The 144,179-nt window shown below is 48.3% G+C and overlaps 4 protein-coding genes across 8 annotated transcripts; 3 read left to right on the top strand and 1 right to left on the bottom strand.

Annotated features, from left to right (window-relative positions):
* Positions 1–38,951: 38,951 nt before the first annotated feature.
* RNF169 (ring finger protein 169) lies at positions 38,952–48,802 on the top strand. 4 transcript variants are annotated; one of them, XM_077298829.1, is made up of 5 exons: positions 38,952–39,023; positions 45,906–45,986; positions 46,092–46,201; positions 46,497–46,602; positions 47,606–48,802. In XM_077298829.1, exons 1-5 carry the CDS (start codon positions 39,009–39,011, stop codon positions 48,677–48,679), a joined length of 1,386 nt encoding a protein of 461 aa, XP_077154944.1. In that variant the 5' UTR covers positions 38,952–39,008; the 3' UTR covers positions 48,680–48,802. The 4 variants fall into 4 exon arrangements, with proteins under 4 accessions (XP_077154944.1, XP_077154943.1, XP_077154942.1 ...); XM_077298828.1 differs by having other exon boundaries at positions 38,971–39,023; positions 46,089–46,201; XM_077298827.1 differs by lacking the exon at positions 38,952–39,023 and adding an exon at positions 40,618–40,837.
* Positions 48,803–55,909: 7,107 nt separating this feature from the next.
* XRRA1 (X-ray radiation resistance associated 1) lies at positions 55,910–112,026 on the bottom strand. The gene is made up of 18 exons (XM_077298824.1): positions 111,901–112,026; positions 111,715–111,816; positions 100,297–100,472; positions 100,147–100,218; positions 97,969–98,041; positions 96,176–96,273; positions 93,176–93,309; positions 92,392–92,496; positions 90,981–91,159; positions 90,855–90,904; positions 90,323–90,439; positions 76,348–76,441; positions 70,114–70,232; positions 69,539–69,805; positions 69,101–69,281; positions 58,841–58,956; positions 57,373–57,469; positions 55,910–57,300 (listed from the first exon to the last, which is right to left on the bottom strand). Exons 2-18 carry the CDS (start codon positions 111,782–111,784, stop codon positions 57,086–57,088), a joined length of 2,163 nt encoding a protein of 720 aa, XP_077154939.1. The 5' UTR covers positions 111,785–111,816; positions 111,901–112,026; the 3' UTR covers positions 55,910–57,085.
* A 94-nt stretch (positions 112,027–112,120) lies between these two features.
* SPCS2 (signal peptidase complex subunit 2) lies at positions 112,121–124,026 on the top strand. Its single transcript, XM_077298825.1, has 5 exons — positions 112,121–112,223; positions 116,660–116,743; positions 118,851–119,011; positions 119,310–119,444; positions 122,322–124,026. The coding sequence occupies exons 1-5, from the start codon at positions 112,185–112,187 to the stop codon at positions 122,506–122,508; spliced, it is 606 nt and encodes a 201-aa protein (XP_077154940.1). The 5' UTR covers positions 112,121–112,184; the 3' UTR covers positions 122,509–124,026.
* A 6,170-nt stretch (positions 124,027–130,196) lies between these two features.
* LOC143817428 (sialidase-3-like) lies at positions 130,197–140,251 on the top strand. 2 transcript variants are annotated; one of them, XM_077298822.1, is made up of 3 exons: positions 130,197–130,294; positions 135,377–135,591; positions 137,505–140,251. In XM_077298822.1, the coding sequence occupies exons 2-3, from the start codon at positions 135,391–135,393 to the stop codon at positions 138,486–138,488; spliced, it is 1,185 nt and encodes a 394-aa protein (XP_077154937.1). In that variant the 5' UTR covers positions 130,197–130,294; positions 135,377–135,390; the 3' UTR covers positions 138,489–140,251. The 2 variants fall into 2 exon arrangements, with proteins under 2 accessions (XP_077154937.1, XP_077154938.1); XM_077298823.1 differs by lacking the exon at positions 130,197–130,294 and adding an exon at positions 130,311–130,403 and having other exon boundaries at positions 137,505–140,239.
* The last annotated feature ends 3,928 nt before the right edge of the window (positions 140,252–144,179 follow it).

Raw genomic sequence — 144,179 nt, 5'->3', positions numbered from 1 at the left:
GAAGACCAATTCGTCACATCAGCACCCTTTCTAGTCAAATCCGTCAAAGGCTTAACCACACTAGAAAAATTAGTGATGAAGCGGCGGTAAAAATTAGCAAAGCCCAAGAACTTCTGAAGACTCTTCACCGATGTAGGTTGAGTCCAGTCATAGATGGCCTGGACTTTAACTGGATCCATCTCAATAGTAGAAGGGGAAAAAATAAAGCCCAAAAAGGAAACCTTCTGGACTCCAAAGAGACATTTAGAGCCCTTCACAAACAAGGCATTGGCACGCAGGACCTGAAACACCATCCTGACCTGCTTCACATGAGACTCCCAATCATCAGAAAAGACCAAAATATCATCCAGGTACACAATCATAAATCTATCCAGATACTCTCGGAAGATGTCATGGATGAAGGACTGAAACACGGAAGGGGCATTAGAAAGCCCAAAAGGCATCACCAAGTACTCAAAATGACCTTCGGGCGTATTAAATACTGTTTTCCATTCATCGCCCTGCTTTATATGCACAAGATTATAAGCTCCTCGAAGATCTATCTTGGTGAACCAACTAGCCCCCCTAATCCGAGCAAACAGATCGGACAGCAGAGGCAAAGGGTACTGAAATTTGACCATGATTTTATTTAGAAGGCGATAATCTATACAGGGTCTCAGAGAACCATCCTTCTTGGCCACAAAAAAGAACCCTGCACCCAAAGGTGACGAGGACGGACGAATATGCCCTTTCTTCAAAGACTCCTTTATATAAGTCCGCATAGCGGTATGATCTGGTACTGATAAATTAAAAAGTCGACCCTTAGGGAACTTACTACCAGGAATCAAATTTATAGCACAATCACAATCCCTATGAGGAGGTAGGGCACTGGATTTGGGCTCATCAAATACATCCTGGTAATCCGACAAAAATTCAAGGACTTCAGAAGGAGTAGAAGAAGCAATTGACACCAAAGGAACATCGCCATGTACCCCTTGACAACACCAACTTGACACAGACATTGCTCTCCAATCCAGGACTGGATTATGAACCTGCAGCCATGGCAGACCCAACACGACAACATCATGCAAATTATGTAACACCAGAAAGCGAATAACCTCCTGATGTGCAGGAGTCATGCACATAGTCACTTGAGTCCAGTACTGAGGCTTATTCTTGGCCAATGGCGTAGCATCAATTCCCTTTAGTGGAATAGGGAATTGCAATGGCTCCAAGATAAAACCACAGCGCCTGGCAAATGACAAATCCATGAAATTCAGGGCAGCGCCTGAATCTACAAAAGCCATAACAGAGTAGGATGACAGAGAGCAAATCAAAGTAACAGACAAAATGAATTTAGGCTGTACAGTACCAATGGTGACAGACTTAGCGAACCTTTTTGTGCGCTTAGAACAATCAGAGATAACATGAGTGGAGTCACCACAGTAAAAGCACAACCCATTCTGACGTCTGTGATTTTGCCATTCAATTCTGGTCAGAATCCTGTCACATTGCATAGACTCAGGCTTCTGTTCAGAAAACACCGCCAGATGGTGCACAGGTTTGCGCTCCCGCAAACGCCGATTAATCTGAATGGCCAAAGACATTGACTCATTCAGACCCTCAGGCATGGGGAACCCCACCATAACATCCTTAAGGGCTTCAGAAAGACCCTTTCTGAAAATCGCCGCCAGGGCACACTCATTCCACTGAGTGAGCACAGACCACTTCCTAAACTTCTGACAGTAAACCTCTGCTTCATCCTGACCCTGAGAGAGAGCCAGCAAAATCTTTTCTGCCTGGTCTACTAGATTAGGTTCCTCATAAAGCAATCCAAGCGCCAGAAAAAACGCATCCACATTTAGCAATGCAGGATCTCCTGGCGCCAGGGAGAATGCCCAATCTTGAGGGTCGCCACGTAGCAAAGAAATAATAATTTTAACTTGCTGAGCAGGGTCACCAGAGGAACGAGGTCTCAGAGAAAGAAACAATTTGCAATTATTTTTGAAATTCAAAAACCTAGATCTATCTCCAGAGAACAGCTCAGGAATTGGTATTTTAGGTTCTGACATAGGACTGTGAACTACATAATCCTGAATGCTTTGTATCCTTGTAGCGAGCTGATCCACACAAGAGGACAGACCTTGAATGTCCATATCTGCAGCTGAATCCTGAACCACCCAGAGATTAAGGGGAGGAGAGAGGCTAAACACACTGCAGAGGAAAAAAAAAACCTCAGAGCTTCTCTGATCCCTCTTTTGCGATGCATTAACACTTTACGGGCCTGCTGTACTGTTATGATCCTGGTGGTAGGAACACATGAACTGACCTGATAAGTAAACCCAAAATAAGGACAAGCTCTGGGAATGTGGGAACTTTACTGACCGCAATCCTGATCCTATCAACACACACTATAGGCAGCCGTGGAGCGTACCTGACTCGGCCTAGACGCCTCTTCACAGCCTGAGAAACTAGCTACCCCTAGAGAGAAACAAAGCCTCACTTGCCTCAGAGAAATTTTCCCCAAAGTGTAGGCAGCCCCCACAAATAATAACGGTGAGTTAAGGGGAAAACACAAACATAGAAATGAAATCAGGTTTTAGCAAATGAGGCCCGCTAATAACTAAATAGTCAGAAGATAGCAAGGAATCTGTGCGGTCAGTATAAAATACTACAAAAATTATCCACGCAGAGAATACAAAAAGACCCCCACACCGGCTCACGATGTGAGGGGCGCAACTCCGCACCCCAGAGCTTCCAGCTAGCAATCAAATAGCATATAAGCAAGCTGGACTGAACTCATCATATACTGAGAAACATTTTCAAATAGCAATGAGCAAAAATAGACCACCCCCGGGTTAGCCCCCCCTTATTGAGAATTTGGGTAAAAAATGATTCCATTCGTTAGATCTTTGTTAGATCCGGTTTGATCAACCAAAATTAACGTTAGATCTGCCTTACAAAATTAGATATTTACGATCTATTTCAGGGGGGGCTAACCCGTAGCTAACCCCCCCTACTTTGAAATTTGCCGTTTTTTGGATGGATTCTAATAGATATTCGTTAGATCCGGTTTGATCAGCAAAAATTAACGTTAGATCTCCTTTCCTTCCCGAGATATTGGGGATGTCAGGTGGGGGGTTAGCTACGGGTTACCCCCCCCTACTTTGAAATTTGCCATTTTTTGGATGGATTCTAATAGATATTCGTTAGATCCGGTTTGATCAGCAAAAATTAACGTTAGATCTCCTTTCCTTCCCGAGATATTGGGGGCGTCAGGTGGGGGGTTAGCTACGGGTTAGCCCCCCCTACTTTGAAATTTGCCGTTTTTTGGATGGATTCTAATAGATATTCGTTAGATCCGGTTTGATCAGCAAAAATTAACGTTAGATCTCCTTTCCTTCCCGAGATATTGGGGGTGTCAGGTGGGGGGTTAGCTACGGGTTAGCCCCCCCTACTTTGAAATTTGCCGTTTTTTGGATGGATTCTAATAGATATTCGTTAGATCCGGTTTGATCAGCAAAAATTAACGTTAGATCTCCTTTCCTTCCCGAGATATTGGGGGCGTCAGGTGGGGGGGTTAGCTACGGGTTAGCCCCCCCTACTTTGAAATTTGCCGTTTTTTGGATGGATTCTAATAGATATTCGTTAGATCCGGTTTGATCAGCAAAAATTAACGTTAGATCTCCTTTCCTTCCCGAGATATTGGGGGCGTCAGGTGGGGGGTTAGCTACGGGTTAGCCCCCCCTACTTTGAAATTTGCCGTTTTTTGGATGGATTCTAATAGATATTCGTTAGATCCGGTTTGATCAGCAAAAATTAACGATAGATCTCCTTTCCTTCCCGAGATATTGGGGGCGTCAGGTGGGGGTTAGCTACGGGTTAGCCCCCCCTACTTTGAAATTTGCCGTTTTTTGGATGGATTCTAATAGATATTCGTTAGATCCGGTTTGATCAGCAAAAATTAACGATAGATCTCCTTTCCTTCCCGAGATATTGGGGGCGTCAGGTGGGGGGTTAGCTACGGGTTAGCCCCCCCCCCTACTTTGAAATTTGCCATTTTTTGGATGGATTCTCATAGATATTCGTTAGATCCGGTTTGATCAGCAAAAATTAACGTTAGATCTCCTTTCCTTCCCGAGATATTGGGGTGTCAGGTGGGGGGTTAGCTACGGGTTAGCCCCCCCTACTTTGAAATTTGCCATTTTTTGGATGGATTCCCATAGATATTCGTTAGATCCGGTTTGATCAGCAAAAATTAACGATAGATCTCCTTTCCTTCCCGAGATATTGGGGGCGTCAGGTGGGGGGTTAGCTACGGGTTAGCCCCCCCCTACTTTGAAATTTGCCATTTTCTGGATGGATTCTCATAGATATTCGTTAGATCTGGTTTGATCAGCAAAAAATAACATTAGATCTCCTTTCCTTCCCGAGATATTGGGGTTGTCAGGTGGGGGGTTAGCTACGGATTAGCCCCCCTACTTTGAAATTTGCCGTTTTTTGGATGGATTCTAATAGATATTCGTAAGATCCGGTTTGATAAGCAAAAATTATTGTTAGATCTCCTTTCCTTCCCGAGATATTTACAATCTTTTTCTGGGGGAGGGGGCTAACCCGTAGCTGTCTGAATGCAAAATCCTACAGAGACAAGTAGCGGCTGGGAAAATTCATTGTGGCGGTCTGGACTAGAAATAGGAAAAGCAAATGACCCCAGTAACAGCAAACATCGCATGTGACCATTCGATATAAGGCCTCTTTCACATGATCTTAGATTTGTTGTGTAATACTCTGTTTTTCACGCATGTGTATTTCACGATGAAATGTACCCATTGAAACCGATGCGTTTATTCTCATGTGTTATTTTCACGCATACGCAAATGCGTGTAAAAAAAAATCCAGCATGTTCTATTTTGTAGCATATTACACGATTAGCCCATTAATACAAATCACTGGGCTGCGTGAAATACGACGGTAAATACGCAGTGAGAACGCTGTATTTTTAACGCGCGCAATACGCATATGATCGTGTGAAAGAGGCCTAAAGGTAACAATCACTAGTGCGGTCTGCAGAGCGCCTGTGGAGCTAGTTTCTGCCTATCTATGGTCACTGTAAGGGGGTAATATTGGTCTTTGCATGGTGTTTTATTTAGTCACAGTATGGCAGTATTATTTTATTACTACGTTGGTGTAACTCTCATCAGAGTGGGGGCAAGTAGGAAATCTTGGGTGAGTTCCCACACTTTTTTCCCAGAACTTGACCCCTGGTAGTACCTGATCTGTAATCCAATGTGAGCATGTGATGTATGGTGCTGAAGGGGTTCCCTGGGATTTCCCCAGACTGCAGAACGCTGGTGGGTTGACGTCACCCTGCCAGCGGGAAAGCTCAGGTAATCCTTACACTGCCACAACAGAGAAATGCCGGTGAGCAGTGCTCCCCTGCATATCGTCCTACCACTTCACTGCAGCGGCACGGGTACTCACGGCCTCCCTTGCTGTCGGCTACCTGTGGGTCTTGTACTGCAGGGCTTGTCTGTGGTTCCCTGGCGTTTCCCTGGCATAGGACACTGGAGGGGCGACGTCACCCCACCAGCAGGAGACACCAAGGAGCCCCTGCAGTACCACATTCAGAGTTTAACCCCTTTCTGACCTTGTACGGGATAGTACGTCCAAGGTCAGAACCCCCGCTTTGATGCAGGCTCCGGCGGTGAGCCCGCATCAAAGCCGGGACATGTCAGCTGTTTTGAACAGCTGACATGTACCCGCAATAGCGGCGGGTGAAATCGCGATTCACCCGCCGCTATTAACTAGTTAAATGCCGCTATCAATTGCTGACAGCGGCATTTAACCGGCGCTTCCGGCCAGGTGGCCGGAAATGAGCGCATCGCTGACCCCCGTCACATGATCGGGGGTCAGCGATGCTTCTTTATAGTAACCATAGAGGTCCTTGAGACCTCTATGGTTACTGATCCCAGCTAGCTGTGAGCGCCACCCTGTGGTCGGCGCTCACAGCACACCTGCATTTCTGCTGCATAGCAGCGATCTAATGATCGCTGCTATGTAGCAGAGGCGATCGAGTTGTGTCAGCTTCTAGCCTCCTATGGAGGCTATTGAAGCATGGCAAAAGTAAAAAAAAAAGTTAAAAAAAATGTGAAAAAAGTAAAAAAAATATAAAAGTTTAAATCACCCCCCTTTCGCCCCATTCAAAATAAATCAATAAAAAAAAAAAATCAAACGTACACATATTTGGTATCGCTGCGTTCAGAATCGCCCGATCTATCAATAAAAGAAAGCATTAACCTGATTGCTAAACAGCGTAGCGAGAAAAAAATTCGAAACGCCAGAATTACGTTTTTTGGTCGCCACGACATTGCATTAAACTGCAATAATGTGCGATCAAAAGAACGTATCTGCACTGAAATGGTATCATTAAAAACGCCAGCTCGGCACACAAAAAATAAGCCCTCAGCCTACCCCAGATCATGAAAAATGGAGACGCTACGTGTATCGGAAAATGGCACTTTTTTTTTTTAGCAAAGTTTGGAATTTTTTTTCACCACTTAGATAAAAAATAACCTAGTCATGTTAGGTGTCTATGAACTCGTACTGACCTGGAGAATCAATGGCAGGTCAGTTTTAGCATTTAGTAAACCTACCAAAAAAGCCAAACAACAAACAAGTGTGGGATTGCACTTTTTTTGCAATTTCACTGCACTTGGAATTTTGTTCCCGTTTTTAGTACACGACATGGTAAAACCAATGATGTCGTTCAAAAGTACAACTTGTCCCGCAAAAAATAAGCCCTCACATGGCCATATTGACGGAAAAATAAAAAAAAGTTATGGCTCTGGGAAGGAGGGGAGCGAAAAACGAACACGGAAAATCCAAAAGTTAAGAAGGGGTTAATTCCGGCTCAGACAAAACAGGTGTCATATTTAAGCAGTGTGAACTTAGCCTAAGGCCTCTTTCACACTGGCGTTGTGCACTGCACGTCGCAATGCATCGTTAAGGGGAAAAAACACATCCTGCAAAGTTGTCTGCAGGATGCGTTTTTTCCCCATAGACTAACATTAGTGACGCATTGTGACGCATTGACACACATCGCAACCGTCGTGCGACGGTTGCGTCATGTTGCGTCGCACCGTCGGCACCAAAAAACGTTTTTTGGTGTGTCGTGTGCAGCATTTCCGAACTCCGCCCCCTCCTCCCACAATGGGGCAGCGGATGCGTATAAAAACTGCATCCGCTGCCCCCGTTGTGCGGCGCTTCCACAGTATGCGTCGGTACGTCGTGCCGACGCAGCGCGACGGCCCCGTACCGATGCTAGTGTGAAAGTAGCTTAAAGGTACCTTCACACTCAGCAACTTTACAACGAGAACGACATCGATCCGTGACGTTGCAGCGTCCTGGTTAGCGATCTCGTTGTGTTTGACACGCAGCAGCGATCTGGATCCCGCTGTGATATCGCTGGTCGGAGCTAGAAGTCCAGAACTTTATTTGGTTGTCAGGTCGGCGTGTATCGTCGTGTTTGACAGCAAAAGCAACGATGTCAGCAATGTTTTACATGGAGCTAACGACCTGTGAGAACGGTAAGTGCGTCACCGTTACGTCACTGGATCGCTCCTGCATCGTTGTGGAGCTGCTGTGTTTGACGTCTCTACAGCGACCTAAACAGCGACGCTGCAGCGATCGGCTCGTTGTCTATATCGCTGCAGTGTCGCTGAGTGTGACGGTACCTTAAGTCAGCAGATCAACTTTAATATGCCACTATGACATATCAAAAGTTACCTGAAAGTTAACAGGTGGGATAGCAGTGGAACAGAGGAACACAGCATGATGGAGCCGATCACATGCTTATCAGCTCCCTAAGCACTGCATGATGCCATTGAAAACCATATATGGAAAAACCAGGTGGGGCAATGGCTTGAAAACCAACTTAGCTCCTTTTACATTTGCATGTAGTTTTATCAACACAATGTATCAACTTTTGAGTGATTTTGATCCCACCCTCTGTTTGACCCTTTCTTTGGATGCTCATTTTCACTTCAGTCATAAGAGCAGGCAGAGAAACACATCCTCATACAAGTGTGTTCACTAACTAAATGTGAAGGTAGGTATTGATTTCCTATGTATGGCATATTTCTATGCAGGAAGGTCTGATCTACTGTTTGTAACTATCCTATCTTTATCTGTGCATGAGTGTGTGTATGGATCTGCTGATCAATGTATGCAGATATGGATGGCAGCAGGAGAATGGATGTAGAGAGCTGTGTGTTAGGAAATTAAATCCCACTTTAGGCTGCTTTCACACTAGCGTCGTACGACGCACGTCGCTATGCGTCATTCAGGATGCGTATTTTCCCCATAGACTAACATTAGCGACGCATTGCAACACATTGACACACGTCGCAACCGTCGTGCGACGGTTGCGTCGTGTTTTGGCGGACCGTCGGCACAAAAAAACATTACATGTAACTTTTTGTGTGTGTCGTGTCCCCCATTTCCGACCTCGGGTGCGTGGCCGGAACTCTGCCCCCTCCTCCCCGGAGCTCACAATGGGGCATCGGGTGCGTTGTAAAACTGCATCCGCTGCCCCCGTTGTGCGGCGCTTCCACAGTATGCATCAGTACGTTGGGCGGACGCACTGCGACGGGCCGATGCTAGTGTGAAAGTAGCCTTAAGCACATAAGTGCACAATAGGAAAATGTGCCAAGTAGCTGCAAACCAGTCCTTTACTTCAAGCTTCTCCATTACGTTATTTGTGTTGGCCAATTTATTCATATATAGAATATTAGTCATTCACACAAGTGTTAAATGCTTCACTGAAATGCTAAGAACTGGCAGCAGAGCTGGGTCTAGTGACCACAGACCACATGGCCAGCCTAATCGTGCTATTAGATAGCTGGCATGCGCTCAGTTCCGGGCACTGCAGCACCCAGACGGCACCTCGGAGTGGAGCGCCACTGGTGTCATTATTCTGTGTGTCTGCAGGACAATACAGGCCTGCTGACAGCTGCATAGGGTAGCATTAGGTGGAAGATTCCCTTTAAGCACACCAACATATATAAATACAAAAGAAAAAGAATAGAATCTAAGTCCGCAAGGACAGGGTCCTCTCCCCTCTGTACCAGTCTGTCACTGTAAACTGGTTTACTGTAAGTGATATCTATAACCCTTTCTCATGTACAGCACCATGGAATTAATGGTGCTATATAAATAAATAATAATAATAAGAAGAAGCATGATGCCCATTAAAGAGGCATTCCCAGACTGATGGGTGTGCAGAGGCATGCAGTCTGAGGCAGCTAATTATCTTATCTGTCTCCTCCTCCAGCTTATGTGTTTAGATGGCCGACATCATCCACTATACTTGAGGAACTCCCCTGCTGGCACTGTTTACTTCCATGCAGGCTCATGTGCAGATTGCAAGTACACAAGAGTGTGCCAGATGTCAGCTATCCAACCACCTCCAGCTCATGGACCAGAGGAGATGCCAGAGAAATGATAGTCGGCGGCCTGAAACTGCATTGAAACTTATTAATTCTCTGAGGGGCAGACGACAGGCAGTGCTCTGACCATCAGGGAATGACGGCAAGAATAATGCTGCGAGCAGCATTTTCTCCCCACTACTTTCCCACCCAGTCTTACGATGACATGACGGGACGGTGAAGTAGTGGGGGAAAAAAAGGTAATGATAGTCCTATTTAAAGTGAATGGGACCGTCACGTCGCCTTTTTTTTTCCTGCCATGATGGCAGTCATTGATGGGGAAAAATTGTGAGCATGGACACAGCCTTAAAGAGTACCTGAACCTTTACTCTGTATTCTGTCATGCTGTGGCTGATGGCCACAGCATGACAGAAAACTGTGTGCAGCTGCAGCTGTGCTCCAGGCCTCCTGCAGCCCGCAGTGCTGCTGCAAATGCCACATCACCCCTCCTCCCACCGCCAGAGCCAGGAATCGCTTGACTGATCTGGCAAAATGATAAATGAGTCTAGGTCCTCGCGCTGGGGGCAGGCCAGGAGTGGCTGCGATGTGGCCGCTTCCTGGAATGAAGGCCACGCCCCCTGCAACATCACATGATGCAGCAGACTGCCGCGTCATGCGACGTCGGCTCTTGGCCCGTTCAATGGCTGTGGGTGGGCGGGCCTCAGCGGCGGTGTAATGCCTAATGACCTGGTTCATCACCAGCTCATTGAAGGTTTCCACTCACCAGATTCGGCGGGTTAGGGGGGCCCCCGACCAGTGCAGCGGCGTTGGGGACAGATGTCCCACAGCACTAAAGCACATACCTTACTGTCATGCTGTGGCCAGCAGCCAAAGCATGACAGAATTAAAAAAAATGAAAAATTAAAAGAAGGTTCCGGTACCCTTTTAACAAAATCCATTTTTTGATGACAGTTCAACTTTACAATGACATTCCAACCAAAACACTGAGATGTCCCTGGTGTATTGGCGATTAAGTAGGATCACTTTCCATGTTACATGCAATAATAATGTTTTTTGAAACTAGACATATACCTTTTAATATCTTAATAGTGACAAGAAAAAAAAACATACTAGCTTATCCATTTAATTGTTTTCCTATTTTTGTTTTTAGATGCCACGAAAACCCTCTATTGATAGTCAGACATTAAAAAAAACATTAAAATCTTATCCTGGCATTTTCAATGCTAATGGAAAGTTAAAGTCAGCCTCTGATCCTATCTGGAGGGAAGTATGTTCTCACCCCTCCTTGCAGAAATATAGCTCCTTGATGGAGGAATCAGAAACTTCCCAGGCTATATTTAAACCCAAACAGATACATGACTATGTATTTCAAAATAGGTATGATTTGCAGACATTCTTACGTATGGAACATAACATCTTGCCTCAATCAAAAGATACAGAACCTAAGGAGTTGTGGCCTGACACAAGCACATCTGATGAAAACTCTTCAGACGAACACTCTTCAGAGGGTGGCTTTGTGCGCACACAGGGACAAGAACCAACACTTCTATGGCATGTATTAATCCCTTATGACCAATACTTAGAGATCAAGCCCAAAACAGTGTTCTATAATGAGGGTGACAGCAAAAAGAGGCGCAGGGTGCTCAAAAAACACGCATGGACTTCTATTATAACAGAGGTTCTTTATAAACAGCATGGACTCCCATGTGCCTTCTCCTTTAGGAGGAACAAAGTTCGTATGGGTGAAGACAAAGCAAGAAAGTTCTTAACTGCAGATGGGCATTGCACAGAGTGCAAAGCAGCAGTGCATATTTCTGCAGAAGAGGAACCTGATCTGGGAAACCCTTTAATTCTTCATGTTCGAGCCCCTGACACAAGACCCATACCACATTCCAAAAAAAATCAGTTGAGAGGTGAGAAGAGAAGGAAACTTGGAGAAGAAATGTTAAAAACTTTACCCTCCAATTGGAGACGAGAAACAATTGATTCCGAAATAGCATTTGGAGAAAAGGAACCACCAACCATACCATCACTAAGAATTTGTCAAGATGCTAGGCAAGAAGCTATGGATAGGATGTTTGGTACACCAAAGTTGAAAGATCCAGTTTTATCACTGTCTCAGATGAAGAGTACTCATAAGTATGCAGGAGATATTCATACTATCTCATATGATGGTTTTTTTGTTCATTATTGGTCAAAGGAACAAATATATATTTTTAAGAAGTATTGTTCAAAGCATTGCTTCCCTCGCATTCAAGTAGATGCCACAGGGAGTTTGGTATGCAAAATAAAACGAGAAAAAAAATTGTCTGCTCATATTTTTTTATATGAGATTGTTATTAACTTTGAGAATACACAAATGAGTGTATCTCAAATGTTGAGTGAAACTCAAGATACTCCAACTATAACTTTTTGGCTGGAAAAATGGATAAAGGATGTACAGAAATTGCCTAAAGAATGTGTCTGTGACTTTTCTCATGCATTACTTGGTGCATTGTCACGAGCTCTAAATGACTGTAGCCTTAACACATACTTGAGGACTTGCTTGTTCCTCTTACTTGGCAATAGAAGTGAAAAACCGAAATGCTATATACGAGGAGATGTTGCCCACCTGATTAAAACTGTATGTCGGTGGAAGTGCTTTCCAAAAAATGCAAAACTTGTGAGGAAGTTCTATATACGATGTGTTGGACTTCTGGTCAAGTGTGAATCATTTGACATTCTTAAACAACTTGTTCTCAGTACCTTTATTCTTTGTGTATCTGAGACAACAGGTAATGTCAGTGATCGTGAAACATCAAAATATAAAACATCAAAGGCATACCTTTGCCATTGCATCGAGACTGGGAACTTGAGAATTATTGATGAGTATATGGAGAATTGTCAGGAGACTGAAATACTCAGTGATGAAAATGAAAAGAACTATAGTGAGCCACTGTCAGGTTGGCTAAATGACATTGTGCAAGAAGCAGAAACTGCAAGTCTAGAACAGGGGGAACAGCCAAACCCTTACTTCTGTCCAGATTTTTCTCATAAACTAGTTCAGCTTCTGAAGTATTTTCCTATTTGGACATCTGTGATGCAACCAGTTTTTAAATCACCAAATAAAACAGCCTCTTCTGCATCAGTTGAGGGAGATTTTGGCCTTTTGAAGAACTCCATTCTTCAGCATATTCAAACTCCAATGCGAGTTGACAAATTTGTTGCATTACATTTAAGTGCTCTGTGTGGGCGCTCAAAAATAGCAGCTGCTGTACATGTCACAGAAAGTAACAGTTTAGTAACATTGCAAAAGGAAGAGGTCATCGATGAATCTGCCATAGACAAACATAGGCAGCAGGAAAAAAGTAATGAAAAAGAAGTGGTTAGTGAAAACATAAAGAAACTGACAGACACTCTCCTGCCTCTTCAACAATCTACGAAAGAAACAAGTGTTTTAGAAAGTAGGAACACAGAACAGAGTGTGGTAGAGCTTAGGGAAGAAGAATGTTGGCGGGGTAAAACCAACTCTCAATTGAAAATTGTACATGCTCCCATAGCACAAAATGAAGGTGATAAATCATTGAAGTCCAAGGATTTACTTTCCCCACTGAATATACCTTTCAAGAAGAGACCAACATATTTAACGCCGTATCCAAATATATGTCAAATAATTGATGATCCTTGTACACGAAAAGTTTTAGGTATCCTGCGCAATGGGAATCTCTTGAACACCATTAATATAAATAATAACGTGTATAAGGTCAATAATACATGTCCATTTGACTCTCTGCTGCATAGTTTGTCAACCATGTTTGTTGATTATGACTCATACAGAAACTTCATAATTAACTCTAAAAACCCATTTTTGGGTGTTGTTAAGTATTTTGTGGAATTTGGAGCAAATCAAAACATGTACAGAAAGAGAGCTCAGTTGATACTGGAAAATTACACAAGCCACACACTTGTAGGTGGAATTACGAGTTTGGATGCAGAAGATTACATTGGCCATACAGTAGAAGTGTTTTTAAAAGACATCCCCAGTTCAACAGAAATATCTACATGTCAAAATGTCACATGTAAAAACAACAAAGAACGATGCAATATCTTTTGGCCAATCAACACTAATGATGTAAAACATGGTTTTGAGCATGCTATGCAAATTTCATCTAAGGTCATTAATAAACCATGTACACCCAACTGCAGCCAACGTACTACGATTATCTACAAACCAGGACCACATCTTATAATAGAGCCACGTGTTGGTTTACCGATAAAGCAACGGATCTCTGAATTCCCCACTCAAGTGATCATATCAGATATACGTTATACATTAGGAGCCATTATAATGCATGTTCAAGGAAACCATTACATTTCTTATTGTAGAAGAAAGGACAGTTGTTGGGAAGTTTACGACGACATGAGCTACTCTGTAAAAAACGTAGACCCAAATAAATTATGTGGAAATGCAGAAGTTGTAATATATGTTAAAATGTAGCTTTTCCTGTTTACAGGTATAACAAATGAGTAAAGACAGTCGCTCTTTAAAGAGTAGCTAAACTTTTAAGCAAGTTTACCTCTATTGTCTCCTCGGGCCTTGTTGTTATGACTTTACTTAGTCCTGCAGCAGTACAGCGCAACTGGCCGCTGCATTGCACTGTCTCCCCAATGTCCACCAGATATTTCATCTTGCTGGTGACTACATATGTAGTCAGTCACCCAAGATTGCACCAGAAGTGATCAGAGCCTTCCTTTCCTTATTGCTAATCAGATTTCAGAGGAAAGGAAGCCTCCGATTGGGGCTGATGCTATCTTGGGTGACTACACATGTAGACACTTGCCAGAGAAAATATTGGGTGGATGTCAGGTAGACAGAGTGGGTGTAAATGGCAAGAACCATGGCTGATACCACAGTGTAGGAACACAAAACTGGCAGGACTAAAGGTACCTTCACACATAACTATTTCGTTAACGATATCGTTGCAACGTCACGCTTTTTGGTGACGTAGCAACGATCCCGCTAACGATCTCGTTATGTGTGACAGCGACCAACGATCAGGCCCCTGCTGGGAGATCGTTGGTCGTAGGGAATAATCAGGACCTTTATTTCATCGCTGATCACCCGCTGTCATCGCTTGATCGGCATGTGTGACGCCGATCCAGCGATGTGTTCACTTGTAACCAGGGTAAACATCGGGTTACTAAGTGCAGGGCCGCGCTTAGTAACCGGATATTTACCCTGGTTACCTTTGTAAAAGTAAAAAAAAAAAAAAAACACTACATACACACATCCCGATGTCTGTCACGTCCTCCGCCATCAGCTTCCCTGCAATGACTGTCAGCGCCGGCCGTAAAGCAGAGCACAGCGGTGACGTCACCGCTGTGCTCTGCTTTATGGCGTGCAGTGCAGAAAAGCTCTCGGCAGCAGCGCGTGAATGCCGGGGGACGTGACAGACTCAGAATGTGAGTATATAGTGTTTCTTTTTTTACTTTTACAATGGTAACCAGGGTAAATATCGGGTTACTAAGTGCGGCCCTGCGCTTAGTAGCCCGATGTTTACCCTGGTTACCTGGGGACTTTGGCATCGTTGAAGAAGGTTCAACAATGCCGAAGTCTTTCCCCTGATCGTTGGTCGCTGGAGAGAGCTGTCTGTGTGACAGCTCCCCAGCGACCACACAACGACTTACCAACGATCACGATCGCTGGTTGTGATCGTTGGTAAGTCGTTTAGTGTAACGGTACCTTAAGGTAAGTTATAATGAGGGTGGGGAAGCCAATTGAGTTAAACTGGTTTGAAAGTTAAGCTATTCTTTAAAACACTTCTTGTAAAGCTAAGGCTGGGGGTCAGGGGGGTTTCATTCAGCTCCTCTGTCAAAAAGAAGAGGCTGAATACAACAAAACAAAGACTTTTGCTTGAATCAGCTCCTCACAGGCTGAGCACAGCTACAGCATCTACTAGGAGCTAAAGCCAGCCTCGGAGCGTTCTGACCGCCACGCACTTCTTTCTATCCAAAGACTGTTTTCCATTCCTAAGTAGGGTTTTTGTATGAGTGGATAAAAACTATAAGGGAAATGGAGATAAATTTATTCAAATATGTTTAATATCATAGAATACCAATAATAATTTACAATAAATATTCACGAAAGATGTAGGCTGTATCTAAAGAATAGAAGTACTGAAAATTCCCATGAGTGCCAAATAACTCAAACAAAGGAAAGAAGAAGAAAAACAGTAACACCCCGGTGTTGGGGTCTTATGGTGTTCTTCTTTCTTTTGTTTGAGTTACTTTGCACTCATGGGAATTTTCAGTCCTTCTATTCTTTAGATACAGCCTACATCTTTCGTGAATATTTATTGTAAATTATTATTGGTATGCTATGATATTAAACATTTGAATACATTTATATCTAGTCACATTAGTAATTTTCTCTGTTTTTTGTATAAGTCAAACACCGATAACTCAGGAACTCCGTCTAGATGTTAAAATATATGTGTTCTATTTATATTACAGGGATTTGCAGTCCTAAACTTTCAGGTTTCCATTGTTAAATATCTATTTCTGTAAGGTATTACTTTTACTTGTGTTTTTCACTGTACTAATAAGTAAGATTTATTTTTCTGATAATTAAATTGATTAAAAATGAGACCACATGAGTTTTTGTTTAGTCTATGTACAGGCATTTTTAACCCCTTGATGACCGGCCATTGACTTTTGCCGACGAGGCTAGTCGGGCCTTATTCCTCCGACATAGAGTTTTCATGTCGGGCGCGGGAATGGCAGCCCCAGCTAGCCCCGTCGGCAATCGCAGGATCCCAGCTGTCCTACCGTCAGCTGGGATCACAACCCCCCAAAATTAAATATTTTAATATTTATTCTACACGGTAAACGCCACAAAAAAATAAAAAAAGCCATAATTTCTATTTTTTTTCTCTGTTTGAGTCAAAAAGTCATAAAACGCGATAAACAAATCGGATATACCCCAAAATGGTCCGAATAAAAACTACAGCTCTTCCAGCAAAAAATGAGGCATCCAACAGCTCTGTAGTCAGACTAATAAAAGCGCTACGGGGCTGCGCATGCGGCGAGGCAAAATCCTCTCTTATTATTTAAAAAAAACGGTTTTACTTTTTAAAAGTAGTAAAAAAAAATAAAATTACATAAATTTGGTATTGGTGTGTCCGACCTGACCCGGAGAATAAAGTAATTCTGTTATTTTTAACGCACGGGAAATTAACTAAAAATAAAACTCAAAAAACATTAGCGTAATTATTTTTTTTTTAATTTTCCCTCTCCTAAAAAATAAATAAAAGTTATACAAAACATTATATGCACCCCAAAGTGGTGTCAAGGAAAAACACAACTTGCTACGCAAAAAACAAGCCCCCCTACTTTGAAATTTGCATTTTTTCTTCTAAATTCTGATAGATATTCATTAGATCCGGTTTGATCAGCAAAAATTAACGTTAGATCTCCTGCCGTTCCTGAGATATTGGGGGTGTCAGGTGGGGGGTTAGCTACGGGTTACCCCCCTACTTTTTACCCCCCGACATTTGCTGGTTTTTTTAATGGATTCTGATAGATATTCGTTAGATCTGTTTGAGCAGCGGCGACTTCGGCAGGGGCCAGTTGTGGGCAGCATCAGGATGTGTCGCGGTGGGGAAGGGGAGCAGTGTGCTGCGATAATTGTGGAGAGGCGGGCCTGTAGGCATCACGGGGGGCGACAATGACTCACTGACCGAACTTTCAGATTGTACCACTCACTCACCAACTCCTCACTTCACTCTCTCTCTGTTGGTCTTCCCCGAATGCTCTGTCCTTGGACCCCTCCTCTTCTCCATCTACACCTCAGACCGCTGCTCAAACGGATCTAATGAATATCTATTAGAATCCATCCAAAAAACGGCAAATTTCAAAGTAGGGGGGGGGGGGGGCTAACCCGTAGCTAACTCCCCACCTCACACCCCCAATATCTCGGGAAGGAAAGGAGATCTAACGTTAATTTTTGCTGATCAAACTGGATCTAACGAATATCTATTACAATCCATCCTAAAAACAGCAAATTTCAAAGTAGGGGGGGCTAACCCGTAGCTAACCCCCCCACCTGACACCCCCAATATCTCGGGAAGGAAAGGAGATCTAACGTTAATTTTTGCTGATCAAACCGGATCTAACGAATATCTATTAGAATCCATCCAAAAAACGGCAAATTTCAAAGTGGGGGGGGGGGGTAACCCGTAGCTAACCCCCCACCTGACACCCCCAATATCTCGGGAAGGAAAGGAGATCTAACGTTAATTTTTGCTGATCAAACCGGATCTAACGAATATCTATTAGAATCCATCCAAAAAACAGCAAATTTCAAAGTGGGGGGGGGGGGGGCTAACCAGTAGCTAACCCCCCACCTGACACCCCCAATATCTCGGGAAGGAAAGGAGGTCTAACATTAATTTTTGCTGATCAAACCGGATCTAACGAATATCTATGAGAATCCATCCAAAAAACGGCAAATTTAAAAGTAGGGGGGGCCTAACCCGTAGCTAACCCCCCCACCTGACACCCCCAATATCTCGGGAAGGAAAGGAGATCTAACGTTAATTTTTGCTGATCAAACCGGATCTAACGAATATCTATTAGAATCCATCCAAAAAACGGCAAATTTCAAAGTAGGGGGGGCTAACCCGTAGCTAACCCCCCACCTGACGCCCCCAATATCTCGGGAAGGAAAGGCGATCTAACGTTAATTTTTGCTGATCAAACCGGATCTAACGAATATCTATTAGAATCCATCCAAAAAATGGCAAATTTCAAAGTAGGGGGGGGTAACCCGTAGCTAAACCCCCACCTGACACCCCCAATATCTCGGGAAGGAAAGGAGATCTAACGTTAATTTTTGCTGATCAAACCGGATCTAACGAATATCTATTAGAATCCATCCAAAAAACGGCAAATTTCAAAGTAGGGGGGGCTAACCCGTAGCTAACCCCCCACCTGACGCCCCCAATATCTCGGGAAGGAAAGGAGATCTAACGTTAATTTTTGCTGATCAAACCGGATCTAACGAATATCTATGAGAATCCATCCAAAAAATGGCAAATTTCAAAGTAGGGGGGGCTAACCCGTAGCTAACCACCCACCTGACACCCCAATATCTCGGGAAGGAAAGGAGATCTAAAGTTAATTTTTGCTGATCAAACCGGATCTAACGAATATCTATGAGAATCCATCTCAAAAATGGCAAATTTCAAAGTAGGGGGGGCTAACCCGTAGCTAACCCCCCACCTGACACCCCCAATATCTCGGGAAGGAAAGGAGATCTAACGTTAATTTTTGCTGATCAAACCGGATCTAACGAATATCTATTAGAATCCATCCAAAAAACGGCAACTTTCAAAGTAGGGGGGGGCTAACCCGTAGCTAACCCCCCACCTGACGCCCCCAATATCTCGGGAAGGAAAGGAGATCTAACGTTAATTTTTGCTGATCAAACCGGATCTAACGAATATCTATTAGAATCCATCCAAAAAACAGCAACTTTCAAAGTAGGGGGGGCTAACCCGTAGCTAACCCCCCACCTGACGCCCCCAATATCTCGGGAAGGAAAGGAGATCTATCGTTAATTTTTGCTGATCAAACCGGATCTAACGAATATCTATTAGAATCCATCCAAAAAACGGCAAATTTCAAAGTAGGGGGGGCTAACCCGTAGCTAACCCCCCACCTGACGCCCCCAATATCTCGGGAAGGAAAGGAGATCTAACGTTAATTTTTGCTGATCAAACCGGATCTAACGAATATCTATTAGAATCCATCCAAAAAATGGCAAATTTCAAAGTAGGGGCAGGTAACCCGTAGCTAACCCCCCACCTGACATCCCCAATATCTCGGGAAGGAAAGGAGATCTAACGTTAATTTTTGCTGATCAAACCGGATCTAACGAATATCTATTAGAATCCATCCAAAAAACGGCAAATTTCAAAGTAGGGGGGGCTAACCCGTAGCTAACCCCCCACCTGACACCCCCAATATCTCGGGAAGGAAAGGAGATCTAACGTTAATTTTTGCTGATCAAACCGGATCTAACGAATATCTATTAGAATCCATCCAAAAAACGGCAAATTTCAAAGTAGGGGGGGCTAACCCGTAGCTAACCCCCCACCTGACACCCCCAATATCTCGGGAAGGAAAGGAGATCTAACGTAAATTTTTGCTGATCAAACCGGATCTAACGAATATCTATTAGAATCCATCCAAAAAACGGCAAATTTCAAAGTAGGGGGGGTTAGCTACGGGTTAGCCCCCCCTGAAATAGATCGTAAATATCTAATTTTGTAGGGGAGATCTAACGTTAATTTTGGTTGATCAAACCGGATCTAACAAAGATCTAACGAATGGAATCATTTTTTACCCAAATTCTCAATAAGGGGGGGCTAACCCGGGGGTGGTCAAAAACAGACTAGCATGAACTTAGCTTCTCCACGAGGAGACAGGTCACAAGGGGAGTCCCAGAGAGATCCGAACCAGTACTGAATACAACGACAGCAGGCAACAAGTAAAGGTCCAGATGGAGTTAAATAGGCAGCAAGCCTAGCAGGAAACGAGGCAGCTGGAGTCCAGCTACAGACCAGCCGTAACACTCAAAGCCACCAGAGGGAGCCCATGAACCGAACTCACAAAGTACCACTCATGACCACAGGAGGGAGCCCGAGAACGGAATTCACAACAGCTATGGTCAGGAGGATAATTCCTGGGTTGTTGCCTCCGATGTCCATGCTGCCGATTTGGTTCGTGCCTTTCATTTGGCTCGTCCTGATCGGCCTGGGGGCTCTGGTGAGGGTTCGGTGACCCCTCCTCAACGGGGGGTACTGTTGTGAATTCCATTCTCGAACTCCCTCCTGTGGTCATGAATGGTACTTCAGCGAGTTCTGTCCGTGGACTCCCTCTGGTGGCTGTGAGTGGAACTACTGGTCTTTGAGGTTGCTTTCCCAGCTGTCCTCGTTTGCGGCTGGGCTGGCTTCCCTATTTAACTCCACTCAGATCGTTACTTCATGCCGGCTGTCAATGTTTCAGTACTGGTTCAGATCTCTCTCTTATCTTTCTGATGACCTGTCTACTCCAGCAAAAGCTAAGTCCCTGCTAGCTCATTTGTTGTTCATTGTGTACTAATATATTTCTTAGTATTTGCTATTTTCTAGTCCAGCTTGCTATCATGTTATTGCCTTGCTAGCTGGAAGCTCTGGGGTGCAGAGTGGCACCTCCACACCGTGAGTCGGTGCTGGGGTCTTTTTGCACACTCTGCGTGGCCTTTTGTAGTGTTTTGTGCTGACCGCATAGATCCCTTTCCTATCCTCAGTCTATTTAGTAAGTCTGGCCTCCTTTGCTGAAATCTGTTTCCTGTGTTTGTGACTTTCCTCTTAACTCACAGTCAATATTTGTGGGGGCTGCCTTTTCCTTTGGGGAATTTTTCTGAGGCAAAGTAAGGCTTTATTTCCTATCTTTAGGGGTAGTTAGCTCTTAGGCTGTGAAGAGGCATCTAGGGAGAGTTAGGTACGCTCCACGGCTATTTCTAGTGTGTGTGATAGGTTTAGAGTTTGCGGTCAGCAGAGATCCCACTTCCCAGAGCTTGTCCTGTCATCTAGTTTAACCATCAGGTCATTCCAGGTGCTCCTAACTACCAGGTCCATAACATTCCGCATCCTGGGCTTGTCTGGCGGCAGTTTGTTGTGGTGTCTCCTGTTCCCGATGTTGTCGTTTTCTTGCTGCTGCTTTTCTGTCATCCTCATTGGCGTATTTTCGTTTACGACCCATTCTAAGATAGAAACACAGGGAGATGCCGCCCATACAGGGAGACGCAGGCACACACCCTACACAATGGCGGCACTTGACAGCAGTGGAGGACAATGATGATTCCAGAATTCGCGGCAGACTGTGCCCGTCGCTGACTGGTCGAGGCTGGCTGGCCTTGACCAATCAGCAAGGCGGGATTTCCGAGACAGACAGACAATTAGACCCTTAGACAACACCATGGCAGCACTTGACAGCAATGGAGGACAATGCCCGTCGCTGATTGGTCGAGGCCGGCTGGCCTCGACCAATCAGAGACTGTGCCCGTCAGAGACGCGGGATTTCCAGGACAGACAGACAATTAAACCCTTAGACAATTATATATATAGATTAGAAAAAGCAGAAAGGCAAATTGTAGATAATTTCACACAAAACCCCCCTAAAAATGGGCTGGAGAAAATTGTTGGCAACTTTCCAAAATTGTGGGTAATCAACTTTGTTTCAAGCATGTGATGCTTGTCCACACTCACCTGTGGCAAGTAACAGGTGTGGGAAATACAAAAATCACACCGGAAACCAGATAAAAAGGGGAGAAGTTGACTCAATCTTTGCATTGTGTCTGTGTGTGTCACACTAAGCATGGAGAACTGAAAGAGGAGAAGAGAACGGTGTGAGGACTTGAGAACCGAAATTATTGAATAGTATCAATATTCTCAAGGTTACAAGTCCATCTCTAGAGATCTGCATTTTTCTTTGTCCATGGTACACAAATAATAAAAAAGTTTACAATCTCCCTTGACGTGGACGGAGAGAAAAACCTGATGAAAGTTTGCAATGCAGGATAGTCCGGATAGTGTATAAGCAGTAGAGATGGGCGAATATTTCAATGTTCTGTTCGGATAACGATCACGAGGGGAGGGCGGCCGATCGCCGCCGGGTGTCAGCTGATTATTACATTGCAGTTATGGATTAACCCCCGGCACACTGCGATCAAACATGATCGCAGCCTTCTGGCGGCACAGGGAAGCATCGCGCAGGGAGGGGGCTCACGGCGTGCTTCCCTGAGACCCTCAGAACAACGCAATGTGATTGTGTTGTTCCGAGGGTCTCCTACCTCCTACCTCCTGCAAGCGCCTGCTCAGAGCAGGCACCGGCAAGCCTGGAGCACTGCCTGTCAGATCGCTGATCTGACACAGTGCTGTGCAAAGTGCAGATCAGCGATATGACACTATAACATGATGTCCCACCCTGGGGCAAAGTAAAAAAGTAAAAAAAAAAAAAATCATGTGTAAAAAAAAAAATCCTAAATAAATAAATTTAAAATTATATTGTTCTAATAAATACATTTCTTTATCTAAATAATAAAAAAGCCATAAAAGTACACATATTTAGTATCGCCGCGTCCGTAACGACCCGACCTATAAAACTGTTCGACTACTTAACCCCTTCAGTGAACATCGTAAAAAAAAAACCAAGGTAAAAAATGCTTTATTATCATACCGCCGAACAAAAAGTGGAATAACACGCGATCAAAAAGACGGATATAAATAACCATGGTACCGCTGAAAACGTCATCTTGTCCCGCAAAAAACAAGCCGCCATACAGCGTAGTGAAACAGTTGGGGGTTCAAAGTTCTCACAACACAACAACACATCTAGATAAGTTCCTTGGGGGGTCTAGTTTCCAATATGGGGTCACTTGTGGTTTTTTTTTACTGTTTAGGTACATCAGAGGCTCTGCAAACGCAATGTGACGCCTGCAGACCAATCCATCTAAGTCTGCATTCCAAACAGTGCTCCTTCCCTTCTGAGCTCTGCCATTCGCCCAAACAGTGGTTCCCCTCCACATATGGGGTATCAGCGTACTCAGGACAAATTGGAAACCAACTTTTTGGGTCCAATTTCTCCTGTTACCCTTGGGAAAATACAAAACTGGGGGCTAAAAAATAATTTTTGTGGAAAAAAAAAGATTTTTTATTTTCATGGCTCTGCGTTATAAACTGTAGTGAAACACTTGGGGGTTCAAAGTTCTCACAACACATCTAGATAAGTTCCTTGAGGGTCTAGTTTCAAATATTGGGTCACTTGTGGGGGGTTTCTACTGTTTAGGTATATCAGGGTCTCTGCAAACGCAATGGCAGGCACAGTACTGATTAAGGAATGTGCCTCTGACTGCAGAGCACATACGGTTAAAGCTATAAGTAAACCCTGTGCAGTGCCCAATTCCCCTCTCCCACTACTCCCCAGGTGACGCCATAATTGGGACGCCCAACTGACCAACGGGAAGAAAGAGGAAGGAGCATCCGGCCACACCCTCGGGGGTTAAATTCAGGTGCCGGGGTCAGTGCTTCCCTCTTTCTCCCCGGCTGACAATGGAAGCGGTTGTCCCACCCTCCCTCCCTTATATACTCATGAATGTATTGCGCTACGGTTGGTAAAACATTTATTAAAAAAAATTATAATAATAATTCTTGTTACGTCACAGCGGTAGTGTAGAGGGGGTAAAGGTTTGTAACCGCTCATCGGCTTGCTCGCCTGGCGGTCACTGCCGGGGCCTTCAGCGATGAGTCCGTTATGACTTGTAATTGCCCTTCTCTGCTTATCAAATTAATAAACTGTAACCGACCTGTTCAACCCATCCAGGCTTGTCTGGGTTTCATTACGGGATTGGTGGGAAGGGGGGAAGGCACTGTTTACGACACACGTGTCTCTGCAGTCTGTGACGCCTGCAGATCAATCCATCTAAGTCTGCATTCCAAACGGAGCTCCTTCCCTTCCGAGCTCTGCCATGCGCCCAAACAGTGATTTACCCCCACATGTATCAGTGTACTCAGAACAAATTGCACAACAACTTTTGGGGTCCAATTTATCCTGTTACCCTTGAGAAAATAAAAAATTGGCGGCAAAAAGATCATTTTTGTGAAAAAATTTGATTTTTTTATTTTTACGGTTCTACATTATAAACTTCTGTGAAGCACTTGGTGGGTCAAATTGCTCACCACACATCTAGATAAGTTCCTTAGGGGGTCTACTTTCCAAAATGGTGTCACTTGTGGGGGTTTCAATGTATAGGCACATCGGGGGCTCTCCAAACGCGACATGGTGTCCAATCTCAATTCCAGTCAATTTTGCATTGAAAAGTCAAACGGCGCTCCTTCCCTTCCGAGCTCTGCCATGCGCCCAAACAGTGGTTTACCCCCACATATGAGGTATCAGCGTATTCAGAACAAATTGCACAACAATGTTTGGGGTCCAGTTTTTCCTGTTACCCTTGGTAAAATAAAACAAATTGGAGCTGAAGTAAATTTTTTGTGAAAAAAGGTTAAATGTTCTTTTTTTTTTTAAACATTCCAAAAATTCCTGTGAAACACCTGAAGGGTTAATAAACTTCTTGAATGTGGTTTTGAGCACCTTGAGGGGTGCAGTTTTTAGAATGGTGTCACACTTGGGTATTTTCTATCATATAGACCCCTCAAAGTGACTTCAAATGAGATGTGGTCCCTAAAAAAAAAGGTGTTGTAAAAATGAGAAATTGCTGGTCAACTTTTAACCCTTATAATTCCCTAACAAAAAAAAATGTTGGTTCCAAAATTGTGCTGATGTAAAGTAGACATGTGGGAAATGTTACTTAAGTATTTAGAGTGACATATCACTGTGATTTAAGGGCATAAAAATTCAAAGTTGGAAAATTGCGAGATTTTCAAAATGTTCACCAAATTTCCATTTTTTTCACAAGTAAACGCAGGTAATATCAAAGAAATTTTACCACTATCATGAAGTACAATATGTAATGAGAAAACAATGTCAGAATCATCAGGATCTGTTGAAGCGTTCCAGAGTTATAACCTCATAAAGGGACAGTGGTCAGAATTGTAAAAATTGGCCCGGTCAGCCCGCATCAAAGCCCGGGACATGTCAGCTTTTTTGTACAGCTGACATGTGCCCGCAATAGCGGGGGGTGTAATCGCGATCCACCTGTCGCTATTAACTAGTTAAATTCCACTGTCAAACGCTAACAGCGGCATTTAACTAGCGCTACCGGCCATCAGGTATTGCCGCGTTCAGAATCGCCCGATCTATCAATAAAAAAAGGATTAACCTGATCGCTAAACGGCGTAGTGAGAAAAAAATTTTGGCCGCCACGACATTGCATTAAAATGCAATAACGGGTGATCAAAAGAACGTATCTGCACCAAAATGGTATAATTAAAAACATCAGCTCGGCGCACAAAAAATAAGCCCTAAACGACCCCAGATCATGAAAAATGGAGACGCTACGGGTATCGGAAAATTTATCTTTTTTTTTTTTTTTAGCAAAGTTTGGAATTTTTTTTCACCACTTAGATAAAAGAGAACCTAGACATGTTTAGTGTCTATGAACTCGTAATGACCTGGAGAATCATAATGGCAGGTCAGGTTTAGCATTTAGTGAACCTAGCAAAAAAGCCAAACAAAATACCAGTGTGGGATTGCACTTTTTTTCCCATTTTCTAGTACACGACATGGTAAAACCAATGATGTCATTCAAAAGTACAACTCGTCCCGCAAAAAATGAGCCCTCATATGGCCATATTGATGGAAAAATAAAAAAGTTATGGCTCTGGGAAGGAGGGGAGCGAAAAACGAAAACGCAAAACCGAAAAAAGCTGGGGTCATGAAGGGGTTAATCCTTTGAAGAGCTCAGTTATAGCTCCATTCCCAGTTTCTCTCCTCACTTGCTTCCTTTCCCTTCAGTGTCTCATACTAAACTCTCTAACCCCGCCTTCAGACCAGAACTTATAGGGAAGCTCCCCTGAAACCGGGTTTAGAGCTCCCCCTTCTGGCCTGGAGTCAGGTAGGTGCTGCATGTTTGTACTACCTGCCAAGGGGATTCCTCCTTACCTCCAGGTATGACATCACCCACCCCCTGTGAGGAAGGCAATGCCATTGTGGCAACCGGGCTCCTGGGGTGCCACACATGAGGGAGGCCCAATCAGGAGTGTTCACGTTTCCATCAATATTGTGGCATCAATTTCACCACAGTAGAATTAGTATAATTGGGACCGATATGTCTTCCACTACAGCCAGTCCAGCAGATGCACACCCAACCTGGAGTGTTCGCGTTTTAAAAAATGAGGGCCTGAGACCACCAAAGTGGAATAACTGTCACGAGAAGAGAAATAGTATAACTGGGACTGACACGTCTTCCACTTCCTCACACTAAAAAACTGTAATATCACTTAGTCTGTACAGTCTGCGATTGGGGTGCAAAAGTCCTTGGAGATCCATGCTGCTGCTGCTGGTGTTTTGGCGTTGATGAATTGTCATGCCGCAGGTTGGAAGTCTAGAGCTGTGATGTGAACTGTGTTGTCTTGGGAAAAACCTCTCTTAAAGTTGTGTAAAAGCGTGTTTCGATACTCCAGCATTCTTGGGTCCCTTTCTAGGGTGGGAAGCATCTGGAAAAATGTGGTTTTATAATGTGGATCTAACAGAGTGGCAACCCAGTATTAGGCAGTATACCTAATCATAACGATACGGGGATCATGTTGCAGATAATGCAGCAAGAAGTCACTCATATATCGAGCTCTACCATGAGGTCCGAGCCCATGCTGTGTTGGTGGCTGGGTACCAATGGAGCTTGTTTACTGCATTCCCTCCCGCCAACCACAAACAGAGAGGGGAGGATTATCCTCTTCATCTGCCAGTTGCTCACCCAACACCTCTTCCGCCTCCATTTGTTCCTCATATCTGCCACCCTCCCTTGGCACCCGCCTGTGTAACGACAGTCTGGAACTTAGAAACAATGTTATTCCTTCCTCTGCTTTCTCCTCTTCTTCTGGGACCACCATCTCCTCCCGCAGGCTATACAAAGTGGCTCCAGAATATTGATAACCAGAATAGTGGTGCTGATGATGGCGTCATCGGCGCTAACCATCTTAGTAGCCATTTTGAAAATGTGTAGAAGTGTGCAGAGGTCCTTAATCAGTGCGCACTCTGTAAAGGTGATATGCACCACCGCCGTACTGCGTTGGCCCAGGCTATATGACATGACAAACTGCGTCAGGGCTCGTTGCTACTGCCACAGTCGCTGCACAATGTGCAGAGTGGAATTCCACCATGTTGGCACATCGCTTATCAACCTGATAACTGGCATGGACAAAGACCTCTGTATCAATGCAAGTCGGTGACCAGAGGGGTGAGAATGGCAGAAATGAGCGCACAGCTTACGCGCTTTCTTGAGCAGCTCACCCAGGCCAGGATAGTGGAGGAGAAAACGCTGTACCCCCAGGATGAAGATGTGAGCCATGCAAGGCACGTGTGTGAGCTTACCTCGCTGTGGGGCCACCAGAAGGTTCACACCGTTATCGGACACAGTCTTCCCTGGTTCCAGGTTCTGCAAAGACAGCCATTGATCAAACTCAGCCTGGAGAGCTGTCCACAACTTTTCAGCTGTATGACTGCGATCTCCAAGGCATATACATTTTAATACTGCCTGATTGCAGTGAGCCCTGGCTGTGCAGTACAGAGGTGGTGGGGATACGCACTGCACTGTTGGAACGTGTCTCATTAAGGCAGAGGTTGAGGGCGCAAGTGGAGGCCCTAGAGGAGATTGAGGAGGCACAAGCAGTGGAGGAAGTGTTAAATGTAGAGGTTTGTTCTCAAAGTCTTGGGGACTCCAAGACTTGTAGAGCAGCATCTGTCCCCACAGCCACCAGAGTCACCCAGTGCCCAGTCAGCGAGATGTAACGCCCTTGGCCATGCTTACTCGTCCAAATGTTTGTGGTGAAATGCACCCTGGCAGACAGAGATTTTGTCAAGAAACAGGTGAAGTTGCCTGCGACATGCTGGTGTAGCGCAGGCACAGCTTTCTTAGAAAAGTAATGGCGACTGGGTAATGGGTACAGGGGGACTGCGACGGCCATCAGCTTTTGGAAACCATCTGTATCTACCAGGCGGAAAGGCAGCATTTTTGTGACCAACAGATTGGAGATGGTGGAGTTCAACCTCTTAGCTTTGTCATGCTTAGGAGGAAACAATCTTTTATGTGACCTGCTTTTCAATAGTTGGCACGGTAAAGGGAGGAGGAAGAAGCAGCAATTGCGATTGATGGGGTGGCTGATGGTTGTTGAGGTCCGCATTTTTGTGCAGTGGGATTCCCACAGTAAAGCATGTTGATTGCGCATGTGAAGGTTCATACATGTGGTAGTCAAATTATTGCACTTTTTAACTCAACTCAGTTTTGGCAGATTTTCTTGAGTTGGCTCATCCTTTGCAGTGTCAAAAAAGGCCCAGGCTAGACAACCCTTGCCACCCCTGCGAGCTGCAGACCCGCAGAAGCTGCGGTCAGAGGCACAGTTGTAAATATATAGAAAGTGGGGTGCTCACCACACTGGTTTGGTGCTTAGGAGAAAAAATAGAACCATCAAAAAATTGACTCCAGCACACAATATAAGTAAAGATAGTTCAGTCATGAATTTATTAGGAATTCCAATGACGTTTCAATGACATTTTCTGTCTATAAACATCGCATACGTAGAAGAAAAATGACAATATTCTTTCAATAATATTCATCACTTCACAGGTAATTATTTCAACGTTTCGGCTAATTTAGCCTTTTTCAAGTAAACCTGTACATGTATCAGTGACGGGAATCCAGCTGCACGTGGTCCGTAATGCGGACCACTCAGTGAGATAAAACTCTACCAAATAGATAAGTAATATTCACTATAAAAATCTAAAAACCTACTCAAAAGTGAATATTGAATCAAAGTATCAGATACTTTAAAATAATTTTATTAAATATGATTATTAAAAACAAGGAGAAACTGACAGCAAACATCACAGTACATATCATAGTACAAAAAGTGAATACATCATAAAGGGCACAGATCACATAGTATATACAAATATAACTAGCTAAATGAATAACCTCCAAAGGAATATCTGCATAAGCTGCAAATCTTGTAGGCAGTCTATCAAGACTGAACAAAGTGCATAAGTGGTATGTAGAGGATGTAAGTACCAGTATAGAAGTGATCCGTGGCTCCCAGGGATTACAGCTCCAACGTACGTTTCACCACCGTGGCTTTTTCAAGGAGTCAAACACATTAGATGCTGCAAACTATTTTAAAGTTGCATCCCCTACTTTATTACACTAGGAACATAATCATTTTTTGTGGCCTTTGGATCAGGCCTCTATAGCACACTAGATGCTGCAAACTATTTTAAAGTCAGGTCCCCTACTGTATAACACTAGGAACAGACACATTTTTTGTGGCCTCTGTATCCGGCCTCTGTATAACACACCACACGCCCCCGTAGAAGCGAGCAGCGAAACTAGCGTCCGTCAGGTGTGAGGGAGGCACCGTTGATTACTGGGACCATTGGGACCTATCCCCCACTCAGTACGGCACATCAGCACTGGCTATCTATCATTATCTTCTCTCAGGTAATGACATTATTATTACTATGATTATACATAATGGATCCTGAGGTTTTGGGTATGGTTTTCAGTAAATTACACGTGGGCAGCAGTTATTGCAGATACTGATCGTGTGATTTGCAGCAAAACATTAGCCCCAATTTTGTGCATCTTTGCCTTCCAGTTGCTTCAATAAGAAGATGCCATATATAAAACTGCAGGGTTTTCACTTCAGATTGACGTTTCCTTGGGGATGCGGCGGGAAGTCACAATCATGGTGGTCGCTCACTCTGTCAATGGGAGCAGGACATGTTCATCTGCCACCTGCTTCTGTTATGATGAAATCACATAGATACGCAGCAGAGCTGCATACACAAAACGGAGGGGATTTTTAATAGAGATTGCTTACTCTGACAGCCTGTCCTTCTCCTTCATCATCCTGCAGGATCTCTGGAAATGTTCAGAAATCTCCTCAGTCCACATCAAATCTATCTAGTGTAACACAGAAAACACTAGAGAGAGGGGAGAGAAAAGGGGAGAAAAGAGAGGAAAGGAGAAGAGAGGAAATGAGAGGTGAAAAGAAGAGAGGAAATGAGATGAGAAGACAGGAGAGTTGAAGAGAAGAGAGGAGAAGAAAGGAAAAGTGAGGAGAGGAGAAGCGAAAAGAGAAAAGGAGAGGAGGAAAGAAGAGAGGATAGAAAATAAGAAAGGAGAGGAGGGGAAAGGAGAAAAGACAAGAGGAAAGCAGAAGAGAGGAGAGGACAGGAGAAGAGATGAGTATAGAGTAAAAGTTAAGAGAGGAAAGGAGAAAAGAGGAGAGGAAAGGAGAAGTGAGGAGAGAAGATATGAAAGAAAAGGAGAAGACAGGAAAGGAAAGGTGAGGAAAGGAGAAGAGAGGAGACAAAAGGAGAGTAGAGGAAAGTAGAGGAGAAGAGAAGAAAGGAAAGGAAAAGAGAATATAGCAGAGGAAAGGAGATGAGAGTAGAAGAGAGGAGAGGTGAGGAGAAGGGAGAGCTGAAGCAGAGGCACTGCCCTGTGCCACACATTAGGGGGTCTGCCCCACGAGGTGATGTTATCGGGGGACCTGGTAACTTGGTTCATCATGTGAATAGTGGAAAAACACAAGTTGATCCAAACCTTCGGCCAGGGCCGACAAAACTCGGGTCTCCAAGGAACGGTCCCATGATAAAGAGCCATCACCTGCAGGTCACCAGTGAGGGGGGCGCTGAGATTTCCCCAGTTCAGCCTTTAGGGCCGTAGCGTTTTATGTCAGACATTCAACCAACAGGTTTTTTTTCCAGAAATGAATAGTGCACATGAAAATGAGAATGTGTGATATGTGTTATCTGAGAAATCGGCTTCCTTCCCCTCCTGGACTGATCGGTCATCTCTCAGTTCTGTACTCAGTGCAGACAGATCTCCCCATCATTGAGATAGGATGCGATAGTTGGTGCCCATATAGTTCTATGGAGAATTGTAACGGTTTCAGGAGAACCTCCATGTCTGTGTCGCCTCTAGTTCCTCCCTCCTCCATACAATTTTAAAAGCACTAACTGCCATCTCCTCCATAACGGGAACGTCTTCACTGAATACTGGTTTTACCGTGAGTTGAGAGTAAATGATCAGTCCTGGAGAAGAAAGAAGCAGGTTTCTCTGATAAGATATATTACATAGTTTATTATTATCTCTTGTGTTACTGATTTATGAAATAATAAGTAAAACGACTATCATCACTCCATGTACAGAAGCCAACACTGGGCCGCGCTGTCTGGGATGAGGCTGCGGGGACATCTAGTGGCTGCAGGGAATTTTACACTATGACACCAAGTACATGAAATGGGAATGCATCAGGTGCATAGAATCACATGTGCTATTCTCCAGCGCAAACCATCATACATACCCCAAAACCTCTGCTGTCTGAACACTACACACAACTGTGCATATCTGTACCCAAATAATGCCGAACAGAGTGCAAACAGCCGTACTAAGAATGACCGCTTTACAGCAGGTGCCCAAGAAATCACATTACTATGTAGGAATATAACAGAGCAGAAATTACAGTGCTGTGTGATGGGTGAACAAGAACCCCCATATAGTGCACATGTAACAGAGGCAAAATAGAAAACTGATCTGAGGTCGGATTAATCCAAATGTGAAATTCTTTATGGAAACCCCAGATGCAGTGTCCTACAGACTCAGGAGGAGAAGAGGAACTACCCAGCTTGTTATCGAGGACAGGGACCATCCAGCTTGTTATAGAGAAAAAGGGCCATCCATCTTGTAATCGAGGAGAGGGGCCATCCAGTTTGTTATTGAGGACTGAAGCCATCCAGCTTGTTATCGAGGAGAGAGACCACCCAGCTTGTTATCAAGTAGAGGGTCCATCGAGATTATTATCGAGGACAGGGAACATCCAGCTTGTTATAGAGAGGCCATCCATCTTGTAATCGAGGAGAGGGACCATCCAGTTTGTTATTGAGGAGAGGGGCCATCCAGTTTGTTATTGAGGATTGAAGCCATCCAGCTTGTTATCGAGGAGAGAGACCACCCAGCTTGTTATCAAGTAGAGGGTCCATCGAGATTATTATTGAGGACAGGGAAGATCCAGCTTGTTATCAAGGACAGGGACCATCCAGCTTGTTATAGAGAAGAGAGACCACCCAGCTTATTATCAAGTAGAGGGTCCATCGATATTATTATCAAGGACAGGGACCATCCAGCTTGTTATCAAGGACAGGGACCATCCAGCTTGCTATAGAGAAAAAGGGCCATCCATCTTGTAATCGAGGAGAGGGGCCATCCAGATTGTTATTGAGGACTGAAGCCATCCAGCTTGTTATCGAGGAGAGAGACCACCCAGCTTGTTATCAAGTAGAGGGTCCATCGAGATTATTATCGAGGACAGGGAACATCCAGCTTGTTATAGAGAAGCCATCCATCTTGTAATCGAGGAGAGGGACCATCCAGTTTGTTATTGAGGAGAGGGGCCATCCAGTTTGTTATTGAGGATTGAAGCCATCCAGCTTGTTATCGAGGAGAGAGACCACCCAGCTTGTTATCAAGTAGAGGGTCCATCGAGATTATTATTGAGGACAGGGAAGATCCAGCTTGTAATCGAGGACAGGGACCATCCAGCTTGTTATAGAGAAGAGAGACCACCCAGCTTATTATCAAGTAGAGGGTCCATCGAGATTATTATCAAGGACAGGTAACATCCAGCTTGTTATCGAGGACAGGGACCATCCAGCTTGTTATTGTCATGTCGGACGCTATTCACACTAGGGCGTCCGACAGACAGCGGTAGTTCCGCATTTGTCCACTATGCGCTCAGTGGCGCCGGCCAGATTTCATCTAGGTTGTTCGGGGGTTAATCTAGCTGGTACTCGGATTGGAGGCTGGGTCTCGCCCACTGCCTTTAAATAGTTCTGCTGAACTTTGGGCGTCGCCGATTATAGCTTGTGTCTTGTGCCTGGTGATCTCGGTCTGGAGTGGTGAGCTAGGAGAGGAAATATCGTATCTGGTGGTGTATTTTCCTTTGTCATATTTCTCCTTCCTATATTTGTATTTGTTTTGCCCTGTGCACATTATAGTGTTTTCCTGTGTGTCTGCGGCGTGGTGCGTTTTTAGTTTTCCCTGTCTGTGCTTTCTGTAGGGGTTGGTGTGAGGTTTTATCACTGGGTGGCGGGTGGAGGTTTCAGCTTAGTACTGAAACAGGAGTCAGGGTCAGGCCTGGCGGCCCAGACATGCACACCTTCAGTGTAAACTCTGGGAGAGGGACAGACAGGGTTTCCCTAGTCTGAGGGATATTGCAGGGGCCCGGGTAATCAGCTGTGGTCTACCCAGTACCCCCGTGACAGTTATAGAGAAGAGAGGCCATCCATCTTGTAATCGAGGAGAGGGACCATCCAGCTTGTTATAGAGGAGAGAGGCCATCCAGTTTGTTATTGAGGACTGAAGCTATGCAGCTTGTTATCGAGGAGAGGACCATCCATCTTGTTATCAAGTAGAGGGTCCATCGAGATTGTTAACGAGGACAGGGAACATCCAGCTTATCGAGGAGAGGGTTCAGATAGCTTGTTATCGAGAAGAGAGGCCATCCAGCTTGTTATCGTGGAGAGGGACCATCCAGCTTGTTATCGAGGAGAGGGACCATCCAGCTTTTTATTGAGAGCAGGCACCATCCAGCTTGTTATCGAGGAGAAGGACCATTTATCTTGTTATTGAGGGGAGAGACCGCCAAGCTTGTTATCTCTGATGTATGGGGGCATTAGTGCCTATGGCAGGGGCAGTGCACAAATGAGAGGCACCATCAATATTGTGTGTTATATAGAGGTGATAGAATAATATCTTCTCCATCCAGACAACATCTATTTGGGGGGAAATCTTGTATATTTCAGCAAGACAATGGTAAGCTACATACTGCATCACAGCAGCACCAGCAAGGCTCCACTTAAGAAAAGTCAGTGGGATGGACCGGTTGCCTGCAGTCCGGACCTTTCTCCAACAGAAAACATTTCCTGCATTATGAAATGAAAAATCTGCCAAAGACCCCGAACTGTGGAGCAATGAGAATCCAACATCAGACGAGAATGGGACAATGTTCCTCTCCCAAAACTCCAGAAAATGTGTCCTCCCTTCTTTGAACTTTACAGACTGATGTAAGAAGAAGAGGAGATGCTGCACAATGGGTGGAGATGGCCTGGGCACAATGATGGACATGGCCCAGGCACAATGGGTGGACACAGTCTGGGTACAATGGGTGGACACGATCTGGGTACAATGGGTGGGCATGGCCCAAGTACAATGGGTGAGCATGGCCCGGGTACAATGGGTGGGCATGGCACGGACACAATGGGTGGGCATGGCCCGGGTACAATGGGTGGACACGGTCCGGGCACAATGATGGACATGGCCCAGGCACAATGGGTGGACACAGTCCGGGTACAATGGGTGGGCACGGCCTGGGTACAATGGGTGGGCATGGCCCGAGTACAATGGGTGGACACGGTCTGGGTAGAATGGGTGGGCATGGCCCGGGTACAATGGGTGGACACGGCCTGGGTACAATGGGTGGGCATGGCACAGACACAATGGGTGGGCATGGCACGGACACAATGGGTGGGCATGGCCTGGGTACAATGGGTGGGCATGGCACGGACACAATGGGCGGGCATGGCACGGACACAATGGGTGGGCATGGCCCGGGTACAGTGGGTGGGCACGGAACAGACACAATGGGTGACACAGCCAATGCTCATAGGAGGGACACTGCCTGGGCACAACGGAGGGACATGGCTTGGGCACAATAGGGGGACAAGGCCCAGGCACAATGAGGGGACATGGTCCGAGAGCAAATGACATTTGTCGCTGCGATTAATTTCTAAATTTCTTAATTTTTTTAAATAAAATGTAAAAATGTCCAACGTTCAACTTCTGATCTGTTCTTTGTTCTGTGTGATAAAAAATGGCGATATGAGATTTCCAATCATTTCTTGTTTTCTATACATTTTACAGAGGCCCAACTTTTGTGGAATTCTGTTTGTAGATAGATATGAAAGGTCAGATTCATCATTTGTGGAGTTTTTTATGTCACTTTTCTAATTTGTGATGATTTTTTTTTTTTTAAATGGCGCACGAGATTCATGAATTTTGCACAAACCCCCAAAATTGTATTTTTCTTTCTGACTTTCACCATTTTTTGCGACTCTTTAGAGCAGGGGTGGGGAACCTCAGGCCCCAGGGCCATTTACGGCCCTCAATGACCTTTTATCAGGCCCCCGAGCAGATTCTCAGGGACCGCATTCTTGGACAGGAAGCTGTATTTTAATTACAACCAGCTCATTAGTTTCTTCTTGCTCTGTTAGCGCACACACAGTGTTCACTGCTGATCACTGAAGGGCATGCAATGAAAGATTACGTCCTGACACCAGCGCCAGAGCCAGGATGCACGTTGTAGGCGGAGTTTGTACGGCCCCCCAAGGATGCTATAAATATACAAATGACCCTTGGCAGAAAGAAGATTCCCCACCCCTGACTTAGAGCAAAAAGTTGCCTGTTTTGCAAAATGTATTAAAAATGCAACTTTCCCCCCAGTATACATAGGATCACTCAGGGGGTAGGGGCTTGGAGCAAAGCTGCGCCATATTTTGCAACTTCTAAAAAAAGTTGTGATTTATGTTTATAAAACTGGAAGAGCCGCAATGAGGTGAAGAGCAGAAACTAAACTTGAAAAAAGTTGAAAATCAAAAAGTCACTTAGGCCGGTTTCACATATCCTCATATTTCCGGTACCGGTAAACATGGTACCGGAGAGATCCGTGTGATACATCCGTGTGATACATCCATGTGCCACATCAGGACCACACGGACGGCCGCCGGGGAAGCAGCGCTACTGTAAGCCGCTGTTCCCCCGTGTGTGGTGCTGAGCCTGGCTTTCATTCATTGTCCCCTGCTCTGCCTGCGAGCGGCGAGACCAGGGGAGAATGAATGAAAAACCCGACGTGGACAGGTATGGGATATTGTTGGTTTATTTTTTTGTCATTTTTTCCAGGAGATCGAGGGCTTCGCTTGGAATGGCAGACTAATAAAGATGGAAAAAAATGTGTATATTGTTTTATTTCATTAAAAGGCTTTTTTCTAATAACTGTGTGGTGTTTGATTAACCCTTTAGCACCTGTAGGATTAGTAGTGGATAGGTGTCTTATTGACAACTCTCCTTTACTTACAATAGGAAGGTGACATTAACCCCTCATTACCCCACTTGCCACCACTACAGGGCAGTGGGAAGAACCAGGCAAAGCTCCAGAACTGGCGCATCTAATAGATGCGCCTTTTCTGCGCAGCTACGGGCTGCTTTTTAGGCTGGGGGGCCCATATCCATGGCCCCTTACCAGCCTGAGAATAGCAGCTCGTACCTGTGAGTTTTTCTGGGTTGGTTGTAAAATATAGGGGGGACCCCACGTCGGGTTTTTCATTCATTCTCCCCTGCTCTCGCTGCTCGCAGGCAGAGCAGGGGACAATGAATGAAAGCCAGGCTCAGCACCACACGTAGGGGAACAGCTGTTCACAGTAGCGCTGCTTCTCCGGCGTCCGTCTGTGCGCACTGAGGACGATGTACACTGTTCTCCGTGTGCGGGATGTTTGGCGGGCCATATTGTCTGGGTAATTACGGACATGTCTGCGTGTTTTGCACATGGACACACGGTCCGTGAAAACACGCTGACATCTGCATAGACCCATTCATTTGAACGGTCTACATGTGTCAGTGTCTCCGCTGCATGAGAAAGCTGTCACTACACGTACCAGAGGCACTGACGTGTGAAACCGGCCGAAGAGAAATTCACTCCAAAATACTGGGGAGATGCAAAGATGGAAGTGTCAGCGATCAGAGACCTTATCCCAGCTCATCACTAGTAAGAGGCCGTCTCCTCTGTCTCCTCTCTCTGATCTCCATCTTTGCATTCTCCCCAGTAATTTGGAGTGAGACCCCGAGCGTGATAACGACAAATACAAGCACATTCCCTCCTCACCAGTGTCTGGACTTGTACTGTGTGCGGGGTGATACATCTTACAGGATCAGATACACGGCTCAGCAGTCAGTATCACATAGTATTAGATACACAGCTCAGCAGTCAGTATCACACAGGAGAGGATTAGATACACGGCTCAGCAGTCAGTATCACACAGGAGAGGATTAGATACACAGCTCAGCAGACAGGAGCACACAGGATAGGATTAGATACACAGCTCAGCAGTCAGTATCACACAGGAGAGGATTAGATACAGCTCAGCAGTCAGTATCACACAGGATAGGATTAGATACACAGCTCAGCAGTCAGTATCACACAGGATAGGATTAGATACACGGCTCAGCAGACAGTATCACACAGGAGAGGATTAGATACACAGCTCAGCAGACAGTATGACACAGGAGAGGATTAGATACACAGCTCAGCAGTCAGTATCACACAGGAGAGGATTAGATACACAGCTCAGCAGTCAGTATCACACAGGAGAGGATTAGATACACAGCTCAGCAGACAGTATCACACAGGAGAGGATTAGATACACGGCTCAGCAGTCAGTATCACACAGGAGAGGATTAGATACACAGCTCAGCAGACAGGAGCACACAGGATAGGATTAGATACACAGCTCAGCAGGCAGTATCACACAGGATAGGATTAGATACACTGCTCAGCAGAAAGTATCACACAGGATAGGATTAGATACATGGCTCAGCAGACAGGAGCACACAGGATAGGATTAGATACACAGCTCAGCAGGCAGTATCACACAGGATAGGATTAGATACACAGCTCAGCAGTCAGTATCACACAGGATAGGATTAGATACACAGCTCAGCAGTCAGTATCACACAGGAGAGGATTAGATACACAGCTCAGCAGACAGTATCACACAGGAGAGGATTAGATACACAGCTCAGCAGACAGTATGACACAGGAGAGGATTAGATACACAGCTGAGCAGTCAGTATCACACAGGATAGGATTAGATACACAGCTCAGCAGACAGTATCACACAGGATAGGATTAGATACACGGCTCAGCAGACAGTATCACACAGGAGAGGATTAGATACACAGCTCAGCAGTCAGTATCACACAGGAGAGGATTAGATACACAGCTCAGCAGACAGTATCACACAGGAGAGGATTAGATACACGGCTCAGCAGTCAGTATCACACAGGAGAGGATTAGATACACAGCTCAGCAGACAGTATCACACAGGAGAGGATTAGATACATAGCTCAGCAGTCAGTATCACACAGGATAGGATTAGATACACGGCTCAGCAGTCAGTATCACACAGGAGAGGATTAGATACACAGCTCAGCAGACAGTATCACACAGGAGAGGATTAGATACACGGCTCAGCAGTCAGTATCACACAGGAGAGGATTAGATACACGGCTCAGCAGTCAGTATCACACAGGAGAGGATTAGATACACAGCTCAGCAGACAGTATCACACAGGAGAGGATTAGATACACGGCTCAGCAGACAGTATCACACAGGAGAGGATTAGATACACGGCTCAGCAGACAGTATCACACAGGAGAGGATTAGATACACGGCTCAGCAGTCAGTATCACACAGGATAGGATTAGATACACGGCTCAGCAGTCAGTATCACACAGGATAGATTAGATACACGGCTCAGCAGTCAGTATCACACAGGATAGGATTAGATACACGGCTCAGCAGTCAGTATCACACAGGATAGATTAGATACAGTGCAGAGTATGCCATCAGTTGCAGCTCGGGGTGTCGGTGCTGACAGTGATTGCAGGGAGTTTCCATCTTGCAGACATGTGCAGGCATGTACCGGCTGTATGTACAGGACCAGGACTAGTCTGACAGCTCAGTACCCGGCCGGACCTCAGTGCGGACACCGACCATGGCTCCGCTGCAGGTATGTCCATTACATCATGTTACCTCTCATCTGTTATCATTGTGGCCGGGCGATGTACAAGTGACGCTATGTGCCCACGTTGCAGAATAGAAGCAGATTTTTCTGCATCAAAACCGTCACTCCCTTACCAAGGAAAACGCATGCGGATTTTGACGCGTTTTTCATGTGTTTTTTCCAATACAATATCTATGGCGGAGGATTCGGCGCGATTCCACAAAATTAATGACCGTGCGATTCCGCTGCGGAAATATACGCAGCACGGGCACAGCAATGGCGGGATGCAATTCAAATTAATGGGAAGCGTTTTGTTAAGAGTTTTTTAAGAGTTTCCACAGCGGAAAAACAGCGGAAACGCTTAAAAAACGCAGCGTGGGCACTGACAGCACTGACAGCGGAGACGCCGCGCTCTTATAGCGGTCATACAGGGGATACACGGGGTGCAGCAGGCGGGGGGCGCTCCGCACACACCGCCACCATCCCATTAACCCCTCATGGACTCGTTTCCTTTTATCTCACCTTCCCTCCATGGGCCAGCACTCGTGGATCTCTCCGCTATGAGGTCTGCTGTTCTGCAGGACGCCGTTCACTTTACCATGGACTGAAAATCGGGGGGAAAGTCACCATTTCTCCTGGTTTTTGGGCCTCGTTATGGTTCATTCTGTGGTGAGGTCGCGGGTCGGGGCGATGACGGCGACACCAAACACAACGGGTTTATATTATCGCCATCCCTGTAATTGTGCCAGAAAGTGAAGGATTTCTCCCCGATTATTGCTGCAGTTACAGGACTTTTCTTAGTCTCTTCGTTGACTTAAAGGTGACGTAAGCGGGAACTGGGAGCATTCCAGTCACAATTTTAGCCAAAATGTTTGTATGTTTACAGAACCGCAGCAGATTTTACAAAAATGGCAGCGAAAAAAAAAAGTTTCACGTAATTAATATCTGAATATTTACTGCCATTACTCCAACCCTGCGGCCAGAGCTCCACAGAAATGAGAGTCCACCAAAACTGGCAGTTACCCTTAGCAACCAGAGCTCAGCTTTCATTTTACCACAGCAGCCAACCAGGGATCAGCTTTCATTTTACCACAGCAGCCAACCAGGGATCAGCTTTCATTTTACCACAGCAGCCAACCAGGGATCAGCTTTCATTTTACCACAGCAGCCAACCAGGGATCAGCTTTCATTTTACCAGAGCAGCCAACCAGGGATCAGCTTCCATTTTCCAAACTGCTCTGGTGCAATGAAAGCGGCACTGTGGTTGGTTGCTGAAACACAATTTTTCATAAATCTTCCGGGGCAGGATGGAAAATGAATGCTGAGCGCTGATTGGCTGTACAGGTACGTCCGTACACACATGCTATATCCGTCCCCCGTTACATGCGGTAGCACAGCGAAATATTATACACCACGAAATATCGCTAATTGTTCAGGCCAATTATGTCTAAACTTGGTTAGAAACAATAGAACTACATGTCCCGGCATGCAGTACGCTCTCGGCTGGAATCACGTGACCACTGTCAGCCATTCCGATGATAGGGGGTGGGGTTTAAGATGTCCGATTCGGCGTTCCGTAGTCAGCCTGCGCCACGGCCTCGTACACGCCCGCCCACGTGATGAGGGCGCTGTGTGGTGACTAGGTGACGTCACTCACGGTCAAAATCCGAAAAAAATAACAGTAATAATGACGTCAGGTGTGGCCGAGCGGATGTCCGGCGGTGAGTGACGTCAGGCGCGATGTGGGCGGATATCCGGTAATCGCTCGGTGGCTGGAGATGTGATTACCGCTCGGCATGTCCCGGAGTGCAATAGCCCAGGTACCGGATCACGTCCGCCGATCACCGCGACCTCCCGGACGGTAACGGTGCCGCCGCTCTGCCGCTGACGTGACGGCCGGTCCCGCCCCCAAGACACCATGACGTAACGAGACACGTGTGACGCCACGAGAGTCCTGGACGTGACGTAACGGCCGAAATACAAGGCGGCCCCGAGTACCGGCAATGTGCGAGGAGAGCGCCCCATGGAGGCGACAGAGACGTCCCGCACCCTACAGTGACCGGCCCTGCGGCATGTGCTGGGACTGTGGGACCGGAGCCTGAGACCTATCACCGGACCCTCAGCGACCTGCCCCCGGACACCATGACCGGACCCCCAGCGACCTGCCCCCGGACCCCCAGCGACCTGCCCCCGGACACCATGACCGGACCCCCAGCGACCTGCCCCCGGACACCATGACCGGACCCCCAGCGACCTGCCCCCGGACACCATGACCGGACCCCCAGCGACCTGCCCCCGGACACCATGACCGGACCCCCAGCGACCTGCCCCCGGACACCATGACCGGACCCCCAGCTACCTGCCCCCGGACACCATGACCGGACCCCCAGCGACCTGCCCCCGGACACCATGACCGGACCCCCAGCGACCTATCACCGGACCCCCAGCGACCTGCCCCCGGACACCATGACCGGACCCCCAGCGACCTGCCCCCGGACACCATGACCGGACCCCCAGCGACCTGCCCCCGGACACCATGACCGGACCCCCAGCGACCTGCCCCCGGACACCATGACCGGACCCCCAGCGACCTGCCCCCGGACACCATGACCGGACCCCCAGCGACCTGCCCCCGGACACCATGACCGGACCCCCAGCGACCTGCCCCCGGACACCATGACCGGACCCCCAGCTACCTGCCCCCGGACACCATGACCGGACCCCCAGCGACCTGCCCCCGGACACCATGACCGGACCCCCAGCGACCTATCACCGGACCCCCAGCGACCTGCCCCCGGACACCATGACCGGACCCCCAGCGACCTGCCCCCAGACACCATGACCGGACCCCCAGCGACCTATCACCGGACCCCCAGCGACCTGCCCCCGGACACCATGACCGGACCCCCAGCGACCTGCCCCCGGACACCATGACCGGACCCCCAGCGACCTGCCCCCGGACACCATGACCGGACCCCCAGCGACCTGCCCCCGGACACCATGACCGGACCCCCAGCGACCTGCCCCCGGACACCATGACCGGACCCCCAGCGACCTGCCCCCGGACACCATGACCGGACCCCCAGCGACCTGCCCCCGGACACCATGACCGGACCCCCAGCGACCTGCCCCCGGACACCATGACCGGACCCCCAGCGACCTGCCCCCGGACACCATGACCGGACCCCCAGCGACCTATCACCGGACCCCCAGCGACCTGCCCCCGGACACCATGACCGGACCCCCAGCGACCTGCCCCCGGACACCATGACCGGACCCCCAGCGACCTGCCCCCAGACACCATGACCGGACCCCCAGCGACCTATCACCGGACCCCCAGCGACCTGCCCCCGGACACCATGACCGGACCCCCAGCGACCTGCCCCCGGACACCATGACCGGACCCCCAGCGACCTGCCCCCGGACACCATGACCGGACCCCCAGCGACCTGCCCCCGGACACCATGACCGGACCCCCAGCGACCTGCCCCCGGACACCATGACCGGACCCCCAGCGACCTGCCCCCGGACACCATGACCGGACCCCCAGCGACCTGCCCCCGGACACCATGACCGGACCCCCAGCGACCTGCCCCCGGACACCATGACCGGACCCCCAGCGACCTGCCCCCGGACACCATGACCGGACCCCCAGCGACCTATCACCGGACCCCCAGCGACCTGCCCCCGGACACCATGACCGGACCCCCAGCGACCTGCCCCCGGACACCATGACCGGACCCCCAGCGACCTGCCCCCAGACACCATGACCGGACCCCCAGCGACCTATCACCGGACCCCCAGCGACCTGCCCCCGGACACCATGACCGGACCCCCAGCGACCTGCCCCCGGACACCATGACCGGACCCCCAGCGACCTGCCCCCGGACACCATGACCGGACCCCCAGCGACCTGCCCCCGGACACCATGACCGGACCCCCAGCGACCTGCCCCCGGACCCCCAGTGACCTGCCCCCGGACGCCATCACCGGACCCCCAGCGACCTGCCCCCGGACACCATGACCGGACCCCCAGTGACCTGCCCCCGGACACCATGACCGGACCCCCAGTGACCTGCCCCCGGACACCATGACCGGACCCCCAGTGACCTGCCCCCGGACACCATAACCGGGCCCCCAGCGACCTGCCCCTGGACCCCATCGACCGGACCCCCAGACACCATGACCGGACCCCCAGCGACCTGCCCCCGGACCCCATCGACCGGACCCCCAGACACCATGACCGGACCCCCAGCGACCGGACCCCCAGACACCATGACCGGACCCCCAGCGACCTGCCCCCGGACCCCCAGCGACCTGCCCCCGGACCCCATCGACCAGACCCCCAGACACCATGACTGGACCCCCAGCGACCTACCCCGGACACCATGACTGGACCCCAGCGACCTGCCCCCGGACACCATGACCGGACCCCAGCGACCTGTCCCGGACACCATGACCGGACCCCAGCGACCTGCCCCCGGACACCATGACCGGACCCCAGCGACCTGCCCCCGGACACCATGACCGGACCCCAGCGACCTGCCCCCGGACACCATGACCGGACCCCAGCGACCTGCCCCCGGACACCATGACCGGACCCCAGCGACCTGCCCCCGGACACCATGACCGGACCCCAGCGACCTGCCCCCGGACACCATGACCGGACCCCAGCGACCTGCCCCCGGACACCATGACCGGACCCCAGCGACCTGCCCCCGGACACCATGACCGGACCCCAGCGACCTGCCCCCGGACACCATGACCGGACCCCAGCGACCTGCCCCCGGACACCATGACCGGACCCCAGCGACCTGACCTTGTCCCTAAGAGACCTCCCTCCAAGTCTATCCGTATACATGGCCCACCCTGTAGATGGGTTAGGAGTCGATCCATTTTATTCCTACACCAGCTCTACTAAAATGGACTCCGACTCCACAGCCCTGAATGATTTATCCCCAGAACACCCCCACAACCGGTTACTCTGGGCTCCCGGCATCCTGCCCCCTAGAACCTCTCCCATGTCCTGCACTTCCCCACAAACTGTCCCCCCAAACCCCCCCCCAGTCTATATTTTGGGAACCCCTTACCAACTAACATCCCAGTTTCCCGGCACCAAACCCCAGACCAGTCGAAGTCGACCCCCAGACCCTCCACGATCTATCACTGCAACTCCCTACAACCTACCCCCGAGATCCTCCCGTGTCTTTCGCCTGGATTCCCAATTCCTCCTCCATTCCTCTGGCCTGACCCCGGACTCCCCATATCTCTTCCATTGTTCCCCCGGACACGCCATCCTTTCCCCGGCCGATCCCCAGACTCCTCGTTCCTCCATTCCTCCTCCAAACTCCCCATTTCTCTCCCGGCCTGCCCCGCACTCCCCGTTCCTCCTCCTTTCCTCCCCGCACTCCCCGTTCCTCCTCCTTTCCTCCCCGCACTCCCCGTTCCTCCTTCTTTCCTCCCCTGCCTGCCCCGCACTCCCCGTTCTTCCTCCTCCTTTTCTCCCCTGCCTGCCCCCGCACTCCCCGTTCCTCCTCCTTTCCTCCCCGCACTCCCCGTTCCTCCTCCCCGCACTCCCCATTCCTCCTCCTTTCCTCCCCTGCCTGCCCCTGCACTCCCCGTTCCTCCTCCTTTCCGCCCCGCACTCCCTGTTCCTCCTCCTTTCCTCCCCTGCCTGCCCCCGCACTCCCCGTTCCTCCTCCTTTCCTCCCCGCACTCCCCGTTCCTCCTCCTTTCCTCCCCTGCCTGCCCCCGCACTCCCCGTTCCTCCTTTCCTCCCCTGCCTGCCCCTGCACTTCCCTTTCCTCCCCTGCCTGCCCCCGCACTCCCCGTTCCTCCTCCTTTCCGCCCCGCACTCCCTGTTCCTCCTCCTTTCCTCCCCTGCCTGCCCCTGCACTTCCCTTTCCTCCCCTGCCTGCCCCCGCACTCCCCGTTCCTCCTCCTTTCCGCCCCGCACTCCCTGTTCCTCCTCCTTTCCTCCCCTGCCTGCCCCCGCACTCCCCGTTCCTCCTCCTTTCCTCCCCGCACTCCCCGTTCCTCCTCCTTTCCTCCCCTGCCTGCCCCCGCACTCCCCGTTCCTCCTTTCCTCCCCTGCCTGCCCCTGCACTTCCCTTTCCTCCCCTGCCTGCCCCCGCACTCCCCGTTCCTCCTCCTTTCCTCCCCGCACTCCCTGTTCCTCCTCCTTTCCTCCCCTGCCTGCCCCCGCACTCCCCGTTCCTCCTCCTTTCCTCCCCGCACTCCCCGTTCCTCCTCCTTTCCTCCCCTGCCTGCCCCCGCACTCCCCGTTCCTCCTTTCCTCCCCTGCCTGCCCCGGCACTTCCCTTTCCTCCCCTGCCTGCCCCCGCACTCCCCGTTCCTCCTCCTTTCCGCCCCGCACTCCCTGTTCCTCCTCCTTTCCTCCCCTGCCTGCCCCTGCACTTCCCTTTCCTCCCCTGCCTGCCCCCGCACTCCCCGTTCCTCCTCCTTTCCGCCCCGCACTCCCTGTTCCTCCTCCTTTCCTCCCCTGCCTGCCCCCGCACTCCCCGTTCCTCCTCCTTTCCTCCCCGCACTCCCCGTTCCTCCTCCTTTCCTCCCCTGCCTGCCCCCGCACTCCCCGTTCCTCCTTTCCTCCCCTGCCTGCCCCTGCACTTCCCTTTCCTCCCCTGCCTGCCCCCGCACTCCCCGTTCCTCCTCCTTTCCTCCCCGCACTCCCTGTTCCTCCTCCTTTCCTCCCCTGCCTGCCCCCGCACTCCCCGTTCCTCCTCCTTTCCTCCCCTGCCTGCCCCCGCACTCCCCGTTCCTCCTTTCCTCCCCTGCCTGCCCCCGCACTCCCCGTTCCTCCCCCCAGACTCCCCGACCACTTCTCCCCGAGGGTTGGGGCGGAGTATGACCACCTCCTTGTGTTCTCAGGGCCATGGAACCCTGGAGGATGTGGCCGATGGAGGACGAGAAATGGAAGACAAGGCGGCGTTCAGGCCGTGTCACGTGGCGGTACGTGCCGTATTGAGTATGCAGCTCCGTTGCGGCTCTGTTTCCATGGTTACAGCCGCATTTCCCCACACAGGACACTTATCTTATTCGTTTGTTTCTCAGCAGCCTCAGCCGCTCTCGGACTCTGAGAACGAGGAGCCGTTTACCAGGAGGACCCTTCACAGATCGGCTTTCGTCTCCAAGAACAACCCCGGCGCTCCCGCCTCGCTGTCATGGTAACGCACAGCTGCAGTGTCGTGTCTGTGTATCGCTCCTTTAATCCAGAGTGCGTCCGTGGACATCGGATTATCAGGCGGACGCTTCTCATCTGATGGATGTGGCCGCCTCTGTTTTCTGGTTCCGGTCCAGTGAAATTCTGGATCATAAGTGATTGCAGTCGGATTATCGGAATTATACTTCACATAATACAGAATAACATTGTCACAATATAACGGGGGTCTCGTGTGCTGCACAGTTAAGTTTGTGCCCCCCTGACTGTCACATTGCACTTACCTTCCCTCTATTTCCCAGGAGCCTTCAGTCCAAACTGGAGCGCAGCCAGAGCTGCAGTGACCATGTGACCGAGAGCCTCCCCGCAGCAGGCCGCAGGAGAGCCCCCCAACCGCAGAAAGCCAAGGTAACGCCTCACCCTCCGCTGCTCCACTCACATCCAGAGCTGCAATCTCAATTCTGCTGCTTTCCTGATGACATGGGGAATCTGCCTCAGTGGATCTCTGCTGATCTACTAGGGATGGATTTGTGAGTTCAGCAGTGTCAGGTTCCAGCAGATTTCTGGTTGCAGCTCTTGATGTGACTAGTGCATTGTATAACTTAGAGGATCTGTGGATGACGCACTGTTATGGGGGATCTTAGGAGGACATGTCGTTGTGGGGGGATCTGAGGAGGACATGCCGTTGTGGGGGGATCTGAGGAGGACGCGCCGTTGTGGGGGGATCTGAGGAGGATGCGCCGTTGTGGGGGGATCTGAGGAGGACGCGCCGTTGTGGGGGGATCTGAGGAGGACGCGCCGTTGTGGGGGGATCTGAGGAGGACGCGCCGTTGTGGGGGGATCTGAGGAGGACGCGCCGTTGTGGGGGGATCTGAGGAGGACGCGCCGTTGTGGGGGGATCTGAGGAGGACGCGCCGTTGTGGGGGGATCTGAGGAGGACGCGCCGTTGTGGGGGGATCTGAGGAGGACGCGCCGTTGTGGGGGGATCTGAGGAGGACGCGCTGTTGTGGGATCTGGAGGACACGTCGTTCTTGAGGGATCTGTGGAGGACGTGCTGTTATGGGGGTATCTGTGGAGGACGTGTCGTGGGGGGATCTGAGGAGGATGTGCTTTTGTGGGGAATCTGGAGGATGCGCCATTGTGGGGGGTTCTGCGGAGGACACGCCGTTGTTGAGGGAGCTATGGAGGACGCGCTGTTGTGGGGGCATCTGTGCAGGATGTGTCGTCGTGGGGCGATCTCAGGAGGACGCGCTGTTGGGGGGGTTCTGAGGAGGACACGTCGTTGTGGGGGGATCTGGAGGCCGTGCGTTTGTGGCGGAATCTGAGGAGGACGCGCTGTTGTGGGGGGATCTGTGGAGGATGCACCGTTGTGGGGGATGTATCCTTTTTTCACAGTCTTTCTTTTCCCCAGGTTACCCCGGCGGTCGGCAGCCTTGGGGTCTTCGCTGGGATCCTCCTCTCGACTGAGAACAGCCGCTCCTTTTCGGCGCCGGTCCTGACGTCTGAGAAGCGTCTGACCATTAACTCCTTTAACTCTTTCACGCCTCTGCACAAGCCCGAGAGATCAATCAGCCCCGAGAGCAACGACAGCATTTCTGAGGAGCTGAATCATTTCAAGCCCATCGTCTGCTCGCCCTGCACTCCGCCCAAAAAGCTCCCGGACGGGCGAGTCCTGAGCCCCGTCATTATCAAATCCACCCCAAGGAACTTAAGGAGGAACTTGCAGAAGCCCACCTCCTACGAGGCCAGCCCCGTCATCCTGAAGAAATGGGAGCAGGTATTTCAGGACCGACAGATGAAGAGGACTCTCTCCAAAGGGACCCTGACAACCCCGGCCGACCAGGGTGGACTGACAACCGTTGCCAAGGAGGCTAAACTTGTGGACCTAGAACTTTTACCCTCCTCCAGTAGGGAGGAGACCCTGGTGACATGTAGTGACGTTCGCCCCAGGCCCCTTCCCTGTAGCGGATGCCCCCAAAATAAAGGACCTCACTCTGAACTCGTCACCGTTAAAGACTATGTAGATGGCAGCGCTAACTCGCACCCAGGTGCAAGGACGCGGTTGGCTGCCCGACTGACCTCCAACAAAAAGACTTGCTTGGTAGCCAAACCCATAAAGCGGGCACACAAGAAAAAGAACGCCCAGCCAATGGGGTTACCGAACGGTGCCAGCTTTACCACCGCCGAAAACATCAGCCCCGGGTACCCCCAACGCCGGGGCCAAAAGAGACGCTGCAAAACCAAACACCTCGAAAAGAACGGCGCCATCAAGAGGCTCAGGGTAACCTGCCGGGCAGGGGGACAGGGCGGCTTTGAACGTCTCTGGCGGGAGACGGAGAAGAAGTTGCGCCAAGAGGAGGAGGACAAAAAACTGGCGTTAAAGCTGCAGCAGGTGTTCGACAAGGAGCGGCGGATGGTGAATCGGTGTAAGGGCAGCAGAGACGAGTATCCGCTGCGGTCCAAGAGCGCCGCCGGCACCAGCTAGAGCCGACATCTTTTCTACATTGACTCAGAGTTTTCTTTTAATTTTCTATAATGAGACTATTGTACTGAAGACAGGGGACCCCGAAGATCGAGGACTCCCCCAATAAATACAAATCTGATCTAACGGATCTTGGTTGTGTGTCTAGTGATGGCCATGATGGGTCCAATCACGACTTTCCCAGGCTCCCGAATGGAAATCGCATAGTTATCTAATTATATGGGGGTCTTGTAATGCTGCGTGACCCCAGCACATAGATGTAGACTCCTGCTGGGCTGCACAGTATTGCAGCTGAGTCTGTAATTCTGCACCGTTCAGGAGGCTGGGAAAGCAGAGTAATGTAGAAAGTGGCCCCCCAGCACAGAGCTCCCTCTGTGCTGGATAGTGATGCACACCCTGATCATGTTACACTGACAGGTGACATCTGTATAGCCCCCATGGGACGGTGTCCAGTATGGCTGCTGCCCAGTTCCTGTCCGTATAGCCCCCTGCAGTTGCTCACAGTCTCCGGCTTCCTCCGGTCCAACTTGTCTTGTGACAAGGGCTATTTGTGACGGTGCACAACTGACAAATTGGTGAGCAGCCGCAGGATATTTCATCAGACCGGTGGGAGACCGTCTTGTCAGACCCCCACCAGTCTCTTATTGGACAGGAAGGCCATCAGTATGTCCGCTCTGAACAATAATGTTAATTGATTTACTGTTCATGCAGAGTAGCACCGTCACCTGCTTAAAATACAAGTCTGGGGCTCGTTCAGAAACATCAGGGATTTATCATATATGTGGAAAAAAAAAGCCATTTCAGTGTTTTGGATCAAATTTTCATCAGTTTCCAAAGCTCCGAATAATTAGTGTTAACGTTTATCACTCAGTTACGGCATCAGTGTGCCAGCTTTGATCTTTAAGTCCCCATAGACTCGAATGTGTCAATGTGATCTGTAATTTGGATCAACAACTAACAAATCCCATGTCCCAAGGACATGTCAGCAACCCCATACAGTGCAATAATCACAGTGGACAGCAGTGTGAGCAGCCTCTTCTTACCTCAACATCTATAGTATCTCCAGTATTAGATCAGACATACAGGGTGGACAGCAGTGTGAGCAGCCTCTTCTCAGCTCCCCTGGTATCTCCAGCATTAGATCAGATGGACAGCAGTGTGAGCAGCCTCTTCTTACCTCAGCTCCCCTGGTATCTCCAGCATTAGATCAGATGGACAGCATTGTGAGCAGACTCTTCTCATATCAGCTCCCCTGGTGTCTCCAGTATTAGATCAGATACAGGGTGGACAGCAGTGCAAGCAGCCTTCTCTTACCTCAGCACCCTGGTACCTCCAGTATTAGATCACAGATAGGCAGGGTGGATAGCAATGTGAGCAGCCTCTTCTTACTTCAGCACCCTGGTATCTCCAGTATTAGATGAGATAAACAGGGTGGACAGCAGTGTGAGCAGCCTCTTCTTAGCTCAGCACCCCTGGTATCTCCAGTATTAGATCAGGTGGACAGCAGTGTGAGCAGTCTCTTACCTCAGCTCCCCTGGTATCTCCAGCAGTGTGAGCAGCCTCTTCTTACCTCAGCTCCCCTGGTATCTCCAGCATTAGATCAGATAAGACAGCAGTGTGAGCAGCCTTTTACCTCAGCTCCCCTAGTATTTCCAGCAGTGTGAGCAGCCTCTTCTTACCTCAGCACCCTGGTATCTCCAGTATTAGATGAGATACACAGGGTGGACAGCAGTGTGAGCAGCCTCTTCTTACATCAGCACCCCTGGTATCTCCAGCATTAGATCAGATAGACAGGGTGGACAGCAGTGTGAGCAGCCTCTTCTTACCTCACCACCTCTGGTACCTCCAGCATTAGATCAGATAGACAGGGTGGACAGCAGTGTGAGCAGCCTCTTACCTCAGCACCCTGGTATCTCCAGTATTAATGAGATACACAGGGTGGACAGCAGTGTGAGCAGCCTATTTTTAGCTCAGCTCCTGGTATCTCCAGTATTAATGAGATACACAGGGTGGACAGCAGTGTGAGCATCCTCTTCTTACCTCAGCACCTCTGGTATCTCTAGCATTAGATCAGATAGGGTGGACAGCAATGTGAGCAGCCTCTTACCTCAGCTCCCCTGGTATCTCCAGCATTAGATCAAATAGACAGGGTGGACAGCAGTGTGAGCAGCCTCTTCTTACCTCAGCTCCCCTGGCATCTCCAGCATTAGATCAGATAGACAGGGTGGACAGCAGTGTGAGCAGCCTCATAGCTCAGCATCCTGGTATCTCCAGCATTAGATCAGATAGGGTGGACAGCAGTGTGAGCAGCCTCTTACCTCAGCTCCCCTGGTATCTCCAGCAGTGTGAACAGCCTCTTCTTACCTCAGCACCCTGGTATCTCCAGCACTAGATCAGATAGACAGGGTGGACAGCAGTGTGAGCAGCCTCTAATTAGCTCAGCACCCTGGTATCTCCAGTATTGGATCAGACAGGGTGGACAGCATTCGAGCAGCCTCTTAGCTTAGAACCTTGGTATCTCCAGCATTAGATCAGATAAACAGGGTGGACAGCAGTGTGAGCAGCCTCTTCTTACCTCAGCACCCCTGGTATCTCCAGCATTAGATCAGATAGACAGCAGTGTGAGCAGCCTCTTCTTACCTCACCACCTCTGGTATCTCCAGCATTAGATCAGATAGACAGGGTGGACAGCAGTGTGAGCAGCCTCTTACCTCAGCACCCTGGTATCTCCAGTATTAATGAGATACACAGGGTGGACAGCATTGTGAGCAGCCTATTTTTAGCTCAGCTCCCTGGTATCTCCAGTATTAATGAAATACACAGGGTGGACAGCAGTGTGAGCAGCCTCTTCTTACCTCAGCACCTCTGATATCTCTAGCATGAGATCAGATAGGGTGGACAGCAGTGTGAGCAGCCTCATAGCTCAGCATCCTGGTATCTCCAGCATTAGATCAGATAGACAGGGTGGACAGCAGTGTGAGCAGCCTCATAGCTCAGCATCCTGGTATCTCCAGCATTAGATCAGATAGGGTGGACAGCAGTGTGAGCAGCCTCTTACCTCAGCTCCCCTGGTATCTCCAGCAGTGTGAGCAGCCTCTTCTTACCTCAGCACCCTGGTATCTCCAGCACTAGATCAGATAGACAAGGTGGACAGCAGTGCGAGCAACCTCTAATTAGCTCAGCACCCTGGTATCTCCAGTATTGGATCAGACAGGGTGGACAGCATTCGAGCAGCCTCTTAGCTTAGCACCTTGGTATCTCCAGCATTAGATCAGATAGACAGGGTGGACAGCAGTGTGAGCAGCCTCTTCTTGGCTCAGCACCCCTGGCATCTCCAGCATTAGATCAGATAGGGTGGACAGCAGTGTGAGCAGCCTCTTCTTACCTCAGCACCCTGGTATCTCCAGCATTAGATGAGATTCACAGGGTGGACAGCAGTGTGAGCAGCCTATTTTTAGCTCAGCTCCCTGGTATCTCCAGTATTAATGAGATACACAGGGTGGACAGCAGTGTGAGCAGCCTCTTCTTACCTCAGCACCTCTGGTATCTCTAGCATTAGATCAGACAGGGTGGACAGCAGTGCTAGCAGCTTCTTCTTAGCTCAGCACCCTGGTATCTCCAGTATTAGATCAGATAGACAGGGTGGCCAGCAGTGTAAGCAGCCTCTTCTTACCTCAGCGCCCTGGTATCTCTAGTATTAGACCAGACAGGGTGGACAGCAGTGTGAGCAGCCTCATAGCTCAGCATCCTGGTATCTCCAGCATTAGATCAGATAGACAGGGTGGACAGCAGTGTGAGCAGCCTCATAGCTCAGCATCCTGGTATCTCCAGCATTAGATCAGATAGACAGGGTGGACAGCAGTGTGAGCAGCCTCTTACCTCAGCTCCCCTGGTATCTCCAGCAGTGTGAGCAGCCTCTTCTTACCTCAGCGCCCTGGTATCTCTAGTATTAGATCAGACAGGGTGGACAGCAGTGTGAGCAGCCTCTTACCTCAACACCCTGGTATCTCCAGTATTAGATCACATAGACAGGGTGGACAGCAGTGTGAGCAGCCTCTTCTCACCTCAGCACCCTGGTATCTCCAGTATTAGATCAGACATACAGGGTGGACAGCAGTGTAAGCAGCCTCTTCTCACCTCAGCACCCTGGTATCTCCAGTATTAGATCAGGTGGACAGCAGTGTGAGCAGCCTCTTCTTAACTCAGCACCCTGGTATCTCCAGTATTAGATCAGACATACAGGGTGGACAGCAGTGTGAGCAGCCTCTTCTCACCTCAGCACCCTGGTATCTCCAGTATTAGATCAGATAGACGGTGGACAGCGGTGTGAGCAGCTTCTTCTTAACTCAGCACCCTGGTATCTCCAGTATTAGATCAGACATACAGGGTGGACAGCAGTGTGAGCAGCCTCTTCTCACCTCAGCACCCTGGTATCTCCAGCATTAGATCAGATAGACAGGGTGGACAGCAGTGTGAGCAGCCTCATAGCTCAGCATCCTGGTATCTCCAGCATTAGATCAGATAGGGTGGACAGCAGTGTGAGCAGCCTCTTACCTCAGCTCCCCTGGTATCTCCAGCAGTGTGAACAGCCTCTTCTTACCTCAGCACCCTGGTATCTCCAGCACTAGATCAGATAGACAGGGTGGACAGCAGTGCGAGCAGCCTCTAATTAGCTCAGCACCCTGGTATCTCCAGTATTGGATCAGACAGGGTGGACAGCATTCGAGCAGCCTCTTAGCTTAGAACCTTGGTATCTCCAGCATTAGATCAGATAAACAGGGTGGACAGCAGTGTGAGCAGCCTCTTCTTACCTCAGCACCCCTGGTATCTCCAGCATTAGATCAGATAGACAGCAGTGTGAGCAGCCTCTTCTTACCTCACCACCTCTGGTATCTCCAGCATTAGATCAGATAGACAGGGTGGACAGCAGTGTGAGCAGCCTCTTACCTCAGCACCCTGGTATCTCCAGTATTAATGAGATACACAGGGTGGACAGCATTGTGAGCAGCCTATTTTTAGCTCAGCTCCCTGGTATCTCCAGTATTAATGAAATACACAGGGTGGACAGCAGTGTGAGCAGCCTCTTCTTACCTCAGCACCTCTGATATCTCTAGCATGAGATCAGATAGGGTGGACAGCAGTGTGAGCAGCCTCATAGCTCAGCATCCTGGTATCTCCAGCATTAGATCAGATAGACAGGGTGGACAGCAGTGTGAGCAGCCTCATAGCTCAGCATCCTGGTATCTCCAGCATTAGATCAGATAGGGTGGACAGCAGTGTGAGCAGCCTCTTACCTCAGCTCCCCTGGTATCTCCAGCAGTGTGAGCAGCCTCTTCTTACCTCAGCACCCTGGTATCTCCAGCACTAGATCAGATAGACAAGGTGGACAGCAGTGCGAGCAACCTCTAATTAGCTCAGCACCCTGGTATCTCCAGTATTGGATCAGACAGGGTGGACAGCATTCGAGCAGCCTCTTAGCTTAGCACCTTGGTATCTCCAGCATTAGATCAGATAGACAGGGTGGACAGCAGTGTGAGCAGCCTCTTCTTGGCTCAGCACCCCTGGCATCTCCAGCATTAGATCAGATAGGGTGGACAGCAGTGTGAGCAGCCTCTTCTTACCTCAGCACCCTGGTATCTCCAGCATTAGATGAGATTCACAGGGTGGACAGCAGTGTGAGCAGCCTATTTTTAGCTCAGCTCCCTGGTATCTCCAGTATTAATGAGATACACAGGGTGGACAGCAGTGTGAGCAGCCTCTTCTTACCTCAGCACCTCTGGTATCTCTAGCATTAGATCAGACAGGGTGGACAGCAGTGCTAGCAGCCTCTTCTTAGCTCAGCACCCTGGTATCTCCAGTATTAGATCAGATAGACAGGGTGGCCAGCAGTGTAAGCAGCCTCTTCTTACCTCAGCGCCCTGGTATCTCTAGTATTAGACCAGACAGGGTGGACAGCAGTGTGAGCAGCCTCATAGCTCAGCATCCTGGTATCTCCAGCATTAGATCAGATAGACAGGGTGGACAGCAGTGTGAGCAGCCTCATAGCTCAGCATCCTGGTATCTCCAGCATTAGATCAGATAGACAGGGTGGACAGCAGTGTGAGCAGCCTCTTACCTCAGCTCCCCTGGTATCTCCAGCAGTGTGAGCAGCCTCTTCTTACCTCAGCGCCCTGGTATCTCTAGTATTAGATCAGACAGGGTGGACAGCAGTGTGAGCAGCCTCTTACCTCAACACCCTGGTATCTCCAGTATTAGATCACATAGACAGGGTGGACAGCAGTGTGAGCAGCCTCTTCTCACCTCAGCACCCTGGTATCTCCAGTATTAGATCAGACATACAGGGTGGACAGCAGTGTAAGCAGCCTCTTCTCACCTCAGCACCCTGGTATCTCCAGTATTAGATCAGGTGGACAGCAGTGTGAGCAGCCTCTTCTTAACTCAGCACCCTGGTATCTCCAGTATTAGATCAGACATACAGGGTGGACAGCAGTGTGAGCAGCCTCTTCTCACCTCAGCACCCTGGTATCTCCAGTATTAGATCAGATAGACGGTGGACAGCGGTGTGAGCAGCTTCTTCTTACCTCAGCACCCTGGTATCTCTAGTATTAGATCAGGTGGACAGCAGTGTGAGCAGCTTCTTCTTTCCTCAGCACCCTGGTATCTCTAGTATTAGATCAGATAGGGTGGACAGCAGTGTGAGCAGCCTCTTCTCACCTCAGCACCCTGGTATCTCTAGTATTAGATCAGGTGCACAGCAGTGTGAGCAGCTTCTTCTTACCTCAGCACCCTGGTATCTCCAGTATTAGATCAGATAGACGGTGGACAGCAGTGTGAGCAGCCTCTTCTTACCTCAGCACCCTGGTATCTCTAGTATTAGATCAGGTGGACAGCAGTGTGAGCAGCTTCTTCTTACCTCAGCACCCTGGTATCTCTAGTATTAGATCAGATAGGGTAGACAGTAGTGTGAGCAGTCTCTTCTTACCTCAGCACCCTGGTATCTCTAGTATTAGATCAGATAGGGTAGACAGTAGTGTGAGCAGCTTCTTCTTACCTCAGCTCCCCTGGTATCTCCAGTATTAGATCAGTATGACGATCTTTATACACATGATGGAAGGGTCACAGTTTTTTTTCATAGACACAAAATACAGAGTGAGTTTTTGAACGTATTTTCATTTTTATACTGATGTATGTGTATATAGATAAAAAAAACTGTTCAAGAAAAATAATCAGATGTGAACGTTCGTGAGAAAAATGGAAAGTTTTTAATCTGAGGTTACAAAGGCAATACTGATTTTTAAAAAAATAATCATTGTTTATTTTTATAAATTAAGGTCACTGCTGATCGTAATGTATTATATGAAGAATTAATCTACAGTACATCAGAAGCTGACACTGTATTATACTTCGGAGCTACACTCGCTATGCTGCTGGTGCAGTCACCGTGTGCTGATACATCCTGTATTAAACCCCAGAGCTGCGCTCACTATTCTGCTGGTGCAGTCACTGTGTACATACATTACATTACTGATCCTGAGTTACATCCTGTATTATACCCCAGAGCTGCACTCACTATTCTGCTGGTGCAGTCACCATGTACTGATACATCCCGTGTTATACCGCAGAGCTGCACTCGCTATGCTGCTGGTGCAGTCACCGTGTGCTGATACATCCTGTATTAAACCCCAGAGCTGCGCTCACTATTCTGCTGGTGCAGTCACTGTGTACACACATTACATTACTGATCCTGAGTTACATCCTGTATTATACTCCAGAGCTGCACTCACTATTCTGCTGGTGCAGTCACTGTGTACATACATTACATTACTGATCCTGAGTTACATCCTGTATTATACCCCAGAGCTGCACTCACTATTCTGCTGGTGCAGTCACCATGTACTGATACATCCCGTGTTATACCGCAGAGCTGCACTCGCTATTCTGCTGGTGCAGTCACTGTGTACTGTTACATCCTGTATTAAACCCCAGAGCTGCACTCGCTATTCTGCTGGTGCAGTCACTGTGTACATACATTACATTACTGATGCTGAGTTACATCCTGTATTATACTCCAGAGCTGCACTCACTATTCTGCCGTTGCAGTCACTGTGTACTGCTACATGCTGTATTATACCCCAGAGCTGCACTCACTATTCTGCTGATTATTAAACACCGCTTACACAAGCTTTTATGATTTATGAATTCTATAGAACAAGTTCTATGCAGTCAATGAACAAGTGAGAGGCTAGTAACTTCAGCCACAGAATTAGGATTACAGCTCTGAGGTATCCGTTCGCAGTCAGTGATGAATGTGCCCCAGCTTCTTATGTGGATTAATTCTAGCCGTGACCTGTACACTGGGGTTGGCTGATGGGCGCTCAGTTTGGGGATTTTTCAGACTTTTCCCGCTCGTCATCTTGTGCGGTTTGTCGCCCTCCTGTGAGCGTCGCCCACTTGACCCTGAGCCTGCAGCAGTTGCCTGGCGGTGTCCCGGAGCCCGGCCTCCACCTCTGACGCCCGCTTCACCGCCTCCTCGTGGAAGGCTTTATACTTCTTCTGTATTTCGCTCAGCAGCAGTTTTGCTTCTTTGTGTTCTGTGCTGGATTTTCCTTGCAGAAGGGCAGGTCCTGCAGAGAAGGAGCCGGTCACTGACTGCACGTCCCGCAACGCTCAGCCTCACCTATGAGATCCCACCATACCCAGTGGGGCCTCCAGCAGGTGGCGCCGCTCCCTCATGCTCCTCAGCACCTCCACCACCACATCCTGCTGACTCTTCTGAGGAGGCGGAAAAAGGTCCTGAAAATACAGAAACCATACAAGTGACCAACAAGGGCCTCACACTGCACTGTGCGGAGCTCTGACCAATCCGCTGTCCCCACTGCTGCTCCGCATCAGACACAGGAAGAGAGAAGCAGCAGCTGCATCCCCCTCCTCCCCCGACATCATTATCCTTATATTACACCCCCATCATAGCATGCATATAAAAAGTGACTGTCCACAGGCTTATGGGGAGAACAGTATAAGTAATGCGATGTATGTACACAGTGACTGCACCAGCAGAATAGTGAGCGCAGCTCTGGGGTATAATACAGGAGGTAACTCAGGATCAGTAATGTATATACACAGTGACTGCACCAGCAGAATAGTGAGTGAAGCTCTGGAGTATAATACAGGATGTAACTCAGGATCAGTAATGTAATGTATGTGCACAGTGACTGCACCAGCAGAATAGTGAGTGCAGCTCTGGAGTATAATACAGGATGTAACTCAGGATCAGTAATGTAATGTATGTGCACAGTGACTGCACCAGCAGAATAGTGAGTGCAGCTCTGGGGTATAATACAGGATGTAACTCAGGATCAGTAATGTAATGTATGTACACAGTGACTGCACCAGCAGAATAGTGAGTGCAGCTCTGGGGTATAATACAGGAGGTAACTCAGGATCAGTAATGTATATACACAGTGACTGTACCAGCAGATTAGTGAGTGCAGCTCTGGAGTATAATACAGGATGTAACTCAGGATCAGTAATGTAATGTATGTGCACAGTGACTGCACCAGCAGAATAGTGAGTGCAGCTCTGGGGTATAATATAGGATGTAACTCAGGATCAGTAATGTAATGTATGTACACAGTGACTGCACCAGCAGAATAGTGAGTACAGCTCTGGAGTATAATACAGGATGTAACTCAGGATCAGTAATGTAATGTCTGTACACAGTGACTGCACCAGCAGAATAGTGAGTGCAGCTCTGGGGTATAATACAGGATGTAACTCAGGATCAGTAATGTAATGTCTGTACACAGTGACTACACCAGCAGAATAGTGAGTGCAGCTCTGGGGTATAATACAGGATGTAACTCAGGATCAGTAATGTATGTACACAGTGACTGCACCAGCAGAATAGTGAGTGCAGCTCTGGGGTATACTACAGGATGTAATCAGGATCAGTAATGTAATGTATGTACACAGTGACTGCACCAGCAGAATAGTGAGTGCAGCTCTGGGGCATAATACAGGATGTAACTCAGGATCAGTAATGTAATGTATGTACACAGTGACTGCACCAGCAGAATAGTGAGTGCAGCTCTGGAGTACAATGCAGGATGTAATCAGGATCAGTGCTAGTGAGTAGATGTCTCCTTATATTTGCAGCAGACTCACCTTGCTCTCTCGGGGGATGTACGCCTTCTGGACACTGTGCAGTCTGGGTTTATACTCCCTGTATACGAGCAGGCGTCTCAGGGCGTTTTCCAGGGCCCGCACATTGTTCTGTATACCTGTAATACAATAGGCAGGTACATGTATGATTCAGCCTGCAGAGGACGAGCACTGACAGCGCCACTCCAGGAGGTAGTAAGGGTTTACACCAATCATTTTAGCAGTAATTGTTCTTCCCTTAGTTCAGTAGCAGTGATGGGTTCCATTCTGTCTGGCGGCTGATATAATTCCTCCCCAATCAGCCCTGACATTTGCCCCAGATCATGTATTTAGCACTGGATCACGGCATCTATATAAATAAATGTGAATGGCACCTTAAGGAAATTTCTTTGAGGACTAACACAGGATATGGTGGTCGGCGGTCGGATGGGATGACATTGATCACTTTACCCTGAAGCTGCAGCAGATACGGGGCAGTGTCCCAGAGATTAAGCTCCAAGTCAGATGCTTGATTACCCCAATCCTGTCTATCTGCAGCCACCACTAGGGGGAGCTCCCTGTATACAGAGATACATGATAAGATCCTGTCTATAGCCACCACTAGGGGGAGCTCCCTGTATACAGAGATACATGATAAGATCCTGTCTGCAGCCACCACTAGGGGGAGCTCCCTGTATACAGAGATACATGATAAGATCCTGTCTGCAGTCGCTGCTAGGGGGAGCTCCCTGTATACAGAGATACATGATAAGATCCTGTCTGCAGCCACCACTAGGGGGAGCTCCCTGTATACAGAGATACATGATAAGATCCTGCCTGTATCCACCACTAGGGGGAGCTCCCTGTATACAGAGATACATGATAAGATCCTGTGTGCAGCCACCACTAAGGGGAGCTCCCTGTATACAGAGATACATGATAAGATCCTGTGTGCAGCCACCACTAGGGGGAGCTCCCTGTATACAGAGATACATGATAAGATCCTGTCTGCAGTCACCACTAGGGGGAGCTCCCTGTATACAGAGGTACATGATAAGATCCTGTCTGCAGTCACCACTAGGGGGAGCTCCCTGTATACAGAGATACATGATAAGATCCTGTCTGCAGCCACCACTAGGGGGAGCTCCCTGTATACAGAGATATATGATAAGATCTTGTCTGCAGTCACCACTAGGGGGAGCTCCCTGTATACAGAGATACATGATAAGATCCTGTCTGCAGCCACCACTAGGGGGAGCTCCCTGTATACAGAAACACATGATAAGATCCTGTCTGCAGCCACCACTAGGGGGTGCTCCCTGTATACAGAGATACATGATAAGATCCTGTCTGCAGCCACCACTAGGGGGAACTCCCTGTATACAGAGATACATGATAAGATCCTGTCTGCAACCACCACTAGGGGGAGCTCCCTGTATACAGAGATACATGATAAGATCCTGTCTGCAGCCACCACTAGGGGGTGCTCCCTGTATACAGAGATACATGATAAGATCCTGTCTGCAGCCACCACTAGGGGGAACTCCCTGTATACAGAGATACATGATAAGATCCTGTCTGCAACCACCACTAGGGGGAGCTCCCTGTATACAGAGATACATGATAAGATCCTGTCTGCAGCCACCACTAGGGGGAGCTCCCTGTATACAGAGATACATGATAAGATCCTGTCTGCAGCCACCACTAGGGGAGCTCCCTGTATACAGAGATACATGATAAGATCCTGTCTGCAGCCACCACTAGGGGGAGCTCCCTGTATACAGAGATACATGATAAGATCCTGTCTGCAGCCACCACTAGGGGGAGCTCCCTGTATACAGAGATACATGATAAGATCCTGTCTGCAGTTACCACTAGGGGGAGCTCCCTGTATACAGAGATACATGATAAGATCCTGTCTGCAGCCACCACTAGGGGGAGCTCCCTGTATACAGAGAAACATGATGAGATCCTGTCTGCAGTCACCACTAGGGGGAGCTCCCTGTATACAGAGATACATAAGATTCTGTCTGCAGCCACCACTAGGGGGAGCTCCCTGTATACAGAGATACATGATAAGATCCTGTCTGCAACCACCACTAGGGGGAGCTCCCTGTATACAGAGATACATGATAAGATCCTGTCTGCAGTCACCACTAGGGGGAGCTCCCTGTATACAGAGATACATGATAAGATCCTGTCTGCAACCACCACTAGGGGGAGCTCCCTGTATACAGAGATACATGATAAGATTCTGTCTGCAGCCACCACTAGGGGGAGCTCCCTGTATACACAGATACATGATAAGATCCTGTCTGCAGTCACCACTAGGGGGAGCTCCCTGTATACAGAGATACATGATAAGATCCTGTCTGCAGCCACCACTAGGGGGAGCTCCCTGTATACAGAAACACATGATAAGATCCTGTCTGCAGCCACCACTAGGGGGTGCTCCCTGTATACAGAGATACATGATAAGATCCTGTCTGCAGCCACCACTAGGGGGAACTCCCTGTATACAGAGATACATGATAAGATCCTGTCTGCAGCCACCACTAGGGGGAGCTCCCTGTATACAGAGATACATGATAAGATCCTGTCTGCAGCCACCACTAGGGGGTGCTCCCTGTATACAGACATACATGATAAGATCCTGTCTGCAACCACCACTAGGGGGTGCTCCCTGTATACAGAGATACATGATAAGATCCTGTCTGCAGCCACCACTAGGGGGAACTCCCTGTATACAGAGATACATGATAAGATCCTGTCTGCAACCACCACTAGGGGGAGCTCCCTGTATACAGAGATACATGATAAGATCCTGTCTGCAGCCACCACTAGGGGGTGCTCCCTGTATACAGAGATACATGATAAAATCCTGTCTGCAGTCACCACTAGGGGGAGCTCCCTGTATACAGAGATACATGATAAGATCCTGTCTGCAGCCACCACTAGGGGGAGCTCCCTGTATACAGAGATACATGATAAGATCCTTTCTGCAGCCACCACTAGGGGGAGCTCCCTGTATACAGAGATACATGATAAGATCCTGTCTGCAGCCACCACTAGGGGGAGCTCCCTGTATACAGAGATACATGATAAGATCCTGTCTGCAGCCACCACTAGGGGGAGCTCCCTGTATACAGAGATACATAATAAGATCCTGTCTGCAGCCACCACTAGGGGGAGCTCCCTGTATACAGAGAAACATGATGAGATCCTGTCTGCAGTCACCACTAGGGGGAGCTCCCTGTATACAGAGATACATGATAAGATCCTGTCTGCAGTCACCACTAGGGGGAGCTCCCTGTATACAGAGATACATGATGAGATTCTGTCTGCAGCCACCACTAGGGGGAGCTCCCTGTATACAGAGATACATAAGATTCTGTCTGCAGCCACCACTAGGGGGAGCTCCCTGTATACAGAGATACATGATAAGATCCTGTCTGCAACCACCACTAGGGGGAGCTCCCTGTATACAGAGATACATGATAAGATCCTGTCTGCAGTCACCACTAGGGGGAGCTCCCTGTATACAGAGATACATGATAAGATCCTGTCTGCAACCACCACTAGGGGGAGCTCCCTGTATACAGAGATACATGATAAGATTCTGTCTGCAGACCCCACTAGGGGGAGCTCCCTGTATACAGAGATACATGATAAGATCCTGTCTGCAGCCACCACTAGGGGGAGCTCCCTGTATACAGAGATACATGATAAGATCCTGTCTGCAGCCACCACTAGGGGGAGCTCCCTGTATACAGAAATACATGATAAGATCCTGTCTGCAGCCACCACTAGGGGGAGCTCCCTATACACAGAGATACATGATAAGATCCTGTCTGCAGCCACCACTAGGGGGAGCTCCCTGTATACAGAGATACATGATAAGATCCTGTCTGCAGCCACCACTAGGGGGAGCTCCCTGTATACAGAGATACATGATAAGATCCTGTCTGCAGTCACCACTAGGGGGAGTGTTGTGAACTTACTCCTTGGCTCCCTCTTGTGGTCACTAGTGATTTGGCACTTGGATTGTCTTTTACCAGGTTGGTACTCACCTGCTTCGTTAGGCCTGGGGTGTTGCTATTTAAACTTCCTGGATTCTCAGTCCAGTGCCTGGCATCGTTGTAATCAGTTCATTTCTGTTTGCTCCTGTCTTCAGGTCCTGGTTCTTTGCAAGATAAGCTAAGTCCTGCTTTCTTATTTTTGATCATTTGCATTGTTTATAGTTTTGTCCAGCTTGTACAAAATGTGATTCCTGATATCGCTGGAAGCTCTAGGGGGCTGATATTCTCCCCCCACACCGTTAGTCGGTTTGGGGGTTCTTGGATATTCAGCGTGGATATTTTGCAGGGTTTTTGCTGACCATATAAGTCATCTTACTATATTCTGCTATTAGTCAGTGGGCCTCTCTTTGCTAAAATCTAGTTCATTCTTACGTTTGTCTTTTCTTCTTACCTCACCGTTATTATTTGTTGGGGGCTTGTATTATTTTGGGGTCTTTTCTCTGGAGGCAAGAGAGGTCTTATTTTCCCTTATAGGGTTAGTTAGTTCTCCGGCTGGCGCGAGACGTCTAGGATCAACGTAGGCACGTTCCCCGGCTACTGTTAGTGTTTGTGCTAGGATCAGGTATATGGTCAGCCTAGTTACCACGTCCCTATGAGCTGGTATTTATGTTTGCAGACTTTGTTGTAATCTCTGAGATCCTTTGCCATTGGATCATAACAGTATGCCAGGCACTGGAATAGTTAATGCATTGCAGAAGTGGGATTAAAAGAAAAGAAGTTCTGAGTTTTTTTTTTTTTTCTTCTTCCCCTTAATCTCTGAGTGGCTTGAAGCTTTGCTGCAGACATGAATGTTCAGACCTTGATTACTAGTGTGGATCAACTTGCTGCACGAGTGCAGAGCATTCAGGATTTTGTTGTTAGCAGACCTATGTCTGAGCCTAAGATACCTATTCCTGAGCTGTTCTCTGGAGATCGATTTAAATTTAGGAATTTTAGGAATAATTGTAAATTGTTTCTATCTTTGAAACCTCGTTCGTCTGGAGATTCAGCTCAGCAAGTTAAAATTGTTATCTCCTTTTTGCGTGGCGACCCTCAGGATTGGGCTTTCTCGTTAGCGCCAGGAGATCCGGCATTGGCGGATGTTGATGCGTTTTTTCTGGCGCTCGGATTGCTTTATGAGGAGCCTAATCTTGAAATTCAGGCAGAAAAAGCTCTACTGGCTATCTCTCAGGGCCAAGATGAAGCTGAAGTGTATTGCCAAAAATTTCGGAGATGGTCCGTGCTTACTCAATGGAATGAATGTGCTCTGGCCGCAAATTTCAGAAATGGCCTTTCTGAAGCCATTAAGAATGTGATGGTGGGTTTTACAATTCCTACAAGTCTGAATGATTCTATGGCGCTGGCTATTCAGATTGATCGGCGTTTGCGGGAGCGCAAAACCGCTAATCCTCTGGTGGTGTTGTCTGAACAGACACCTGTCTCAATGCAATGTGATAGAATCCTGACTAGAACCGAACGACAAAATCATAGACGTCAGAATGGGCTGTGTTTTTACTGTGGTGATTCTACACATGTTATATCAGCATGCTCTAAACGCCTAACCAAGGTTGTCAGTCCTGTCTCCATTGGTAATTTGCAGCCTAAATTTATTTTGTCTGTGACTTTAATTTGCTCATTGTCTTCCTATCCTGTTATGGCGTTTGTGGATTCAGGTGCTGCCCTGAGTCTTATGGACTTGTCGTTTGCCAAACGCTGTGGTTTTGTCCTGGAGCCTTTAAAAGTTCCTATTCCTCTCAGAGGAATTGATGCTACGCCACTGGCGGAAAATAAACCGCAGTATTGGACACAAGTGACCATGTGCATGACTCCTGAACATCGGGAGGTGATTCGTTTTCTTGTTCTGCATAAAATGAATGATTTGGTCGTGTTAGGTCTGCCATGGTTACAGACCCATAATCCTGTTTTGGATTGGAAGGCTATGTCGGTGTCGAGTTGGGGTTGTCAGGGAATTCATTACGATTCTCCACTGGTGTCTATTGCTACTTCTACTCCTTCAGAGGTTCCTGAGTATTTGTGTGACTATCAGGATGTATTCAGTGAGTCCAGGTCCAGTGCTCTTCCTCCTCATAGGGGCTGTGACTGCGCTATAGATTTGATTCCTGGCAGTAAATTTCCTAAGGGACGATTATTTAATTTGTCTGTACCCGAGCATGCCGCGATGCGTTCTTATGTCAAGGAGTCTTTGGAGAAGGGGCATATTAGTCCATCCTCTTCCCCTCTTGGTGCGGGATTCTTTTTTGTGGCCAAGAAGGACGGGTCTTTGAGACCTTGTATAGACTATCGGCTTCTGAATAAAATCACTGTTAAGTTTCAGTATCCTTTGCCACTAGTGTCAGACTTGTTTGCTCGGATTAAGGGTGCCAAGTGGTTCACCAAGATAGATCTTCGTGGTGCGTACAACCTTGTGCGCATTAGGCAGGGAGATGAATGGAAAACTGCATTCAATACGCCCGAAGGTCATTTTGAATACTTGGTGATGCCCTTTGGGCTCTCTAATGCTCCTTCAGTGTTTCAGTCCTTTATGCATGATATCTTCCGGAAGTATCTGGATAAATTTATGATTGTTTATCTGGATGATATTCTGGTTTTCTCGGATGATTGGGATTCTCATGTAAAGCAGGTCAGGATGGTGTTTCAGGTTTTGCGTGATAATGCTTTGTTTGTGAAGGGCTCAAAGTGTCTCTTTGGAGTGCAGAAGGTTTCCTTTTTGGGTTTTATTTACTCCCCTTCTGCTGTGGAGATGGACCCAGTCAAGGTCCGAGCTATTCATGATTGGACTCAGCCCACGTCTGTTAAGAGTCTTCAGAAGTTCTTGGGGTTTGCTAATTTCTACCGTCGCTTTATCGCTAACTTTTCTAGCGTTGTTAAACCTTTGACGGATATGACCAAGAAAGGTTCTGATGTGACTAGTTGGGCCCCTGCAGCCGTGGAGGCCTTCCAGGAGCTGAAGCGCCGGTTTACTTCGGCGCCTGTTTTGTGCCAGCCTGATGTCTCACTTCCCTTTCAGGTTGAAGTGGATGCTTCTGAGATCGGTGCTGGGGCTGTTTTGTCGCAGAGAGGCTCTGGGTGTTCTGTAATGAGACCATGTGCTTTTTTCTCTAGGAAGTTTTCGCCTGCTGAGCGGAACTATGATGTTGGTAATCGGGAGTTGTTGGCCATGAAGTGGGCATTTGAGGAGTGGCGTCATTGGCTCGAGGGTGCTAAGCATCGTGTGGTGGTCTTGACTGATCACAAAAATCTGATGTATCTCGAGTCTGCTAAGCGCCTGAATCCTAGACAGGCTCGTTGGTCATTGTTTTTCTCTCGTTTTGACTTTGTGGTCTCGTACCTGCCTGGTTCGAAGAATGTTAAGGCTGATGCTCTTTCTAGGAGCTTTGTGCCTGACTCTCCTGGAGTCTCGGAGCCAGCTGGTATTCTTAAAGAGGGAGTAATCGTGTCGGCCATATCTCCTGATTTGCGACGTGTGTTGCAGAGATTTCAGGCTGGTAGACCTGACTCTTGTCCACCCGACAGACTGTTTGTTCCTGATAAATGGACCAGCAAAGTCATTTCCGAGGTTCATTCCTTGGTGTTGGCAGGGCATCCGGGAATTTTTGGTACCCGAGATTTGGTGGCTAGGTCCTTTTGGTGGCCTTCCTTGTCACGGGATGTGCGGTCATTTGTGCAGTCCTGTGGGACTTGTGCTCGGGCTAAGCCTTGTTCTCGTGCTAGCGGGTTGCTTTTGCCCTTGCCCGTCCCGAAGAGGCCTTGGACACACATTTCCATGGATTTCATTTCTGATCTTCCGGTGTCTCAAGGAATGTCTGTCATCTGGGTGGTGTGTGATCGTTTTTCCAAGATGGTCCATTTGGTACCCTTGCCTAAGTTGCCTTCCTCTTCCGATCTGGTTCCTTTGTTTTTTCAGAATGTGGTTCGTTTACACGGCATTCCGGAGAATATTGTGTCCGACAGAGGATCCCAGTTTGTGTCCAGATTCTGGCGATCTTTTTGTGCTAAAATGGGCATTGATTTGTCGTTTTCATCTGCCTTCCATCCTCAGACTAATGGTCAAACGGAGCGAACTAATCAGACACTTATTTGAGATGTTTTGTTTCTGCGGACCAGGATGATTGGGTGACCTTCTTGCCATTGGCGGAGTTTGCCCTTAATAATCGGGCTAGTTCCGCTACTTTGGTTTCGTCATTCTTCTGCAACTCTGGTTTTCATCCTCGTTTCTCCTCGGGTCATGTTGAGTCTTCTGACTGTCCTGGGGTGGATTCCGTGGTGGATAGGTTGCAGCGGATTTGGAATCTTGTGGTGGACAACTTGAAGTTGTCACAGGAGAAGGCTCAGCGTTTTGCCAACCGCCGCCGCGGTGTGGGCCCCCGACTTCGTGTTGGGGATTTGGTTTGGTTGTCTTCTCGGTATGTCCCTCTGAAGGTTTCCTCTCCTAAGTTTAAGCCTCGCTTTATTGGTCCTTATAAAATTTTGGAAGTTCTTAACCCGGTTTCTTTTCGTTTGGATCTTCCGGTGTCGTTTGCCATTCACAACGTGTTCCATAGGTCTTTGTTGCGGCGGTACGTTGTGCCTGTGGTTCCTGCTGTTGAGCCTCCTGCTCCGGTGTTGGTTGAGGGCGAGTTGGAGTACGTGGTAGAGAAGATCTTGGATTCTCGTCTCTCTAGACGGAGGCTTCAGTATTTGGTCAAATGGAAGGGCTATGGTCAGGAGGATAATTCCTGGGTGGCCGCCTCTGATGTTCATGCGGCCGATTTGGTTCGTGCCTTCCATGCTGCTCATCCTGGTCGCCCTGGTGAGGGTTCGGTGACCCCTCCTTAAAGGGGGGGTACTGTTGTGAACTATACTTCTTGGCTCCCTCTTGTGGTCACTAGTGATTTGGCACTTGGATTGTCTTTTACCAGGTTGGTACTCACCTGCTTCGTTAGGCCTGGGGTGTTGCTATTTAAACTTCCTGGATTCTCAGTCCAGTGCCTGGCATCGTTGTAATCAGTTCATTTCTGTTTGCTCCTGTCTTCAGGTCCTGGTTCTTTGCAAGATAAGCTAAGTCCTGCTTTCTTATTTTTGATCATTTGCATTGTTTATATTTTTGTCCAGCTTGTACAAAATGTGATTCCTGATATCGCTGGAAGCTCTAGGGGGCTGATATTCTCCCCCCACACCGTTAGTCGGTTTGGGGGTTCTTGGATATTCAGCGTGGATATTTTGCAGGGTTTTTGCTGACCATATAAGTCATCTTACTATATTCTGCTATTAGTCAGTGGGCCTCTCTTTGCTAAAATCTAGTTCATTCTTACGTTTGTCTTTTCTTCTTACCTCACCGTTATTATTTGTTGGGGGCTTGTATTACTTTGGGGTCTTTTCTCTGGAGGCAAGAGAGGTCTTATTTTCCCTTATAGGATTAGTTAGTTCTCCGGCTGGCGCGAGACGTCTAGGATCAACGTAGGCACGTTCCCCGGCTACTGTTAGTGTTTGTGCTAGGATCAGGTATATGGTCAGCCTAGTTACCACGTCCCTATGAGCTGGTATTTATGTTTGCAGACTTTGCTGTAATCTCTGAGATCCTTTGCCATTGGGATCATAACAGGGGAGCTCCCTGTATACAGAGATACATGATAAGATCCTGTCTGCAGCCCCCACTAGGGGGAGCTCCCTGTATATAGAGATACATGATAAGATCCTGTCTGCAGCCACCACTAGGGGGAGCTCCCTGTATACAGAGATACATGATAAGATCCTGTCTGCAGCCACCACTAGGGGGAGCTCCCTGTATACAGAAATACATGATAAGATCCTGTCTGCAGCCACCACTAGGGGGAGCTCCCTATACACAGAGATACATGATAAGATCCTGTCTGCAGCCACCACTAGGGGGAGCTCCCTGTATACAGAGATACATGATAAGATCCTGTCTGCAGTCACCACTAGGGGGAGCTCCCTGTATACAGAGATACATGATAAGATTCTCTCTGAAGAGACAAGGGACAGAGCTGAAAAGTTGAGACTTTAATGATGTAGTGAATGTGTGAGCAGTATGGAGTCCCCTCCTAGGCACCACCTAGTGGCGGCTGCAGATATAATCATCTTTGTGTCGTTACAGTTATACATTAGACAGTGATCTATGCGCAGATCATTATCGCGGCTGCTTCCAGCTTTGTGACCATTGGTGCCTTAGAAGGCAGAGTCCATTCGCCTCACATCTGTCACTCACCCACTGGATCTATGAACCCAGGATCCGCCTTGACATCATACAGCTCCTCGTAACCTCTGAACCTCTCTGGGATCTTCTTAGGTTCGGTCTTCTCATTGGTTGCTGTGGGTTGCTCCGCGGGGGCGGAGCTTGGGCTGGCTGTCCGGCCTGTTTCTACAGCAGAATCTGGCACATTCTCCACCTAACAATAACAAGAATTGATCCGCGAGAAGCTCGCACATTGCAGAATGGTTTTACATGGAGCAGTAAAAGTCTGACCGAAGGGTTCACTTACTTAATAGTATCCCTCACCTTACCGCCCACATTATATACACTGAGGGCTTCACAACAAGGTCATAGAATTATTCCCTTCCGTTAATTCATTTCTATTCAAAAGTGGATGACAACTAATAAGGCACAAAGTTATGGCCTTTCGGGGGGTTTTGTGGGACTGCCCACCTGAGTCATGAAGACGGACGCCACATCTGGGCGACTGCTGAAGCTCATCTCCTCCTCCGAGGTCTGAGACGCCTCAATCATCTCTTGGCTCCGCCCCTGAGGTGTTGCTATGACGTTTTCTGAAGAGGCTCTGATTGGGGGGAGGGGGCTTGATGAAATCACAGATTTGGTGACATCACTCTCAGGAGGGGGCAGTCCGAACAAAGATGGTAAAAGAGACTCCACCATCAGAGGTTGTTTGGGGATCTTGGGAACATCAGTCCTGACCTTGGAGAAAGAGGAGAAAGTCACTCGGGCGGCAATATACACACAAAGCAGAGGTATCACAGCGGGATCAGACTACACAGGGACACTGTAGTCTGTTACCATGGAGACACAAAAACCTACATAAGTGCTGTATACCTATAACGGGAGATTTTACACTTTTCAATATTGATTAATATTTTTTTTTTATTTCTGATACAATGAAGTGATAAAAACTTCTACTAAAGTATAGACCTTCTGGCGAGCCTTAATTATGGAGAGCGACATAAGCCCCGCCCCCCCGCTTACCTTCCTCCCCCGCCCCCACTTACCTTCCTCCTCTCGTTCCTAGGGATGATAACATGGGGTTTATGAATTCCAGGAGACTTTTTAGAAATCACTTTGATCCCGAGTCTCTGCTGAAGGAAGCTAATGAGCAATGGTGGGTCACCTGCAGACAAAGGGGAGGAGGCTATAAGGTCACATGGTCTATAAAGGGGAGGTGGCTACAGGGTCACATGGTCTATAAAGGGGAGGTGGCTACAAGGTCACATGGTCTATAAAGGGGAGGTGGCTACAGGGTCACGTGGTCTATAAAGGGGAGGAGGCTACAGGTTCACATGGTCTATAAAGGCGAGGCGGCTACAGGTTCACATGGTCTATACCCTGTTGTGAATTCCGTTCTGGAGCTCCCTCCTGTGGTTGCTAATGGTATTTTTGTGAGTTCTGCCCTTGGGCTCCCTCTGGTGGTTTCGAGTGGAACTGCTGCTCCTTTAGGTAGCTGTGGCAGCTGCCTTCACTGATCGCCTTGCCTGGGTTTGTTATTTAAACCTGCTCTGGGCTTTAGTTCATGCCAGCTGTCAATGTTCTTGGTTGGATTTGGTTCTCTCCTTGGATTTCTCATATGGCCTGTCCTTGTCAGCAAAAGATAAGTTTTTGCTAGTTTTTGTTTGTCCATTTGCCTGGACTCTATTGCTCTGCAAATATGTCTCTTTTTGTCCAGCTTGTCACTATGTCATATTCAGGCTAGCTGGAAGCTCTGGGAAAGCAGATTTGCCCCTCCACACCGTGAGTCGGTGTGGAGTTCATTTTTGTAAACTCTGCGTGGATTTTGTAGTTTTTAATACTGATCGCACAGTATCCTTTTCTCTCTGTCTATCAAGTTTAGTATTGGCCTCCTTTGCTGAAATCTGATTTCATTTCTGTGTACGTCATTTCCCTCTTCACTCACAGACAATATTTGTGGGGGGCTGTCTTTCCTTTTGGGGTTTTCTCTGAGGCAAGATAGCTTACTATTTCCTTCTTTAGGGGTAGTTAGTTCTTAGGCTGTGAAGAGGTGTCTAGGGAGAGTCAGGAACATCCCACGGCTATTACTAGTGTTGTTGTTAGGGTTAGGGACTGCGGTCAGTAGAGATACCACCTTCTCAGAGCTCGTCCCATGTTGCGTTTTAGCCACCAGGTCATATCAGTGTGGCCTCTTAACCACCAGGTCATAACAGTACAGCTGGCCAACAATGTGTTAAATGCATCTCAAAAGAGGGAAAAGAAAGTTCTGAGTCATTTTTTTTTCCTTTGTAGTTTGTTTTGTCGTTTTTGTTCCCCTTAATCTCTGGGTGGTTCAGGATTTTGGTGCTGATATGGAGGTTCAGGGTCTGTCCTTGCGCGTGGATCAACTCGCTGCAAGGGTACAGAGTATCCAAGATTATGTTGTCCAGACTCCGGTATTAGAGCCTAGAATTCCTATTCCTGATTTATTTTCTGGGGATAGATCTAAATTTTTGAACTTTAAAAATAATTGCAGAATGTTTTTTGCTCTGAGACCCCGTTCCTCTGGTGACCCCATTCAGCAGGTGAAGATTGTTATTTCTTTGCTGCGTGGCGACCCGCAGGACTGGGCATTCTCCCTTGAGCCAGGAAATCCTGCATTGCTCAATATTGACGCATTTTTTCAAGCGCTCGGATTGCTGTATAACGAACCTAATTCTGTGGATCAGGCAGAAAAAACTTTGCTGGCTCTGTGTCAGGGTCAGGAAGCAGCAGAAGTATACTGCCAGAAATTTAGAAAGTGGTCTGTGCTCACAAAATGGAATGAGTATGCCCTGGCAGCTATTTTCAGAAAGGGTCTTTCCGAAGCCCTTAAAGATGTTATGGTGGGGTTTCCTACGCCTGCTGGTCTGAGTGATTCTATGTCTTTGGCCATTCAGATTGATCGGCGCTTGCGTGAGCGCAAGGTGGTGCACCATATGGCAGTGTCCTCTGAGCAGAGGCCTGAGCCTATGCAATGTGATAGGATTTTGACTAGAGCAGAAAGGCAGAAATTCAGACGTCAGAATGGCCTGTGTTTTTACTGTGGTGATTCTGCTCATGCTATTTCTGATTGCCCTAAGCGTATTAAGAGGGTCCCTAGGTCTGTTACCATTAGTACTGTACAGCCTAAATTTCTCTTGTCTGTTACCCTGATTTGCTCATTGTCGTCCTTTTCTGTTATGGCATTTGTGGATTCTGGCGCTGCCCTGAACTTAATGGACTTAGAATTTGCCAAGCGCTGTGGTTTTTCCTTGGAGCCTTTGCAAAGCCCTATTCCCTTAAGGGGGATTGATGCTACGCCATTGGCCAAGAATAAACCTCAGTACTGGACACAGTTAACCATGTACATGGCTCCAGCACATCACGAAAATATTCGCTTTTTGGTGTTGCATAATTTGCATGATGTTGTTGTGCTGGGTTTTCCATGGTTACAGGTACATAATCCAGTGCTGGATTGGAGATCTATGTCTGTAACTGGTTGGGGTTGTCAGGGGATACATAGTGATATTCCTTTGATGTCCATTTCCTCGTCCCCCTCTTCTGATGTTCCTGAGTTTTTGTCGGATTTCCAGGATATATTTGATGAGCCCAAGTCCAGTTCCCTGCCTCCTCATAGGAACTGTGATTGTGCCATTAATTTGATTCCTGGCTGTAAGTTCCCTAAGGGCCAACTTTTCAATCTGTCTGTGCCAGAGCATGCCGCTATGCGGAGTTATGTAAAGGAGTCCTTGGAGAAGGGGCATATTCGCCCGTCTTCGTCACCATTGGGAGCGGGATTTTTTTTTGTTAACAAGAAGGATGGTTCCTTGAGACCCTGTATAGATTATCACCTTCTCAATAAGATCACTGTCAAATTCCAATACCCTTTACCTTTACTTTCTGATTTGTTTGCTCGGATTAAGGGGGCTAGTTGGTTTACTAAAATCGACCTTCGAGGGGCGTATAATCTCGTGCGTATTAAACAAGGTGATGAATGGAAAACAGCATTTAATACGCCCGAAGGCCATTTTGAATACCTTGTGATGCCATTCGGGCTCTCTAATGCTCCATCTGTGTTTCAGTCCTTTATGCATGATATCTTCCGGAATTATCTGGATAAATTCATGATTGTGTATTTGGATGATATTTTGGTTTTCTCCGATGATTGGGAGTCTCATGTGAAGCAGGTTAGGATGGTATTTCAGGTCCTTCGTGCTAATGCGTTGTTTGTGAAGGGGTCTAAGTGCCTCTTTGGAGTTCAGAAGGTTTCTTTTTTGGGTTTCATTTTTTCTCCCTCGGCTATTGAAATGGACCCTGTTAAGGTCCAGGCCATTCATGATTGGACTCAACCTACATCTGTAAAGAGCCTTCAGAAATTTTTGGGCTTTGCCAATTTTTATTGCCGCTTTATTGCTAATTTTTCTAGTGTGGTGAAGCCTCTGACCGATTTGACGAAGAAAGGCGCTGATGTGATGAATTGGTCCTCTGCGGCTGTTGAGGCCTTTCAGGAGCTTAAACGTTGTTTTAATTCTGCCCCTGTGTTGCGTCAGCCAGATGTTTCTCTCCCTTTTCAGGTTGAGGTTGATGCTTCTGAGATTGGGGCAGGGGCCGTTTTGTCTCAGAGAAATTCTGATGGCTCTTTGATGAAACCATGTGCTTTCTTCTCCAGAAAGTTTTCGCCTGCTGAGCGTAATTATGATGTCGGCAATCGGGAGTTGTTGGCTATGAAGTGGGCATTTGAGGAGTGGCGACATTGGCTTGAGGGAGCCAAGCATCGCGTGGTGGTCTTGACTGATCATAAGAATCTGATTTACCTTGAGTCTGCTAAGCGGTTGAATCCTAGACAAGCTCGGTGGTCTCTGTTTTTCTCCCGTTTTGATTTTGTGGTCTCGTATATTCCGGGATCTAAGAATGTGAAGGCTGATGCCCTTTCTAGGAGTTTTTTGCCTGATTCTCCGGGAGTTCTTGAGCCGGCTGGGATCCTCAAGGAGGGGGTGATTCTTTCTGCCATCTCCCCTGATTTGCGGCGGGTACTTCAGGAGTTTCAGGCTGATAAACCTGACCGCTGTCCTGTGGGGAAACTGTTTGTTCCTGATAGATGGACTAGCAGGGTAATTTCTGAGGTTCATTGTTCGGTGTTGGCTGGTCACCCTGGGATTTTCGGTACCAGAGATTTGGTGGCTAGGTCCTTTTGGTGGCCTTCCTTGTCGCGGGATGTGCGTTCGTTTGTGCAGTCCTGTGGGACCTGTGCTCGGGCTAAGCCTTGCTGTTCCCGTGCCAGTGGGTTGCTTTTGCCTTTGCCTATTCCTGAGAGGCCCTGGACGCATATTTCCATGGATTTTATTTCTGATCTTCCTGTTTCTCAGAAGATGTCTGTCATCTGGGTGGTTTGTGACCGGTTTTCTAAGATGGTCCATTTGGTACCGTTGCCTAAGTTGCCTTCCTCCTCTGATTTGGTTCCATTATTTTTTCAGCATGTGGTTCGTTTGCATGGTATTCCGGAGAATATTGTGTCTGACAGAGGTTCCCAGTTCGTTTCTAGGTTTTGGCGGTCCTTTTGTGCTAGAATGGGCATTGATTTGTCTTTTTCTTCGGCATTTCACCCTCAGACAAATGGCCAAACGGAGCGAACCAATCAGACCTTGGAAACCTATTTGAGATGCTTCGTGTCTGCTGATCAGGATGATTGGGTGACCTTTTTGCCGTTGGCCGAGTTTGCCCTTAATAATTGGGCTAGTTCGGCTACCTTGGTTTCGCCTTTCTTTTGTAATTTTGGTTTTCATCCTCGTTTTTCTTCGGGGCAGCTTGAGCCTTCTGACTGTCCTGGTGTGGATTCTGTGGTGGACAGGTTGCAGCAAATTTGGACTCATGTGGTGGACAATTTGACGTTGTCTCAGGAAAAGGCTCAACGTTTTGCTAACCGTCGTCGGTGTGTTGGTCCCCGGCTTCTTGTTGGGGATTTGGTCTGGTTGTCTTCTCGTCATGTTCCTATGAAGGTTTCTTCCGCTAAGTTCAAGCCTCGCTTTATTGGGCCTTATAAGATTTCTGAAATTATCAATCCGGTGTCTTTTCGTTTGGCCCTTCCAGCTTCCTTTTCCATTCATAATGTGTTCCATAGATCTTTGTTGCGGAGATATGTGGTACCTATGGTTCCCTCCGTTGATCCTCCTGCCCCGGTGTTGGTTGAGGGGGAATTGGAATATGTGGTGGAGAAGATTTTGGATTCTCGTTTTTCGAGGCGGAAGCTTCAATATCTGGTCAAGTGGAAGGGTTATGGCCAGGAGGATAATTCTTGGGTTGTTGCCTCCGATGTTCATGCTGCCGATTTGGTTCGTGCTTTCCATTTGGCTCGTCCTGATCGGCCTGGGAGCTCTGGTGAGGGTTCGGTGACCCCTCCTCAAGGGGGGGGTACTGTTGTGAATTCCGTTCTGGAGCTCCCTCCTGTGGCTGCTAATGGTATTTTTGTGAGTTCTGCCCTTGGGCTCCCTCTGGTGGTTTCGAGTGGAACTGCTGCTCCTTTAGGTAGCTGTGGCAGCTGCCTTCACTAATCGCCTTGCCTGGGTTTGTTATTTAAACCTGCTCTGGGCTTTAGTTCATGCCAGCTGTCAATGTTCTTGGTTGGATTTGGTTCTCTCCTTGGATTTCTCATATGGCCTGTCCTTGTCTGCAAAAGATAAGTTTTTGCTAAGTTTTTGTTTGTCCATTTGCCTGGACTCTATTGCTCTGCAAATATGTCTCTTTTTGTCCAGCTTGTCACTATGTCATATTCAGGCTAGCTGGAAGCTCTGGGAAAGCAGATTTGCCCCTCCACACCGTGAGTCGGTGTGGAGCTCATTTTTGTAAACTCTGCGTGGATTTTGTAGTTTTTAATACTGATCGCACAGTATCCTTTTCTCTCTGTCTATCAAGTTTAGTAATGGCCTCCTTTGCTGAAATCTGATTTCATTTCTGTGTACGTCATTTCCCTCTTCACTCACAGTCAATATTTGTGGGGGGCTGTCTTTCCTTTTGGGGTTTTCTCTGAGGCAAGATAGCTTTCTATTTCCTTCTTTAGGGGTAGTTAGTTCTTAGGCTGTGAAGAGGTGTCTAGGGAGAGTCAGGAACATCCCACGGCTATTACTAGTGTTGTTGTTAGGGTTAGGGACTGCGGTCAGTAGAAATACCACCTTCTCAGAGCTCGTCCCATGTTGCGTTTTAGCCACCAGGTCATATCAGTGTGGCCTCTTAACCACCAGGTCATAACAATACCCGTCACCACAGATCTCAGTATATATTACTACCTTTCCTGAGAGTCGTCAGGGGGTTCCCATTAATTATAAGCTCTTCAAGCGAGGGAAACAGCGCCACAGGCAGCACATCCTCTTCATGACATATCTGTAATTGATAGGAAGAAACCACCATGCTTTACACTGCAGCGTATGTCCCAACAAAAGATCGATAACGTGTGACAGACACTTCACATCAATGAATTTATCGTATGGACGGTAGATACATGAAATACCACCACCCCACAGGGTGGGGAAGTGAAAATACGGGGACGCCCCCTGAAGAAGCTTTGTGCGAAACGGGTTGGGGAAGTGTCGGTGAAATTCTTTGATATCTGGTCTCCTTGTCCGTTAAGGTGATGTGCTCTAAACTATAATCTATGCTAGGACTTATAATACTATGTAAAATAATAGTTACTGTCTACACTTCACAAGCATCGCCCCGTAGGAGATCTACTACTAGGCGTCTGAGCCTTTATTCGTTGTTTATACGGCCTATGATCCAACGCTATGTTGTCCGTCCTGCAGCTTCTTATCAGGTTTCTGAGTCCATGACCTCCTACTCTGTGAACACCTTCTGTGGCCTACATAAGATCTTCTATTATTTATGGAGTAGATGGATACAGCGTATTTTCACTTCCCCAGGAGGTCTTTTCCTCACCCTGTTTATTATATGTATGTTTGGATTTTATTGATATACTGTATTTTTCAGACCATGAGATGCACTTTTTTTCCTCCAGATTTGGGGTGCGTCTTATGGTCCGAATGTAACATGGGCTGAGTGCTCCCATATAGGACCTGTGGTGAGGTAATGAAGAGGGCGGGCTGGAGCATCACATGACAGCACAGAGCCCTCCCTCTTCATTGTGTCATCACAGGTCCTGCAGACACCGCACTAGAAGCAATGCAGCTTCATCTTACAGGACCTGTGGTGAGGTAATAAGAGGGCGGGCTCTGTGCTGTTATGTGATGCTCCAGCCCTTCATCACCTCACCACAGGTCCAGTTAAAGCTGTAGAGAGAGACACTTTCAGTTTTCTAGCATGGCTGGCTGCAGGACCTGCACTGATGTGAGCGCAGCCCCTACAAATAAGAATTAATTAAAAGGTTAGTAATTAATTAATAAGACATGAAAACGCACTCTGCCACTCCTGTGGTGAACTATATGTTATTTATGTTATTAAATAGTTTACCACATTTTTTTGCTTCAAATATTTTTTTCCCTATTTTCCACCTCTAAAACCTGGGTGCGTCTTATAGTCCGAAAAATACGGTATTTTTTTGTCAAAATATTTTGTGTTTTTAATATCAGCTAGAATCTCTTCTTGTGTTGGTGATATTTCATGTATCTACCGTCCATATGACAAATCCATGCTCTTCTTTGTACTGTTTAACCCCTTCACCCCTGGAGCTTTTTTCGGTTTTGCATTTTCGTTTTTCGCTCCCCTTCTTCCCAGAGCCATAACTTTTTTTTATTTTTCCGTCAATATGGCCATATGAGGTCTTATTTTTTGTGGGACGAATTGTAATTTCGAACGACATCATTGGTTGTAGCATGTCGTGTACTAGAAAACGGGAAACAAATTCCAAGTGCGGTGAAATTGCAAAAAAAGTGCAATCTCATACTTGTTTTTTGTTTGACTTTTTTGCTAGGTTCACTAAATGCTAAAACTGACCTGCCATTATGATTCTCCAGGTCATTACGAGTTCATAGACACCAAACATGTCTGGGTTATTTTTTATCTAAGTGGTGAAAAAAAATTCCAAACTTTGCTAATAAAAAAAAGAAGCACAATTTTCGGAGCCCCGTAGCGTCTCCATTTTTCGTGATCTTGGGTTATGTGAGGGCTTTTTTTTTTTTTTTAATGATACCATTTCGGTGCAGATACGTTCTTTTGATCGCCTGTTATTGCATTTCAGTGCACTGTTGTGGCGACCAAAAAAAGTAATTCTGGCATTTTGACTTTTTTTCCCTCGCTACGCCGTTTAGTGATCAGGTTAATTCTTTTTATTTATTGATAGATCGGGCGATTCTGAACACGGCTATACCAGATATGTGTAGATTGCATTTTATTTTTGTTTTATTTTGAATGGGGCGTAAGGGGGGTGATTTAAACTTTTATATATTTTTCATTCTTTAACCCCTTTACCCCCAAGGGTGGTTTGCACGTTAATGACCGGGCCAATTTTTACAATTCTGACCACTGTCCCTTTATGAGGTTACAACTCTGGAACGTTTCAACAGATCCCGGTGATTCTGACAATGTTTTCTCGTGACATATTGTACTTCATGATAGTGGTAAAATTTATTTGATATTACCTGCGTTTATTTGTGAAAAAAACGGAAATTTGGCGAAAATTTTGAAAACTTCGCAATTTTCCAACTTTGAATTTTTATGCCCTTAAATCACAGAGATATGTCACACAAAATACTTAATAAGTAACATTACCCACATGTCTACTTTACATCAGCACAATTTTGGAACCAAATTTTTTTTTGTTAGGGAGTTATAAGGGTTAAAAGTTGACCAGCAATTTCTCTTTCTTACAACACCATTTTTTTTAGGGACCACATCACATTTGAAGTCATTTTGAGGGGTCTATATGATAAAAAAAATAACCAAGTGTGACACCATTCTAAAAACTGCACCCCTCAAGGTACTCAAAACCACATTCAAGAAGTCTATTAACCTTTCAGGTGTTTCACAGGAATTTTTGGAATGTTTAAAAAAAAAATGAACATTTAACTTTTTTTTTTTCACAAAAAATGTACTTCAGCTCCAATTTTTTATTTTACAAAGGGTAACAGGAGAAAATGGACCCCAAAAGGTGTTGTCCAATTTGTCCTGAGTACGCTGATACCCCATATGTGGGGGTAAACCACTGTTTGGGCGCACGGGAGAGCTCGGAAGGGAAGGAGCACTGTTTTACTTTTTCAACGCAGAATTGGCTGGAATTGAGATCGGATGCCATGTCGCTTTCGAGAGCCCTGATGTGCCTGAACAGTGGAAACCCCCGAATTCAAACTTAAACCCTAATCCAAACACACCCTTAACCCTAATCTCAACGGTATCCTTAACCACACCCCTAACCCTGACACACCCCTAACCTTAATCCCAACCCTAACCACACCCCTAACTCCAACACACCCCTAACCCTGATACACCCCTAACCCTAATCCCAACCCTAACCATACCCCTAACTCCAAGACACCCCTAACCCTAATCCCAACCGTAAATGTAATCCAAACCCTAACTTTAGCCCCAACCCTAACCCTAACTTTAGCACCAACCCTAACTGTAGCTCCAACCCTAACTTTAGCCCCAACCCTAACTTTAGCCCCAACCCTAACCCTGACTTTAGCCCCAACCCTAACCCTAACTTTAGCCCCAACCCTAACCCTAACTGTAGCCTCAACCCAAACTGTAGCCTAACCCTAACTTTAGCCCCAACCCTAACCCTAACTTTAGCCCCAACCCTAACCCTAACTTTAGCCCCAACCCTAACTTTAGCCCCAACCCTAACTTTAGCCCCAACCCTAACCCTAACTTTAGCCCCAACCCTAACTGTATCCCCAACTCTAACTTTAGCCCAACCCTAACCCTAACCCTAATGGGAAAATAAAAATAAATACATTTTTTAAATGTTATTATTTTTCCCTAACTAAGGGGGTGATGAAGGGGGGTTTGATTTACTTTTATAGTGTTTTTTTTAGCTGATTTTTATGATTGGCAGCTGTAACACACTAAAAGACGCTTTTTATTGCAAAAAATAGTTTTTGCGTTACCACATTTTGAGAGCTATAATTTATCCATATTTTGGTCTTGTTTTTTGCGGGACGAGTTGACGTTTTTATTGGTAACATTTTCAGGCACGTGACATTTTTTGATCGCTTTTTATTCCGATTTTTGTGAGACAGAATGACCAAAAAACAGCTATTCATGAATTTCTTTTAGGAGAGGCGTTTATACTGTTCCGCGTTTGGTAAAAGTGATAAAGCAGTTTTATTCTTCGGGTCAGTACGATTACAGCGATATCTCATTTATATCATTTTTTTATGTTTTGGCGCTTGTATGCGATAAAAACTATTTTATAGAAAAAATAAATTATTCTGAGGACAATAACTTTTTTATTTTTTCGCTGATGATGCTGTATGGCGGCTCATTTTTTGCGGGACAAGATGATGTTTTCAGCGGTACCATGGTTATTTACAGTTAAGTCCATATATATTTGGACAGAGACAACATTTTTCTCATTTTGGTTATAGACATTACCACAATGAGTTTTAAACAAAACAATTCAGATGCAGTTGAAGTTCAGACTTTCAGCTTTCATTTGAGGTTATCCACATTAAAATTGGATGAAGGGTTTAGGAGTTTCAGCTCCTTAACATGTGCCACCCTTTTTTTAAAGGGACCAAAAGTAATTGGACAATGGACTCTTTCACGGCTATTTCATGGACAGGTGTGGGCAATCCCTTTGTTATGTCATTCTCAATTACCTCAATTCACTGAAGGGGTTAACTAGCAGGACAGTTTTATAGGTCGGGTCGTTACGGACACGGCGATACTAAACGTGTACTTTTATTGTTTTATTTTTTTTATTTAGATAAAGAAATGTATTTATTGGAACAATTTTTTTTTCTTTATCTAGGTTTTTTTTTTTTTTACTTTATAACATTGCCCCAGAGGGGGACAACACTATATAGTGTCTTATCGCTGATCTGACACTTAGCTGTGCACTGTATCAGATCAGCGATCACACAGGCACTGCAGCCACCTCCCTGCAGGACCCGGAAGGCCCCCGCGGCCATTTTGGATCCGGGCCTGCAGGGAGAAGGAGGTAGGAGACCCTCGGAGCAACGTGATCACATCGCGTTGTTCCGAGGGTCTCAGGGAAGCTCGCAGGGAGCCCCCTCCCTGCGCGATTCTTCCCTGTGCCGCCAGAACACTGCGATCATGTTTGATCGCAGTGTGCCGGGGGTTAATGTGCCGGGGGCGGTCCATGACCACTCCTGGCACATAGAGCTCCCCCTAGTGGTGACTGCAGACAGGACCTTATCATGTATCTCTGTATACAGGGAGCTCCCCCTAGTGGTGGCTGCAGACAGGATCTTATCATGTATCTCTGTATACAGGGAGCTCCCCCTAGTGGTGACTGCAGACAGGACCTTATCATGTATCTCTGTATACAGGGAGCTCCCCCTAGTGGTGGCCACAGACAGGATCTTATCATGTATCTCTGTATACAGGGAGCTCCCCCTAGTGGTGGCTGCAGACAGGATCTTATCATATATCTCTGTATACAGGGAGCTCCCCCTAGTGGTTGCTGCAGACAGGATCTTATCATATATCTCTGTATACAGAGAGCTCCCCCTAGTGGTTGCTGCAGACAGGATCTTATCATATATCTCTGTATACAGAGAGCTCCCCCTAGTGGTTGCTGCAGACAGGATCTTATCATATATCTCTGTATACAGAGAGCTCCGCCTAGTGGTGGCTGCAGACAGGATCTTATCATGTATCTCTGTATACAGGGAGCTCCCCCTAGTGGTGGCTGCAGACAGGATCTTATCATGTATCTCTGTATACAGGGAGCTCCCCCTAGTGGTGACTGCAGACAGGATCTTATCATGTATCTCTGTATACAGGGAGCTCCCCCTAGTGGTGACCGCAAACAGGATCTTATCATGTATCTCTGTATACAGGGAGCTCCCCCTAGTGGTGACTGCAGACAGGATCTTATCATGTATCTCTGTATACAGGGAGCTCACCCTAGTGGTGGCTGCAGACAGGATCTTATCATGTATCTCTGTATACAGGGAGTTCCCCCTAGTGGTGGCTGCAGACAGGATCTTATCATGTATCTCTGTATACAGGGAGCTCCCCCTAGTGGTGACTGCAGACAGGATCTTATCATGTATCCCTGTATATAGGGAGCTCCCCCTAGTGGTGGCTGCAGACAGGATCTCATCATGTATCTCTGTATACAGGGAGCTCCCCCTAGTGGTGGCTGCAGACAGGATCTTATCATGTATCTCTCTATACAGGGAGCTCCCCCTAGTGGTGGCTGCAGACAGGATCTTATCATGTATCTCTGTATACAGGGAGCTCCCCCTAGTGGTGGCTGCAGACAGAATCTTATCATGTATCTCTGTATACAGGGAGCTCCCCCTAGTGGTGGCTGCAGACAGGATCTTATCATGTATCTCTGTATACAGGGAGCTCCCCCTAGTGGTGGCTGCAGACAGAATCTTATCATGTATCTCTGTATACAGGGAGCTCCCCCTAGTGGTGGCTGCAGACAGGATCTTATCGTGTATCTCTGTATACAGGGAGCTCCCCCTAGTGGTGACTGCAGACAGGATCTTATCATGTATCTCTCTACACAGGGAGCTCCCCCTAGTGGTGACTGCAGACAGGATCTTATCATGTATCTCTGTATACAGGGAGCTCCCCCTAGTGGTGGCTGCAGACAGGATCTTATCATGTATCTCTGTATACAGGGAGCTCCCCCTAGTGGTGGCTGCAGACAGGATCTTATCATGTATCTCTGTATACAGGGAGCTCCCCCTAGTGGTGGCCACAGACAGGATCTTATCATGTATCTCTGTATACAGGGAGCTCCCCCTAGTGGTGACTGCAGACAGGATCTTATCATGTATCTCTGTATACAGGGAGCTCCCCCTAGTGGTGACTGCAGACAGAATCTTATCATGTATCTCTGTATACAGGGAGCTCCCCCTAGTGGTGGCCACAGACAGGATCTTATCATGTATCTCTGTATACAGGGAGCTCCCCCTAGTGGTGACTTCAGACAGGATATTATCATGTATCTCTGTATACAGGGAGCTCCCTCTAGTGGTGGCTGCAGACAGGATCTTATCATGTATCTCTGTATACAGGGAGCACCCCCTAGTGGTGGCTGCAGACAGGATCTTATCATGTATCTCTGTATACAGGGAGCTCCCCCTAGTGATGGCTGTAGACAGGATCTTATTATGTACAGTTGTGTGAAAAAGTATTTGCCCCCTTCCTGATTTCCTATTCTTTTGCATGCTTGTCACACCTAAATATTTCAGATCAAACAAATAAACAAATTAAAATATTAGACAAATATAACACAAGTAAACACAAAATGCAATTTATAAATTAAAAGAAATCCAAATCTTCAGGGCCCTGCGTGAAAAAGTGATTACCCCTTCCCCTATAAAACATAAAGTAACTGTGGTTTATCACATCTTTGGGAAGCTGAGGTCACATTCCCTAGACACACCAAGGCCTGATTACTGCCACCCCTATGTTCAATCAAGAAATCTCTTAAATAGGACCTGCCAGACAAAGTGAAGTAGACCAAAAGTCCCTCAAAAGCTAGACGTCATGACGCAATTCAAAGAAATTGTAGGACAAATGAGAAACAAAGTAATTGGGATCTATAAGTCTGGAAAAGGTTATAAAGCCATTTCTAAAGCTTTGGGACTCCAGCGAACCACAGTGAGAGTCATTATCTACAAATGGTGAAAACATGAAGCAGTGATGAACCTATCCAGGAGTGGCCGGCCAACCAAAATTACCCCAAGAGCACAGCAAGGACTCATTCAAGAGGTCACAAAAGACCCAACATCAACATCCAAAGAACTGCAGGCCTCACTTGCCTCAGTTAAGATCAGTGTTCATGATTCATAAGGTAGAGACTGGGCAAAAATGGCCAAGACGAAAACCACTGCTGAGCATTAACAACATAAAGGCTCGTCTCAGTTTTGCCAGAAAACATCTTGATGATCCCAGTCACTTTTGGGAGAATACTCTGTGGACTGCCGAGACAAAAGCTGAACTTTTTGGAAGGCGTAAGTCCCATTATATCTGGCGTAGAAGTAACAGCATTCCAGAATAGGAACATCATACCAACAGTAAAATATGGTGGTGGTAGTGTGATGGTCTGGGGCAGTTTTGCTGCTTCAGGACTTGGAAGACTTGCTGTGGTAAATGGAACCATGATTTCTGCTACTCCTGCAGGAGAATGTCCGGCCATCTGTTTGTGACCTCCAGCTGCAGCGCACTTGGGTTATGCAGCAGCCAATGATCCAAAACACACCAGCAAGTCCACCCCTGAATGGGTTAAGAAAAACAAAATGAAGACTTTGGAGTGACCTAGTCAAAATCCTGACCTTAATCCAACTGAGATGCTGTAATGACAAGGGGGTGAACACTTTCACACAGCTGTATCTCTGTATACAGATGGGGGTCCTGTTGTGAATTTACCTTTTGGCTCCCTCTAGTGGCTACTAGTGATTTGACTCTGGGTATGTCATTCATCCCTTGTATGCTCACCTGGGTCGTTAGGTCAGGGGTGTTGCTATATGAGCTCCCTGGACCTTCAGTTCAATGCCTGGCAACGTTGATATCAGAGCTAATCTGTAGTGCTCTTGTCTTCTGATCCTGGTTCCTGTTTGATTAAGCTAAGTCTGCTTTCTTGCTTTTTGCTATTTGTTTTTGTTTGCATTTTTATCCAGCTTGTATATAATCTGTATCCTGACCTTGCTGGAAGCTCTAGGGTGGCTGGTGTTCTCCCCCCGGGCCGTTAGACGGTTCGGGGGTTCTTGAATCTCCAGCGTGGATTTTTGATAGGGTTTTTGTTGACCATATAAGTTATCTTACTACATTCTGCTATTAGTAAGTGGGCCTCTCTTTGCTAAACCTAGTTCATCTCTGTGTTTGTCATTTCCTCTTACCTCACCGTTATTATTTGTGGGGGGCTTGTATCCTACTTTTGGGGTCCTTTCTCTGGAGGCAAGAGAGGTCTTTGTTTTCCTCTTCTAGGGGTAGTTAGCTCTCCGGCTGGCGCGAGACATCTAGCGACCAACGTAGGCATGTTCCCCGGCTACTTCTAGTGTTGGCGTTAGGAGTAGATATATGGTCAACCCAGTTACCACTGCCCTATGAGCTGGATTTTTGTACTTCGCAGACTGGCTGATATCTCTGAGACCCTCGCCATTGGGGTCATAACAGTTTGCCAGGCCTGTATTAAATGTTAAATGCATTGCAGAAGCGGGATTATAAGAAAGAAAGTTCTGAGGTTTTTTTTCTCTCTCTCATTTTTTTTTCTTTTCCCCTTTACCTCTGAGTGGCTTGTGATTGCTGCAGACATGAATGTCCAGACCTTGATTACAAGTGTGGACCAGCTTGCTGCTCGTGTGCAGGGCATACAAGATTATGTTACCAGAAATCCTATGTTAGAACCTAAGATACCGATTCCTGAACTGTTTTCCGGAGACCGATTTAAGTTTAGAAATTTCAGGAATAATTGTAAATTGTTTTTGTCCCTGAGACCCTGTTCCTCTGGAGACTCCGCTCAGCAACTGAAAATTGTTATTTCTTTTTTACGGGGCGACCCTCAGGATTGGGCTTTCTCGCTGGCGCCAGGGGATCCGGCATTGGCTGATATTGATGCGTTTTTTCTGGCGCTCGGTTTGCTTTATGAGGAACCCAATCTTGAGATTCAGGCAGAAAAGGCCTTGCTGGCTATGTCTCAGGGCCAGGACGAGGCTGAAGTGTATTGCCAAAAATTTCGGAAATGGTCCGTGCTGACCCAGTGGAACGAGTGTGCATTGGCTGCAAATTTTAGAAATGGCCTTTCTGAAGCCATTAAGAATGTGATGGTGGGTTTTCCCATTCCCACAGGTCTGAATGATTCCATGGCCCTGGCAATTCAAATTGACCGGCGGTTGCGGGAGCGCAAAACCGCAAATTCCCTCATGGTGTTATCTGAACAGGCACCTGATTTAATGCAATGTGATAGAATCCTGACTAGAAATGAGCGGAAAATTCATAGACGCCAGAATGGCTTGTGTTACTACTGTGGTGATTCTACACATGTTATCTCAGCATGCTCTAAGCGTCTTACTAAGGTTGTTAGTCCTGTCGCGATTGGTAATTTGCAACCTAAGTTTATTCTATCTGTAACTTTGATTTGCTCACTGTCATCGTATCCTGTCATGGCGTTTGTGGATTCAGGTGCTGCCCTGAGCCTTATGGATCTGTCATTTGCCAAGTGCTGCGGTTTTGTTCTTGAGCCATTAGAAAATCCTATCCCTCTTAGGGGTATTGATGCTACGCCATTGGCAGAAAATAAACCGCAGTTTCGGACACAGGTAACCATGTGCATGACTCCTGAACATCGGGAGGTGATACGTTTTCTTGTTCTGCATAAGATGCATGATTTGGTTGTTTTGGGTTTGCCATGGTTACAGACCCATAATCCAGTCTTGGACTGGAAGGCTATGTCAGTGTCAAGTTGGGGCTGTCATGGAATTCATGGAGATTCCCTGCCCATGTCTATTGCTACTTCTACGCCTTCGGAAGTTCCGGAGTATTTGTCTGATTATCAGGATGTCTTCAGCGAGTCTAAGTCCAGTGCACTGCCTCCTCATAGAGAATGTGACTGTGCAATAGATTTGATTCCAGGTAGTAAGTTTCCTAAGGGAAGACTGTTTAATCTGTCGGTACCTGAACATACCGCAATGCGTTCATATATCAAGGAGTCTCTGGAGAAGGGGCATATCCGTCCTTCTTCTTCCCCTCTTGGTGCGGGATTCTTTTTTGTGGCCAAAAAGGACGGATCTTTGAGGCCTTGTATTGACTATCGGCTTTTAAATAAGATCACTGTCAAATTTCAGTATCCTTTGCCGCTGTTGTCAGACTTGTTTGCCCGGATTAAAGGTGCCAAGTGGTTCACCAAGATAGACCTTCGTGGTGCGTACAACCTTGTGCGCATTAAGCAAGGAGATGAATGGAAAACCGCATTCAATACGCCCGAAGGTCATTTTGAGTACTTGGTGATGCCATTTGGGCTCTCTAATGCACCTTCAGTTTTTCAGTCCTTTATGCATGACATCTTCCGAAAGTATCTGGATAAATTTTTGATCGTTTATCTGGATGATATTCTGTTTTTTTCTGATGATTGGGACTCGCATGTGGAGCAGGTCAGGATGGTTTTCAAGATTTTGCGTGAAAATTCTTTGTTTGTGAAAGGCTCAAAGTGTCTCTTTGGTGTACAGAAGGTTCCCTTTTTGGGGTTCAATTTTTCCCCTTCTGCTGTGGAGATGGACCCAGTCAAGGTCCGAGCTATTCATGATTGGACTCAACCCTCGTCAGTTAAGAGTCTTCAGAAGTTCTTGGGTTTTGCTAACTTCTACCGTCGTTTTATCGCTAATTTTTCTAGCGTTGTTAAACCGTTGACGGATATGACCAAGAAAGGCTCTGATGTGGCTAACTGGGCTCCTGCTGCCGTGGAGGCTTTCCAGGAGTTGAAACGCCGGTTTACTTCGGCGCCTGTTTTGTGCCAGCCTGACATCTCACTTCCCTTTCAGGTTGAGGTGGATGCTTCGGAGATTGGGGCAGGGGCCGTTTTGTCGCAGAGAGGCCCTGGTTGCTCTACTATGAGACCTTGTGCCTTTTTCTCTAGGAAGTTTTCGCCGGCAGAGCGAAATTATGATGTGGGCAATCGGGAGTTGTTGGCCATGAAGTGGGCATTTGAGGAGTGGCGTCATTGGCTCGAGGGTGCTAAGCATCGTGTGGTGGTCTTGACTGATCACAAAAATCTGATGTATCTCGAGTCTGCTAAACGCCTGAATCCTAGACAGGCCCGCTGGTCATTGTTTTTCTCCCGTTTTGACTTTGTGGTCTCGTATTTACCAGGTTCTAAGAACGTGAAGGCCGATGCTCTGTCTAGGAGCTTTGTGCCTGATGCTCCTGGAGTCGCTGAACCTGTGGGTATTCTTAAGGAAGGAGTTATCTTGTCAGCTATTTCTCCAGATCTGCGACGTGTGTTGCAGAGATTTCAGGCTGGTAAGCCTGACTCTTGTCCACCTGACAGATTGTTTGTGCCTGCTAAATGGACCAACAGAGTCATTTCCGAGGTTCATTCCTCAGTGTTGGCAGGGCACCCGGGAATTTTTGGCACCAGAGATCTGGTGGCCAGGTCCTTTTGGTGGCCTTCCTTGTCAAGGGATGTGCGGTCATTTGTGCAGTCCTGTGGTACTTGTGCTCGAGCTAAGCCTTGCTGTTCACGTGCCAGCGGGTTGCTCTTGCCCTTGCCTGTCCCGAAGAGACCTTGGACACACATCTCTATGGATTTCATTTCGGATCTTCCGGTGTCTCAGGGCATGTCTGTTATCTGGGTGATATGTGATCGTTTCTCCAAGATGGTCCATCTGGTTCCTTTGCCTAAGCTGCCTTCCTCTTCTGATCTGGTTCCTGTGTTCTTCCAGAACGTGGTTCGTTTGCACGGCATTCCTGAGAATATTGTGTCGGACAGAGGATCCCAGTTTGTTTCCAGGTTCTGGCGATCCTTTTGTGGTAGGATGGGCATTGAATTGTCGTTTTCGTCCGCTTTTCATCCACAGACTAACGGACAAACGGAACGAACTAATCAGACTCTGGAGGATTATTTGAGGTGTTTTGTCTCTTCTGATCAGGATGATTGGGTGACCTTCTTGCCGTTGGCTGAATTTGCCCTTAATAATCGGGCTAGTTCTGCCACCTTGGTTTCGCCATTTTTCTGCAACTCCGGTTTCCATCCTCGTTTTTCCTCGGGACATGTGGAGCCTTCTGACTGTCCTGGAGTGGATTCTGTGGTGGATAGGTTGCAACGGATCTGGAATCATGTGGTGGACAACTTGAAGTTGTCACAGGAGAAGGCTCAGCGTTTTGCCAACCGCCGCCGCGGTGTGGGTCCCCGACTTCGTGTTGGGGATTTGGTATGGCTGTCTTCTCGATTTGTTCCTATGAAGGTCTCCTCTCCCAAATTTAAGCCTCGATTCATTGGTCCTTACAAGATATTGGAGATCCTTAATCCTGTATCCTTCCGCCTGGATCTTCCGGTGTCGTTTGCCATTCACAACGTATTTCATAGGTCCTTGTTGCGGCGGTACGTTGTGCCTGTGGTTCCTTCTGCTGAGCCTCCTGCTCCGGTGTTGGTTGAGGGTGAGTTGGAGTACGTGGTGGAGAAAATCTTAGATTCTCGTCTCTCCAGGCGGAGGCTTCAGTACCTGGTCAAGTGGAAGGGCTATGGTCAGGAGGATAATTCCTGGGTGGTCGCCTCTGATGTGCATGCGGCCGATTTAGTTCGTGCCTTTCACGCCGCTCATCCTGATCGCCCTGGTGGTCTTGGTGAGGGTTCGGTGACCCCTCACTAAGGGGGGGGTACTGTTGTGAATTTACCTTTTGGCTCCCTCTAGTGGCTACTAGTGATTTGACTCTGGGTATGTCATTCATCCCTTGTATGCTCACCTGGGTCGTTAGGTCAGGGGTGTTGCTTTTAAGCTCCCTGGACCTTCAGTTCAATGCCTGGCAACGTTGATATCAGAGCTAATCTGTAGTGCTCTTGTCTTCTGATCCTGGTTCCTGTTTGATTAAGCTAAGTCTGCTTTCTTGCTTTTTGCTATTTGTTTTTGTTTGCATTTTTGTCCAGCTTGTATATAATCTGTATCCTGACCTTGCTGGAAGCTCTAGGGTGGCTGGTGTTCTCCCCCAGGGCCGTTAGACGGTTCGGGGGTTCTTGAATCTCCAGCGTGGATTTTTGATAGGGTTTTTGTTGACCATATAAGTTATCTTACTACATTCTGCTATTAGTAAGTGGGCCTCTCTTTGCTAAACCTAGTTCATCTCTGTGTTTGTCATTTCCTCTTACCTCACCGTTATTATTTGTGGGGGGCTTGTATCCTACTTTTGGGGTCCTTTCTCTGGAGGCAAGAGAGGTCTTTGTTTTCCTCTTCTAGGGGTAGTTAGCTCTCCGGCTGGCACGAGACATCTAGCGACCAACGTAGGCATGTTCCCCGGCTACTTCTAGTGTTGGCGTTAGGAGTAGATATATGGTCAACCCAGTTACCACTGCCCTATGAGCTGGATTTTTGTACTTCGCAGACTGGCTGATATCTCTGAGACCCTCGCCATTGGGGTCATAACAGGGTCCATATAGATTGATGCACGCACCTTGTTATCCGCCAGGCTCAGGGTCTTCAGGCTCGGCAGAGGAGGTGATGCGGACTCTGTGGGTGATAAGAGGGGGCCGTACAGGGCCGAGGCGGGGATGGTGATATCCAGGGGTTTCTGCAAGACAAAAAAGAGCAAAGTTATATAGAAGTAGGTGGCAGATGACTAATGATGCACTGATGAGGATGATGATGACTCACGCACTGTCAAGTCCTGGGGGTCAGCAGCCTGCTGCACTGAACATTTTGTGACACTACAACTCCCAGCATTTCCTGACAGGCTGTGACTGTCAGGATACGGAGGGTTTAGTTTTGCATTGGCTGAAATGCTGCAGGTTGCGGACCCCCAGTCTACTGGATACAACTGTAACAACCAATCAGTAGTAAGTATCAGCCCAGGCAGAGTCAATGTGAAAGTTTCCATTCTCTGCCAGCAAGCAGAGGTCTAAACAATCGCTGAGAAAATGGACCGGTAAATACATTATGAGGTTAGAGATGATGAAATGATGTAAAACCTCCAGCCTTGTACTCACCAGTGCACGGTGGGATGTGGCCGGATATCGGGGGGAGGGGAAGACCACCTCTGCAAAGACAAGCAGAAGTCACATAGAAACTTTTCAGGAGTTGCCCTTTAAATTCCAGTTGTTAGGAGCCGTCACCTGTCCGGTCAGGATCCTTCCTGCTGTGCGACACCACGTACTCCACTGTGTAGTCAGCGGCCGTCCTCCGCTCCAAGTCATCGCCTGTCCTCTCCTCCTCCCGAGTCTCCTCCAACACTGCTCCTGGCAGGGCTGGGACAGAGGACAGGGCGTTCCCATCCAGATTCAGCAGCCGCAACCTGAAGACCCAGAGATTATATATATATCCGGTCACTACACAGGTCACATACAGGAGGAGGCTGCACTGAGTAACATCCTGCATTATACCCCAGAGCTGCACTCACTATTCTGCTGGTGCAGTCACTGTGTACATACATTACATTACTGATCCTGAGTTACCTCCTGTATTATACCCCAGAGCTGCACTCACTATTCTGCTGGTGCAGTCACTGTGTACATACATTACATTACTGATCCTGAGTTACCTCCTGTATTATACTCCAGAGCTGCACTCACTATTCTGCTGGTGCAGTCACTGTGTACATACATTACATTACTGATCCTGAGTTACCTCCTGTATTATACTCCAGAGCAGCACTCACTATTCTGCTGGTGCAGTCACTGTGTACATACATTACATTACTGATCCTGAGTTACATCCTGTATTATACCCCAGAGCTGCACTCACTATTCTGCTGGTGCAGTCACTGTGTACATACATTACATTACTGATCCTGAGTTACCCCTTGTAATATACACCAGAGCTGCACTCACTATTCTGCTGGTGCAGTCACTGTGTACATACATTACATTACTGATCCTGAGTTACATCCTGTATTATACTCCAGAGCTGCACTCACTATTCTGCTGGTGGAGTCACAGTGTACATACATTACATTACTGATCCTCAGTTACATCTTGTATAATACTCCAGAGCTGCACTCACTATTCTGCTGGTGCAGTCACTATGTATATACATTACATTAATGATCCTGACTTACATCCTGTATTATACCCCAGAGCTGCACTCACTATTCTGCTGGTGCAGTCACTGTGTACATACATTACATTACTGATCCTGAGTTACATCCTGTATTATATTCCAGAGCTGCACTCACTATTCTGCTGGTGCAGTCACTGGGTACATACATTACATTACTGATCCTGAGTTACATCCTGTATTATACTCCAGAGCTGCACTCACTATTCTGCTGGTGCAGTCACTGTGTACATACATTACATTACTGATCCTGAGTTACATCCTGTATTATACTCCAGAGCTGCACTCACTATTCTGCTGGTGCAGTCACTATGTATATACATTACATTACTGATCCTGACTTACATCCTGTATTATACCCCAGAGCTGCATTCACTATTCTGCTGGTGCAGTCACTGTGTACATACATTACTGATCCTGAGTTACCCCTTGTAATATACACCAGAGCTGCACTCCTGGAGTCTCACTCACCCTTGCAGTCCGGCCAGGCTCACAAACACTGCGGGATGGGACAGTAAGTTGTCATCTAACATGAAGACCTCCAGACTTGGGAACATCCGGATTTCGGGATCTTTCCTGTAGATGAATAATGACAGATCCAGTGATTCATGAGGCCCACAGCCCCGCTAGGAAGAGGGTCTGATCAGTGATCGGGAGGCTGACCAGTGATCGGGAGGCTGATCAGTGATCGGGAGGCTGATCAGTGATCGGGAGGCTGATCAGTGATCGGGAGGCTGATCAGTGATCGGGAGGCTGATCAGTGATCCGGAGGCTGATCAGCGATACGGAGGCTGATCAGTGATCTGGAGGCTGATCAGTGATCCAGAGGCTGATCAATGATTCTGGAGGCTGTTTGGTGATAGGGAGGCTGATCGTGATAGGGAGGCTGATCAGTGATCCGAAGGCTGATCGGTGAGCTGATTGGTGATCGGGAGGCTGATCGGTGATAGGGAGGTTGATCGGTGATCGGGAGGCTGAGCAGTGATCCGGAGGCTGATCAGTCATCGGGAGGATGAGTCAGTGATCGGGAGGATGAGTCAGTGATCGGGAGGATGAGTCAGTGATCGGGGGGCTGATCGGTGATCGGGAGGCTGATCGGTGATCGGGAGGCTGATCTGTGATCGGGAGGCTGATCAGTGATCGGGAGGCTGATCAGTGATCGGGAGGCTGATCAGTGATCGGGAGGCTGATCAGTGATCGGGAGGCTGATCAGTGATCGGGAGGCTGATCAGTGATCCGGTGAGCACTGACTTACATGGGGGGAGTGCTCAGGTCCGGCGGCAGGTGTGTTAGTCTGTTTCCGCTCAGGCAGAGTACTCGGAGGCGGGGGAGCGCCCCCAGCTGCGGGATGTCCCCGGGGGAGAGACTGTTGTAGGAGAGATCCAGGACCTAGGACACAATCACAGACAGATCACGGCGGCCACAACTACACCGGCAGATTATAGCGCAGTTGGAGCGCCCTGTCAGGGCAAGGGGTTACTCGGTACCGGGTCCGGTCGGCTCAAAGGGGGGATGTCATGGTGGCTGACCCAGTCCGTGGCCCTGGGACGTCCGTATAAAAGGGGGAAAGGTCTTTAAAGGGATAAAGTTTATGTTTGTGGTGCCACCTGTGGTATTCGGTCAGGGTGACCGACGCTGCTTTAAGGGGTCCGCTGGGGTGATGTGATGGCAGCTAGATGGTATACCTTCCCACAGGTGAAGTGTATCCCCAGGGCTTCCCAGTATGTAGATGGTGGTATGGGGAGGACCCTCTCCTCCGTCCTCTGACAAGAATTTGCTCCTGCCAGGAACAGCTTCCCTGAAGGACTGACTTTCCCTCCCTACAGACTACCAGTTATATATGGGGAGTCACCTAATAAATAGGATCAGAAGCTCCCCCTGGTGGTCTGGAGTGTGAATGTGTGGCATGTTTGTGATACCTGGATGCAGTTATCCTTCCTTGTCTCCAAACGTAGCATCACTCTCCCCTGGAGGAAAGCAATACCACTGTGACGACCAGGACCCTGGGGCGCCACACGATTCTGGATCACCCCTAGAAATTCCAGATTATCAGGTAATTCTTGATTATCAAGTGACTCTGGAGGATGACCCCTAGAAATTCCAGATTATCAAGTGATATAGGATCATGCATAATTAATCCAGATTATCAGGTGATTCTGTGTGATCTGTAAATATTCTGGATTATCAGGTGATTCTGTGTGATCTGTAAATATTCCGGATTATCAGGTGATTCTGTGTGATCTGTAAATATTCCAGATTATCAGGTGATTCTGTGTGATCTGTAAATATTCCAGATTATCAGGTGGCTCTTGATGAAACACTTTCTTGTGGAAACATTCGGGGTCAGATTACAATAATTTTTCGCACCATATTAAATGTCATGGGAGCGCAGGACTTTATACACAGTAAATGAGCAGAGCTGCAGGGTAAAGCATGGAGGAGGGAAAGTGCCTGGAGCCGCAGTCACCGGTCACAGCTAATATGGAGAGCTGCAGGGTAAAGCATGGAAGAGGGAAAGTGCCTGGAGCCGCAGTCACCGGTCACAGCTAATATGGAGAGCTGCAGAGTAAAGCATGGAGGAGGGAAAGTGCCTGGAGCCACAGTCACTGGTCACAGCTAATATGGAGAGCTGCAGGGTAAAGCATGGAGGAGGGAAAGTGCCTGGAGCCGCAGTCACTGGTCACAGCTAATATGGAGAGCTGCAGGGTAAAGCATGGAGGAGGGAAAGTGCCTGGAGCCGCAGTCACCGGTCACAGCTAATATGGAGAGCTGCAGGGTAAAGCATGGAAGAGGGAAAGTGCCTGGAGCCGCAGTCACCGGTCACAGCTAATATGGAGAGCTGCAGGGTAAAGCATGGAGGAGGGAAAGTGCCTGGAGCCGCAGTCACCGGTCACAGCTAATATGGAGAGCTGCAGAGTAAAGCATGGAGGAGGGAAAGTGCCTGGAGCCGCAGTCACCGGTCACAGCTAATATGGAGAGCTGCAGGGTAAAGCATGGAAGAGGGAAAGTGCCTGGAGCCGCAGTCACCGGTCACAGCTAATATGGAGAGCTGCAGGGTAAAGCATGGAGGAGGGAAAGTGCCTGGAGCCGCAGTCACTGGTCACAGCTAATATGGAGAGCTGCAGGGTAAAGCATGGAGGAGGGAAAGTGCCTGGAGCCGCAGTCACCGGTCACAGCTAATATGGAGAGCTGCAGGGTAAAGCATGGAAGAGGGAAAGTGCCTGGAGCCGCAGTCACCGGTCACAGCTAATATGGAGAGCTGCAGGGTAAAGCATGGAGGAGGGAAAGTGCCTGGAGCCGCAGTCACCGGTCACAGCTAATATGGAGAGCTGCAGAGTAAAGCATGGAGGAGGGAAAGTGCCTGGAGCCGCAGTCACTGGTCACAGCTAATATGGAGAGCTGCAGGGTAAAGCATGGAGGAGGGAAAGTGCCTGGAGCCGCAGTCACCGGTCACAGCTAATATGGAGAGCTGCAGAGTAAAGCATGGAGGAGGGAAAGTGCCTGGAGCCGCAGTCACTGGTCACAGCTAATATGGAGAGCTGCAGGGTAAAGCATGGAGGAGGGAAAGTGCCTGGAGCCGCAGTCACTGGTCACAGCTAATATGGAGAGCTGCAGGGTAAAGCATGGAGGAGGGAAAGTGCCTGGAGCCGCAGTCACTGGTCACAGCTAATATGGAGAGCTGCAGGGTAAAGCATGGAGGAGGGAAAGTGCCTGGAGCCGCAGTCACCGGTCACAGCTAATATGGAGAGCTGCAGGGTAAAGCATGGAGGAGGGAAAGTGCCTGGAGCCGCAGTCACTGGTCACAGCTAATATGGAGAGCTGCAGTGTAAAGCATGGAGGAGGGAAAGTGCCTGGAGCCGCAGTCACCGGTCACAGCTAATATGGCAGAGCTGCAGTGTAAAGCATGGAGGAGGGAAAGTGCCTGGAGCCGCAGTCACTGGTCACAGCTAATATGGAGAGCTGCAGTGTAAAGCATGGAGGAGGGAAAGTGCCTGGAGCCGCAGTCACCGGTCACAGCTAATATGGCAGAGCTGTAGGGTAAAGCATGGAGGAGGGAAAGTGCCTGGAGCCGCAGTCACTGGTCACAGCTAATATGGCAGAGCTGCAGTGTAAAGCATGGAGGAGGGAAAGTGCCTGGAGCCGCAGTCACTGGTCACAGCTAATATGGCAGAGCTGCAGTGTACAGCATGGCGGACAGACAAAGAGGTGCTGCAGTATCCTACCATACACAGATCAGTAGAAGAATGGGACTCACCTCGAGCTGCGGGAACTCTCCGGGGATGACGGTGATCCGCTGGATTCCATTCATGGAAAGATCCAGCTCTCTGAGAGCAGGAAATGTCCGGAACGCCTCTGGGAAAAGGGAAAAGTCACAGTAATGGGGACAATCCGATCTCCACACCCCGATCACAGCAGAGAAAACCTGTGCGCAGCAGCCTGCTGATGGTTTCCATCTACACTGCCTGCTGATGGTTTCCATCTACACTGCCTGCTGATGATTTCCATCTACGCCGCCTGCTGATGGTTTCCATCTACGCTGCCTGCTGATGGTTTCCATCTATGCCGCCTGCTGATGGTTTCCATCTACGCTGCCTGCTGATGGTTTCCATCTACACTGCCTGCTGATGATTTCCATCTACGCCGCCTGCTGATGGTTTCCATCTACGCTGCCTGCTGATGGTTTCCATCTACGCTGCCTGCTGATGGTTTCCATCTACGCTGCCTGCTGATGGTTTCCATCTACGCCGCCTGCTGATGGTTTCCACCTACGCTGCCTGCTGATGGTTTCCATTTATGCCGCCTGCTGATGATTTCCATCTACGCTACCTGCTGATGGTTTCCATCTACGCTGCCTGCTGATGGTTTCCATCTACACTGCCTGCTGATGGTTTCCATCTACGCTGCCTGCTGATGGTTTCCATCTACGCTGCCTGCTGATGGTTTCCATCTACGCCGCCTGCTGATGGTTTCCATCTACGCCGCCTGCTGATGATTTCCATCTACGCTGCCTGCTGATGGTTTCCATCTACACTGCCTGCTGATGGTTTCCATCTACGCTGCCTGCTGATGGTTTCCATCTACGCTGCCTGCTGATGGTTTCCATCTACGCCGCCTGCTGATGGTTTCCATCTACGCTGCCTGCTGATGGTTTCCATTTATGCCGCCTGCTGATGATTTCCATCTACGCTACCTGCTGATGGTTTCCATCTACGCTGCCTGCTGATGGTTTCCATCTACACTGCCTGCTGATGATTTCCATCTACGCTGCCTGCTGATGGTTTCCATCTACACTGCCTGCTGATGGTTTCCATCTACGCTGCCTGCTGATGGCTTCCATCTACACTGCCTGCTGATGATTTCCATCTACGCTGCCTGCTGATGGCTTCCATCTACACTGCCTGCTGATGATTTCCATCTACGCTGCCTGCTGATGATTTCCATCTACGCTGCCTGCTGATGGTTTCCATCTACACTGCCTGCTGATGGTTTCCATCTACACTGCCTGCTGATGATTTCCATCTACGCTGCCTGCTGATGGCTTCCATCTACACTGCCTGCTGATGATTTCCATCTACGCTGCCTGCTGATGATTTCCATCTACGCTGCCTGCTTTACACTGCCTGCTGATGGTTTCCATCTACACTGCCTGCTGATGGTTTCCATCTACGCTGCCTGCTGATGGTTTCCATCTACTCTGCCTGCTGATGGTTTCCATCTACGCTGCCTGCTGATGGTTTCGGTGTCCATTTCCTCACTGCGGGGGGGGGGGGGGGGGGGGGGGAGAAGAATCGCACCAGGGCTCTATAAAAAGTTGCAATTGGTGATTGGAGAAAACCTGGAGGAAAATCTTAAGGCCGAAATGGAAAATCTTCTATCAATTTGGCGCAAATATCAACAAAACAGAAAACCCAGATAACAGAAGCCGCGGGGAGGAAGGTCCCCTGACATCCTATCAGCAGGGGCACAATGTGCCCCATTCTGCAGCCCCCCGGACACTTCCTTCTAGGGGGCACTGAGGGAAGCTGTGAGGGGGCCGCATTCTCTTACCGAGAGGCAGAATATTCTCCGATGCATTCATGTATGCGAGACACGAAAACTGCTCCCACTGCTCCGACTGCGCCTGCAGGAAAGAAAGAGGGTGAAGCTCCGCGCAGACGACACCACCGACGATCAGTCACTGCTCTGTGCAGGCGACACCACTGATGATCAGCCACCTCTCCGCGCAGAAGACACGACCGATGATCAGTCACCGCTCCGTGCAGGCGACATCACCGACGATCAGTCACTGCTCCACGCAGAAGACACGACCGACGATCAGTCACCGCTCCGTGCAGGCGACACCACCGACGATCAGTCACCGCTCCGCGCACACGACACCACCGACGATCAGTCACCGCTCTGCGCAGACAACACCACCGACGATCAGTCACCGCTCCGCGCAGGCGACACCACTGACGATCAGTCACCGCTCTGCGCAGATGACACCACCGAAGATCAGTCACCGCTCCGTGCAGGCGACACCACTGACGATTAGCCACCGCTCCATGCAGGTGACACCACTGACGATCAGCCACCGCTCTGCGCAGACGACACTACCGACGATCAGTCACCGCTCCGTGCGGGCGACACCACTGACGATCAGTCACCGCTTAGCGCAGACACCACCGACGATCAGTCACCGCTCCGCGCAGATGACACCACCGACGATCAGTCACCGCTCCGTGCAGGCGACACCACTGACAATCAGCCACCGCTCTGCGCAGACGACACTACCGACGATCAGTCACCGCTCCGTGCGGGCGACACCACTGATGATCAGTCACCGCTCAGCACAGACACCACCGGCGATCAGTCACCGCTCAGCGCAGACACCACCGACGATCAGTAACCGCTCCGCGCAGACAACACCACCGATGATCAGTCACCGCTCTACGCACACACCACTGACGATCAGTCACCGCTCCGCGGGGATGACACCACCGACGATCAATCACCGCTCCTCACAGACACCACTGACGACCAGTCATCGCTCCGCGTAGACGACACCACCGACGATCCGTCACCTTTCAGCGCAGACAACACCGCCGACGATCAGTCACCGCTCAGAGCCGGCAGAACAGAGCAAGCGGCCTGACAGAGCAATCAGTACATAGTACTGCACATAGAACGCCAGGATCTCGGCAGCACGAGCCCTGATTATACAGCACAAGGCTCCCCGAGACCGGTCGTCAGCTATACTGCATGGGAGAAAAACGAGTACCAAGTACAGATTGAAACATGCTCCAGAGCAGAACTCACCAATCTGCCGACATAGAATACAGCATGTAACAGGATCAGTAATGACTTCACCAGCAGAATAGTGAGTGCAGCTCTGGAGTATAATACAGGAGGTAACTCAGGATCAGTAATGTAATGTATGTACACAGTGACTGCACCAGCAGAATAGTGAGTGCAGCTCTGGAATATAATAGAGGAGCTAACTCAGGATCAGTATTGTAATGTATGTACACAGTGACTGCACCAGCAGAATAGTGAGTGCAGCTCTGGGGTATAATACAGGAGGTAACTCAGGATCAGTAATGTAATGTATGTACACAGTGACTGCACCAGCAGAATAGTGAGCGCAGCTCTGGGGTATAATACAGGGTGTAACTCAGGATCAGTAATGTAATGTATGTACACAGTGACTGCACCAGCAGAATAGTGAGTGCAGCTCTGGGGTATAATACAGAAGGTAACTCAGGATCAGTAATGTATGTACGCAGTGACTGCACCAGCAGAATAGTGAGTGCAGCTCTGGGGTGTAATTCAGGAGGTAACTCAGGATCAGTAATGTAATGTATGTACACAGTGACTGCACCAGCAGAATAGTGAGTGCAGCTCTGGGGTATAATACAGGATGTAACTCAGGATCAGTAATGTAATGTATGTACACAGTGACTGCACCAGCAGAATAGTGAGTGCAGCTCTGGGGTATAATACAGGATGTAACTCAGGATCAGTAATGTAATGTATGTACACAGTGACTGCACCAGCAGAATAGTGAGTGCAGCTCTGGGGTATAATACAGGATGTAACTCAGGATCAGTAATGTAATGTATGTACACAGTGACTGCACCAGCAGAATAGTGAGTGCAGCTCTGGGGTATTATTCTGGGTAAGTAACGTGATGCATGTAGATAGTGAGTGCAGCTCTGGGGTAAGATAACTTATGATGTTTCTTACTGAGCTGAGTCCTCGGTCGCTCATGTCAGCCGCGCACAGATCGGTCGGTCTCCGGACATGGTGGCTCGTCATCTGCAGTATACAGACAGTATATAAGAAGTGGTGCAGCAGGTGCAGCACAGTGATGGTGGAGGTGACGTGGCTCCTCACCAGATGTGACGCATCCAGCACTCCGCCCGCTCTGTCCTCCATCTTGTCGGATCGGCAGCTCCGGCTCCGTTGTGGCGCTACTTCTCTTTCCCTCGGCTCGGAGGACGCTGAGGTCACCACTGTCCGGAAGCTTCTCTCCGGGCCCCTCTTCCGATCCGCCCGCCAGTGACCGGCTCCTGTGGAGCGCAGCATGAGGTCAGAGGTCAGCGGTGGGTGGAGAGCGCCGGGGGCCGCACCACGGGACGCTCGGGGGTCACAGACTGATCTATATATACTAGATGGTGGCCCGATTCTAACGCATCGGGTATTCTAGAATATGCATGTCCACGTAGTATATTGCCCAGTGACGTAGTATATTGCCCAGCGACGTATATTGCCCAGCCACGTAGTATTGTGAAGGAAGAAATTAAGAAAGAATCTCCATTTTGTGCTTTTCGACTCCATTTTGTTGTTTTGATATAAATTTTGTTAGTAGGCTAAAGGTTACAGCTGTTATGAGATTTTGATGAGACCTTGATTGTTGCAACCTCGGTAGAACATGAGACTGAGGGTGTATTGTTCTACAAAACTTTGACGCACAGATTGTTCCTGCATTTTTATAGGCTAAGAACCGTGAGCGTGTTCTTATGCTGATTGGTTGAAGTGTGATTTCTATGACTATGATAAAGTCATAAAGAATAAACGGGGGCCAGAGATCAGCTCGATCCCCCATACAGAGACACACGTCTCCGTCTGGTCATTTTCAGTTGCCGGCAACACCTTATATATTAATTTGGAAATCACTGGGTTAACCGTGAAGGATCACTTTAAATCCTCCCTCAACAGTTGGCGCCCTTGAACGTGGGGCTCCAAGCAGGAACGCCTCTGCCGCCCGGAGGACAACAAGACAAAGGACCCTCGGACCGGACGCAGGCACTGGAAAATTGGGACTGATCATCCCCCACAACAACCACGGTAAGTTGGCAGTTATACTGTTCAGACTGACCGTTTGGTGTGGTTTTCCTGTGTTTGTTGCTGCAAAGAGGATCTGAGGTTTGTCCCCGGAGTGGGATGATTCTTGGGTGGAATCATATAGAGGTGTAGTTCCGTTGGAAGCCCAGTGCTTGAACCGTACCTCATAAGGGACGGACACCCCGGATTGACCAGTGATGTAATTCTCTTTATAGTCAAAATATCCTGAATTCCTGATCACTGTTAGAATCAGGCGCGGTGAGGTGATCGAAGATTGGGTAGGATGCGTAACTCAGGAATATATAGATATATATGTGTATTTCCAGAGGTGTCCGGAGGGAAAGTCTGAGACGCCCTCTTCCTTTCACTGAGTACCACGATTTGCGCGGTGAGGTGATCGAAGATGGGTAGGATGCATAACTCAGGAATATATAGGTATACAGTATGTGTATATCCAGAGGTGTCCGGAGGGATAGTTTGAGACGATGCCCTCCTCCTTTCACTGAGTACCGCGATTTTGGGTTGTCCCAGCGGGGGACAGGTAAAAACCCCAGTGGAATAGACTAAGCGGCCGCTCTGGTATCTATACACGACTAAGTAGGGGTATTTCGCTTTAAAGGAGAATCAGTCCGTGGAAGAAGAAGACTTTGAATTGTGTGATAAAAATTTGATATTGTTAGCCCAAAGAAGGGAAAAGAAATCTGTCAGGAATGCAGGGAAAATATTCTCAATCTGGTATGTGAATTGTGCGATGAAGATTTTGTAGAAATTAATTAAGTCTAAGAACTGCTGTGATTCTGTTTCTGTGTTTGTCTCTAAAATATCCGATGGGTGGGGGGAGTCATACAGCTGCGTTATGGCTTTCTTCTGTGCTGAGGAATGTTGTGATTTTTCCTATCTCTGTGTTCTAGTAGGGAGGGGCAGCAGCATGTGGCTGCGCTCTTGAGTCTCTATTTTCTCAGTGTAGTACACGCTGATAGATTTGTGTTTTGTTTAAGGCGACAATATTGTTTGAAGTACAAAGAAATATAATCTGGAAAATTGAAAGTGAAATCTAGTGTCTAGTTTTAGAAGGAAATTTGTAAGTGATTGAAAGATTGGTAAAAGCAAGTTGAGTGGTTGATATATAGCAAATTGAGGATCAACAGAGGAAGTGAATTCTGATGAATAATGTGTCAGAAAGACAAACAATTAAAAATGATGATCTGGAACAGGGGGTCTCCCTGCTTGATGATAAGGTCCCTCCCCAGGAAATCAAGCCTCTTCTCCCGACTGTAAGCTCTGTGCCCCTCAATCCCAAAGCACCAATATATATACTGGGTTGCCAAAACTTGGTGAGCCCCCACCTTTCCCTTGCTAAACGCTGACGGCACTTATCAGCCACCGCCAGCACCAGTTCTGCTATGCTGGAGGACTGGCTGCAGTGATTTCACAGAAAGGTGGACCCATGATACAGGAAGAATCTAATTCATATATACAAACTTATGGCCAGGTAGAAGCAGGACAGCTGCCGTGTCAATATGTAATACATGCAGTGGGGCCACGGTATAATCCTGCCAACATTCCCAGGTCCAAACAGTTACTTACTGAGGCTGTCCAGAACGCAATTCTGTAATGCTTTAAAAGTTTGGGCACAAGATAGATTAGCAGACCAAGCTACCTCCCTCACAGATGTCACACAGGACAAGGAGCAGACTGCCGAGAAGTTTTATGGGCGTCTTATGGTAGTGTTTAAAGATTTGGGATTCTCATTGTATAATAAAGCCCATTCACACCTATTTGTGGCAGCTTTAATGTCCGACCTTAAATCTGAATTGAAGGAGGCAATAATGTCGGTCAGACCCGATATTGAGATTTCCACTCCGGATGATGCATTAAAAGTAATTAAAAGTTTTCAAAAGAATTTAGCACGTTCTGTATCAACAGGAAGATTAAGGGTTAAACCTGTAGCTGCAGCAGTCTCTGCTCCAATTCCAGCCCCCACCCCAGGTACAAGAATGCAGCTGGCTCCTTATCAGTGGCCTGCCCAGCAGCAAATTCCAACTCCAGCCCTCCCACCTTATACAAATTCAGTCCCCTACTCAAATATTTCTTTTAACCCTATGTCTGGAGGTATTGCTCCCCAGCCCCGCCGCACCAGTTCTCACTTGCAGTGTTGGCGCTATGGCTGGCCCGGTCACTTTCAGAGAAATTGTCACACCCCTGCTGACAGATGCTACCCTCAAGTTCCCCTTTCCAGTTACAACCTAGCCACATGTCCATGGCTGGACAGCTGCAATTTCAGTGTGCTATTCTCATGCCTACTAATGTGACTTTAAAAAGGTGCACTGTCCTGAACCCCGCTACTCTTCCCCTAGTTCCTATGGATCCAAAGGGGGGAGGAGTAGGTGACATGAGCAAGGACACTCTTTTTCTTTCTAGAATGGATCCAGAGGAACAAGATTAGGTTTCCAAACCATATGATTGTCTAGAATTGATGTTTCAGGAAACGGCTGGTCTCTAGTGTGCCTATTCTAATGCTGATTTTGAGCTTTTTGTAGATGGATCCCGTCACCAAGATGACCAAGGACGCTTCTGTACCAGATATGCTGTGGTCTCAGAACATGAGGTAATCAAGGCAGAGTCAATGCCAGCTCATATGTCTGCACAAGCAAACTAGCAGAAGGTAAGACTGTAAATATCTACACTGATTCCAGGTATGCTTTTGGCATTGCACACAATTATGGGCCTATCTGGAGAGCCAGGGCTTTCCTGACAGCAAATGGCCACCCCATTAAACATGCTGAGGCAGTCCAGCAACTTATGAATGCACTACAGCTTCCCACCCAAGCAGGCATCATAAAGGTAAAGGCACATACCAAAGGCACTGATGGACGGACAAAAGGGTAACGCACTGGCAGACCAGGCTGCCAAGAAAGCAGCAAGCACTCCTGTAGCCTCTAGAGTACATCACCTGGACACCCCACCATCTCCACTTGTGTTGAAAGACATCTTAGCCCGGTTACAAGAACAGGCAAGTAAGGAGGAGAAAAATAGGTGGCAAAAGATAGGGGCTTGCTCTGATACCGTCACTGGGCTATGGGGGAGGGGTGAAAAGGTCTGCCTACCACAGGTACTGTACCCAATGACGGCACAGGTTCTGCACGGGAATGTGCACCACTCGAAGACGGCCATGTGTGACACCCTACAGAGACAATGGATTGCCCCCGGGTTTTCCACCTGCGCAGAAAGGCAGGTACAGAGCTGCATGGTATGTGCCACACATAATCAGGGTAGGACAGTGAAAACTCCATCCAAACACACTCCCCGGCCCTTTAACCAATTCCAGAGACTGCAGAATGATTATATTCAGTTACCCAGGGTAGGGACGTATGAGTATGTGTTGGTCTGCATTGATTTATTTTCAGGTTGGCCAGAAGCCTACCCAGTTGCCAAAGCTACGGCTAAGACAACGGTGAAGAAACTGATGGCTGAGATCATATGCAGGTATGGAGTTCCTGAGGTCATTGAAAGCGATCGGGGTTCCCATTTTACTGGAGAGATCATGTCAGAGGTAATGGCAGCACTGGGGGTAAGTCAAGCATTGCATACTCCATCCGCAGAGCAGTGGAAGAGTGGAGAGACTAAATGGAACTCTTAAGCTTAAAATCCAGAAGGCAATGGCAGAGACTGGTAAACCATGGACAGAATGCCTTCCTCTAGCTTTGTTTTCAGTAAGATATACCCCAAACAGGAAGACAGCACTGTCACCGTATGAGATTCTGTTTGGCAGGGGCCCCAATCTTGGATGTTTCTTTCCACAACAGTTGTAGCCCAAGTACCAGGACTTGACTAGCTATTTGCAGGCCTTACATGGACACCTTGCCAAAGTGCATTTAACTGTCTTCAGTTCTCTTCCAGACCCAGACAAGGTTCCTGGACACCATCCCTTTGTGCCAGGAGACCTGGTGTATGTGAAAGTTTGTGTGCAGAGATTGTCTCCAGCCGAGATTTGAAGGACCCCACACAGTGATCCTGGTCACCCCCCACTGCAGTAAAACTTGAAGGAAAGCACCTGGATCCACGCCTCACATTGTAAAAGAGACCGAACCTGTGTTTAGTCACAGTAGTGACTGAAGGGAAATGTTGCTGTTGTTTTTGATCCTGGAACTGAGGGCCATCCTCGCCCCTACCTCTTCGGCCCCTATTGTAAATAAGAATTCTGGTCCCACTATACTCTGGGGAAACCTGACAGCCCTGGTGAATATCTGGCGATTTGATTTCTGTGATGAAGTCAAGTGTCCCGAGACTGAACGGGTTGTAGAGGGAACTATCCAGTTTTATATGTGTGTTACCAGAAATGACAACAATAATTGTTATTATTGGACAGATGCTGCCTGGAATACGGGAGATGATTGGGGATATAAACCTAGCGAAGCCATGCTCCCCAAGGATGGGACGGGTAGGAGTCTTAGTGAGAGAATGCATCTAACAGACCTTCTGCAACCACTTAGGGGCTGTAAATGGGGTAAAAGTTGTCACCCCCTCCTCCTAAATCTCGAAAGCCCCCAATCTGCTGACCTGCAGACATTTGTACTGGGAAGATATTATAATTATGTATTTAGTAGTGGATACCATGGGAATTTAGGCCACATACAGCTCCAGGATATTAGCTTCAGACCAACCATGGCCCCTGTTACCAGTACAGCTAAGACAGGCCCAGGTGAGCGTTTGAAAAATGTAGTTAATGAAGTGATCCCCATTCCAGGTCTCAGTTGGCAAGAGGTTTTCTCCATAGAAACACAAACAGCCCCAAGGAAAAACCTATGGTTAGAATGGGTGAGATACAATGTAAGAGTCCAGAATATCTCTGTAGGATGTATTGCTTGTGCTGCTGCGAATACACATCTCTACACACATGCATTGCTTTTCCCTGATGACAACACCACTGCCTGTGTCATGAATCTGTTGAAAGGTTTGAAGTCCACTGATTGCCCAGATTATGTCCCACTAATTCATGAGAAACCTAGACTAAAGGTTCCAGGAGAAATAACCGTATTAGCTGACAATTACACCTGCTATAATTCCCACGACACCACAGGTACACCAGTAGGGATCTTCAAGACAAGTTTCTGCAAAGAGAACAGTTCTCTAGATACTGATTTGCTAACCAAACATACAGAATATATGTACGACATTTATTGGTTATGTGGAGATGGTAAGCTCCGTCCTAGGTTGCCTAATGCCTGGATAGGCCAATGCACCCTTCTTAAACTAGCTATGCAGTTCAAGATTTTACCTTGGGATCCAAAGATACCTGATGAACCTACCAGAAAGAGGAGAAGTTTTGATCAGCTCCACATGAGTTATGAAGAAGATCCACTAGTATATATTGATGCTATTGGAGTGCCAAGGGGGGTGCCTGACCAGTTTAAAGCCCAGAACCAGATTTATGCTGACTTTGCTTCTATAATCCCACAGGTGCAGATTAATAAAAATGTTGAATGGATCAAATATATATATATATTACAGTGAACAAAGATTTGTCAATTATAGCTGTGATGCTTTTCAGGATATAGTTGAGGATTTGGGCCCTAACACTTGTATGACCCGTGCTGCAACCCGACCTAAGAGAATTACACTGAATCCTGTCCAGACAAGATCACATGTAGTGACATAAGAAGCTGACACAGGATTGTGGTTGGCGGATACTGGAGACATTAACTTTTGGGAGTAGGCTGACAGTAATCCTTTTGGGAAGGAGCTGTAGACCAGCATGTCATGTCGCCCCCACCACCAGAGAACCAACCACATCAGGTAGGGTAAGACAGATACAGGAGTATTATCCCTGGAGGCCCTCTGACTAGCTATGCAAAAACAATTGGCTGACCCTGAGAACCAACCTTTCCCATTTTTCAGACAAATAATGACAATATGATGGACGTATAAGTGCACCTGGGCAGGCCTAGGTAGTTAGTGAAAGCAATCCCGACTGGCACCCTCCTCAATTAAGAAGTAGACCCACCAGAGTACGATGGTACTGATCCAGGGGAGATCCCTAAGTATGTCCCCCTCAAGAGAGTAGACAGAACCCCCCATTTTCAGATGATGCTAAGAGATTTAGTTTAGGGACAGTGGGAGAACTCTATGTGAGGTTAGTGAAGGGTTCAGCTGCCTGGAGGCCTCTCGCTAGGGGAGAGTTTCTGAGGTGTCTGGATGAAGAAATCCACCTCCCCTTTTCCCATCACATGGACAGTCTCGAAGGATCTTTCTTTAGGGGAAAAACTTAGTATTTAGGGGGAATTGTCAAGGTGAAAATATATATATATATCATTATACCTTTTTGTACTGCTATACTCTTATACTGTGAAACAATAAGTTTTTCCTATGCTTGCAGATATAACTGTATTTAAAATGGCTGCCAGTATTCACCTTTATCTTTGTCATGTATGTAATACTAAAACTTGTTTTTTTTTTGGTGTATTTCTGTGTGTATTAGGAAATTCTGCACTAAGACAACTAATGATGAAACCAAAAGCGTTGCCACCCCTGCTCTTCTCTACACCGATTTCACAAAGTTACCTGATGAAGATGTTGAAGCCAAGCGCATGGCTATCTTCAAAAGATCCCCACTACTGTTATCAATAATTGTTATTCGTAAATTCTAGTATACAGGGGGGACGGGTACGCCGCAACAGCCATGGCTGGTAACATGGCACCAGTCATGTGAAGACCAGTATCCCTCGAGCTTATAGCTTGGGATAGTACCTCTGATGCTGGACATTAATTAACAAAATTTATCTAGGGGGGAATGTGAAGGAAGAAATTAAGAAAGAATCTCCATTTTGTGCTTTTCGACTCCATTTTGTTGTTTTGATATAAATTTTGTTAGTAGGCTAAAGGTTACAGCTGTTATGAGATTTTGATGAGACCTTGATTGTTGCAACCTCGGTAGAACATGAGACTGAGGGTGTATTGTTCTACAAAACTTTGACGCACAGATTGTTCCTGCATTTTTATAGGCTAAGAACCGTGAGCGTGTTCTTATGCTGATTGGTTGAAGTGTGATTTCTATGACTATGATAAAGTCATAAAGAATAAACGGGGGCCAGAGATCAGCTCGATCCCCCATACAGAGACACACGTCTCCGTCTGGTCATTTTCAGTTGCCGGCAACACCTTATATATTAATTTGGAAATCACTGGGTTAACCGTGAAGGATCACTTTAAATCCTCCCTCAACAGTATATTGCCCAGTCACGTAATATATTGCCCAGTCACGTAGTATACAGAACAGAGCCACGCAGTATATTGCACAGCCCACATAGTATATTGCCCAGTGACGAAGTATACAGCACAGAGCCACGTAGTATATTGCCCAGACACGTATGTCACAGGTTAAAAAATAAAAAATAAACATATACTCACCTTCCGAGGGCCCCTTGCAGTTCTGTCGCCTGTGTGCGGTGCAGGCGGCAGCTTCCGGTCCCAGGGTGTGATGACGTCGCGGTTACATGACATGGCAGGTCCTTGTCGCACACCAACCTTAGCACCGAAACCTGCCGCTTGCACGGACCGGTCACCGGAGCGGCGGAAGGTGAGTATATAATGATTTGTTATTTTTTTACATTATTTTTAACATTAGATCCTTTTACTATTGACGCTGCATAGGCTGCCTCAATAGTAAAAACTTGGTCACACAGGGTTAATAGCGGCGGTAACGGAGTGAGTTACCCGTGGCATTACACGATCCGTTACCGCTGGCATTAACCCTGTGTGAACGGTGACCAGAGGAGTATGGAGCCGGCGCCGGGCAGTGACTGTGACTGCAGGGGAGTAGGGAGGGACTAATCGGACTGTGCCCGTCGCTGATTGGTCGTGGCAGCCATGACAGGCAGCTGGCGAGACCAATCAGCGAATGAATATCCGTGACGGAAGTTGCCGACAGAAAGACGGAAGTACCCCTTAGACAATTATATATATAGATAATTGCCTAAGGTCTACTTCCAACTGTTTCTAACTTCCGTCTGTCTGTAGCAGAAATCCTGGGTCTCTGATTGGTCGCGGCCAGCCGGGACCAATCAGCGATATTGGGGCGGGATTAAACAACGCTTCACTTTTTACTATTGATGCTGCCTATGCAGCATCAATAGTAAAAACACAGAATATTAAAAATAATTTAAAAAAACAAAAATCATTACATTCTCACCGTCCGGCGGTAGCCTTTCACGCTCCTCGCGGCGCTCCGGTCCCAAGAATGCATTGCGGCAATGCCCCGAGATCATGTAACGGTCTCGCGAGACTGCTATATCATCACGGGTTATTGCCGCAAGGCATTACTGGGAACGGAGCGTCGCGAGGAGCATCGCTAAAGGCCTGGGCTGGATCCGGGGGCCGCCGGAAGGTGAGTATATAACTATTTTTTATTTTAATTGTTTTTTTAACAGGGATATGATACCCACATTGCTATATACTACGTGGGCTGTGCTATATACTACGTGGGCTGTGTTATATACTACGTGGCTGTGCTATATACTACGTGGGCTGTGCTATATACTATGTGGGCTGTGTTATATAGTACGTGGGCTGTGCTATATACTACGTGGGCTGTGCTATATACTACGTGGGCTGTGCTATATACTACGTGGGCTGTGTTATATACTACGTGGCTGTGCTATATACTACGTGGGCTGTGCTATATACTACGTGGGCTGTGCTATATACTACGTGGGCTGTGTTATATAGTACGTGGGCTGTGTTATATAGTACGTGGGCTGTGTTATATACTACGTGGGCTGTGTTATATACTACGTGGACTGTGCTATATACTACGTGGGCTGTGTTATATAGTACGTGGGCTGTGTTATATAGTACGTGGGCTGTGTTATATAGTACGTGGGCTGTGTTATATACTACGTGGCTGTGCTATATACTACGTGGGCTGTGCTATATACTACGTGGGCTGTGCTATATACTACGTGGGCTGTGCTATATACTATGTGGGCTGTGTTATATAGTACGTGGGCTGTGCTATATACTACGTGGGCTGTGCTATATACTACGTGGGCTGTGCTATATACTACGTGGGCTGTGTTATATACTACGTGGCTGTGCTATATACTACGTGGGCTGTGCTATATACTACGTGGGCTGTGCTATATACTACGTGGGCTGTGTTATATAGTACGTGGGCTGTGTTATATAGTACGTGGGCTGTGTTATATACTACGTGGCTGTGCTATATACTACGTGGGCTGTGCTATATACTACGTGGACTGTGCTATATACTACGTGGGCTGTGTTATATAGTACGTGGGCTGTGTTATATAGTACGTGGGCTGTGTTATATACTACGTGGCTGTGCTATATACTACGTGGGCTGTGCTATATACTATGTGGGCTGTGTTATATAGTACGTGGGCTGTGTTATATAGTACGTGGGCTGTGTTATATACTACGTGGCTGTGCTATATACTACGTGGGCTGTGCTATATACTACGTGGACTGTGCTATATACTACGTGGGCTGTGTTATATAGTACGTGGGCTGTGTTATATAGTACGTGGGCTGTGTTATATACTACGTGGGCTGTGCTATATACTATGTGGGCTGTGTTATATAGTACGTGGGCTGTGCTATATACTACGTGGGCTGTGCTATATACTACGTGGGCTGTGCTATATACTACGTGGCTGTGTTATATACTACGTGGCTGTGCTATATACTACGTGGGCTGTGCTATATACTATGTGGGCTGTGTTATATAGTACGTGGGCTGTGCTATATACTACGTGGGCTGTGCTATATACTACGTGGGCTGTGTTATATACTACGTGGCTGTGTTATATACTACGTGGCTGTGCTATATACTACGTGGGCTGTGCTATATACTATGTGGGCTGTGCTATATACTACGTGGCTGTGTTATATACTACGTGGCTGTGCTATATACTACGTGGGCTGTGCTATATACTATGTGGGCTGTGTTATATAGTACGTGGGCTGTGTTATATACTACGTGGGCTGTGCTATATACTACATGGGCTGTGTTATATACTACGTGGGCTGTGCTATATACTACGTGGGCTGTGCTATATACTACGTGGGCTGTGTTATATACTACGTGGGCTGTGCTATATACTATGTGGGCTGTGTTATATAGTACGTGGGTTGTGTTATATACTATGTGGGCTGTGTTATATAGTACGTGGGCTGTGTTATATAGTACGTGGGTTGTGTTATATACTATGTGGGCTGTGTTATATACTACGTGGGCTGTGCTATATACTATGTGGGCTGTGCTATATACTATGTGGGCTGTGCTATATACTATGTGGGCTGTGTTATATACTACTATACATATTCTACAATACCCGATGCGTTATAATCAGGCCACCATCTAGTACAATATAACGGAAACGAGGAAACAATTGGACACGAGAAAAGGTGTAAAAACGTTTCTAAACTTCCCGGACGGCGCGGATTTACCTCCATTACTTGCTCGGAGCAGACTCCTGGCCGGGAAGTTACCGGAGACGTAGAGAGAAGCGGCGGCCATGCTGTGCTGAGCCCACAGAGGGGACGAAGACACTGAGAAGTAACAGATATTCTGTGACTGCAGGAAACACTCACACCAGCCAGGACAGGTGTGATACAGGCGCTCTCCTCCGCTACCTCTGTCCGCAGCCGACACGTCCGATCTCCCCTCACGCCGCTCCCGGGGCCCCGGTATCCCATTTCCTTGTCTCCTAGCAACAAGAGACGCTCTCAAGTTACCAATAACTACCCGGAACTACAACTCCCGACAACCTTCATGCTTTACGGCCTATGACGTCATCACGCCCTTCCCTCGTAACCCTCTAGCTTCCGAGAGGAGGAAAGAATAAGGGGCGTGACCGGAAGACCCGATAGCGACCAATCAGCGGCTGCCAGGTCAAAACACAGAGGGATGAGACAAGATGGCGGCGAGAGGCGGCAAGAACGGGCTCCTGGAGAAAGTAATGGGGGGTCGGGTGTTTTATGGAGGGTGACACTGAGAGACCCCCCGAGATTAGGCTTGGTTATTCCTCAGAGGAGGGGCTGTCAGTCACATGACGGGGGCTTAACCCCTTATCCACTGGTTATGGGATGCAATGAGGGGTGCCCAGCAGTATGGCGGGGGTCCCCATCATTAGGGGGTCCTGTCCGTGCACACTGATGGTGGAAGCTGCTGCCCTGGCCTCGCCGGGTACAGCTGGACCAGACCCAACTGTGCCAGACCCTCTGCTGTGAGAAGCCTTCGCTGTACAAGGCTTTGGCCCCCATTGATTTTACCATAGAATGTGCAGGAAAGTGGGGACATTTCCTAGTGTGATGAAATTTAAAAAAAAAACGTGCGATTCCACAATTTTTATTATTATTTTTTTTTTTATTTTCCATGATCCCTAAATGTTATAACTCACCTACCATTAATCCCCGGAGCTTTCTTTGGTTTTGCGTTTTTGTTTTTCGCTCCCCTCCTTCCCAGAGCCATAACTCTTTTATTTTTCCATCAATTTGGCCATGTGAGGGCTTATTTTTTGCGGGACGAGTTGTACTTTTGAACGACATCATTTAGTTTTACCATGACGTGTACTAAAAAATGGGAAAAAAATTCCAAGTGCGGTGAAATTGCAAAAAAACTGCAATCCCATACTTGTTTTTTTGTTTGGCTTTTTTGCTAGGTTCACTAAATGCTAAAACTGACCTGCCATTATGATTCTTCAGGTCAGTACGAGTTCATAACTGTTGTATAGAAAATGTTCAGCACAGCCTGAAGGAGGAGGTGCACGGTCATAGGTTCCCAAACCTTAGTGTATAAGTTGCAAGTGACTGGCACACTCCAGAAGTGTTGTGATGCAAAATGGGGGTTTATTTTACATACAGTACAAACGTTTCGGTCGATACTGGACCTTCATCAGTGTGCTAATTCCCCAGTATGCTTGAAGGAGCCCCGAGAGATAAATATAGATTGCATCAATAGAAAAGGCCTGAAGATGTATGGGCCACAGGTAGTGGAAACTGGCAGTGCAAGCGGTGGACACCGCGTGTCTCCTGTTACAGTGGGCGGACAGTTTCCACTACCTGTGGCCCATACATCTTCAGGCCTTTTCTATTGATGCAATCTATATTTATCTCTCGGGGCTCCTTCAAGCATACTGGGGAATTAGCACACTGATGAAGGTCCAGTATCGACCGAAACGTTTGTACTGTATGTAAAATAAATCCCCATTTTGCATCACAACACTTCTGGAGCATGCCAGTCACTTGCAACTTATTACGAGTTCATAGACACCAAACATGTCTGGGTTATTTTTTATCTAAGTGGTGACAAAAAATGTCAAACGTTGCAAAAAAAATTGTGCCATTTTCCGTTACCCGTAGCGTCTCCATGTTTCGTGATCTGGGGTTGGGTGATGGCTTATTTTTTGCACACCGAGCTGGCGTTTTTAATGATACCATTTTGGTGCAGATACGTCATTTTGATCGCCCATTATTGCATTTTAATGCAATGTCGCAGCGACAAAAAAAAAACCCGTAATTCTGGCATTTTTACTTTTTTTAATTATCCCTACACCATTTAGTGATCAGGTTAATCCTTTTTTTTTTCATATCGGGCGATTCTGAATGCTGCAATACCAAATATATCTGTTTGATTTTTATTTTTAATTATTGTATTTTGAATGGAGAAAAGGGGAGTGATTTGAGTATATATATATATATATATATATATATATATATATATATATATATATATATATTTAAAAAAAATAAATAATAAATATATATATATTTTTTTGGTATGCTTCAATAAGTCTCCATGGGGGCTCTGCTACATAGGAGTGATGCATAGATCGCTCCTGTTACTGAGTTGCTATGAGCGCCGACCACAGGGTGGCGCTCCCATCAATCTGGCATGAACAACCATAGAGGTCTCAAGGAGACCTCTGGTTGTCATGCCGACGCATCGATGACTCCCGATCACGTGACGAGGGTTATGTTTTGCACCGGAGCTGATGTTTTTATGGATGCCACCTTGGTGTATGTACGATCTGTTAGGCAATGTGCGGATCTGCAGAAATTTTTCCCTAAGTTTACAGAACCATGTAAATGTATGGAAAACAAAATCCGCAGTGCACATGCTGAGGAAAATACCGCGCGGAAACGTAGCGTTGTTTATTCCGCAGCATGTCAATTCTTTGTGCAGATTCCGCAGCAGTTTATACCTGCTCCACAATAGGAATCCGCAGGTGGAATCCGCACAAAAACCTCAGAAATTCCACTGTAATTCCGCAGGTTAAACGTAGTGTATTTTACCTGCAGATTTTGCAAAAACGGTGAGGAAAAATCTGCATGCGAATCCGCAACGTGGGCACATAGCCTTAATCACCTGGTATTGCAGTATTGCTGCAGCCAAAAACACCTGAATTTTTGCTTTGTGATTTTTTTTTTTCGGGTTGCACTGTTTGCCGATTGGATTCATGTACTCTTTATTTTGGTAGATCGGGTATTTCTGCCAATAATGTATATTTTTATATATACTTTTTAGGGGGGAGAGAATTTAAACTTATGCATTTTTTTTTATTTTTTTCTCTCCCTATTTTCACAAAACTTTGACTTTTTCTTAGTTTCAGTAGTCTCCTTAGGAGACTTGAAGCTGCGATCGTTCGATGGCTTGTTCTGTACATGGAGCATCAGCCCGATTGCATATAGAGGTAACGACCTCCTCCTATGACTGCCGGACACGAGCCGACGGTCACATGAGGACCGTAATGACCGGCACGGACGGCATCCGCAGATTACAGCCCCCAGGATCATGTTGGCGATGGAAGCGCCTGGAGAATGTTTTTTTTAGAATAATCGTTTGCTCTATATACTGTATTACTTAATTCTAATTGATATTCTCCCAGGGGGCCGACATGGTGGTTACAGGAGCCTTCCAGGGGCTGCAGGAGCACAGACCGACAAGCCTGGCATGTATGACTGCAGCCTCTAAATGGTTATAAAGGCAGTGAAAGGAGCGGACTCTGATCCCTTCTGCCGGTGGCAGGTGCCGTCTGTGGGACGCTGCAGTCACGACTGGTGGCAGAGATGTTAGTTACACCGAGTCTATCTGTGAGGGAGCTGCAGACGGTCAGTAAATGCTGAAATGTGAGAAGTGGACATGCAGATTCCCCCGCGTTCAACAGCCGGCAGCGCTTGTGTCACAGCGGACGTGTGCTGCGTCCATAGTGCTGCCAGCTCCGGATCGTCTGCACCCGGCCTAAGGGTAACGTCTCACAGTGGCACTTTTGTCGCTACGACGGTACGATCCGTCTGACACGCAGCAGCGATCAGGGATCCTGCTGAGAATCGTACGTCGTAGCAGATCGTTTGGAACTTTCTTTCGTCGCTGGATCTCCCGCTGTCATCGCTGGATCGTTGTGTGTGACAGCGATCCAGCGATGCGTTCGCTTGTAACCAGGGTAAACATCGGGTTACTAAGCGCAGGGCCGCGCTTAGTAACCCGATGTTTACCATGGTTACCAGCGTAAAAGTAAAAAAAAAAAAAACCGTACATACTCACATTCCGGTGTCCTTCAGGTCCCTTGCCGTCTGCTTCCCGCTCTGACTGACTGCCGGCCGGAGCAGAGCACAGCGGTGACGTCGCCGCTGTGATCTGCTTTCACTTTACGGCGGCACTCAGTCAGAGCGGGAAGCAGACTGCGAGGGACCTGACGGACACCGGAATGTGAGTATGTACGGTTTGTTTTTTTTTACTTTTACGCTGGTAACCAGGGTAAACATCAGGTTACTAAGCACGGCCCTGCGCTTAGTAACCCGATGTTTACCCTGGTTACCCGGGGCCTTCGGCATCGTTGGTCGCTGGAGAGCGGTCTGTGTGACAGCTCCCCAGCGACCACACAACGACTTTCCAACGATCACGGCCAGGTCGTATCGCTGGTCGTGATCGTTGGTAAATCGTTATGTGAGACGGTACCCTAACAGCCGGGACTCCCAACATAAAGCGAGACGCTGTGATCTTGGATGAAGGAAGATCCCTTTAAGTTTTACTCTAGAAGGTGGACGTCCCCTTTATATGGACCTGAGGCGCTCATTGCTGTCATGGCAGACGTCCGTCTCAGGGCTGGTGATTTTTCTCTGCCCAAATCACACAACCCCATAGATATATCTCATAGACTATTGTCTCCTCAGTCACAACTGCTACAGCAGCGATAGTCGTGGGAGGGGAACGTGGAATCATCCACAGGAAAGCGCGAGGGCCTGAGCGATAAAGCGGGTAAAGATTGCCCCCTGGTACATGATGGAGGCTTGTTCACATAAATCCTGCATTACAAGCTCAATAAGAGGCAGCAGTCCTATGTAACAATCACCGCTCCTATTCATCACGTCATGATTCTGTTTGTTTTTGCAGTGGAAAATTGATGACAAGCCAGTAAAAGTTGACAAGTGGGACGGGTCCGCTGTGAAGAACTCTCTGGATGATGCCGCCAAAAAGGTAACAAGGATCTGAAACACACACACAAAAACAACCATAATACTGCCCCTATGTACAAGAATATAACTACTATAATACTGCCCCTATGTACAAGAATATAACTACTATAATACTGCCCCTATGTACAAGAATATAACTACTATAATACTGCTCCTATATACAAGAATATAACTACTATAATACTGCCCCTATGTACAAGAATATAACTACTATAATACTGCTCCCTATGTACAAGAATATAACTACTATAATACTGCTCCTATGTACAAGAATATAACTACTATAATACTGCCTCTATGTACAATAATATAACTACTATAATACTGCTCCTATGTACAAGAATATACGGTAACTATTATAATACTGCCCCTATGTACAGGAATATAGCTACTATAATACTGCCCCTATGTACAGGAATATAACTACTATAATACTGCCCCTATATACAAGAATATAACTACTATAATACTGCCCCTATGTACAAGAATATAACTACTATAATACTGCCCCCATGTACAAGAATATAACTACTATAATACTACCCCTATATACAAGAATATAGCTACTATAATACTGCTCCTATGTACAAGAATATAACTACTATAATACTGCTCCTATGTACAAGAATATAACTACTATAATACTGCTCCTATGTACAAGAATATAACTACTATAATACTGCTCCTATGTACAAGAATATAGCTACTATAATACTGCCCACTGTGGACAAGAGAAGCCCTGGCCTCTGGCGGTAGAGGAGCCCCAGGTGTTATAATATCATTGTGTTTGGAGCCATGGATGGCACAAATCCGTTACTTTCCTTCGTGTGTGTGTATATGTATATATGTGTGTATATATATGTGTGTATATATATATATATATATATATATATATATATATATATATATATATATATATATATATATATATATATATATATATATATATATATATATATATATATATATCCGATTCTAACGCATCTGGTATTGTAGAATATGTATGTACATCGCGCTTAGCACAGCCCACGCAGTGTATAGCACAGCCCACGCAGTGTATAGCACAGCCCACGCAGTGTATAGCACAGCCCACGCAGGGTATAGCACAGCCCACGCAGGGTATAGCACAGCCCACGCAGGGTATAGCACAGCCCACGCAGGGTATAGCACAGCCCACGCAGGGTATAGCACAGCCCACGCAGGGTATAGCACAGCCCACGCAGGGTATAGCACAGCCCACGCAGGGTATAGCACAGCCCACGCAGGGTATAGCACAGCCCACGCAGGGTATAGCACAGCCCACGCAGGGTATAGCACAGCCCACGCACCGTATCCCTGTTAAAAAAAAAAATAAAAAATTAAAAATAGTTATATACTCACCCTCGCTAAGTCATCTGGGTAATTTCTCAATGCATCACTGGGAACGGAAGCTGGCGGCAGCATCGCGTGCATCTGTGGACGGCGGAAGGTGAGAAGAGCACAATTTTTAATTTTTTTTAAAATTATTTTTAACATTATGTTTTTTACTATTGATGTTGCATAGGCAGCATTAATAGTAAAATGTTGGTCCGGGATGGGGCGACACGCTGGAGGGCAGTAGGGAGGGGCCAATTTTGCGGCCAGACTAAGCCTGTCAGTGACGCAGGATTTCCGTTAGACAGAAAGACGGAAGTACCCCTTAGACGATTATATAGATAGATGGCACGACCGATGGTAACAGCCTTTATTTAGGCCACTTTCATCAATTCCAGAGTCCAGACTCCATGTTGTGGAGGTCTGCAGGGGCGGCCTCCTGGTGCGCCGTCTGGGGGGGCGGCCTCCTGGTGCGCCGTCTGGGGGGGGCGGCCTCCTGGTGCGCCGTCTGGGGGGGGGCGGCCTCCTGGTGCGCCGTCTGGGGGGGGCGGCCTCCTGGTGCGCCGTCTGGGGGGGGCGGCCTCCTGGTGCGCCGTCTGGGGGGGGCGGCCTCCTGGTGCGCCGTCTGGGGGGGCGGCCTCCTGGTGCGCCGTCTGGAGGGGGCGGCCTCCTGGTGCGCCGTCTGGAGGGGCCGAAGATTGAATTCCCGCTAGGTGTAATTCCCTTTTCTGGATCTTGTGCTCTTCCTCTCTCAGGTTCTCCTGGAGAAGTACAAGTACGTGGAGAACTTCTGCCTGATTGACGGCCGCCTCGTCATCTGCACCATCTCCTGTCTGTTCGCCATCGTAGCCTTGGTGTGGGATTATCTTCATCCCTTCCCAGAATCTAAGCCCGTTCTTGCCTTCTGCGTGATCTCATATCCTTTTTTCTGTCGTGCTCGGTTGGACTCTTGGAATACTTTGTGCCCATTGTGCCGCCGGTGACTTGTGGGTGTGAGATGAAGGTTTCCGTTCACTGACAGTAATCCGGGATCTGATAATGGACGAGGCATCGTAGCTCTTTACTGCTTAAAGTTCTTTCCATAAAGTTGTAATTAATCCTGACTCTCGAGGTCTCTGCTTGCTGTCAGTGAATAGGGCAAATCAGGTTTCCATCCAGAACTTGTAAACCTATGCTGGGACTTGTAGTCCGTGCTTTCCTTAACCCTCGGTCACTTATTTCCTGATGATGGGCGTCTTGACCGTTTATACCTCATACAAGGAGAAGAGCATTTTCCTGGTCGCCCACAGAAAAGACCCGGCAGGAATGGACCCGGATGACATCTGGCACCTGTCCTCCAGTCTGAAGAGGTGAGGAGCGACGTCCGACACCTGCACTTCCCGGGTATCACTAGTTGTCAGGTGTGATAACCGTTCATCATAAGGACTGACGGCAGAAGGAGCAAAGCGTGCACGATCAGAGGGGGAACAGGACTCGTGGCTTCCTCTATCACTGGTCATGGGGGTGCACAGTTTTGTGTCGCTTTCTCTGGAGGAGAGACTGAACTTGAGATGTCTGTGGGTTGGAAGCTGGACTCGCGGGCTGTCTGGGGCAAGACTGGTGGCACTCACTGCAATTTACGGCGTTGCTCGCGGGCTGCACTCGGGGTTTAGGGTGGGACACACAAGCTTTGTGTGGGGGAGGCTTGTACTGTAAGTGATTGGAGGGTGGCACTCTGGGCTTTGGTGCGTGACTAGATGACTTTCTACGAATTTGGGGTGGGAGTTTCGGCTTTGTCTAGGTGTTGGATGTGGGACTTGGGGGGTGGTACTCGAAGGGGTTGGGGGCTTTTGTCTTCGGGTTGTAGGCACGACAGGCAGGCTTTGGGGGCTGGGTGTGGGACTGGCATTTTTGGGGGGTTTGGGGCTGGACAGGCGGGCTTTCTCTGGGGATGGGTGTGGGATTCGCAGGCTTTGTCTGGGACGGGAGTGGGACTCACCTCGATCTGGGCGGGACCAATGGTCTTTGTCTAGGGGAAGGGGGCTGGACTGGCGTTCTTTGAGGGGTTGGGGACAGCACTCGCAGGATTTGTGTTGGGGATGGAGCACCACTTGCTGCTCTGGGGGATGGGTGTTGGACTTGCAGGCTTTGTCTGGGATGGAGGCGGGACTCGTGGGCTTTGGGGGATGGAGGCAGGACTCGTGGGCTTTGTCCAGGGGATGGAGCCGGGACTCGTGGGCTTTGTCCAGGGGATGGAGGCGGGACTCGTGGGCTTTGTCCAGGGGATGGAGGCGGGACTCGTGGGCTTTGTCCAGGGGATGGAGGCGGGACTCGTGGGCTTTGTCCGGGGGATGGAGGCGGGACTCGCGGGCTTTGTCTCTGGGATGGAGGCGGGTGACTCGCGGGCTTTGTCTCTGGGATGGAGGCGGGTGACTCGCGGGCTTTGTCTCTGGGATGGAGGCGGGTGACTCGCGGGCTTTGTCTCTGGGATGGAGGCGGGTGACTCGCGGGCTTTGTCTCTGGGATGGAGGCGGGACTCGCGGGCTTTGTCTCTGGGATGGAGGCGGGTGACTCGCGGGCTTTGTCTCTGGGATGGAGGCGGGTGACTCGCGGGCTTTGTTTCCGGGATGGAGGCGGGTGACTCGCGGGCTTTGTCTCTGGGATGGAGGCGGGTGACTCGCGGGCTTTGTCTCTGGGATGGAGGCGGGTGACTCGCGGGCTTTGTCTCTGGGATTGAGGCGGGTGACTCGCGGACTTTGTTTCCGGGATGGAGGCGGGTGACTTGCGGGCTTTGTCTCCGGGATGGAGGCGGGTGACTCGCGGGCTTTGTCTCTGGGATGGAGGCGGGTGACTCGCGGGCTTTTTCTCTGGGATGGAGGCGGGTGACTCGCGGGCTTTGTCTCTGGGATGGAGGCGGGACTCGCGGGCTTTGTTTCCGGGATGGAGGCGGGAGACTCGCGGGCTTTGTCTCTGGGATGGAGGCGGGTGACTCGCGGGCTTTGTCTCTGGGATGGAGACGGGTGACGCGCGGGCTTTGTCTCTGGGATGGAGGCGGGTGACTCGCGGGCTTTGTCTCTGGGATGGAGGCGGGTGACTCGCGGGCTTTGTCTCTGGGATGGAGGCGGGTGACTCGCGGGCTTTGTCTCTGGGATGGAGGCGGGTGACTCGCGGGCTTTGTCTCTGGGATGGAGGCGGGTGACTCGCGGGCTTTGTCTCTGGGATGGAGGCGGGACTCGCGGGCTTTGTTTCCGGGATGGAGGCGGGAGACTCGCGGGCTTTGTCTCTGGGATGGAGGCGGGTGACTCGCGGGCTTTGTCTCTGGGATGGAGACGGGTGACTCGCGGGCTTTGTCTCTGGGATGGAGGCGGGTGACTCGCGGGCTTTGTCTCTGGGATGGAGGCGGGTGACTCGCGGGCTTTGTCTCTGGGATGGAGGCGGGTGACTCGCGGGCTTTGTCTCCGGGATGGAGGCGGGTGACTCGCGGGCTTTGTCTCTGGGATGGAGGCGGGAGACTCGCGGGCTTTGTCTCTGGGATGGAGGCGGGAGACTCGCGGGCTTTGTCTCTGGGATGGAGGAGGGACTCGCGGGCTTTGTCTCTGGGATGGAGGCGGGTGACTTGCGGGCTTTGTCTCTGGGATGGAGGCGGGTGACTTGCGGGCTTTGTCTCTGGGATGGAGGCGGGACTCGCGGGCTTTGTTTCCGGGATGGAGGCGGGTGACTTGCGGGCTTTGTCTCCGGGATGGAGGCGGGTGACTCGCGGGCTTTGTCTTTGGGATGGAGGCGGGTGACTCGCGGGCTATGTCTCTGGGATGGAGGCGGGACTCGCGGGCTTTGTCTCTGGGATGGAGGCGGGACTCGCGGGCTTTGTTTCCGGGATGGAGGCGGGTGACTCGCGGGCTTTGTCTTTGGGATGGAGGCGGGTGACTCGCGGGCTTTGTCTCTGGGATGGAGGCGGGACTCGCGGGCTTTGTTTCCGGGATGGAGGCGGGTGACTCGCGGGCTTTGTCTTTGGGATGGAGGCGGGTGACTCGCGGGCTATGTCTCTGGGATGGAGGCGGGACTCGCGGGCTTTGTTTCCGGGATGGAGGCGGGTGACTCGCGGGCTTTGTTTCCGGGATGGAGGCGGGTGACTTGCGGGCTTTGTCTCCGGGATGGAGGCGGGAGACTCGCGGGCTTTGTCTCTGGGATGGAGGCGGGACTCGCGGGCTTTCTCCCCCACTTTCCTGACATCTCGCTCTTTCCGCCAGGTTCGATGATAAGTACACCCTGAAGGTCACCTTCATCAGCGGCCGGAGCAAGCAGCAGCGTGACGCCGAGTTCACCAGATCCATAGCCAAGTTCTTCGATGAGAGCGGCACGTTAGTCATGGACTTGTTCGAGCCCGAAGTCTCCAAACTCCACGACAGTCTGTCATCTGAGAAGAAGATGAAATAGGATGGCGCCGCCACATGTCTACGCTGAGAGGGATACCGCCGAGCCGACCCCACCCTGCAGGAACGTCTCCCCACCTCCGAGGGGCGCTATACCAGGGCTCTATCCCGCTCGCCTCAGAGCCCGGGGGACGTGGATCTGTGAGATATCGCCGCTTATCTGGTAGATTCCTTATCGGGTAACCCCTCTAATTAAGCATCAGCTGCTTTACAGGTCGTCTGCTCCAGTCACATCCAAAGCTGCATTCTCAATTGTGCCGGTCCATGCTGTTTGTTACACCCCGACCACATTCAGAGCTGCACTCGTAATACCGCTCTTATCTTGGCTTATATGCCTTGCATCTGCGATTCCACTGTTACTCTTGCTGTACTCTAGTCACCTCCCAAGCTGCAATCACAATTCTGCATGGCGGGAGTGTATCTAGGAATACAGGGGGGGGGGGGTAACCTTGAGTGCATTGCACCCTGGTAGTCCTAACTCTGGGCATATCCCGGATTGCCTCCCTCCAGCAGAGTGCTGCCACTTGTGGCTGCAGCTTTCGGTGTAACTGGAATATAAAGACGAAATTGTGAGTTCCGGACAATCCCAATATCTATAGAGTCCCCCCAAATGCTGAATTAGACCCAAACCAGATGACGGCTTCTCTGGGCACAGTATCACCCACCCGCCCTCTGCACCACTGAGCCCACCATGCACACACGACTCCCACTATTCACACACGACTCCCACTATTCACACACCACTCCCACTATTCACACCCATCATCCTCCTCCAAGCTTCCATCCATTCCAGCAGAAAGGCTCCCGCTTTTTTTTTTTTTTTTGTTACACCGGCTCTGCCACAATCAATATGGCCGACACCCAGGGGGTCATCACCCTCAATTATAAGAGCCGCCTCTGTAGTCTGTTTTCTAGCTGGGGACCTAAAACTGCGGCCAGCGCCCATCTGTCCTAGAGAGGACGACTCGAGGACTTTTAATGATGGCCCCTTTAAAGTTCTGGCTCCGCCCACGATTGCTGGTAAAATTGGGACATAATCTGCAAGCCGCCCCAGCCTTAAAGGGGTTGTGCAGGATTCAAAAACCTACTGTCCAGAAACAGCGCCACTCCTGGATGCAGGTTGTGTCCGGTATTGCAGCTCTGCATACTCAAGTGTATGGGACTGTGCTGCAACACCAAACACAACATATATAGTCTATCATTAACCCTTCATACGTCCACTCTGTGTCGTCAGTAGACCGCTCGGCACAGCGCCACCTATAGATGTTAGCGGATAGGACGTCAGTACTCGGCCAGAGCCGCACGCTCCATAGAAAACCCCAAAGCTTTTTTTTCTTTCTATTTTTTTTTTCCTGTCCTTTATCTTTTTATTTATTTGATGGAATTCTTTTGTTATTGTACATCGTTAAATGGGTGAAATAATTCCGCAAGAGATGAGCGGCTCAGCCGTGTGTGTGCGACGCTTCGCTCCGTCTACAGTTCACTATAAACAATAAAAGGAAGAAGCATTTTGCGATCTGTCGTCCGTCTCCGCTCACTGCCTGCCTCTGCCACTCTGGCTCCTTTCTGAAACTGCAGAGTTTTTCCCCAATATATATAAAAAAGAGAAAATAAGCAAAACGTCCGACTGTCACAGGAGTGCGGCCACGAGGGCTGAGGCTTTTATATACTAGATGGTGGCCCGATTCTAACACAACGGGTATTCTAGAATATGTACATACAGTCATGGCCAAAAGTATTCACACCCCTGCAATTCTGTCAAATAATACTCAGTTTCTTCCTGAAAATGATTGCAAACACAAATTCTTTGTTATTATTATCTCCATTTAATTTGTCTTAAATGAAAAAACACAAAAGAGAATGAAGCAAAACATTGATCATTTCACACAAAACTCCAAAAATGGGCCAGACAAAAGTATTGGCCCCCTCAGCCTAATACTTGGTTGCACAACCTTTAGCCAAAATAACTGCGACCAACCGCTTCCAGTAACCATCAATGAGTTTCTTACAATGCTCTGCTGGAATTTTAGACCATTCTTCTTTGGCAAACTGCTCCAGGTCCCTGATATTTGAAGGGCGCCTTCTCCAAACTGCCATTTTTAGATCTCTCCACAGGTGTTCTATGGGATTCAGGTCTGGATTCATTGCTGGCCACCTTAGAAGTCTCCCGTGCTTTCTCTCAAACCATTTTCTAGTGCTTTTTGAAGTGTGTTTTGGGTCATTGTCCGGCTGGAAGACCCATGACCTCTGAGGGAGACCCAGCTTTCTCACACTGGGCCCTACATTATGCTGCAAAATTTGTTGGTAGTCTTCAGACTTCATAATGCCATGCACACGGTCAAGCAGTCCCGTGCCAGAGGCAGCAAAGCAACCCCAAAACATCAGGGAACCTCCACCATGTTTGACTGTAGGGACCGTGTTCTTTTCTTTGAATGCCTCTTTTTTTTCTCCTGTAAACTCTATGTTGATGCCTTTGCCCAAAAAGCTTTACTTTTGTCTCATCTGACCAGAGAACATTCTTCCAAAACGTTTTAGGCTTTTTCAGGTAAGTTTTGGCAAACTCCAGCCTGTCTTTTTTATGTCTCGGGGTAAGAAGTGGGGTCTTCCTGGGTCTCCTACCATACAGTCCCTTTTCATTCAGACGCCGACGGATAGTACGGGTTGACACTGTTGTACCCTCGGACTGCAGGGCAGCTTGTACTTCTTTGGATGTTAGTCGAGGTTCTTCATCCAACATCCGCACAATCTTGCGTTGAAATCTCTTGTCAATTTTTCTTTTCCGTCCACATCTAGGGAGGTTAGCCACACTGCCATGGGCTTTACACTTCTTGATGACACTGCGCACGGTAGACACAGGAACATTCAGGTCTTTGGAGATGGACTGGTACCCTTGAGATTGCTCATGCTTCCTCACAATTTGGTTTCTCAAGTCCTCAGACAGTTCTTTGGTCTTTCTTTTCTCCATGCTCAATGTGGTACACACAAGGGCACAGGACAGCGGATGAGTCAACTTTAATCCATGTCAGCTGGCTGCAAGTGTGATTTAGTTATTGCCAACACCTGTTAGGTGCCACAGGTAAGTTACAGGTGCTGTTAATTACACTAATTAGAGAAGCATCACATGATTTTTCTGACAGTGCCAATACTTTTGTCCACCCCCTTTTTTATGTTTGGTGTGGAATTATATCCAATTTGGCTTTAGGACAATTCTTTTTGTGTTTTTTCATTTAAGACAAATTAAACGAAGATAATAACAAAGAATTTGTGTTTGCAATCATTTTCAGGAAGAAACTGAGTATTATCCGACAGAATTGCAGGGGTGTCAATACTTTTGGCCATGACTGTATGTACGTCACGCTTAGCAAAGCCACATAGTATATAGCACAGTCCACTCAGTATATTGCACAGCCCATGCAGAATATAGCACAGGCCACGTAGTATATAGCACAGGCCACGTAGTATATAGCACAGGCCACGTGGTATATAGCACAGGCCACGTGGTATATAGCACAGGCCACGTGGTATATAGCACAGGCCACGTGGTATATAGCACAGGCCACGTGGTATATAGCACAGGCCACGTGGTATATAGCACAGGCCACACGGTATATAACACAGGCCACGTAGTATATAGCATAGCCCACGTAATATATAGCATAGCCCACGTAGTATATAACAGGTCACGTAGTATATAGCAGTGTGGGCACCATATCCCTGGAAAAAAAAATTAAAATAAAAAAATAGTTATATACTCGCCCTCCGGCGTCCACCAAAGATGTCCCGATGCGTACGACGTTGCCGCCAGCTTCCGTTCCCAGTGATGCATTGCGAAATTACCCAGATGACTTAGCAAGTCACTAATTGGTCGTGGCCGGACGCAACGAATCAGCAATGCGGGTTTCCGTTATATATATTTTCTTTATTTTATTATGTTCCCTACCTATGGGAGTGATAAGGGGGGGGGGGGTTATTTACTATTTTTTTATTTTGATCACTGTGATATGATCTATCACAGTGATCAAAATGAATGAACGAATCTGCTGGCTGGCATTTTGGAAGATGGCGGCGCCCATGCAGAAGACGGAGGGACACCGGAGGTCGGTAAGTATGGGGGGGTGGGATCAGAGCGCGGGGGAAGTGGACAGGAGGACATGACTGAGGACGGAGGGGAGGAGATCGGTGGGGATCGTGGTCTCCAGCCATGGCCGATGATATTGCCGCATCGGCCATGGCTGGATTGTTATATTTCACCAATTTTCATTGGTGAAATATTACGATTGTTCTGATTGAAAGTGAAACGTCAATTTCAACAGCCAATCAGAGCGATCGTAGCCACGGGGGGGGCAAAGCTACCTCCCCCCCCCCCGGGCTCAAGTACCACTCCCCGTCCCTGCAGGTCGTGTGAAATCTCAGTTAACCCTTTCACCCGATCTGCAGGAACGCGATCCTGCCATGACGCCACATAGGCGTCACAGGTCGGATTGGCACAGACTTTCATGACGCCTACGTGACGTCACAGGTTGGGAAGGGGTTAATGAAAGCAGTGCAGGGGAGCGTGCGATGCTGGGCTGTGACGTGTGGTGAAGATCTGCCCTGCTCAGGTTGATCTGCCCACTACACATTGTAGAGGATGACCTCTTTAAGGTCTGGGCTGTGACTCGTCCACTCCAGAACATTTTCACGTTTCCCCTTACACCACTCGAGTGTTGCTTTAGCAGTATGCTTTGAATCTCCATCTCCGATCACTGACCGATTGAAACAGGTTTTGGGCAAGAATATCCCTGTATTTCACACCATCCATCTTCCCCTCGACTCAGACCATTTTTCTTCTCTCTGCTGACGAAAAATATCCCCCATAGCATGATGCTACCACCATGTTTTACTTTGGGGATGGTGTTCTTGGGGTGATGAGCTGTGTTAGTTTAGAGCCAGACATAGCATTTGATGGCCAAAAAGTGAAATCTGCATCTCCTTTAGGGTTACCCTTGGTCTCTGTGCTGCCTCTCTGATTAATGTCCTCCTTGCCTGGGCTGAGAGTTTTGCTGGGCGCCCTCTCTTGGCAGGCTTGTCGTGGTACCATGTTCTTTCCATTTGATGATAATGGATTTAATGGTGCTGACTTGTGTGGAGATCTTCTTGGGCATCATGGTGTGGTTTGGAGATCTCGCTGGTGTACATTGTAATGTTTGGAGATCTCCTTGGTGGTCTGTGGAAATCTCTTGGGTCTTCATGGTGGTATTTGGCAATCTCATTGGTCTATGTGTTGGTGTTTGGCGATGTCCTTGGCCTTCGTGGTGATGATTGGCGATGTCTTTGGTCTTCGTGGTGGTGATTGGCGATCTCTTTGGTCTTCGTGGTGGTGATTGGCGATCTCTTTGGTCTTTGTGGTGGTGATTGAAGATCTTGGTCTATGTGTTGGCGTTTGGCGATCTCTTTGGTCTTTGTGGTGGTTATTGGAGATCTCCTTGGTCTTCGTGGTGGTGATTGGAGATCTCCTTGGTCTGTGTTGGCGTTTGGCGATCTCCTTGGTCTTCGTGGTGTTGTTTGGAGATCTCCTTGGTCTATGTGTTGGCGTTTGGCGATCTCCTTGGTCTTTGTGGTGGTTATTGGAGATCTCCTCGGTCTTCGTGGTGGTGATTGTAGGTCTCCTTGGTCTTCGTGGTGTTTGGAGATCTCCTTGGTCTTCGTGGTGTTTGGAGATCTCCTTGGTCTTTGTGGTGGTTATTGGAGATCTCCTTGGTCTTTGTGGTGGTTATTGGAGATCTCCTCGGTCTTCGTGGTGGTGATTGTAGGTCTCCTTGGTCTTCGTGGTGTTTGGTTAGTCGTGCCTCTTGTTAATGGTGTTGCAGCCTCTGTGGCCTTTCAGAGAAGGTAAAGACAGACGTGTGGCATTAGATCGCACACAGGGGACATCTTGTCACTGAGTATGGGACTTACGAAGGGAATTACTTGCACCAGAAATGTTTAGGGGTGAATACATATGCACATGACCATTTTTAATTTACCCCATAAATATAATATTGGCCTATATTTTTCTCACTTCACCAACTTAAGACTATTTACTGCTGATTAGGGTTGGTCGAATATCTTCCGATAACTCCTTATCCGAATAGCTGCCGCTGTAACCTGGGTCCCCGGAGCGCTCCCGATAATCAGCTGCACGAGTCATGGCTGGGCGACAGTCACAACACCTGTATGGAGAGCATGTGACAGTGAAACAGCCGCGACATGCGCAGCTGCGGAGCCGGACAGCTGATTATCGGGAGCGCTCCGCGTTACAGCGGCAGCTATTCGGATAAGCTCATCCCCACCGCTGATACATCACACACAGCAGGTTACAAAAATATTTACACTCAGGTTGTAACAAATCAGGTAAAAAGCCAAAGGGGGTGAATACATAAGCAACTCTCTGTATATGTTGGAGGACTACAAGTATGGGGGCTGCTAATGGTTGCATGGGGGACTTGTGACATTGTGCCCCAATGGTTCTTCCTGGTACCGGACCGGGGTGCGCACGTCTGCGTCCATTCCATGATCGGGGCTGACTGGTAAGTAGACAATGCCTGAGGCTGCAGACTGACAGCAAGCAGAGATCCTGACAGCAAGCAGAGATCCTGACAGCAAGCAGAGATCCTGACAGCAAGCAGAGATCCTGACAGCAAGCAGAGATCCTGACAGCAAGCAGAGATCCTGACAGCAAGCAGAGATCCTGACAGCAAGCAGAGATCCTGACAGCAAGCAGAGATCCTGACAACGAAGGACTTGATTCAGAAAGGATTCTGGGAAGTGATCCGTCCTCATTAATCATTTGCAGTTTATTTTATTTATTCACTTTGTTGTTTCACAGTTGATGATTTTATTATCACATTTTTCAAGCTCCGAACTCCGACCGCAACAGCGAAACAAAAAAAAGCACCGTATGTTTATAAACATAAAAAAACCTGCGCACGTGAAAAACGCTAAAAACCAGATAGAAAGCGCCAGTCATAAAGAACGGGTCGTTTCCACGTACGTGCGACAGCGTTTGTTGCACCGCCGGCGCCATGAATGTTCCCGCCTGCGGCCACCGCCATGAATGTTCCCGCCTGCGGCCACCGCCATGAACGTTCCCGCCTGCGGCCGCCGCCGTCTCCACTTTCCAACCGTTTCCTGATTGTCTGCAATATAAGGAAGAAAAAAAGCGACAAAGAACGATGGTAAAACGACAGAAGATGGGATAGAGAACATTAGGGGGCAATTATCCTCGCCCGGCCCCGGCTCACGGAAACTCCAGGATCATAGAAGGGGTTTTTATCACTGTCACCAGCACTTGAGAAAAAAAAAGACTGCACCACTTAGCCAACGGGGCGTGGCCACACGTGATAATAAAACTGACTATATTTTCAAATACATATCGGCAAAATACAGCAGTTTTTGAAGCCTGTCTTCTCTGCGTACAGCGCAGCAGAATATGACCATCGTCCATTAATCTGAATGGCAATGACTGCGGTCCCTCCCGCGCCCACCAGATGGCGATGTGACTGCACGTCCTCGTCAGGAGTGCAACTACCATCTATAGATAGACGGTGCCGGGTCACGTGACATCTTCAGCTTCTCACCGCCAGAGGCGCCGCTGCTTCTCTCAGTCAGCCGCTCACTGCGGGCGCCATGTTTCCTGCGTCTCCATATATAACATTCCATGTCCATGGACTCCGGAAACATGGCCGCCAGCTCCTGAGGCTGAGACACTTCTGACCAGCTCATTCTTTATGTACCACTATACATCGGGACAGTTTACAGGAAAGAAGGAGGTGAGAAGCCAACAGCTGTGTATATGTCATAGAGGGGGCTGCGGAGTATCACAGCAGGGGCTTGGCTACATCATAAGGAATGCTACAGGATTAGATACACGGCTCAGCAGTCAGTATCACACAGGACAGGATTAGATACACGGCTCAGCAGACAGTATCACACAGGATACTGCTCAGCAGTCAGTATCACACAGGAGAGGATTAGATACACGGCTCAGCAGTCAGTATCACACAGGAGAGGATTAGATACACGGCTCAGCACACAGTATCACACAGGATAGGATTAGATACACGGCTCAGCAGTCAGTATCACACAGGATAGGATTAGATACAGCTCAGCAGACAGTATCACACAGGATAGGATTAGATACACGGCTCAGCAGTCAGTATCACACAGGAGAGGATTAGATACACGGCTCAGCAGTCAGTATCACACAGGAGAGGATTAGATACACGGCTCAGCAGTCAGTATCACACAGGAGAGGATTAGATACACAGCTCAGCAGACAGTATCACACAGGATAGGATTAGATACACGGCTCAGCAGTCAGTATCACACAGGATAGGATTAGATACAGCTCAGCAGTCAGTATCACACAGGATAGGATTAGATACACGGCTCAGCAGACAGTATCACACAGGATAGGATTAGATACACTGCTCAGCAGTCAGTATCACACAGGAGAGGATTAGATACACGGCTCAGCAGTCAGTATCACACAGGATAGGATTAGATACACGGCTCAGCAGTCAGTATCACACAGGATAGGATTAGATACACGGCTCAGCAGACAGTATCACACAGGATAGGATTAGATACACGGCTCAGCAGACAGTATCACACAGGAGAGGATTAGATACACGGCTCAGCAGACAGTATCACACAGGATAGGATTAGATACACAGCTCAGCAGACAGTATCACACAGGATAGGATTAGATACACGGCTCAGCAGTCAGTATCACACAGGATGGGATTAGATACACGGCTCAGCAGACAGTATCACATGGGAGAGGATTAGATACACGGCTCAGCAGTCAGTATCACACAGGAGAGGATTAGATACAGAGCTCAGCAGACAGTATCACACAGGAGAGGATTAGATACACGGCTCAGCAGACAGTATCACACAGGATAGGATTAGATACACGGCTCAGCAGACAGTATCACACAGGAGAGGATTAGATACACGGCTCAGCAGACAGTATCACACAGGATAGGATTAGATACACGGCTCAGCAGTCAGTATCACACAGGATAGGATTAGATACACGGCTCAGCAGACAGTATCACACAGGGTAGGATTAGATACACGGCTCAGCAGACAGTATCACATGGGAGAGGATTAGATACACGGCTCAGCAGACAGTATCACATGGGAGAGGATTAGATACACGGCTCAGCAGTCAGTATCACACAGGATAGGATTAGATACACGGCTCAGCAGACAGTATCACATGGGAGAGGATTAGATACACGGCTCAGCAGACAGTATCACACAGGATGGGATTAGATACACAGCTCAGCAGACAGTATCACACAGGATAGGATTAGATACAAGGCTCAGCAGACAGTATCACACAGGATATGATTAGATACACGGCTCAGCAGACAGTATCACACAGGATGGGATTAGATACACGGCTCAGCAGTCAGTATCACACAGGATGGGATTAGATACACAGCTCAGCAGTCAGTATCACACAGGAGAGGATTAGATACACGGCTCAGCAGTCAGTATCACACAGGAGAGGATTAGATACACGGCTCAGCAGACAGTATCACACAGGAGAGGATTAGATACACAGCTCAGCAGACAGTATCACACAGGAGAGGATTAGATACACAGCTCAGCAGACAGTATCACACAGGATAGGATTAGATACACGGCTCAGCAGTCAGTATCACACAGGATAGGATTAGATACACGGCTCAGCAGACAGTATCACACAGGAGAGGATTAGATACACGGCTCAGCAGTCAGTATCATATATGATTAGATACACAGCTCAGCAGACAGTATCACACAGGATAGGATTAGATACACGGCTCAGCAGTCAGTATCATATATGATTAGATACACAGCTCAGCAGACAGTATCACACAGGATAGGATTAGATACACGGCTCAGCAGACAGTATCACACAGGAGAGGATTAGATACACGGCTCAGCAGACAGTGTCACACAGGATAGGATTAGATACACGGCTCAGCAGTCAGTATCACACAGGATAGGATTAGATACACAGCTCAGCAGTCAGTATCACACAGGATAGGATTAGATACACGGCTCAGCAGTCAGTATCACACAGGATAGGATTAGATACACGGCTCAGCAGACAGTATCACACAGGATAGGATTAGATACACGGCTTAGCAGTCAGTATCACACTGGAGAGGATTAGATACACAGCTCAGCAGTCAGTATCACACAGGATAGGATTAGATACACGGCTCAGCAGTCAGTATCACACAGGAGAGGATTAGATACACGGCTCAGCAGTCAGTATCACACAGGAGAGGATTAGATACACGGCACAGCAGTCAGTATCACACAGGAGAGGATTAGATACACGGCACAGCAGACAGTATCACACAGGATAGGATTAGATACACGGCTCAGCAGTCAGTATCACACAGGATAGGATTAGATACACGGCTCAGCAGTCAGTATCACACAGGATAGGATTAGATAGACGGCTCAGCAGACAGTATCACACAGGAGAGGATTAGATACACAGCTCAGCAGACAGTATCACACAGGATAGGATTAGATACACGGCTCAGCAGTCAGTATCATATATGATTAGATACACAGCTCAGCAGACAGTATCACAGAGGATAGGATTAGATACACGGCTCAGCAGACAGTATCACACAGGAGAGGATTAGATACACGGCTCAGCAGACAGTATCACACAGGATAGGATTAGATACACGGCTCAGCAGACAGTATCACACAGGAGAGGATTAGATACACGGCTCAGCAGACAGTATCACACAGGATAGGATTAGATACACGGCTCAGCAGACAGTATCACACAGGATAGGATTAGATACACGGCTCAGCAGTCAGTATCACACAGGAGAGGATTAGATACACGGCACAGCAGACAGTATCACACAGGATAGGATTAGATACACGGCTCAGCAGTCAGTATCACACAGGATAGGATTAGATACACGGCTCAGCAGTCAGTATCACACAGGAGAGGATTAGATACACAGCTCAGCAGTCAGTATCACACAGGATAGGATTAGATACACGGCTCAGCAGTCAGTATCACACAGGATAGGATTAGATACACGGCTCAGCAGACAGTATCACACAGGAGAGGATTAGATACACAGCTCAGCAGACAGTATCACACAGGATAGGATTAGATACACAGCTCAGCAGTCAGTATCACACAGGAGAGGATTAGATACACGGCACAGCAGACAGAATCACACAGGATAGGATTAGATACACGGCTCAGCAGTCAGTATCACACAGGATAGGATTAGATACACGGCTCAGCAGTCAGTATCATATATGATTAGATACACGGCTCAGCAGTCAGTATCACACAGGAGAGGATTAGATACACGGCTCAGCAGTCAGTATCACACAGGATAGGATTAGATACACGGCTCAGCAGTCAGTATCACACAGGATAGGATTAGATACACGGCTCAGCAGACAGTATCACACAGGATAGGATTAGATACACAGCTCAGCAGTCAGTATCACACAGGATAGGATTAGATACACAGCTCAGCAGACTATCACACAGGATAGGATTAGATACACGGCTCAGCAGACAGTATCACACAGGATAGGATTAGATACACGGCTCAGCAGTCAGTATCACACAGGATAGGATTAGATACACAGCTCAGCAGACTATCACACAGGATAGGATTAGATACACGGCTCAGCAGACAGTATCACACAGGATAGGATTAGATACACAGCTCAGCAGTCAGTATCACACAGGATAGGATTAGATACACAGCTCAGCAGACTATCACACAGGATAGGATTAGATACACGGCTCAGCAGACAGTATCACACAGGATAGGATTAGATACACGGCTCAGCAGTCAGTATCACACAGGAGAGGATTAGATACACAGCTCAGCAGACAGTATCACACAGGAGAGGATTAGATACACGGCTCAGCAGTCAGTATCACACAGGAGAGGATTAGATACACGGCTCAGCAGTCAGTATCACACAGGAGAGGATTAGATACACGGCACAGCAGACAGTATCACACAGGATAGGATTAGATACACGGCTCAGCAGTCAGTATCACACAGGATAGGATTAGATACACGGCTCAGCAGTCAGTATCATATATGATTAGATACACAGCTCAGCAGACAGTATCACACAGGAGAGGATTAGATACACGGCTCAGCAGTCAGTATCACACAGGAGAGGATTAGATACACGGCTCAGCAGTCAGTATCACACAGGATAGGATTAGATACACGGCTCAGCAGTCAGTATCACACAGGATAGGATTAGATACACGGCTCAGCAGACAGTATCACACAGGATAGGATTAGATACACAGCTCAGCAGTCAGTATCACACAGGATAGGATTAGATACACAGCTCAGCAGACAGTATCACACAGGATAGGATTAGGTACACGGCTCAGCAGACAGTATCACAGGATAGGATTAGATACACAGCTCAGCAGACAGTATTACACAGGATAGGATTAGATACATGGCTCAGCAGACAGTATCACACAGGAGAGGATTAGATACACGGCTCAGCAGACAGTATCACATAGGAGATGATTAGATACACGGCTCAGCAGACAGTATCACACAGGATGGGATTAGATACACGGCTCAGCAGTCAGTATCACACAGGATAGGATTAGATACACGGCTTAGCAGTCAGTATCACACAGGATAGGATTAGATACACGGCTTAGCAGTCAGTATCACACAGGATAGGATTAGATACACAGCTCAGCAGACAGTATCACACAGGATAGGATGAGATACAGTGTCTCATTGCTCGGTTCAGACCCCTCCATTGCTCTCTGCTGTCATTCTTGTGTATCCGCTGTCTTGCAGGTTCGGGTACAGTCATGGCGGCGGTGCTCTTTCCGGACACGGTGACCCTCTTCCAGCAGGATCCTGGCGGGGTCACGTATCGTATCCCGGCTTTGCTCTACCTCCCGGGTCCTTCCATCTTCTTGGCCTTGGCGGAGAAGCGCTCCTCCCCTGCTGACCAGGATGCCTTGTACCTGGTGGTGAGGCGAGGCCGGGTGCAGCACGGGGATGTGCAGGTATGGGGATGTGCAGATACGGGTAGGTGCAGGTATGGGGAGGTGCAGGTACGGGGAGATGAAGGTACGGGGAGATGAAGGTACGGGGAGGTGCAGGTACGGGGAGGTGCAGGTACGGGGAGGTGCAGGTACGGGGAGGTGCAGGTACGGGGAGGTGCAGGTACGGAGCAGTGCAGGGACGGGGAGGTGAAGGTACGGGGAGGTGCAGGCACGGGGAGGTGCAGGTACGGGGATGTGCAGGTACGGGAAGTGAAGGTACGGGAACGTGAAGGTACGGGAACGTGAAGGTACGGGAACGTGAAGGTACGGGAACGTGAAGGTACGGGGAGGTACGGGGAGGTGCAGGTACGGGGAGGTGCAGGTACGGGAAGGTGCAGGTATAGGAGAGGTGCAGTACGGGAAGGTGCAGTACGGGGAGGTGCAGTATGGGGAGGTGCAGGTATGGGGAGGTGCCGGTACGGGGAGTTGCAGCACGGGGAGGTCCAGGTACGGGGAGGTGCAGGTACTGGAAGGTGCAGGTACTGGAAGGTGCAGGTACGGGGAGTTGCAGCACGGGGATGTACAGGTACAGAGGATGTGCAGGTGCAGTACGGGAAGGTGCAGGTACGGGGAGGTGCAGTACGGGAAGGTGCATGTACTGGAAGGTGCAGGTACGGGGAGTTGCAGCACGGAGATGTGCAGGTACAATGGATGTGCAGGTGCAGTACGGGAAGGTGCCGGTGTGGGGAGTTGCAGCACGGGGATGTGCAGGTACAGGGGAGGTGCAGGTACGGGGAGTTGCAGCACGGGGAGGTCCAGGTACGGGGAGGTCCAGGTACGGGAAGGTGCAGGTACGGGGAAGGTGCCGGTACGGGGAAGGTGCCGGTACGGGGAAGGTGCCGGTACGGGGAAGGTGCCGGTACGGGGAGGTCCAGGTACGGGGAGGTGCAGGTACGGAGCAGTGCAGGGACGGGGAGGTGAAGGTACGGGGAGGTGCAGGCACGGGGAGGTGCAGGTACGGGGAGGTGAAGGTACGGGAACGTGAAGGTACGGGAACGTGAAGGTACGGGAACGTGAAGGTACGGGAACGTGAAGGTACGGGAACGTGAAGGTACGGGAACGTGAAGGTACGGGGAGGTACGGGGAGGTGCAGGTACGGGGAGGTGCAGGTACGGGAAGGTGCAGGTATAGGAGAGGTGCAGTACGGGAAGGTGCAGTACGGGGAGGTGCAGTATGGGGAGGTGCAGGTATGGGGAGGTGCCGGTACGGGGAGTTGCAGCACGGGGAGGTCCAGGTACGGGGAGGTGCAGGTACTGGAAGGTGCAGGTACTGGAAGGTGCAGGTACGGGGAGTTGCAGCACGGGGATGTACAGGTACAGAGGATGTGCAGGTGCAGTACGGGAAGGTGCAGGTACGGGGAGGTGCAGTACGGGAAGGTGCATGTACTGGAAGGTGCAGGTACGGGGAGTTGCAGCACGGAGATGTGCAGGTACAATGGATGTGCAGGTGCAGTACGGGAAGGTGCCGGTGTGGGGAGTTGCAGCACGGGGATGTGCAGGTACAGGGGAGGTGCAGGTACGGGGAGTTGCAGCACGGGGAGGTCCAGGTACGGGGAGGTCCAGGTACGGGAAGGTGCAGGTACGGGGAAGGTGCCGGTACGGGGAAGGTGCCGGTACGGGGAAGGTGCCGGTACGGGGAAGGTGCCGGTACGGGGAGGTCCAGGTACGGGGAGGTCCAGGTACGGGGAGGTGCAGTACGGGAAGGTGCAGGTACGGGAAGGTGCAGGTACGGGGAGGTGCAGGTACGGGGAGGTGCAGGTACGGGGAGGTGCAGGTACGGGAAGGTGCAGGTACGGGCTGTAACACCTGAAGGAATCGTCTCCCCACGTCTGATCTTGTGACTTTCCAGCTTCTCCGTCTGTTTTGCCTCATTAGTGGGAAGACACGGTGGCAGTGGAACACGCCAAGTTACCGGGGCACCGGACCATGAACCCCTGCCCGCTGTACGATCCCGCCACCGACACCATCTTCCTCTTCTTTGTTTGTGTGAAAACCGATGTCTCCGAGCTAAGGCAAATCTTAACTGGACGAAATGCTGCCCGGCTCTGCTACGTTACCAGCCATGACCACGGCAAGTCGTGGAGTCTACTGAAGGACGTGACGGAGGAGGTTCTAGGTGAGGACCTGAAGAGCTGCGCCACCTTTGCGGTGGGCCCCGGTCACGGCGTCTGCTCTCCATCGGGCAGGCTAATCGTACCCGCGTACCTGTACTACATCCACTCCCGCGTCTGCGGCCTGCCCGTCCCGTGGAAGACCAAGCCCCACTCCTTTATCTTCTACAGCGACGACCACGGTGAGAGCTGGCACAAGGGCAGCGGGCTGTGGCGGCAGAAGACAGTGGAGTGCGAGGTGGCAGAGGTGGCGTGCAGCGACGGCAACGACCTCCTGTACTGCAGCGCCAGGACCAGTCAGCACTACCGGGTGGAGGCGACCAGCAACCCCCAGTCCATGGAGTTCGGAGATGCCCACTACAATAAAAGCCTCTGTGAGCCGCCTCATGGGTGCCAGGGCAGTGTGGTGAGCTACCAGCCCCTGGAGGCACACCAGGACGAGGCGGACGGCGTGGAAGAGTCGCGCCTCAACCATAGCGCCACATCCTGGCTGCTCTACTCCCACCCTACCAGCAGGTGGGGGCGCGTGGACTTAGGAATCTACTTGAATAAGTCACCCCTTGTGCCGTCCAGCTGGACCCCACCGTGGGTCATCAATGAGGGTCCCAGTGGGTACTCGGACTTGGCGGTGTGCCAGGACACTCACTCCTTCGCCTGCTTGTTTGAATGTGGAAAGGACGCATGTGAGAAGATCGCCTTCCGGAGGTTCACGATGGATGAGCTGCTGAACAATTCCTCCAAGCCCTGAGGACTACTGTCGGGCATCCGCCAAGTCTCCAGAGTGCCAAAAGTTACCCAGTATAGGAATGCACTGGTGGGCGCAAGATGGCGCCATCCACCGCTGTCACGACCCCCGATACGCGCTCTCATCCTGCTCATTACATGGCGCCTGTTCCCCTGTAATTAGCAGGTTCTGTTGAGTCCTCTTGGTTGTGGTCGCCTTAAAGGAGTCGTCCCATAAACAATATTTCTGGTCCCCATCCACATGTCTTATCGGAGGGGGCGTCACGTCCTGTGTGAGTGAAGCGGCGCTACACAGAAACAGTGAGATCTACGGAAAATGTCACAAGATACAAAGTAAGAAATGGGTTAAAACAGGAGCAGAAACAAGACCCCAATGTTGTCAAAGGGGTCACCTCCCTGTAAAATCCAGGATAAGACCCCAGTACAACACCGAGAAGGGAGGGAAAAGCTGGAAATAACAAAGAAATAGAAATCGAAAAGTAACGATGCGATAATCCAAGACTGAAAGAAGAAGGAGCGCTCCCCCGGTGGGGCCGCACTCCGGAGCCGTCTCTTCCCTGCACCTCTCGCCCTCCGCGACGTGCAGCCGCCTCCATTCTGCTTTATGAGTTTTTTTTAATCTGTTTCTTACTTTTTATCTTTTGTTTAAATTTGTTATGACGTTTCTCTTCTGTAAATCTCTTTTTTCCCCTGTATGGTAATTGTGATGTGATTAATTTCTGCAGCTTCTCCGGTTTATCCAAAGTAGCGGAGCCCTTAATTACCGTGTGTTATTGCAACAGTAATGAGCGACCACACACAGGGAGTAGAGGCATGGTTGTATCCAGACTTCTCCGTTCCCCCTCCAGACTCCTCCGTTCTTCCTCCAGACTCCTCCATTCCCCTTCTAGACTCCTCCGTTCACTGTTCCCCCTCCAGACTCCTTGTTCCTTCTCCAGACTCCTCCGTTCTTCCTCCAGACTTCTCCGTTCCCTCTCTGACTTCTCCGTTCCCCCTCTGACTCCTCCGTTCCCACTCCAGACTCCTCCGTTCCCCCTCCAGACTCCTCCGTTCCCCCTGCAGACTCTTATGTTCCCCTCCAGACTCCTCCGTTCCCCCTCCAGACTCCTCCGTTCCCCCTCCAGACTCCTCCGTTCTTCCTCCAGACTTCTCCGTTCCCCCTCTGACTTCTCCGTTCCCCCTCTGACTCCTCCGTTCCCACTCCAGACTCCTCCGTTCCCCCTCCAGACTCCTCCGTTCCCCCTGCAGACTCTTATGTTCCCCTCCAGACTCCTCCGTTCCCCCTCCAGACTCCTCCGTTCCCCCTCCAGACTCCTCCGTTCCCCCTCCAGACTCCTCCGTTCTTCCTCCAGACTTCTCCGTTCCCCCTCTGACTTCTCCGTTCCCACTCCAGACTCCTCCGTTCCCACTCCAGACTCCTCCGTTCCCCCTCCAGACTCCTCCGTTCCCCCTGCAGACTCTTATGTTCCCCTCCAGACTCCTCCGTTCCCCCTCCAGACTCCTCCGTTCCCCCTCCAGACTCCTCCGTTCCCCTTCCAGACTCCTCCGTTCTCCCTCCAGACTCCTCTGACATGGAAATACATGAGCTGCACCTTTGGGAGACTAATGCCCTTTCCCCATAACCTCAGTGCATGAGACTGCAGATTTTTGAGAATGATTAAACTTTGCTTTTATCTGAAATGTGCTGCCCCTTTAAATCTCTACACTGACTGTTAAGTGAAGGTTCATGGTGCTAATAAAGATGAGACAATGTGAACTGCAACACTGTGATTATTTTTTTCTCCTTTGTGCTATAATTACATTGATCTGCACAAATGTATGTCAGTGATTAGATACACGGCTCAGCAGACAGTATCACACAGGAGAGGATTAGATACACATCTCAGCAGACAGTATCACACAGGATAGGATTAGATACACAGCTCAGCAGACAGTATCACACAGGGTAGGATTAGATACACAGCTCAGCAGTCAGTATCACAGGATAGGATAAGATACACGGCTCAGCAGACAGTATCACACAGGATGGAATTAGATACACGGCTCAGCAGTCAGTATCACACAGGATAGAATTAGATACACGGCTCAGCAGACAGTATCACACAGAAGAGGATTAGATACACGGCTCAGCAGTCAGTATCACACAGGAGAGGATTAGATACACGGCTCAGCAGTCAGTATCACACAGGAGAGGATTAGATACATGGCTCAGCAGTCAGTATCACACAGGAGGGGATTAGATACACGGCTCAGCAGTCAGTATCACACAGGATAGGATTAGATACACAGCTCAGTAGCCAGTATCACAGGAGAGGATTAGATACACAGCTCAGCAGTCAGTATCACACAGGAGAGGATTAGATATACAGCTCAGCAGACAGTATCACACAGGATAGGATTAGATACACGGCTCAGCAGTCAGTATCACACAGGATAGGATTAGATACACAGCTCAGCAGGCAGTATCACACAGGAGAAGATTAGATACACAGCTCAGCAGACGGTATCACACAGGAGAAGATTAGATACACAGCTCAGCAGACAGGAGCACACAGGATAGGATTAGATACACGGCTCAGCAGTCAGTATCACACAGGAGAGGATTAGATGCACAGCTCAGCAGTTAGTATCACACAGGAGAGGATTATATACACAGCTCAGCAGACAGTATCACATGGGAGAGGATTAGATACACGGCTCAGCAGACAGTATCACACAGGAGAGGATTAGATACACAGCTCAGCAGACAGTATCACATGGGAGAGGATTAGACACACGGCTCAGCAGTCAGTATCACACAGGAGAGGATTAGATACACGGCTCAGCAGTCAGTATCACACAGGATAGGATTAGATACACGGCTCTGCAGTCAGTATCACACAGGACAGGATTAGATGCACAGCTCAGCAGTCAGTATCACACAGGAGAGGATTAGATACACGGCTCAGCAGTCAGTAACACACAGGAGAGGATTAGATACATGGCTCAGCAGTCAGTATCACACAGGATAGGATTAGATACACGGCTCAGCAGTCAGTATCACACAGGAGAGGATTAGATACACGGCTCAGCAGTCAGTATCACACAGGAGAGGATTAGATACACGGCTCAGCAGACAGTATCACACAGGAGAGGATTAGATACACGGCTCAGCAGACAGTATCACACAGGAGGATTAGATACACGGCTCAGCAGTCAGTATCACAGGAGAGGATTAGATACACAGCTCAGCAGACAGTATCACACAGGATGGGATTAGATACACGGCTCAGCAGTCAGTATCACACAGGAGAGGATTAGATACACAGCTCAGCAGTCAGTATCACACAGGAGAAGATTAGATACACAGCTCAGCAGTCAGTATCACACAGGAGAGGATTAGATACATGGCTCAGCAGACAGTATCACACAGGATGGGATTAGATACACGGCTCAGCAGTCAGTATCACACAGGATAGGATTAGATACACGGCTCAGCAGTCAGTATCACACAGGATAGGATTAGATACACGGCTCAGCAGTCAGTATCACACAGGAGAGGATTAGATACACGGCTCAGCAGACAGTATTACACAGGAGAGGATTAGATACACGGCTCAGCAGACAGTATCACACAGGATGGGATTAGATACACGGCTCAGCAGTCAGTATCACACAGGAGAGGATTAGATACACAGCTCAGCAGTCAGTATCACATAGGAGAGGATTAGATACACGGCTCAGCAGACAGTATCACACAGGAGAAGATTAGATACACAGCTCAGCAGTCTATCACACAGGAGAGGATTAGATACACAGCTCAGCAGTCAGTATCACACAGGAGAGGATTAGATACACAGCTCAGCAGACAGTATCACACAGGATAGGATTAGATACACGGCTCAGCAGTCAGTATCACACAGGAGAGGATTAGATGCACAGCTCAGGAGACTATCACACAGGATAAGATTAGATACACGGCTCAGCAGACAGTATCACACAGGATAGGATTAGATACACAGTTCAGCAGTCAGTATCACACAGGATAGGATTAGATACACAGCTCAGCAGTCAGTATCACAGAGGAGAGGATTAGATACACAGCTCAGCAGTCAGTATCACACAGGATAGGATTAGATACACAGCTCAGCAGTCAGTATCACACAGGATAGGATTAGATACACAGCTCAGCAGTCAGTATCACACAGTAGAGGATTAGATACACAGCTCAGCAGTCAGTATCACACAGGAGAGGATTAGATACACAGCTCAGCAGTCAGTATCACACAGGAGAAGATTAGATACACAGCTCTGCAGTCAGTATCACACAGGAGAAGATTAGATACACGGCTCAGCAGACAGTAGCACACAGGATAGGATTAGATACACGGCTCAGCAGACAGTATCACACAGGGTAGGATTAGATACACAGCTCAGCAGACAGTATCACATGGGAGAGGATTAGATACACGGCTCAGCAGACAGTATCACACAGGATGGGATTAGATACACGGCTCAGCAGTCAGTATCACACAGGAGAGGATTAGATACACGGCTCAGCAGACAGTATCACACAGGGTAGGATTAGATACACAGCTCAGCAGACAGTATCACATGGGAGAGGATTAGATACACGGCTCAGCAGACAGTATCACACAGGATGGGATTAGATACACGGCTCAGCAGTCAGTATCACACAGGAGAGGATTAGATACACGGCTCAGCAGACAGTATCACACAGGGTAGGATTAGATACACAGCTCAGCAGACAGTATCACATGGGAGAGGATTAGATACACGGCTCAGCAGACAGTATCACACAGGATGGGATTAGATACACGGCTCAGCAGTCAGTATCACACAGGAGAGGATTAGATACACGGCTCAGCAGACAGTATCACACAGGGTAGGATTAGATACACAGCTCAGCAGACAGTATCACATGGGAGAGGATTAGATACACGGCTCAGCAGACAGTATCACACAGGAGAGGATTAGATACACAGCTCAGCAGACAGTATTACACAGGATAGGATTAGATACACGGCTCAGCAGTCAGTATCACACAGGATGGAATTAGATACACGGCTCAGCAGACAGTATCACACAGGATAGGATAAGATACACGGCTCAGCAGACAGTATCACACAGGATGGAATTAGATACACGGCTCAGCAGTCAGTATCACACAGGAGAGGATTAGATACACGGCTCAGCAGTCAGTATCACACAGGAGGGGATTAGATACACGGCTCAGCAGTCAGTATCACACAGGATAGGATTAGATACACAGCTCAGTAACCAGTATCACACAGGAGAGGATTAGATACACAGCTCAGCAGTCAGTATCACACAGGAGAGGATTAGATACATGGCTCAGCAGTCAGTATCACACAGGAGGGGATTAGATACACAGCTCAGCAGTCAGTATCACACAGGATAGGATTAGATACACGGCTCAGCAGTCAGTATCACACAGGAGAGGATTAGATACACGGCTCAGCAGACAGTATCACATGGGAGAGGATTAGATACACAGCTCAGCAGTCAGTATCACACAGGATAGGATTAGATACACGGCTCAGCAGTCAGTATCACACAGGAGAGGATTAGATACACAGCTCAGCAGACAGTATCACATGGGAGAGGATTAGATACAGAGCTCAGCAGACAGTATCACACAGGAGAGGATTAGATACACGGCTCAGCAGTCAGT

The sequence above is a fragment of the Ranitomeya variabilis genome, chromosome 3 (assembly GCF_051348905.1).
Source record: "Ranitomeya variabilis isolate aRanVar5 chromosome 3, aRanVar5.hap1, whole genome shotgun sequence".
Lineage (NCBI taxonomy): Eukaryota > Metazoa > Chordata > Amphibia > Anura > Dendrobatidae > Ranitomeya > Ranitomeya variabilis.
The sequence above is the reverse complement of the archived record's forward strand: the minus strand, read 5'-3'. Positions and strand labels throughout refer to the sequence as shown.

What these genes read in the sequence shown, in the direction of transcription:
- RNF169 (XM_077298826.1), top strand. Translation starts at nt 40,814, where the DNA reads ATGTCCCGGAGTGCAATAGCCCAG. An exon ending in TCAGGCCGTGTCACGTGGCG is followed by an intron (nt 45,987 to 46,088) that starts GTACGTGCCGTA and finishes TTTGTTTCTCAG; the next exon opens with CAGCCTCAGCCGCTCTCGGA. An exon ending in GCTCCCGCCTCGCTGTCATG is followed by an intron (nt 46,202 to 46,496) that starts GTAACGCACAGC and finishes TCTATTTCCCAG; the next exon opens with GAGCCTTCAGTCCAAACTGG.
- XRRA1 (XM_077298824.1), bottom strand. Translation starts at nt 111,784, where the DNA reads ATGGCCGCCGCTTCTCTCTACGTCTCCGGTAACTTCCCGGCCAGGAGT. An exon ending in GCTCCGAGCAAGTAATGGAG is followed by an intron (nt 100,473 to 111,714) that starts GTAAATCCGCGC and finishes TGCGCTCCACAG; the next exon opens with GAGCCGGTCACTGGCGGGCG. An exon ending in CCTGCTGGAGGCCCCACTGG is followed by an intron (nt 57,301 to 57,372) that starts GTATGGTGGGAT and finishes CCTTCTCTGCAG; the next exon opens with GACCTGCCCTTCTGCAAGGA.
- SPCS2 (XM_077298825.1), top strand. Translation starts at nt 112,185, where the DNA reads ATGGCGGCGAGAGGCGGCAAGAACGGGCTCCTGGAGAAA. An exon ending in AGAACGGGCTCCTGGAGAAA is followed by an intron (nt 112,224 to 116,659) that starts GTAATGGGGGGT and finishes TTGTTTTTGCAG; the next exon opens with TGGAAAATTGATGACAAGCC. An exon ending in CTGTCCTCCAGTCTGAAGAG is followed by an intron (nt 119,445 to 122,321) that starts GTGAGGAGCGAC and finishes TCTTTCCGCCAG; the next exon opens with GTTCGATGATAAGTACACCC.
- LOC143817428 (XM_077298822.1), top strand. Translation starts at nt 135,391, where the DNA reads ATGGCGGCGGTGCTCTTTCCGGACACGGTGACCCTCTTCCAGCAGGAT. An exon ending in TGCAGCACGGGGATGTGCAG is followed by an intron (nt 135,592 to 137,504) that starts GTATGGGGATGT and finishes TTGCCTCATTAG; the next exon opens with TGGGAAGACACGGTGGCAGT.